The 142,617-nt window shown below is 40.9% G+C and overlaps 10 protein-coding genes and 1 long non-coding RNA gene across 13 annotated transcripts; 6 read left to right on the top strand and 5 right to left on the bottom strand.

The window, feature by feature from the left end:
* The first annotated feature begins 36,274 nt into the window (after positions 1 to 36,274).
* Positions 36,275 to 41,023, top strand: LOC122053432 (protein-tyrosine-phosphatase IBR5-like). The gene is made up of 5 exons (XM_042615485.1): positions 36,275 to 36,693; positions 39,227 to 39,326; positions 40,133 to 40,190; positions 40,268 to 40,374; positions 40,557 to 41,023. The coding sequence occupies exons 1-5, from the start codon at positions 36,457 to 36,459 to the stop codon at positions 40,865 to 40,867; spliced, it is 813 nt and encodes a 270-aa protein (XP_042471419.1). The 5' UTR covers positions 36,275 to 36,456; the 3' UTR covers positions 40,868 to 41,023.
* A 1,165-nt stretch (positions 41,024 to 42,188) lies between these two features.
* LOC122053431 (protein FLUORESCENT IN BLUE LIGHT, chloroplastic-like) lies at positions 42,189 to 47,117 on the top strand. Of its 2 annotated transcripts, XM_042615483.1 has the most exons (5): positions 42,189 to 42,339; positions 43,011 to 43,222; positions 44,552 to 44,741; positions 45,447 to 45,767; positions 46,755 to 47,117. In XM_042615483.1, exons 1-5 carry the CDS (start codon positions 42,249 to 42,251, stop codon positions 46,955 to 46,957), a joined length of 1,017 nt encoding a protein of 338 aa, XP_042471417.1. In that variant the 5' UTR covers positions 42,189 to 42,248; the 3' UTR covers positions 46,958 to 47,117. The 2 variants fall into 2 exon arrangements, with proteins under 2 accessions (XP_042471417.1, XP_042471418.1); XM_042615484.1 differs by lacking the exon at positions 42,189 to 42,339 and having other exon boundaries at positions 43,092 to 43,230.
* Positions 47,118 to 47,436: 319 nt separating this feature from the next.
* Positions 47,437 to 57,355, top strand: LOC122053430 (outer envelope protein 80, chloroplastic-like). The gene is made up of 16 exons (XM_042615482.1): positions 47,437 to 48,019; positions 48,370 to 48,463; positions 49,535 to 49,617; positions 49,745 to 49,842; positions 49,953 to 50,022; positions 50,953 to 51,046; positions 54,668 to 54,749; positions 54,847 to 54,882; positions 55,090 to 55,243; positions 55,323 to 55,466; positions 55,757 to 55,827; positions 55,946 to 56,024; positions 56,131 to 56,246; positions 56,567 to 56,714; positions 56,841 to 56,910; positions 57,088 to 57,355. Exons 1-16 carry the CDS (start codon positions 47,528 to 47,530, stop codon positions 57,240 to 57,242), a joined length of 1,986 nt encoding a protein of 661 aa, XP_042471416.1. The 5' UTR covers positions 47,437 to 47,527; the 3' UTR covers positions 57,243 to 57,355.
* Positions 57,356 to 78,274: 20,919 nt separating this feature from the next.
* On the top strand, positions 78,275 to 81,533 carry LOC122053429 (protein NSP-INTERACTING KINASE 1-like). 2 transcript variants are annotated; one of them, XM_042615481.1, is made up of 12 exons: positions 78,275 to 78,587; positions 78,675 to 78,807; positions 78,930 to 79,001; positions 79,110 to 79,253; positions 79,359 to 79,430; positions 79,501 to 79,560; positions 79,691 to 79,791; positions 79,857 to 80,006; positions 80,111 to 80,449; positions 80,599 to 80,963; positions 81,050 to 81,414; positions 81,517 to 81,533. In XM_042615481.1, the coding sequence occupies exons 1-11, from the start codon at positions 78,476 to 78,478 to the stop codon at positions 81,368 to 81,370; spliced, it is 1,869 nt and encodes a 622-aa protein (XP_042471415.1). In that variant the 5' UTR covers positions 78,275 to 78,475; the 3' UTR covers positions 81,371 to 81,414; positions 81,517 to 81,533. The 2 variants fall into 2 exon arrangements, with proteins under 2 accessions (XP_042471415.1, XP_042471414.1); XM_042615480.1 differs by lacking the exon at positions 81,517 to 81,533 and having other exon boundaries at positions 81,050 to 81,509.
* A 1,923-nt stretch (positions 81,534 to 83,456) lies between these two features.
* On the top strand, positions 83,457 to 88,004 carry LOC122054247. Its single transcript, XR_006132613.1, has 2 exons — positions 83,457 to 83,607; positions 87,642 to 88,004. It is a non-coding gene; the product is annotated as an uncharacterized LOC122054247 (long non-coding RNA).
* A 13,535-nt stretch (positions 88,005 to 101,539) lies between these two features.
* LOC122053428 (ethylene-responsive transcription factor 3-like) lies at positions 101,540 to 102,509 on the top strand. Its single transcript, XM_042615479.1, has one exon. It carries the CDS (start codon positions 101,697 to 101,699, stop codon positions 102,240 to 102,242), a length of 546 nt encoding a protein of 181 aa, XP_042471413.1. The 5' UTR covers positions 101,540 to 101,696; the 3' UTR covers positions 102,243 to 102,509.
* Positions 102,510 to 104,005: 1,496 nt separating this feature from the next.
* LOC122054246 (heptahelical transmembrane protein ADIPOR1-like) lies at positions 104,006 to 106,044 on the bottom strand. The gene is made up of 4 exons (XM_042616054.1): positions 105,500 to 106,044; positions 105,323 to 105,418; positions 105,177 to 105,234; positions 104,006 to 104,823 (listed from the first exon to the last, which is right to left on the bottom strand). The coding sequence occupies exons 1-4, from the start codon at positions 105,724 to 105,726 to the stop codon at positions 104,140 to 104,142; spliced, it is 1,065 nt and encodes a 354-aa protein (XP_042471988.1). The 5' UTR covers positions 105,727 to 106,044; the 3' UTR covers positions 104,006 to 104,139.
* A 782-nt stretch (positions 106,045 to 106,826) lies between these two features.
* On the bottom strand, positions 106,827 to 110,917 carry LOC122053427. The gene is made up of 5 exons (XM_042615477.1): positions 110,401 to 110,917; positions 109,673 to 109,759; positions 109,510 to 109,572; positions 109,358 to 109,417; positions 106,827 to 107,165 (listed from the first exon to the last, which is right to left on the bottom strand). Exons 1-5 carry the CDS (start codon positions 110,821 to 110,823, stop codon positions 107,013 to 107,015), a joined length of 786 nt encoding a protein of 261 aa, XP_042471411.1. The 5' UTR covers positions 110,824 to 110,917; the 3' UTR covers positions 106,827 to 107,012.
* A 13,436-nt stretch (positions 110,918 to 124,353) lies between these two features.
* Positions 124,354 to 125,639, bottom strand: LOC122053426 (WRKY transcription factor WRKY28-like). The gene is made up of 3 exons (XM_042615476.1): positions 125,146 to 125,639; positions 124,954 to 125,070; positions 124,354 to 124,826 (listed from the first exon to the last, which is right to left on the bottom strand). The coding sequence occupies exons 1-3, from the start codon at positions 125,605 to 125,607 to the stop codon at positions 124,554 to 124,556; spliced, it is 852 nt and encodes a 283-aa protein (XP_042471410.1). The 5' UTR covers positions 125,608 to 125,639; the 3' UTR covers positions 124,354 to 124,553.
* Positions 125,640 to 127,401: 1,762 nt separating this feature from the next.
* On the bottom strand, positions 127,402 to 129,236 carry LOC122050903 (heptahelical transmembrane protein ADIPOR2-like). The gene is made up of 5 exons (XM_042611771.1): positions 129,217 to 129,236; positions 128,963 to 129,118; positions 128,735 to 128,815; positions 128,583 to 128,643; positions 127,402 to 128,397 (listed from the first exon to the last, which is right to left on the bottom strand). The coding sequence occupies exons 1-5, from the start codon at positions 129,234 to 129,236 to the stop codon at positions 127,693 to 127,695; spliced, it is 1,023 nt and encodes a 340-aa protein (XP_042467705.1). The 3' UTR covers positions 127,402 to 127,692.
* Positions 129,237 to 135,711: 6,475 nt separating this feature from the next.
* LOC122053425 (zinc finger protein CONSTANS-LIKE 5-like) lies at positions 135,712 to 137,669 on the bottom strand. The gene is made up of 2 exons (XM_042615475.1): positions 136,352 to 137,669; positions 135,712 to 136,245 (listed from the first exon to the last, which is right to left on the bottom strand). Exons 1-2 carry the CDS (start codon positions 137,084 to 137,086, stop codon positions 135,913 to 135,915), a joined length of 1,068 nt encoding a protein of 355 aa, XP_042471409.1. The 5' UTR covers positions 137,087 to 137,669; the 3' UTR covers positions 135,712 to 135,912.
* Between the last annotated feature and the right edge of the window lie 4,948 nt (positions 137,670 to 142,617).

Below are 142,617 nucleotides of genomic sequence, written 5' to 3'. Positions count from 1 at the left end.
TCTTGCTCCTAGTTCTGCTGCGCCTCTGGTCCTTAGAAGGTTCCACGCTTTGCAAGATTCGATCCGCGACATAAATAGAATTTTACATTTTTGATCCTATATTCCATAAAAGGAATGTACATGTATCTAGATCAAAAATAAAATCCTAATAAAACTAAATACAGCTCCTGCTGTATTTTATAATACAATCATGCACACACATATAAATGTCCTTGACATGTCCAAGGGTCCAATCACACACATAATAACTAAAAGTCATAATAGTTGGATCCTACATCCACAAAGTTAGCACATCCTACTATTATCCTGTCTAAATTATGTATGACATGTGCATAATTAAACTAATACCAAATACACAGAGGCAAAACCCTAGCTCTGATACCAATTGTTGGTTGCTACTCGAAAAACCTAGAGGTTCCACTGTACAAAAATTTTGTACAAAGGTCTGAATCTTTTCCTAGCTACCATGTGTTCTTTTAAATTAAATTTTGAATCGCCTGCGGAACTTAACACGTTTGATCCAAAAATTAATCTATATGTTCTTTTAGGTTTTGACTTGGATCTCCTGCGGAACTTAACACGTTCAACTCAAATCACCTTAAGTTATTAATTCCATTAAATATTAATTTCCACAATTGGTTCCCAGTACTGACGTGGCGAGGCACATGGCCTTCTTGGATATAGGAGCAACCACCACCGACTAGACAAAACCTTTTATAGAAATCTAATATTTAATTTCCTAAAATAACTTTAGGTTAACCGAAAAGAACAATCAAATCACAAGGGAAAAAAACAAAAGAACACAACTTCGAAAAACATATTCGAAATACTAGAACGTAAGTCTCTTGTATTTGGTATTATTTCCAAAAATAACTAGTATGATGCGGAAAGAAAAATTACTAGTTATACCTTTTAGAAAGACCTCTTGATCTTCTATCGTATTCCTCTTCTAACCTCGGACGTTGTGTGGGCAACGATCTTTCGAGATGAGAAACCACCAACCACCTTCTTCTCCTCCTAGCTAGGTTCGGCCACAAAGAAAGAAGCTTCACCAAGGAAGAAAATCAAAACACTAACCAAGCTCCAAGAGATGCTCACTTTCTCTCCTTCTTCTTCTTCTTCTTCTTCTCCAAGTAGTATCCGGCCGCCACAAGAGCTCCAAGCCTTTGAGAGATTCGGCCACCACAAAGAGGGAGAGAAGAAGAGGATGGCCGGCCACTCCAAGGAATAAAAGAGGGAGAGAAATAATAGATGTTGTGTCTCATGAAGGCACCCTCACCCCTTCTTTTATATTCCTTGGCCTAGGCAAATTAGGAAATTTAATTACAATAAAATTTCCTTAATTCCCTTGACATGATTTAATTGAGAAAAATAAAATAAAATTTCCCCAATTAATCTCTAATGGCCAGCCACATCAAAAGAGGTAAATTAGACAAGTTTTAATCAACAATTAAAACTTCCTAATTTGTTTCCGAAAATTTAAAAAAATAAAATTTCTCTTTAAAAATCTCTTCATGGTTGATAAAAAGAAATTTCTATAATTTTAATTTTATCAACATGTGGATAATTTTAAAGAGAAAATAAAATATCTCACCAATTTACAAATAAGGAAAGAGATCTAATCTCTTTCTTTAATCTTTTGTAGATCTTTTACAAGAGAGATATTTTAATTTTAATTCTATTTAATAAATTATTTCTTCCACATAATAAAAATTAAAATTAAAATTCCTTTTTAATTTAATTTGGCCGGCCCCCACTAGCTTGGGTTCAAGCTAGGGCCGGCCACCCCAATTCATACCTAGGCCGACCCTAGCTTGGTTCCCAAGCTAGCTTGGCCAGCCCCCTATTGGTGGGTATAGAAGGTGGGTATAGGTGGGTATACTACTCTATAAATAAGAGGCTACAATAGAGACCGAGAGGGGGAATTAGTTTTGGTCTCCCGATAAAATTAAGCATCCCGTGTTCGCCCCGAACACACAACTTAATTTTATCAATAATAATTCATTCCACTAGAGAACTATTATTGAACTACCGCACCAATCCCAAATTACATTTTTGGGCTCCTTCTTATTATGAGTGTGTTAGTCTCCCTGTGTTTAAGATATCGAATGTCCACTAATTAAGTGAGTTACTGACAACTCATTTAATTAATATCTAAGTCCAAGAGTAGTACCACTCTACCTTATTGTCATGTCGGACTAGGTCCACCTGCAGGGTTTAACATGACAATCCTTATGAGCTCCTCTTGAGGACATTATCAACCTAGTATCTCTAGGATACAGTTTCCTTCTATAATCAACAACACACACTATAAGTGATACAATTTCCCAACTTATCGGGCTTATTGATTCATCGAACTAAATCTCACCCATTGATAAATTAAAGAAATAAATATCAAATATATGAGCTTGTTATTATATTAGGATTAAGAGCACACACTTTCATAATAACTGAGGTCTTTGTTCCTTTATAAAGTCAGTATAAAAGAAACGACCTCAAATGATCCTACTCAATACACTCTAAGTGTACTAGTGTAATTATATAGTTAAGATAAACTAATACCTAATTACACTACGATCTTCCAATGGTTTGTTCCTTTCCATCTTGGTCGTGAGCTACTGTTTATAATTTATAAGGAACCGATAACATGATCTTCTGTGTGTGACACCACACACCATGTTATCTACAATATAAATTAATTGAACAACTACATTTATCATAAATGTAGACATTTGACCAATGTGATTCTTATTTCTAAATAAATGTTTATACCAAAAGCTAGGCTTTTAGTATACATCCCAACAGATGCAGTATCTTGGCAAAAGGCAATGAATTCTGAAATAGAGTCTATGTACTCTAATAAAATCTGGGAGCTTGTAGAACCACCAGATGGTGTAAAAGCCGTTGATGCAAGTGGATCTACAAAAGGAAAAGAGGGACAGATGGGAAGGTAGAAACCTTCAAAGCAAGGCTTGTTGTGAAAGGGTATACTCAGAAAGAGGGAATCGACTATGATGAGACTTTTTCGCCGGTAGCCATGCTTAAGTCTATCCGGATACTCTTGTCCATTGCTGCTCATATGGATTATGAGATTTGTCAAATGGATGTCAAGACAGCTTTCCTTAACGGAAGTCTTGAAGAAAACATCCATATGAAGCAACCAGAAGGGTTCATTGAAAAAGGCAAAGAGCATCTAGTGTGCAAGCTTAATCGGTCCATTTACGGATTGAAGCAATCTTCAAGATCTTGGAACATCCGGTTTAACGAAGTAATCCGGTCATATGGATTTATTCAGTGTCCGTATGAGTCTTGTGTATACAAGAAGTGTAACAGAAACGTGGTGGTATTTTTTGTACTATACGTAGATGATATTTTGTTAATTGGCAACAATGTCAAGGTATTATCGGACGTAAGGGTATTGTTGTCCAAACAATTTGATATGAAGGACTTAGGAGAATGTGCACACATTCTTGGGATCAAAGTTATAAGGGATCGCAAGAAAAGAATGTTGTGTCTATCCCAAGCTTCATATATAGATACGGTCCTTGCTCGTTTTAGCATGCAGAACTCCAAGAAAGGTTTCTTACCTTTTAAGCATGGAGTAGCCTTATCTAAATAGATGTCTTCGAAGACATCAAAGGAGATGGAGGAAATGAAGGCAGTCCCTTATGCTTCGGCTGTAGGAAGCCTTATGTATGCAATGCTGTGTACGAGACCTGATATCTGTTTTACCGTGGGCATGGTCAACAGATATTAGAGTAACCCTGGACAAGGACATTGGACTGCGGTAAAACATATATTGAAGTATCTGAGAAGGACTAGAGATTATATGCTAGTTTACCAAGCAGACGAGTTGCTCCCTGTGGGTTACACGGATTCAGACTTCCAATCAGATAGGGACAATAATAAGTCAACATCAGGCTATGTGTTTACTCTAGGAGGTGGAGCCATTGCAAGTACCACCTGATACGAGACATCGTTAAGCGAGGAGAAGTTGTCGTCGCCAAGATTGCATCAGAAGATAACCTAGCATATCCTTTCACAAAGGCCCTCCAGCGAAAGCTTTTGATCGGCATGTGGAGGGGATGAGAATCAGATGTAAGGCAACAGATATGACAGCTTAGTCTTTTAGTATAAGTGGGAGATTGTTGGAGTGTATACTAAAAGCATAGCTTTTGTAAACATTTATTTGTTAAAATAAAAGAATCACATTGGTCAATATCTGCATTTATTTATTAAATGTAATTGTTCAATTAATTTATATAGTAGATAACATGGAGTGTGGTGTCACACTCAGAAGATCATGTTGTCGGTTCTCTATAAATTATAAACAGTTGCTCGTGACTAAGATAGAAAGGAACAAACTATCAGTATAGTCATAGTGTAATTAAGTATTAGTTTATCTTGACTAATAAATTACACTGATACACTTGAAGTGTATTGAGTAGGATCATTTAGGTATGTTCTTTTTGTACTGACTTAGTAAAAGAACTAGACCTTAATTATTATGAAAGTACGTGCTCTTAATCCTAATATAATAACAAGTACATATATTTAATATTTATTTCTTTGACTTATCAAAGGGTGAGGTTTAGCTCGATAAATCAATATGCCCGATAAGTTGGGAAATGATATTACTTATGGTGTGTGTTGTTGATTATAGAAGGAATCTGTGTCCTAGTTATCTAGGTTGAGAATGCCCCCAAGAGGAGCTCATAAGGATTGCCATGTTAAACCCTGCAGGTAGACCTAGTCCGACATGACAATAAAGTTGAGTGGTACTACTCTTGGAGCTAGATATTAATTAAGTGAGTTGTCAGTAACTTACTTAATTAGTGGACATTCGTAATCTTAAACACAGGGAGACTAACACACTCATGATAAGAAGGAGCCCATAATGTAATTTGGGATTGGTGCGGTAGTGCGGTAATAACTCTCTAGTGGAATGAGTTATTATCGATGAACTTGAGTTGTGTGTTCGGGGCGAACACGGGATACTCAAGCTCATCGGAAGGCCAAAACCAATTTCTTCTCTAGGTCCCTGTCGTAGCCTCATTATAGCCTCAAGTCCATCCAAATGTAAGGCTCTTCTTGGTGTCCAAGAAGTGGGTCGGTCCAATGCTTGGTGACCAAGCAAGGGCCGACCACATCCTCTCCTATAGGGGTCGACCCTTTGCTCGGTGACCAAGCATGAAGGGGCCAACCACAATAATTCAAAAAGGGAGGGCTGTTTTGAATTTTTAAAATCTTCTCTTTGTAGAAAACTATAAGTTTTAAAAGAGAGATTTTAATTTTTAAAACTTTCCTTATTTGAATTAGGCCACATGTTTAAATAGAAAATTTAAAAGATTTTAAAACTTTCCTTTTTTAACCATCCTCATGGTTTAAGAAAAAAAAAGAAAATAAGTTTTAAAATTTAAATTTTCTATCACCATGTTAAAAAAGAAAATTTTATAAGAGAAGTTTTAAATTTTAAAACATGGTTTTAATTTTTAGAACTTTCCTTTTTTAACTCTTACTTTAGGAAAGAGAGCTTGTAAAATTTTATAAGAATTTTTCTTGTAAAATTTTATATAAAAAATATTTCTTTCTTTCTTTTGTGGGGGCCGACCAACCTTGCTTGGTGCCCAGCAAGGTGGTCGGCCATATTAAAATAATAAAATCATCATCTAATTAATTTTGGTGATTGATTCAATCAAGAGGAAAAAAAAGGAAAAATAAAAGGGAAAAGGAAAAATTAGAAGAAGATTTTAATTTTTGTAAAAATTCTTCCCTTATTTGCCTTGGGCAAGTAATATAAAAAGAAGGGGTGAGGAGGCCTTATGTGATAACAATTCTTATTCTCTTGTTTGGAGACCTTGGTGCGGCCGACCCTCTCCCTTTCTTCTCTCTTTTCCCTTTTGCTCTCTTCTCCTTGTGGTGGTGGTGGTGGCTGGATTTTACAAGAAGAGGAAGGAGGCTTTTGGGTGGTGTTCATCTTGGAGGATCGTCGCCCACACGACGTCCAAGGCGAGGCGAGGAATACGACAGAAGATCTCGAGGTCATTAGCATACAAAGAGAAGGTATAATTAGCAATTGTTTTCCGCATCATGCTAGTTTTTCTCTTTGTAAGAATTCTAAATACAAGAGGCAATTAGATCTAGTTTTTCGAATTTATTTTTCGAGTTTGTGTTTTTTCGTTTTCGAACTTGTGATTCGATTGTTCCTTTTGGTTAACCTAGAGTTATTTAAGGAAATAAATATTAGCTTTCCTTAAAAGGCTTTGCCTAGGCGGTGGTGGTTGCTCCTATATCCAAGAAGGTCATGTGCCTCGCCTTGCCTTTTCTGTTGTCTCGCCTGGGCACCACGTCGGATGAAGATCCTCGATCACGGTTAACTGTTGCGACTTCAGGAGTCGTACGGAATAGGGCCCGATGAAATGGAACCGTGGCAGGCGGTGCTTCCGCTCGGCCTCCTGACGCTGACGTCGCTTGTTGCTCCAGCCGCTAGGCTTGCGCCTTCTGTTTCTGTTGCTCCACGAGCTTAGCTGCTCTTGCCTCGATTAGAGCATTGAGCTCCTCCTGGGAGAGCATCACGGTGTGTTGTCGTCCAGCTTCGTCCATCTCTTCCGCTCGGATGCAGGTGCGTTCCCACAGACGACGCCAATTTGATCCTGTCCGAACGCTGAGTCGATGGACGCTGGGCACGTGGCACTCTTCCAACTGATGATGTGGATCTCTGACCGGCCGTATGGATCTCCGGCGAACCTGCAAGGAAGTCGAGTCGGGAAGGGGTTCCCGGCGACGACCCTCCGACGCTCAAGTCAGGCACGAGGAAAACTATGAAGTGGCTCCGAATATGAGAGATTGCTACCTCCAGCGAAGTCTGAGGGCTCTTATATAGAGCTGTGGGGAGGCTTGTACACACCTACCGAGGCGTACACGTGTCCTTTACCATACCTTAGTATGAGCTTACCAGAGAAACATGTCTGACACCATACTGCTACAGTCCGAGCACCTCTCTGATGGGACAGCAGAACCTTCTGCCGTAAGATTCTGCGTATGACTTGGTCGTCGAATATGCCTGTTGTCAGAAGATGTTCCCCAATGTCCCCTTGTCCTTGTCTCCTTTTTCCCCGAGCCGAGCGTCCATCCGCTCGGCATGCATCGGTCCGACCGGGAAGATTTCACTCCATCGCGTGCTCGGCTGAAACTGTTCCTTCACAGCATTGTGACTTTACGCATCGGCCGAGCGGGCTAGCCGCTCGGCCCGACGACCCTGTTCACCTTGAGCGTTGGAAACCCGACTCCCCGTCGGGTTGTCTTTGATTCCGCTCGGACCCGTTCGGCCGGTCGACCCACACCTTCTCCGATCGGCCGAACCTCATGCTGACCCTTTTGACTTTTGACCTCTACGTGGCGTTGACTCCCCTCCAGAGGGGGTCCCCCGGCCTTACTGCCGGATCACATACAAAGAAAAACTAGTATGATATGGAAAATAATTACTAGTTATACCTTCTTTTGTATACAACGACCTCTTGATCTTCTACCGTATTCCTCTTTTTATTCCGGACGTTGTGTGGGCAACGATCTACCGTGATGAGAACCACCCAAGCCCTTCTCCTTCTTGCAAGATTCGGCCACCACAAGTATTCCAAGAATAGATGAGGTTCGACCACCACCACCAAGCTTCAAGGAATGCTAGAAACAAAGCCTCCTTTTCCTCCTTCTCCAAGCAAGATCCAGCCACCTTCCAAGCTCCAAAGGTTAAAGAGATTCGACCAAGGAGAAGAAACAAAAAAGGAGAGGGAAGAACTTGAAGGGCCGGCCACACCAAGGAAGAGAGGGAGAGAAATAGAATAGAGTCGTTCAATCATGAAGGCACCTTTACCCTTTTTTTTATAATCCTTGGTCTTGACAAATAAGGAAATTTTAATAAAACTTTCTTATTTTCTTTGCCATGAAAGAAAAAATTAATTGATAAAAATCAATTTTATTTTCTCTTATTAAAGTGGTCGGCCATAAAGAATTCTCCAACAAGGAAAGTTTTTATTCTCAATAATTAAAACTTCCTAATTTGTTTTCGAAAATTTTTAATAAAAAGTTCTCTAATAAATTTTCCCTTCAGGGTGGATTATAAAAAGAAATTTTATAAATTAAAATATTTCTTTTAAACATGTGGATAATTTCCAAAAGGAAAATTATCTCTAAAATTAAAATCCCCTTTCAATCTACAAATAAGGAAAGATATTTATTCTTTTCTTAATCTTTTGTAGAAACTTATAAAAGGAAATATTTAATTTTTAAACTCTCTTTTAAATCATGAACATGGTTAGAAAAAAGGAAAGTTTTCTTAAAATTAAAATCCACCTTTCAATTTACAAATAAGGAAAGATTTCAAATCTTTTATTAATCTTTTGTAGAAAGATATAAAAGGAAAGATTTAAATTTTAAACTCTCTTTTAAAACCATATTATTCACATAAGAAAAAATTTAAATAAAATCCCTTTTATATTATATGTGGCCGACCACACTTAGCTTGGACTCCAAGCTAGGGCCGGCCACTAATCTTGGCTCAATCCTTGGGTCTTGGCCGGCCGACCACCAAAGAGTGGTTATAGGTGGGTATAATTCTTTTTATACAAGAGACTACGATAGGGATCGAGAGGAGGAATTGGTTTTGGTCTCCCGATGAAATTAAGCTTCCCGTGTTCGCCTCGAACACACAACTTAACTTCATCAATAATAATTCATACCACTAAAGAATTATTATTGAACTACCGCACCAATCTCAAATTACATTTTGGCCTCCTTCTTATTATGAGTGTGTTAATCTGCCTGTGTTTAAGATGTCGAATGTCCACTAATTAAATGAGTTACCGACAACTCTCTTTAATTAATATCTTAGTCCAAGAGTAGTACCACTCAACCTTATCGTCATATCGGACTAAGTTCACCTGCAAGGTTTAACATGACAATCCTTATGAGCTCCTCTTGGAGACATTCTCAACCTAGATTACTAGGACACAATTTCCTTCTATAATCAACAACACACACTATAAGTAATATCATTTCCCAACTTATCGAGCTTATTGATTTATCGAGCTAAATCTCACCCATTGATAAGTCAAAGAAATAAATACTAAATATATATGTTTGTTATTATATTATGATTAAAAGCACACACTTCCATAATAACTAAGGTCTAGTTCTTTTATCAAGTCAGTATAAAAAGAACTTACCTAAAATGGTCCTACTCAATACACTTAGAGTGTACTAGTGTAATTTATTAGTTAAGATAAACTAATACCTAATTACACTACGACTATTCCAATGGTTTGTTCATTTCCATCTTAGTCGTGAGCTACTGTTTATAATTTATAAAGAACCGATAACACGATCTCCTGTGTGTGACACCACACACTATGTTATTTACAATATAAATTAATGGAACGACTACACTCAGTATGTAGATACTTGACCAATGTGATTCTTATTTCTAAATAGATGTTTATACAAAAGCTAGGATTTTAGGATATACTCTAACATTTTATTGTCTAACTTCATTCACCAGGACTTCCTCCACCTAGCTTCACTCACTAGGGTCTGTCTTCACTCACCAACACTTCCTCCACCTAGCTTCACTCACCGGGACTTTCACCACCTAGCTTCACTCACTAGGGTCCGACTTCACTCACCGGGACTTCCACCACATAACTTCACTCACTAGGGCCCAACTTCACTCACCGGGACTTCCACTTTGCCTAACCTTTGGTTAAGACTTACCCTTGCTAGTCATCTAGTCCTGACTAGACTTCTCTCTCCCAAACATCAAGTCCTGTTTGGGTCAACCCTTGGTCATATTGTCAAATATCGAAACCCTAGAGGTCGATTGCACCAACATATTCGACCTCTATGATTTCCTTAAGTCTACCATAGTAATCAAACTGAGTGTTATTGTTGTCCATAGATACTTTAACGTAAACACCAGAATTATAAGTTAATCTCCATGAATCTCGTTGTGTCGCGTGGAATTTGAGCCCATTCACATAGTAACCAGAGTAGACTTTTATTTTACGGAGGGGTCCTGATGCAAGATTCATTGTCCTATCATCTACCATGTTTGATATTCTGTGATCTTTAACCTATAAAATTAGTAGACATTAGGACACTTCTTAATACACATGAACTTAAAGATTTGATAAAATCTCCGACTTACATATATTTCAAACCATAATGCAAATTTGGCCTCTAACTTTTTAGCTACCCCACCTGCATCCATTGTAGATATAGTTGTTGTTCATACAAGCAGGGAAAGAAGGTAATTTTAAGATAATTGAGATATCAAATAATCAAATTAAACAAGTTACAAATTAAACATGATATTCTTCTGGAGTTAAAAATCTAGAAACAGATGCACCAATTGGCTTGCCAAGAAACTTGAAAATAGAAAGCATCGAATGGTCTATTATCTGAGCATTATCAGAATTTCTAGGACACTTGCGATGTCTGGTCTTCACATTATCAACAAAATAATAGGAGCAGAAAGAAGATACTTTTTCAACCAGATAAGCATTACATATTGAACCCTCAACTCTGGCTTTGTTAGGAACATTATTCTTTAATTTCCTTAAAACCCATTCAAATAGATACATCTATCTGTATTGCACAGGACCAGCTATTTATGTCTCGTATGGTAAATGTACTGGAAGATGTTCCATTAAATAAAAAAAAAACTAGGTGAAAATATACACTCTAGCTTACATCGTATGAGAGGAATGTCTATTTCTAGCCGAAGCGTATCATCCATCATAATACATCTCACTGTCAAATCTCTAAAAAATAGACTCAATTCTATGAGTGCTTGCCAAACATTATGAGGAAGTAAATCATGGAAAGCTACTGGAATAAGTCTTTGCATGAATACATGACAGTCTTGACTTTTCATTCCAAACATTTTTAACCTATTTATATCCACGCATCGAGCCATATTTGAGGCATACCCATCTGGGAATTTTACCTCTTTCAACCAACTACATAAAGCTCATTTACCGTCTTTGCCTAATGTATAACAAGTCTTTGGAAATCTATTATTTGTTTCATCCTAATACAACTCTAGTCTGTTGACTAGTTCTTTTAATTTCTTACGTGATTTTGCAGTGTCTTTAGTTCTTCCAGGCACATTCATCATAGTGTTGAAGATATTATCGAAAAAAATTTTCTCGACATGCATGACATCTAAATTATGTCGAATAAATAGATACTTCCAATATGGTAACTCCTAAAAAAATACTTTTTTCTTCCAACCACACTTACACATTCTAACAATGTATTTATTTAACTCATCGGAGCCAGGTTGAGATACTGGTAGAAATCTATAATTGTCTATTTGTTTAATGATTTTTTCACCTGAAGTATGGACTATTGGAGGAGGTTTTCTGACTACCACATTCTTTAGGATTTTTTTTTTTATTTCACCTAAAAGGGTGATTAACAGGTAAAGATTTATGATGATTATCAAACCAAGATACTTTCCCACTGCAAGGTAGTGAAAATGCATTAGAATCTGTCATGAAGTGTGGACAAGCTAATTTACCAGTCGTGATTCATCCTAATAATATTGAGTATGCTAGAAAATCACTGATCGTCCATAATAATACAGCATGCAATCTAAAATTAGTTTTGCTAGCAACATCATAATTCACTGACCCTATATTCCACAAATCATTTTGTCACGCCCCGAGAGAGTCCCTGCTAGAAGAAATTTCAACAGCATCTCCCCTGTACGGGTGACAATCTGAAACTTTCTACATCCATCCAAATACCTCGGCCAACACTACCAGATCATATATATATATATATAAACAAGTAATCACCACGCGGTTTAATAGTAAAACTAAACAAATGCAATGAATAGAAAACCAAGTCAAAAATCCTACTCAATTACGCCCATAAAGCTAAAAACCGATATCCTACTCCACTACACCCATAAAACACAAATCATAACGAATTCACCTCTTCTGCCATCTAGGCAGGCATGTAGTAAAAACACATCTAAATAAAACTTATCGACAATAAAGATAACATAATATCCAAGTGTCAAAACTAGAACAAGTCTAAAAAGTACAATAAGAAAACCCAAAAGATAAAACACATCCTCGCGATCTGCAAGGGACTAGCGACTAGAACTCCTCCGGACAACCTCAACATGAAAATAGTAAATATCCACGGAGTGAGTCAACTCCTCAGCGGGTAATATTGACATGCATAGTAAGAAAATAACAACTAGCACTAATCATACGTACAGTCTCCTGATATAATAATGATAAATGCAACTGAAATAAACAGGAGAAAATGTATTAACCAGGACCTGATGTATAGATAATCAATCGAGAAGTATAGGAATCCTGTATGCATATCAACCAAATGCATCCATCTAATATGTAGCATACAAGTGCAACAAACACAAGCAATAAATGCATCAATGTGTATGATGTCAATGACATGTCCTGGTCACCCCTACTCTCCAGTCAGCCATCTCACACACGATGGTGAGACCGAGTGGGTAGGACTGTGACAATCGTGCACTCTGCTGTCACTGCTCCTGATGAGTGACAGAGTGGACGAGATGTTGTCGGAGTACACCTATCCTCTTACCCCAAATCATAAGTGGGGGAGCGCAATGCTCTCATCTCCCTGAGACAATCCAGAGGAGGGATCCCTGACGTGCTACCACGCTACGTCACGCTACCCATGAGTGGACCAGCGGAGCACTGACAAAGCAAAACTGCCACACACTCTGCCTGATATACCACTAACCCATTAGTGGTTGTGTGTGCAGATCCATGAAACTGGCGATGTGCTCAACAATAATGGAGCCGACTATTGCGTAGTATACAATCATGTGAGATAATGCATGACACTAAGAATGACAATATCCTAAACCTATCCACATCTACATAATGTGTACCATAGGAAAAAGAATCAAATCAAAGGTCTAGGTACACAGATCAGATAAGGTATAAAAACTTAGGTCATGAACATAATGAAGCATGGTTATGTCACTACCTCTATAAGCATGTATAATCAGATAGGTACTAACATGAAGTGCATAACAGGTAACAAAACAAGCATGTAATAGGTATCGGGTAGTGACCAACCGATGTAGATAAAAAACATAATCATTACTATTTGTTAAAAACATTACTATGTATATCAAATGACAAATCTAAAAAGATAAGTAAAAGTACCCGCCTCCAATATAGATCGAATCCGGTCTAAATTCGACGTCGAGATATTCGCCTCACGTCAAAGTCCTGTGTCACCAATAAATATATATTTTATTTACCTGCATTCATATAAATAGCTAAATAAAATCTCTTACACTAAATTAGGGCAAAACCCTAATCAACACAATAACATACCCAACGGTCCTACACATAAACCTAATTCCAATTACACATGTACAAATAATTACACAATCCAACTCATACCTAATCCAACCTAATTAAATATCTTACCTCAACACCAAAGTCTCTTCTGTTGGTCCACAACAGGTAGTTGCTGTCGGACTAGGGGCAGCCGCTGAAAACCAGATACACCACCAGGAATTAATTGATCTGATCAAGATTGAAATCCAAGAAATCAACAAGGATACGCTGCTCACCTCACTGCTGTTTTGTTTAGATCCGACAGCAAGAGGAAATCTAGGGCACGACACAAGAAAATCAGAAGAGGGCGAGACTAGGACTGGAGGTGGCTCGGTCCTCTCTGGTGATCAGCAACTGACGCTGAGGCGTGAGGTCGGTTGTGATCGGGGAAGAGGGCATGGATCGACGATGTCGATTTAAGGCTGGTGACAAGCAACTGTGGGTCTATAGTGGTCGGCGGCGATGCTAGGGCATAACGGCATGAAGAAGGTGAAACTTTCGCCGCTGCCCGGCCGGAATAGAGGAAGAGATGGGGGATCGGCAGAGGCAATCAGGCAAAGGAGGCGTCGGGGAGAAACGGTTAGGGCTCGGGGAGGAAGAAGGAGGATGATCGGGTTGGAGAGCTTCGGCAATGAACTGGAAGAGAAGAGAATAAAAGAAATCGAGCATGACTTTAATCGCGAGGAAGGGGAAGAAACCGTCGCCGGTTAGGGCTTCGGTTCGGCGAGGAAGAAAAGAGAGAAGAACGGTGAAAACAAAAAAAGAATAAAAAAATAAATAAATAAATTCAATTTTTCCTCGCTTAAATTAGGTACCTTAAACAGACCTTCCCGGAGCCTAGTTTTTATCCTCGTAACCCAAACCATATAGTCTCCGAAAAATTTCCAAACAATTTCTAAAAATTTTGAAAAATTGTGTTATGGTGCTTCGCCCATTTTCGATATTTTACATTCTCCCCCACTAATAAAAATTTCATCCCCAAATTTCGTTATCTACCATCAGCGAATACTAACAACAGGTAAAGGGTACAAATGCTGAACGGTAAATTGAACCATATACCTCAAGTGAAAAGGTGGAGGTATCGAGCTCGGATCGTATCCTCGAGCTCCCAGGTAGACTCCTCGTCCGAATGATGCTACCATCCGACTTTAACCAGTCGGATAGTCTTGTTTCGCAGCTGACGCTCTTTCTGGTTCAAGATTCGTACCGGAACTTCCTCATAAGTGACGTCAGGCTCAACTGAGATATCTGTCAGCACATGTGTCGGGTCGGGTATGTATCTCCTCAGCATAGATACGTGGAATACATCATGGACGTCTGCCAGGGACGGTGGTAGTGCCAGCCGGTAAGCTACTACTCCAATCCTCTCTAGGATCTGGAAAGGGCCAATGTACCTCGGAGCTAGCTTACCTCTAAAGCCAAATCTCTTTACCCCGTTCGTGGGTGAAACTCGTAGAAATACATGGCCACCTGTAGAGACCTCCAGGGGTCTCTATTTATTCTTGTTGTAAATTAGTTTAGACTCGAATGTAACTCGAGTTTCAAAATTGTAATGTACAAAATTGGAGCGGTGGAAGGTCCACTCGAGACGGAGTTACGAGAAGGGCGCGAGCAACACAAGGTGGTCAAAGGGAGGAGCTTAAGAAGCTGTTGACCCTAGGTTGACCATCCGATCTTCTCATTGGCTTGAGAAGATCGTAGTAGGGCCATGACTAATCACAAATTAATTTAATTAATTACTTGTGTATATGTGATGCATGATTAAGTAATTAATTAGTGCCTAACGATTAGATTAGATCTAAGTCATGCACATGATGCACCATTTCGATTAGATTAGATCTATCGAGTATATGATACGCATCATCGTTTAGATTAGATCTAAATCACGTCAACTCTAATGCCTACCGTGCCGTGATACCTATCACTACCTCGATCACATGTGTTGTTGAATCTGCCAAAGCAGAGCAACACATATTATCTTGGTAGGGTACCGAGGGACAATCTTGGTCCCGCTTATCAATGCATGGGTGAATACAAACTCAATTAGATTGAGTATTCCTAGTTAACTCGGTTGGATCGAGTACAACTATAGGCATTCTTCCAACGGTTGAAAAGATAGGACATAAATCACATTTATATTAATTCTTGGGCGTATTAGCCAAAGCTAACTCAAGTTTTAATATAACTGCAGATAATGATCTTATAAACAAGAGTTGCATAGAGATGTAATTGATAAATCGTTACCTACCGATCATACTAAATCTTGGACGTATTAGCCAAAGCTAACTTAAGGGTTAGTATAATATGGATCTTGTCCCACATGAATTATAGAATTCAGTGGGAGCATCATTTAGTTAAAGGCCTAATTAAATGATTTAAAAGAATATTAATCCGGTGGTAAGGACGGGGGACCCTCATGGGCGAAGGGTCAAAGACACGTGGAGGTCAACCCCAAGTTCGCGCCGAACGGAAGGATGTCGTGCCGAACGGAAGGATGCCCTGCCGAACGAAGGATGCCGGGCCGAACGGAATGATACCGGGCCGAACGGAAGGATGTCGGCCGAACGAAAGGATGCCCTGCCGAACGGAAGCATGCCAGCTGAACGGAAGCATGCCGGGCTGAACGGAAGGATGCAGGGCCGAACGGAAGGACGCAGGGCCGAACGGAAGGATGCCGGGCCGAACGGAAGGATGCCGAGCTGACCTGACATTCGACCAAGAGCTTCCCGGGCCGGACAAAAGGCGCCCCGACAGGGGTCGGGGTTCCGGCGCTCAATTGAACAGTAACGAAGGGCCGAGCGGAAGTCATGCTCGGCCGTAGACATAAGGTAACATACTGCTAGCAGTCCCCACATAGCACCTTACCGAGGATCTCCCCAACATACCGATGCATATGGAGGGCCGGACGTGAGATGAGTGCCGGCCAGCCGGACGGGAGATGAGTGCCGGCCAGCCGGACGGGAGATGAGTGCCGGCCGGCCGGTCGGACGCCCCGGCATGGTGCAGGGAGAGAAGGACAAGGAACATCTTATGACAGCTGTCAAGTCCTATGACTAGGCCATACTCCAAATCTGGCGGCAAGGTGTTCTGCTGTCCCATCGAAGACGTGCCTGGACTGTAGCAGTATGGTGTCAGGTAAGCTTTCTGACAAACACATACCGAGGTATGGGCTAAGGACACGTATTTGCCTCGGTAGGTGTGCATGAGCTCTTTCACCGCTCTATATAAGGAGCCTTACACTTCGCCGGAGGTACGCGTTCTACAATTCTTGGAGCCACTTTCTTGTTGTCGAGCTTTGCCTGACTTGAGCGTCGGAGGGTCGCCGCCGGGAACCCCTTCCCGGCCCGACTTCTGTACAGGTTCGCCGGAAGTTCGTACGACCCGTCGGAGATCTACATCAGCAACTCGGAGAGCTCCACGTGCCCAGCGTCCGTTGATTCATCTTTCGGACAGGATCAAATATGATATTTATTTTCTGCATTTTTTTGTTGTAGATAACCATGACGTCGAATACGAACTCCTTCTCCCTGCGTTCTATCCTTGAGAAGGACAAGCTCAACGGAGCAAATTTCCTGGACTTGTACAGGAACTTGAGAATAGTTCTCACCCAGGAACATAAACTGTACGTTCTGGAGCAGTCCATTCCGGAGGATCCTCCTGCCAATGCCACACGAGCTGACAAAGATGCTTACAAGAAGCATCAAGATGACGCATTAGATGTGTCCTGTCTAATGCTCGCAACCATGAACTCTGAGCTTCAGAAGCAATACGAGTTGATGGGCGCTTACGATATGGTTGAACATCTTCGTCAACTGTATTAAGGACAAGCGAGGCATGAGAGATTTGAGATCTCAAGGGCACTATTTCAGTGCAAGATGTTAGATGGGGCTCCCGTAGGCCCATATGTACTCAAAATGATTGGGTACATAGAAAACCTACAGAGGTTGGGATTCCCGCTTGGCCAAGACCTGACCACTGACTTGATCTTGCAATTCTTGCTGGATAGCTATAGTCAGTTCGTTCTAAACTACAATATGAATGAAATTGACAAGCCACTGCCCGAGGTGCTAGCATGTTAAGAACTGCTGAGCTGAACCTTAAGAAGGCTAAGCCCCACTCTGTTCTGATGGTTCAGAAACACAAGGGCAAGGGCAAGCCCAAAGACAAGGGAAAGTCCCAAGCCAAGGGCAAAGGCTGTTGGATCGAGAAGCGCTAGAGGGGGGGTGAATAGCGCTCGTGGCTATTTCGTTTTTCGAATCCGTAATCGTACGAGAAATTAACAGAGTAATAAGCAGCGGAATAAAAACAGTCAAACACAGAGACACAGGGAATTACTTCGTTCGGAGCCTAAGGTGACTCCTACTCGAAGGCCCGCGATCCTTAATCGCTTTCCGTGGGCAACAACTATAAGCTCGAAGAATATTTCAAACTTAGAACAATTTGTCAACTAAAGAAATACAATACCGATGACAGAATCTAAGGAAATCGAAGTGTCGGGTCGTCGAGTTGAGTTGAAGCTATCTCGGGATGTCGCGTTTAGCAGCCGATTGAAGCACGATCACTTGTAATCAGATATATTGAGGTGCTGCTCGAAACCCCCTTATAAAGGGTGTCCAAGGCGCCTTGGAAGCCTCCGAAGGCGCCTTCATAGCTCCGAGTCCACCGTGCAGATGAGCGCTGACCATTCTGCGCTTATCACCTTGAAGGCGCCTTCATAGGTCTTCAAGGCGCCTTCCAAGGCACCTCCATAGCCAACCGAGGCGCCTTCAGCCCTGCTTCGCGGCCAGGTCAGTTTTTGCACCCGAGGCGCCTCTAAGCCCCATGGAGGCGCCTCAGACATTGTTCATCCGAGGGAAAACATCATTATTTTGTACCTGCAAGACATGTTAGTCCCAAACAATATCCTGCGACACAAAGTTAGCATAAAACAACAGTATAAATATGATAAAGAATATTATGACAGTCTCCGGACTGTCCGGGTCTGACTTCGAATTTCCGTCCGGAAATCCTAGGTTAACCCGACGCCTACTGTTCCCTCTACGGGGAACGCGTCCTCACCTACTCCACTCAGGAGATTTACCTGCTGCCAGTACGATCCTTCAGATCGACTGGACTTTTGCTCAGCACTTGACGCTTCCGAACTTTCTGCTGGACATCCGCTTCCCGACTAGTCCAGTCTTTCACCTGGTTCTCGACACCAGGACTTTCCACCTAGGGTTACCACCCCCTAGGACTTTTGCCTGAAGCCATCGACCTGCCAAGACTTTCCGCATATGGTTACCACCCCCTATGACCTAGGGTTACCGCCCCCTAGGGTTTTCCCTTTGCCTAACCGCAGCTAGGACTTTCCTCCACCTAGGGTTACCGCCCCCTAGGACCTAGGGTTACCACCCCCTAGGACTTTCACCTTTGCCTAACCGCAGTTAGGACTTTCCTGAAACACTCATTCAACATGTTAGATAACAACAAGACTTAACTTTGAACCCTTTGCCATTATCAAAACTTGGGTTCGATCGTTGGATGCTTCCCGCACCAACAAAGGCAAGGCACTGAAGCCTAAAGGAGGGGTCGCCAAGGATGCTACCTGCTTCCACTACGGTCAGACCGGACACTGAAAGAGGAACTGTAAGGTGTACCTGGAAGATCTTAAGAAGAAGCGAAGTGAAACTTCCACTTCATATATATATGTTATAGAAGTCAATCTATCTATTTCTTCATCATGGGTATTAGATACCGGATGTGCTTCTCACATTTGTACTAATGTGCAGGCACTGAGAAATAGCAGGGCATTGGCGAAGGGCGAGGTGGACCTACGCGTAGGCAATGGAGCACGGGTTGCTGCTGTTGCTGTAGGGACTTATTTTCTATCTCTGCCCTCTGGGCTTGTATTAGAGTTGGATGATTGTTGTTATGTGCCTGCATTAACTAAGAACATAATGTCTGTTTCTTGTTTGGACAAGAAAGGTTTCTCTTTTATAATTAAGGACAAATGTTGTTCTGTTTATTTAAAAGATATGTTCTATTATAGTGCACCTCTGATAAACGGACTCTACATTCTAGATCTTGAAAGCCCTATCTATAACATAAATACCAAGAGGTTCAAGTCAAATGACCTGAACCAAACCTATCTCTGGCACTGTCGCTTAGGTCATATAAATGACAAGCGCTTATCCCAGCTCCATAAGGATGGTTTGTTAGACTCATTTGATTTTGAATCTTATGAGACGTACGAGTCATGCCTACTAGGCAAGATGACCAAGACTCCCTTTAGTGGGCACAGTGAGAGAGCGACTGACTTGTTAGGTCTTATACATAGTGATGTATGTGGCCCTTTCAATGTCACTGCTAGAGGCGGTTATAGGTACTTCATCACATTTACTGATGACTTCAGTAGATATGGTTATGTGTACTTGATGACACATAAGTCAGAATCCTTTGAAAAGTTCAAAGAATTCAAGAATGAAGTACAGAACCAGCTTGACAAGAGTATTAAGATACTTCGATCAAATCGAGGTGGAGAATACCTTAGCCATGAGTTTCGTGACTACCTAGCTGAGTGTGGGATTCTATCCCAACTCACTCCTCCTGGAACACCATAGTGGAATGGTGTATCTGAAAGGAGGAATCGTACCCTATTAGATATGGTACGATCTATGATGAGTCACACAGATCTTCTGACATACCTTTGGGGCTATGCTCTAGACACGACAGCTTTTATACTCAACCGAGTTCCATCCAAGGTCGTGATAAAGACACCATATAGGATACGGACTGGGAGAGATGCCCAAGTGTCTTTCATGAGGATTTGAGGTTATGAGGCTTACGTTAGACGTCAAGTCTCAGACAAATTAGGACCTAAATCCGACAAGTGTTATTTCATTGGATATCCCAAGGAAACTAAGGGATATTACTTCTACATTCCCAGTCAGCACAAGGTAGTTGTGGCAAAGACTGGGGTCTTTCTAGAAAGGGACTTTGTTTCTATAAAGACTAGTGGGAGTACGTTCGACTTTGAAGAAGTTCAAGATGCGGACCATAGCACTGAAGCCTCGATGGAAATTGAACTGGAACCACAAAGTGTTGTGGATGATGTTGTTCCACAAAGAGTTGAGGAACAACAACCAGTTCAAGTAAACATACCTCTTCGCAGGTCTGATAGGGTACGTCGTCAGCCTGAGAGATACTCATTTCTCTTGTCTGACCATGATGACGTTGTGCTCATAGAGGATGAGCCTACCACCTATCAGGAAGCTGTGATGAAACCAGATTCTGAGAAATGGCTAGAGGCCATGAGATCCGAGATGGAATCCATGTACACCAACCAAGTATGGACTTTGGTTGATCCACCTGAAGGGATAAAACCCATTGGGTGTAAGTGGGTATATAAGAGAAAGACTGACATGGATGGACTTATCTATAAGGGTCGCTTGGTAGCTAAAGGTTTCAAGCATATTCATGATATTGACTATGATGAAACCTTTTCTCCAGTAGCGATGTTTAAGTCTATTCGGATCATGCTTGCTATTGCAGCTTACCATGACTATGAGATATGGCAGATGGATGTCAAAACCGCATTTCTGAATGAAAACCTACTCGAGGATGTGTACATGACACAACCTGAGGGTTTTGTAGATCCACAACATACTAGCAGAGTATGCAAGCTGCATAGGTCCATTTATGGACTAAAGCAAGCTTCTCGGAGCTGGAATCTTCGATTCGATGATGCAATCAAACAGTTTGGTTTCATCAAGAATGAAGATGAGCCTTGTGTCTACAAGAAGGTTGTAGGGGATATAGTTGTCTTCCTCATATTGTATGTGGATGACATACTACTCATTGGGAAGGACATCCCTTTGCTTCAGTCTGTCAAGACCTGGCTAGGGAGTTGCTTCTCAATGAAGGACTTAGGTGAGGCATCCCACATTCTAGGGATACAGATCTATAGAGATAGATCTAAGAGATTGCTTGGCCTAAGCTAGAGTACATATATTGACAAGGTACTCCTTCGGTTTGCCATGCAGAACTCCAAGAAGGGATTTCTGCCGATGTCACATAGCGTGAGCCTTTCGAAGACTCAAGGTCCCTCTTCTATAGAGAAGAGAGACCACATGGATCAGATCCCTTATGCCTCAGCCATAGGATCTATCATGTACGTCATGCTATGTACTCAACCTAATGTCTCGTATGCTTTGAGCATGACGAGCAGATACCAGTCAGATCCAGGTGAAAGTTACTGGATAGCGGTCAAGAATATTTTTAAGTACTTAAGAAGGACTAAAGAATATTTCTTGATATATGGAGGCAATGATGAGCTAGCTGTAAAGGGTTACAGTGATGTCAGCTTCCAGACTGATCAGGATGATTATCAATCGCAGTCAGGGCTCGTATTTGCATAAATGGCGGTACTGTGAGCTGGAAGAGTTCGAAGCAGGACACAGTAGCTGATTCTACGACAGAGGCCGAGTACATTGCTGCATTAGAGGCAGCAAAGGAGGTAGTTTGGATCCGCAAGTTCATCACTGAACTTAGGGTGGTTCCCAGTATCGCTGACCTTATTGAGCTCTATTGTGACAACAATGGAGCTATAGCACAGGCGAAGGAACCTCGCTCATACTAGCGGACCAAACACATACTACGGCGCTTCCATCTCATTCGAGAGATTATCGAGAGAGGAGATGTGAAGATATGCAGAGTACCTACTGTTGGTTGCTACTCGGAAAACCTAGAGGTTCCACTGTACAAAAAATTTGTACAAAGGTCTGAACCTTTTCCTAGCTACCATGTGTTCTTTTAAATTAAATTTTGGATCGCCTGCGGAACTTAACACGTTTGATCCAAAACTTAATCTATTTGTTCTTTTAGGTTTTGACTTGGATCTCCTGCGGAACTTAACACGTTCGACCCAAATCACCTTAAGTTATTAATTCCATTAAATATTAATTTCCATAATTGGTTCCCAGTACTGACGTGGCGAGACACACAGCCTTCTTGGATATGGGAGCAACCACCACCGACTAGACAAAACCTTTTATAGAAAGCTAATATTTAATTTCCTAAAATAACTTTAGGTTAACCGAAAAGAACAATCAAATCACAAGGAAAAGAAAAAACAAAAGAACACAACATCAAAAAACATATTCGAAATTCTAGAATCGTAAGCCTCTTGTATTTGGTATTATTTCCATAAATAACTAGTATGATGCGGAAAGAAAAATTACTAGTTATACCTTGTAGAAAAACCTCTTGATCTTCTACCGTATTCCTCTTCTAACCTCGGACGTTGTATGGGCAACGATCTTTCGAGATGAGAAACCACCAAGCACCTTCTTCTTCTCCTAGCTAGGTTCGGCCAACACAAAGAAGCTTCACCAAGGACGAAGAACAAAACACCAACCAAGCTCCAAGGGATACAAGCTTTCTCTCCTTCTTCTTCTTCTCCAAGTAGTATCCGGCCACCACAAGAGAAGGTTCGGCCACCACAAAGAGGAAGAAAGGAAGAGGATGGCCGGCCACAATACTTCAAGGATGAATAATTTCGGCCACCACCAATGCTCCAAGGGATGCTAGAGATGAGACTTGCTTTCTCTCCTTCTTCTCCTTCCTTGATCCGGCCACAAACAAAAGCTCCACCAAGAAGATAGGTTTCGGCCAACAAGAGGAGAAGAGAGAAAGGGAAGGGCCGGCCACCACACCAAAGAAAAGAGGGAGAAAAATAATAGAGGTTATTCTTCATGAAGGCACCCCTACCCCTTCTTTTATATTCCTTGGCTTTGGCAAATAAGGAAATTTATTTATAATAAAATTTCCTTAACTTTCCTTGACAACAATTAATTAAGAAAAAATTAAATACATTTTCCTAATTAATTGTATGTGGCCGGCCACCTCATGCAGAGCAAATAGGATAATTTAATCAACAATTAAAACTTCCTTTTTTTTGTCTTTGGAAATTTTAAAAAATAAAATTTCCTTTTAAAATCCCTTCATGGTTGATAAAAAGAAATTTCTATAATTTTAATTTTCAACATGTGAATAATTTTTCAGAGAAAAATAAAATATCTTTCCAATCTACAAATAAGGAAAGAGATTTAATATCTTTCTTTTAATCCTTTTGTAGATCTTTTTAAAGAGAGATATTTTAATTTTAATTCTCTGTAATAAATTATATCTTCCACATAATAAAAATTAAAATTAAAATTCTTTTTAATTTAATGGGGGCCGGCCATCTAAGCTTGGGTTCAAGCTAGGGCCACCCAGGCTGGCCCTAGCTTGAACCACAAGCTAGCTTGGCCGGCCCCTTTCTCATGGGTATGAAGGTGGGTATAGGTGGGTATAGGTGGGTATAGTACTCTATAAATAAGAGGCTACGATAGGGACCGAGAGGAGGAATTGGTTTTGGTCTCCCGATAAAATTAAGCATCCCGTGTTCGCCCCGAACACACAACTTAATTTTATTAATAATAATTCATTCCACTAGAGAACTATTATTGAACTACCGCACCAATCCCAAATTACATTTTTTGGGCTCCTTCTTATTATGAGTGTGTTAGTCTCCCTGTGTTTAAGATATCGAATGTCCACTAATTAAGTGAGTTACTGACAACTCATTTAATTAATATCTTAGTCCAAGAGTAGTACCACTCAACCTTATTATCATATCGGACTAAGTCCACCTGCAGGGTTTAACATGACAATCCTTATGAGCTCCTCTTGAGGACATTATCAACCTAGTATCTCTAAGACACAGTTTCCTTTTATAATCAACAACACACATTATAAGTGATACCATTTCCCAACTTATCGAGCTTATTGATTTATCGAACTAAATCTCACACATTGATAAATTAAAGAAATAAATATCAAATATATGTGCTTGTTATTATATTAGGATTAAGAGCACAGACTTCCATAATAACCGAGGTCTTTGTTTCTTTATAAAGTCAGTATAAAAGAAACGACCTCAAATGGTCATACTCAATACACTCTGAGTGTACTAGTGTAATTATACAGTCAAGATAAACTGATACCTAATTATACTACGACCTTCCAATGGTTTGTTTCTTTCCATTATGGTCGTGAGCTACTGTTTATAATTTATAAGATACTGATAACATGATCCTCTGTGTGTGACACCACACACCATGTTATCTACAATATAAATTAATTGAACAACTACATTTATCATAAATGTAGACATTTGACCAATGTGATTCTTATTTCTAGATAAATGTTTATACTAAAAGCTAGGCTTTTAGTATACACTCTAACACCTACAGAGTCTAACATCGCAGATCCCTTGACCAAGGCTTTGGCACAGAGCAAGCATGATGGTCACACTAGGTCATTGGGGCTTAGAGCCTACACTGATTAACACTAGTGCTAGTGGGAGATTGTTAGTTAGAGCCCTAGAGCCAATCATTTGATGATTGTATTATGGACTTATTGTATCATATTCTTATATATAAATAAAGACATTTGTTTTGATTATTATACTTACTTGTATTGGTGCCAAATAAACTAAGTATAATAGTGTCCTTGAGTAGAAGGTTCTCACCTATATCAATCGGTTAGTTGAACCGATAGTGAGATGATATAGGGAACACTACTCTTAATCATTCCTAGTCGAGTGTTAACATTCAGGGACAATGTTAATGCAATAAGACTAGCATGTAGGTCAACTCGATGACTTGATCTCACAAGTCATGGATATAGAGATATCAAGTTGACACATGGGTATGCATTGGAGAATGTATATTGAATGACCCGCCATGAAAAAGTATCATGGATCGTTATATGAGTGTCATATACTTTCTCATGTGACTATTAGTATGACTACTAGTCCTTGGACCTGAAGTCACCATGGATCCCTACATAAGGAGTTATGTACTTTAGTTTCGTCAAATGTCACCCGTAACTGGATGGACTATAAAGGCGATTACTGGGTATGTAACGAATAATGCAGAGGGATGTGAGTGATGTAGATGGGATCTATCCCTCCTATATGACGGGAACGACATCGATATTCTTGATAGAGTGAAACCACGAAGTGCATGACCATGCCCAAATGAGTCAATATGAGATATTGAGCTCATTTGATTTAGTGAGTCTACTTGGAGTTCAAGATTTAGATTGGTCAGAGGATGACACGGTCTATACCTCACATTGATCAATCTAGATGTCTAGGATAGAAGGACACTTGTCATATATTGTGAGGAGTCACAATTAGTAGTCACAAGGTGATGTTGGATCTCAACATTCTTGTAACTTGGGTAGTAATGATGTGTTGCTAGATACCGCTCATTACTTATGCTCCTAAATGGGTTTAGGGGCATTACCAACGTTACAAGAACCTATAGGGTCACTCACTAAGGACAATTAGTTGGAGATAAGGTTCATATGATGAACCAAGAGGATTAGATTCATTTGATGAATCAAATTGGATTAAGAGTAATCCTAATTGGGCTAATTGAGTTGGACTCAAGTTGATTCATGTGTTCAATGAGTCTAAATTAAATTATGACTCATTGAATTAATTTAATTAAATGAATTAAATTCATTATATTAAATTGGCTTGAATTAAATGGTTGGATTAGATCAACCATGAGAGAGATTAAGTCAAGTTTGACTTGACTTGAGAGGAAGATGAAGAGTCAAGTTTGACTTGACTTTATGCCACCTCATTGGTGAGTTGGCATTGAGTGGGCCAATGATGATGCTCCACATCATCATGGTTGCTTAAGTGGGATGTCACCTCATGGGAGTTACCAAGAGTTGTGACTCTTGACATTCCATGGAGTTTACTACATCTCTTAATGTGGCTGGCCACATCAATGGATGAATAAGTTTCATTTTGTGTGTAATTCTCATTCATTCCTTCATCTTCTTCCTTGCTCCAATTCTTCTCTCCCTCTCCTCCTTTCTTGGCCGAACACTCTAGGTGCTATCACACCTATTGTTTGGTCTTCTCCACCTAATTAGTTCGTGTGGATACGCATAGAGAGTTGTCTACTTTGACAACTTGAGATCCGACATCTCTTTGGATGAGCGGGATACGAAAAGGGCACGCATCGAAGGTATAAGCTCTTCTTCTTTGTAGATCTAGAGTATATCTAGGTTTTAGTAAACTCGTACTCGTAATTTTGTATATAAACTTCGCACGGATCCGGTGGCATAGGAGATTCGGGGTTTCCACGATGCGAAAAAGCGGTTTTCACGGTCCGAAAAACCCAACATGAAATAATACTCAAAGGAACACCATGTAATCTGATGATCTCCCGGTAATACAGATCTGCCAATCAATCCAGGGAATCAGTCTTCCGGATCGCTAAGAAGTGTGCGGATTTGGTTAATCGATCAACGATTACCCAAATCACGTCATGGCCTCGTCATGTCCTAGGCAAACCTACCATAAAGTCCATGGTAATGTGTTCCTATTTCCACTCAGGAATAGGAATCCATTGAAGTAATCTGGCAAGTCTCTGGTGCTCGGCCTTCACTTGCTAACAGACAAGACATCTAGCTATGAATTCCGTGATGTCTTTCTTCATACCATTCCACCAGTAGGAACGTCTCAAATCTCGATACATGTGGGTCCCTCCTGGGAGGATCGTAAATCGAGAGCGATGAGCCTCCTGAAGTAGCTCCTGTAAGACCGGATAAGACTGAGGTACGCATAATCTGTCTTGGAAGTATATAATACCCTCCTCATCTCGTGTGAACTCGGTCTACTGCCCGGAAGCTATTTGGCTGCCAATGAACTGAAAATGTTGATCACCGGCGTGGGCCTCTCGGATCCTCGTCCTGATCGACGACTGAGCAACCATAGTAACAAGAATACCCTGCTCTGTCTGTCCCTGCTCCTCAAGGCCTAACTCGGAGAAACACTGAATCAAGTCTGTGACTGAAGCCCGGTGGCAAGCCAAAGTCCCTCTGGACTTCCTGTTGAGTGCATCGGCAACCACATTAGCTTTCCCAGGGTGGTAGCTAATGGTACAATCGTAATCCTTCAGGAACTCCATCCATCTCCTCTGTCGAAGATTAAGTTCCTTACGGGTGAAAATATATTTGAGATTCTTATGATCCGTAAGAATCTCAAAGGTAATGTCGTACAGATGATGCCGCCAAATCTTCAGAGCAAATATAATAGCGGCTAACTCCAGATCATGAACTGGGTAGTTCTTCTCATGCTCCTTCAACTGTCGAGAAGTATAGGAGACTACCCTGCCGTGTTGCATCAGAACAGCGCTCAAACCCAGAAGAGGCATGTCGGTGTAGAGTACGAATCCGTCCTCTCCGGAGGGTAAAACTAAAACCGGAGCCGACACTAATCTCTACTTCAGCTCCTGGAAGTTGATCTCGTAATCTTCGGTCCAAGTAAACTTCAAGCCTTTCCTGGTCAGGCGTGTCAGCGGCATAACAATCCGGGAGAAACCCTCGACGAACCGTCTATAATATCCTACCAGTCCCAGAAAACTGCGGATCTCTTGAACTGATTTTGGCTACTCTCAATTGGTGACAGCCTCGATCTTCTGAGGGTCTACTGAAATACCTCTGCTCGAGATCACGTGTCCCAGAAAACTGACTGAGGATAGCCAGAAAGCACACTTGCTGAACTTCGCGTATAGCTGATGTTATTGAAGGGTCTCCAAGACTGTGCGAAGATGTTGTGCATGTTCCTCCTCGGAACGCGAGTAAACCAATATGTCATCGATGAAAATGATAACAAACTGATCAAGATACTCCAAGAAGACGCGGTTCATTAAATCCATAAACACCGCTGGAGCATTTGTAAGCCCAAATGACATTACCAAAAACTTATAATGGTCGTATCTGGTACGGAATGCAGTCTTCTAAATATCAGATTCTTTAACTCTCAGTTGATCATATCCGGATCGTAGATCAATCTTAGAATACACTGATGTACCTCTGAGCTGATCAACAAATCCTCAATCCGTGATAAAGGGTATTTATTTCTGACGGTCATTGCATTCAGCTGTCTATAATCTATGCACAACCTTAGAGTACCATCCTTTTTCTTGACGAATAATACCGGAGAACCCCACGGAGAAGCACTAGGGGTATAGATCCCCTGTCCAAAAGCTCTTGGAGTTGAACCTTCAGTTCGTTCAACTCTTTTGGTGCCATACGATAAGGAGCTTTCGATGTTGACACGGTTCCCAGAATCAACCCAATAGCAAACTCCACTTGCCTTCTGGGAGGCAAGCCTGGTAGCTCCTCTAGAAATATATCCAGATACTCTCGGACTATCGGAACGTCAGAGAGTTGAGAACTACTACCTTCTTCAGTATGGATCAAAGATAACAAAAAATCCTGACAACCATGTGACATCATTTTCTGAGCCTGAATCGCCGAAATGATCGATATGCCGTCGTCTCTGATGCCAGTGAAATCTGACAAGGGTTGGTTCGGAGGCCGGAATGCGACCACCCTCGTCTGGCAATCAACAGTGGCATGATATGCTGACAAACAGTTCATGCCAAGAATAATATCAAAATCGATCATTTCTAGTACTAAAAGATCTATCGTGAGTATCATATTGTCAAAGTCTAACGGGCAACCTCTGACCTCCTGGGTGATGTCCTAGGCATCATCGGACGGTAGAGAGACAGTCAGTCACTGCGGTCTAAGAGTGGGTAATATACCAATCTCCCGCATAAAGGTACGAGATATAAATGAATGCGAGCTACCAGTATCTATCAGCATTTCAGCGGATAAGACATAAATAGAAATCGTACCGTGGAAAACGGATTCGTCGGCCCGCTGTGCATCCTCTCTGGTAACTTCATGAATACGTCCAGTCTCTGATGGTGGAGGAGGTGGTAGTGCTACCAAAGGCTGTTGCGTCTGAGTCTGAGCCTGCCACCGTGACGATGCCAGGTACTAAGCCAGAGACTGATAGGTAGGTTGAGACTGATACTGGACCGACGGCTGGGGCGATGACTGGTACTGAACCAATGGCTGTGGCTGATACTGCCCCTGAGTCAGATACTATGGTCCTAGAACAGAGCTCTGTGGTACTATGAGGGCACTGGGGTGCTCCTGTCCATACATGCCATATGTAGCAGCTGTAGGTGGGCAGACATCTGCTGACGACGCGAAGATTGGGCTCTCTGCCCTCCTCGCCGAGTCCCTGACTGACTGTGCTATCCTCCCTGAACAGTAACTCCGGAGGCAATATGCTGAGCCTTCAACAGACAATCTCTACTCTGGTGCCCAGGCAATTTGTAATAATAGCAAACTGACTGTCCCAGAGAGCAGGTTGAGGTGATATGGTCTATGGACCCACATCGTAAACAGTGAATGTCGCTGGCGGGTTGTTTCCAATTCTGCTGAGGAGATCGGAAACGTCTTGAGGAAGACTGCCCTGACTTCTGAGGCCGACCAGATGCCTCAGAAGTACCCTGACCTGGCCGACTGTGACCACTCTGCAGCTGTGTGGCCTCTGTCGGCTGGATCTGTTTTGATGTCTGATCTGTCTATTTCCTTTTCTTGCCCGGATATGCTCTTTGCTGCTCTGACTCAATCATAAGAGCTCTGTCCAATGACTCTAGGTAAGACAAATTCCCAAAGCCGACAAGCTTTACTTGCAGATGTCCATCCAGTCCCTGAATAAACTGCTGCATACGGGAACTGTCCTCAGCAACCAGTTCTAGACAAAATCTGGCCAACCGATTAAACTCGGCATTGTACTCAGTCACCGAGCGGTTGTTCTGCCGTATATTCAGAAAATCCTGACGGCGAGTCATCTGATAGGCCCGTGGAAAGTAACGTCTCTCAAAAGCTTCTCTGAATCTGGCCCAAGTGATGTTCTGCTCACCTATGATAGAACACTGCGTAACCCACCAGGTGTCGGCCTCATCCCGTAGATGGAAAGCAACCAGCTTTGCTTTCTCCCACTCGGAGCAAGCCATGTAGAAGAAGGTCCGCTCCATGGTCTCTATCCAGGACTGGGCCACGCTCGGATCAAGCTCCCCTCTGAAGAGTGTGAATTGACTCTTCATCGACTTTGCCAACGTTGGGATCTGGGCTCGTGCCGCGACAATATCAGTGAGGTGTGTTGGGACGACTACAGGAACTGACGGAATCACTGGAGCTAGTGGTACAGGTGGTACCACTGGATAAACCGGGGGAAGTACTCCTGGTGTTGCTGCATAAACTGGGGCATATACCATTGGTGGTACTGCAGGGTCGAGATGGGTGGTCGCGGCTGGAGGTACGGTAGGTGGTGGTACCAGAAATGGAGCAACCGGTACCGCTGGTGCGGGTGCCGGGTACACTATAGGTACTAGGGGCACAGGTGCCTGGTACGTCGTAGGCTCGACCGGAGCAAGTGCCGGGTATGCCAGTGGTACCCCTGGTGGTACTGTAAATACGATAGGGGTGAGTACAACGGGTGCAGCCAAGGTAGGTACCTCTAAAGGAGCCATCGGGGTCTGAGAGTCCGACGCGCCCGTAGTATCCTGAGTCTGTCCCTGACTGATAGGCTCAAACCCAGTAGGGATCTCTGGCGAGTCTGTTGCCAGAGATTCCAAAGTTCTCTTACGTGACCGTCCAACACCACGTCTAGGGATGTAAATGAACCAAATGGTTCGCGAGCTAATCGGAGCTCGATACGGTAAAAAGCTCGTTCGAGTTCGTTCGTTTATCTTATCGAGCCGAGCTCGAGCTCGATTTCGAGCTCGACAGTTTTATCGAGCCGAGCTCGAGCTTAAGGATATTCGGCTCGTGAACATGTTAGTTTATAGCCTTGCGAGCCAAAAAAATGAGCCTTAAAACAAGCCTTAAATCGAGCCAAAAAATGAGCTTTAAACCGAGCCAAAAAATGAGCTCTAAAACGAGCCAAAAAAATAAGCTCTAAAACAAGCCTTAAAATATGCTTTAAAATGAGCCAAAAAACAAGCTCTAAACGAGCCCGAGCTCGCTTAATGAGTTAGACTCGTTAACTTTGATAATCGAGCTTATAACGAGCCGAGCTCGAACTATTCGTGAGCTTGATAATTCTAAAACGAGCCGAGCTCGAGCCTTGTGATAAAAGCTCGATTCGAGCTCGAGCCGAGCTTGAGCCCGAATATAACTTAAACGAGCCGAGCTCGAGCCTAATACTATTCGGCTCGGTTCGGCTCTTTACATCCTTATCCACGTCTCGCAGCTACTCATGTAGATTTCCTCATATCTATCAAGTTATATCACAGATATTACTACAAGTAACAAAAATTATAAAATTACCTTTTTACCTATTTGCCGTTTGGAGATATTCCGTCGTTGTCCAGCCCCCAAATTTTTTTACCTCAAAATTCCGGACGAGAAAATCGACGGAAACCCGTACAAATCCGAAAATAAGTACCCAAGTTTACTGGCAAACTTGGGCTAACCCTAAAATCCAAAACACCAAAAGTAGGTATCGTAACATGCTCTGATACCAAATAAATTGGTATCAGATAAATCTCGAAAATCCAACATACGGGAAAATAAACAAGTATCGCCAACTTGGCTCTGATACCAAATAAATTGGTATCAGATTAACACGCAAAACCAAAATATGAAAATCAAGTATCCGAAACTTGGCTCTGATATCAAATAAATTGTCACGCCCGGGAGAGTCCCTGCCAGAAGAAATTTCGGCAGCATCTCCCTTGTACGGGTGACAATCTGAAACTTTCTACATCCATCCAAATACCTCGGCCAACACGGCCGGAACAATATATATATATATATATATAAACAAGCAATCACCACACAGTTTAATAGTAAAACTAAACAAATGCAACGAATAGAAAACCAAGTCAAAAATCCTACTCAACTACACTCATAAAGTTAAAAACCGATATCCTACTCCACTACACTCATAAAACACAAATCACAACGAACTCACCTCTTCTGCCATCCAGGCAGGCATATAGCAAAAACACATCCAAATAAAACTTATCGACAATAAAGATAACACAATATCCAAGTGTCAAAACTAGAACAAGTCTAAAAAGTACAATAAGAAAACCTAAAAGATAAAACATATCCTCGCGATCTGCAAGGGACTAGCGACTAGAACTCCTCCGGACAGCCTCAATCTGAAAATAGTAAATATCCATGGGGTGAGTCAACTCCTCAGTGGGTAATATTGACATGCATATTAAGAAAATAACAACTAGCACTAATCATGCGTACAGTCTCCTGATATAATAATGATAAATGCAATTGAAATAAATAGGAGAAAATGTATTAACCAGGACCTGATGTATAGATAATCAACCGAGAAGTATAGGAATCCTGTATGCATGTCAACCAAATGCATCCATCTAATATGCAACATACAAGTGCAACAAACACAAGCAATAAATGCATCAATGCGTATGATGTCAATAACATGTCCTGGTCACCCCTACTCTCTAGTCAGCTATCTCACACACGATGGTGAGACCGAGTGGGTAGGGCTGTGACAACCGTGCACTCTGCTGTCACTGCTCCTGATGAGTGACCGAGTGGACGAGATGTTGTCGGAGTACACCTATCCTCTTACCCCAAATCATAAGTGGGGGAGCGCAATGTTCTCATCTCCCTGAGACAATTCAGAGGAGGGATCCTTGACGTGCTACCACGCCGCGTCATGGAGGCACGGACTAACGGTGTCGATTTAAGGCTAGTGACAGGCAACCGTGGGTCCGTAGTGGTCGGTGGCGATGCTAGGGCACAGCGGCGTGAAGAAAGGGAAACTTTCGCCGCTGCCCGGCCGGAATAGAGGAAGAGATGGGGGATCGGCAGAGGCAATCGGGCAAAGGAGGCGTCAGGGAGAAACAGCTAGGGCTCGGGGAGGAAGAAGGAGGATGATCGGGTTGGAGAGCTTCGGCGATGAAGTGGAAGAGAAGAGAAGAAAAGAAATCGGGCACGACTTTAATCGCGAGGAAGGGGAAGAAACCGTCGCCGATTAGGGCTTCGGTTCGGCGAGGAAGAAAAGAGAGAAGAACAGCGAAAACAAAGAAAGAATAATAAATAAATAAATAAATTCAACTTTTCCTCGCTTACATTAGGTACCTTAAACAGGTCTTTCCGGAGCCCAATTTTTATCCCCGTAACCCAAGCCATACGGTTTCCGAAAAATTTCCAGAAAATTTCTAAAATTTCCGAAAAATTCCGTTATGGTGCTCCACCCATTTTCGATATTTTACACATTTAATTCGACAATTAGCGGTTGTAAAAAAATATCTATCTTGTTTTTGGGATTAGTTGGACCAAGAATAAGCACAGTAAGGAACATAAATTCATCTTTTATGCACATCCATGGTGGTAAATTGTATGGTGTTAATATAACTGGCCAAGATGAATATTGCTATCCCGACTGACCAAATGACTGAAATTCATCTGCAGAAAGTCCCAATCTCACATTTCGTGGTTCCATTGCAAATGAGGAAAGTATATTATCAAGATGTTTTCATGCAGGGGAATCGCAAGGATGACACATAATTCCTCCTTCATGTTCATGTTCATGTTCATGATGCCACGTCATGTGACAAGCTGTAACGCTAGATGCATATAAGCGTTGAAGTCTAGCAATTAAAGGAAAGTAATACATCACTTTTAAAGCAATATTTTTCTTCTTCTTCCCTGGTATGCAAGTACGATTCTTATAACGAGAGTGAGTACAGATTTTGTATTCACTCAGTTCGCTGTCTTCAATCCAAAAGATCATGCAGTTGTTTATACAACAATCAATCTTCTCTACAGACAAACTTAAACCTCTAATCAATTTCTTTGTACTGTAAAAAACTATCTGTCATTATGTTATCAGCAAGGAACAACTCTGACATCAATTGACATATGTCATATATTGGCCCAAAATGCTTAGCCCAAGTTAGCAGTTGCTAGCCTGTCAAAGTTTAAAATTCCCTCTATTGGCCTGCAACACATCATCTCCAACTGAATTTTCGTATCACAGTCTTCTCCACTTATCACTTGCAGTTACTAATTAGGAATACTTCAACTCATAGTTCAAAATTGTTTATCGGTAGCACATGAGGCTCAATGGTGGTTCTGTCATCACATAGCTAATCCTTTTCATTGCCTTGTCATATCTTTTCATTAGTACATGAGGCTCAATGGTGGTGGTCGAGTACTCGAGTATTCAACACTTTAAGCCAACTTACGGAAACTTTAAAGGTTAAAGAAAATACAATAGGTGTTGTACTTGTCAAGAATGAAGCTGGTGTTTCTCGTCATCTAAAGCATTGCCTGTCTGAGTACGAAATAAATGAAGTGGTTAGTATTCTTTTCCTTTACAAAGATTTACTTCCTGCACGAGTAGCAAATACTCTGAACTCTTGCTCTTCTATATACATAATTTATTTCCCCTTGAATTGTATGCTCATATTCAGAGCTAGCTGGGTGTGTCTTATTTTTTTTTTCATGCGTGTGTGATTATTCTGATGTATGTTCGCAGAATTTCTATCTTTGATCATAGGCATGTCATGAACCTTGCATCAGCCAAGCACGACCCGAGCCCTTGGAAGGGCTAATTGTTGCATTGTAGCCCCGGGGCAAATTAAATTAACTGGGATTTTTTATCCCACCCTCCTCGCTAGCAATTTTTGCCTATCAATTTTGGAAGAATAAAACTATGTTAGTGTTGCTAAAAATGAGTCTCTGATAATTCGTATTAGAGATGCTAAGCTTCATTAGAAGATGCGAGGCGAAGCCTTCGTGATTTATTTTCTTTCCAACTCACATGAGATAGTCCTGGAGGACCCCCAAAGTCTTCGGAGCGAGGATAATCACTTTCTACTACGATAAAAAAAAATACCAAGTATCATGGATACTGTGCGATAGTAAGAGATAAGTTGAGCTTCTATATTATAAGAATTTGATTTTCTCGCCAGGTATATCAAATGTTCATCGTGATTGAACCACTCGCGATATTGGATCGTTCGCTAAGATCCATCTATAATTTTTGAATTTACCTTAGTGTTCGATGCAAAACTTTTATGGGAGCTAGACGGTCACCACTAAAATTAATCAGATTTACTACAACATTAGTGATACCTAGATTAACACACCCGATAAAAAAAAATTTGCCAAGCTTCAGTTGCTAGCTTGAAGTAAGCAACTTTCAAAGTGCAATCATAACGGGCCAACATGGGCTGTTTTTCCCGAGCTCCAAGTAAAGGCCTAGTTATTATAATTTTGGTTTAGGCACTGAGGCTTAGATTTGAGATTCATCCAAGTATTTTACTATATGGACGCTTACCAGTTAAGTAATTTGTTTATTCTAAATTTTAATTATGCAGGAGTCAGGTACTGAATTCCAGATTCATATTTTAAATAATAGTCAGAACATTAATATATTTTAAAAAATTTAAAATTCTTAATTACATGTTATTGATTTTTTTATGAGGGCAGATTTTTTGGACCGTTTTTTACAGTCCAGGGGATGGTCCCTTAGCATAGATTGGTGAAATGAATAATCCTCATTTATAAACAGGTGGACACCATTCATCTCCATCAATCTACATCAATGGAACATTTCTTATACCACAAAAAATGATCTAGAAAATTCAGACTCTCTTTTTATATCATGCATCATTGTTCTTTAGGTTTTATAAATATTTATCATACTTTTATCAATCATGTTTTACGGAAAATGAAAGTGAACAAAGTCTCGACGGTTAAAGAATTCAATGTGAGGAGCATGTGAAATGGTCTGTTCTTTATCTTAGGAAATAAGAGACACTTAAATTTAATTAGACATTTAATCATTTTTTTCATTTATATTCCCTCTCTGATCCCTTTATTTGTATCGGGTTGGCGCGATATTATATGAGAATAAATAAAAAGAATAAAAAGAAAATTCATATTGGATTTACCGTACCGTCGTCCACTCGACCTGCGGTAGAAAAAAAAAAGGAGATGAAACAGAAACCTCCTTACTCCATCTTCGGCACAACAGGATCGATCCTTTTCCTTCTCGATTCAACACCATCGTGCTTTTTTCCTCATCTTCTGAGATCTCGTTGATACGGTCTTCTTGTTCTTGGATCCCCGCCTGATGAGGAAGAGGGAGAGGGAGAACCCCTGCGAAGTCTGTGGGCATTACCACAAATACGAGGAGGGCGAGGTATGCAATATCTGTGGCCACCGGGTCCCCGCAGCCTACGAGCGCACCATCCAGCAAGGCAGCGCCTTCCCATCCGAGATTCTTAAGGATTTCCTCTACCTCGGTAGCTACGACAACGCCTCCCGTGGGGAGATCCTCAAAGCCTTAGGCATCACCCACATCCTCAACGTGAGTTTCTTTTCCTCGCGATTTATTTGTTTGTTAAAACGATCTGGAGTTGCCTTTGATGTTAGTTTGATGTAAATCCGGTGCTCTCGTTTCTGTTTTGACCACATCCATACTAAAATTGAGAGAAGAGATGCAACAAGAAAGGAAACAAGAAAGGAAACTAATTCGCAAGCAGTTCAAATCTTGCCTTTAGCATTAACTTCTATAGTCTAATGATGTTAGTTGCAGAACTTGATCTAAGAATGACGAACTGTACATTAAGTACAAAATATCATCCAGTTTATGGTTTGGTGAAAAAAGAAAAATAGGGTTACTAGTCGTCGCTTATATATATGTTTAATGTTATAGTGAAATGGGTCTTCTACATTATAACGACATAAGTATATTCTAATCTCTTGGATAAGGTAGAAGTAGAACCTATTGCTTTGTCCTTTTTGAACATTAACTATGAGCTTTATAGTTTCCCTTTGTTAAAGTGGTAATCAAGCTCAATATGCTCAGTTATGGCATTGAAAACTAGATTTTAACAATCTCTATAGAAACCTTATTATCACGATAAAATAGCAAGTGTGTTTATGAAAAAAATTGTATCTCAGCAACAAATCATTTTAATCACAGTAGATCACAAACATCTTGGGTCATAATTCTGTATTTTGTTTCATCGCTGGCGTGCACATTCATTACTCGCGCTATGTTGACAAGTAACAAACTACTATATGACAAAGGTTCACTACTATGCTCTAGACATTGATAGAATGATGTCTAAAGACCATATCCAATCATCATCCAAATAATATTCTACCTTTAAACTATTTTGTCAAACAAAAAAAAAATATTGTCCATGAAAATCCTAAGATCTCAGAAAATCCTGTATGCATTATAGTTTTATCCACACTAGGAACATGCATATACCTACTTAACATATTGATATTAAACATAATAACATGGCAAATGGAAAAAAAATGAACTTTCGCGCAACTAGCTGGCAGTTTCAATCAGCAGGAGTTTTCAGCAAATTTTCATCTTAACTTTTTTGACTAGATCAACAGATTTTCTAGGATAGCAACATAATGTGATAATGATCTAGCCATCTTAGCACCCAATATATTTACTTGCCCTGATATTTCACCTGAAATATATGTGTGAGGAAGTGAGTCGAGACTCTAATCAATTGATATACTCCTTGTCATTTCCAATAATGATATCATCCATGCTATCTTACTTTGATTATGCTGTAAATATTAAGTATGTTTGGATTCCTTTTCTTGTTCCCATAGTAACAATAAATTAAGTGAAATTCATCAAATCATGCTTGTTGTTACCTTTCTCACTTGTATTTTTGCTAACACGTTTATGAAGTATTTACATGTAATGTTTCTCTGGACATCATGATGCAAGAGTGTGTTTTTTTTAAAGAGTATATGATACAATCTCCAATCAATATTGCCCTCACAAAAATTAAGAGTTCTAATAGACATTACTTCTGCACATGGAGTAAATGCTGCATCATAAATTTCTATCTTCTTGTGAACATTTATCCTAGTTGCATTTTCCTCATAGTCCTTATAGTCATAAACCTATAGATGAGTATTTGATTTGGGAAATTATTGGTTTCTAGCGAGCATATAGAATTATAGATACCAAAATAAAAATTATGGTGAAGATATGTTTTGGTACCGATATGATATTAAGGATTTGTATCTGCAACAAACTATGTTAGTGTGGCATATATTCCATGTGATAGGCATATAACTGAAGGAAACTCATTGCAAATAATAAATTGAATCAATTACTACTCACTATTTTCTAGATATATGCTAGGTGCTTGTCTTTGGGATCTTGTCCATAGGTGTCGTGGTACAGGACAATTGTGCGAGTCTTTTGATAATTGACAAGGTTGGTCTCCCGAATGTTGTTGTCCTTAGGCCTCTGCATGTTGCAAAGGTAAAAAGAGTAGAAAGATATTCACGCCTCAACATATTTTTGTGAATTTCCATGCCTTGTACTTCATATTAGAGGTCCATTTTACATCCTTGGAACAGTAAAGGAAAAACAATCAAATTGCAATATGTTGCCTATTCATTATGTATTCTCTCTACTATGTGGAGCTGACCATTTGATTTGTCATTGTGTCTGATCTGTGCATTGTAGCACCTTCCCTTTCTTCTTTAGAGAGTAGTGAATTCTTCATGATCATCTGCGTTTTGTATGAGGCCTCTTCATAATTCATGATGGAATCGTGTGTGTCTGCTTCTTTTTGATCTGTGAGGATTGCATCTTTTCTGCCCTCCATGTGGGAGCAACGTGGTGGAAGTTGTTTATTTGTTCCCCTTAACCTTATATCAACAAGGACCATAGTTGGATTAATATTCATTATTTTGGATCATTTTCTTTCTAGTTCAGCTATACTGAGTTTTTGAATATCTTTCATTTTAGTTCATTATAGTTGGATTAATAGTTGGATTAATATGAAGTGAGCTATCTTTCTTTTGAATATGATCATTACCTGTTAATTTTTGGCATGACCTTACAGACTGTACCTGCCTGTCAGAATCTATATAAGAATTCCTTTACTTATCACTGCCTCAAAGATGACAAAATCCTACAATTTGATGAAGCAATTCAATTTTTAGGTATGATTGCATAAACTTCTCTGTTTTTCTGGGGTGCATGCATTAATAGGTTAGTATTTCTTGAGTAATATACCTTTTTGTGCTATTCATCACTTTAAACTATTAAAGAATATTTAATATTGAGGTTGTGTTGTTTTAGAATATAGTTCACTATATTACTTAAAAAAAGGTTCTGATACTGAAAGTGAAGTGATGGTCATTCCTGCTTAAATTTCTTCTTGAATAGGAATTTCTTTATTCAAACACAAGAAATTCAAAGATTTACCGTGCTAGATTTGAATATTTTGGGTTCTCAACCTCTGAAAGAACTTTGAAAGCAAGTCTTATTGCTCACTTGCCAATGCAAGCATAGTTCTTTCTTCCCTCCAGGATACTCCAAGATTGATTAAACTTTAATTGATGCATTTTGATGTCTGTATCTAAAGGAAATAAGAGGCTTTGATTTAGGGATGTATTTTACACAGAGCTATGTATCTGAGGATACTGTTACGTTTTGTTAGTAACCAAGGCCCCAGGATATATTCATAGAAAAAATATTTAAATTAGGCTCAGAAATTTTCCTCCAGATACATCTTGCTGTATTGCAGTTTGCAATTTTGAAACCATAACCTTTGTAGCCGAGTGGTTTACATGAGCAAATTATCTTTCGTCTCCATTTGCTGTTTAAAGTACTTTTTTCATCCGTGGCATAGATCGTGATGGACTCTCATTTCATAACTTCATTTTTTCTATATTCCAGATTTAATTTTGACCTTTGTTGTTTTCTCCTTCGATCATTTATTTTATTAATACATTCACTTTTTTAGAGCAATGCGAGAAGGAGAAAGCTCGTGTGCTTGTTCACTGTATGCTGGGAAAAAATAGGTAGATCACACTAAATTTCACATTGAGCTCACAATAAAATTCGATGCACTCACTGGATGGTTGATTTGTTTTGGTAGGTCGCCGGCAATTGTGATAGCCTATTTGATGAAATCCAATGGATGGAGACTTGTGCAAAGTTCTCAGTGGGTTAAAGAACGCCGACCAGTAGTGGAATATTCCCCAGGTTCTCTTTGTTCATCATAGATATAAGGATGTAACTTGCAGAAGCTTGAAATTGATTTCAACTCATTTCCTTCTGTTACTCTTGAGGAAGTGTTTTATGTTATGCTGTTCTTGTGGAATACATTACTTCCATTGGATTTTGATTAGGATGTTTGCGTCTTTCCCTGTGATGGTTTCTTTCAGCTGTCTATCAGCAGTTGGTGGAGTATGAGCACACTATCTTTGGATCCAGTGAAGTTGCAACTGTGCAACCGGTACTTGCATCTGAATCAATTCCATCCTTCGGGTTCGGATTCCCCCCATCATCCAATACACCCGCAGCTCCAACATTCAACCAGCCGATCGCATCGATCTTCCAGCAAGCCAGCCAGAACACCACCAGTGGCGATTTCATTTTTGAGGCAGAAGCGAAAGTGGAACTAAGAATGATGGAAAGCAGTGCTTTTGGTGTGTCACCGCCAACTGGGAGTGAAGCCCCCATGGACAGCACTTGAAGAACGACCGGTTTGTCTGAGGTCCATCTTGTGTGCATAAGATGGTTGATGTCAATAGCTTAGCATATCTTTGATAATACAAAATGGAAACGCTTTTTTAAAAAAAACATTTTTGTGTTAGCCAACTAAAACAGCATAAAAATAATCTGTTCATTCCATGTTGTGCCACACGAGGAAAAATTATCATCGTTTGATGATCTCCCTTTGGGCTTTGGCCTGGTGTTCTAGACGCTGCCTCTCTTTTCAAGATGTGTTGAAGGCGTTGGCTGGCCATTATCTTTTTATTTGTTTTTGAGGCATGACTGATATGTTTTTTATATTTTTTAAAATAAAAAACTTTTTTAATTATTTATTTTTTTAAAAAGTATTTTTAAGAAATATTAAAATAATATTTAATACTTAAAATATCCTTCCTTCACTTTAAAAATGATTTTGATTTAAAAAGTTGCAAGGTCAAGGTGGTGTACAATGTTAGTTCAAGTTCCACTAGTAATTTTGGTTACAGTTGTCCTTAAAATGATTTGAGTATTCTGGATATTAAATTATATTTTTTAACAATTTTTTTAAAAGAGATTCTTTTTTTACTATATAGATAATTAAAAATGGCCATTGCTTTTCTATCTTAATTTTTTAAAGAAAGTTTAGAAATAAAATGAGAACTTTTGTAAACTAAAGTTAAACCAAACTGTTTAGGTTTGATTTGATAATGAATTAAAAAGCTTAATTTAATTTCATTTTTAATGTGAAATTGTAAACTGAGAAATAAATATATATTAATTAAAAGCAATAATTTTATAGCAAAATTTAGATTGAAAAGTATTAATTTTATATTTAAGGTAAACTAGTTAAATGTAGGCCGTTTTTGAGTAAGGATTGGTGATTTATTAACATTTAGCTTTAATAATAATAATTTATATATACATAAAAAAAAATGATTCAGTTCAGATTGAAATTAAAGTGACATTTGATTAAATGATGAAAATAATAGCTCAAAACAAAATTAATAATCATTAAGTTGGTTTTATTATTTGGACCAGTTTATCTATCAATGCTAACTCAAATACCAGCTCTTATTTAAAATCCTTATCTAAAGATTCTCATATCCATACATAGTAACAAAATGTCTATAAACAAAAATATATGTCCTCTTTTTTCACCAAATTTTCAATCCATTTTCTTCGTTATTTATTTATTTTATATATTTTCTATCGCTGGTTGGAAATGCAGAATTTAACCCACACTGGCATCCAACAACGAAATGAGTTCGACCCGCTAATAGTTGGATATCCAAATTGTGAACTTACAATCCGAAAAAGTGCTATCTTATCTTGCTGCGATCCCTACCTGTCCGAAATCCGAATCCCTATCCGCAGAGGTCACCATGCCGGTGCTTCTCCACTGCCTCTCCTCGCCGCCGACGGCGAAGAAGTCCGGAGAATGTTTCCAGTCCGTTACTGGAAGGACCCATACCGGTATGGCGCTCTTCCAATATCGTTCTCTTTTCTTGAACAATCCGCGTCTCTATTGCAAGTAGTTGAGTTGGGTCAAACTATGCAGTTGCTGCTCCTATACAATAGATGTTTCTTGAGAATCAATTTTAGGGTATTTGGTGCCTTATAGTGAATGCAATAAAGGGATGAAATTAGATAATCTTTTTCGCCGCACTTCTGTCATAAAACTATCAATTTTTCTTGTAAGGGCTATCTTCTTAGTATGCCTTACACGACCCTCCACAAAAAGATTAATTTTTTGACAAGAAATTTATTTTTACGAAAACTTAAAGCGTATACAAGCTTCATCCATGTTTAGTTCTAGAGTTTACATATTGAAGGTACTTGTTGCTAGGGACCACCGTTATGGGGGATTGCTTCCATGTGCATATATTGTCAAAAAAAAGTCAAAAGACAAGGATTAGGATTGTTCCTCATTGGAAAGGAGGTAATTTGAAGAATCCCAAACGGTTCATAGATAAGAATGGAATATAGTTATCATTTGTGCACACAAAGAAGAGTACGCAAGACAGGATAATGTAAGAAAAAAAGAGGATAAAGAGCACTCATCCTTGCTTTTCTTTTAGATTTATTGTTTACTCCGTTTACTTCACAGGTTATTAGTGTTAAATTCTGTAGTAATTATTTTGCAGAAAGGATGGTGTTGTCATCTGTAGAGTTGAGGTTGCAAGTTCTTCCTACCAGGTTTCATATTTTTTATGGAAAATATAGAATACCACCGAGCAGTGGTTCAATAAATTTGAAAAAATGTGTTCAAAGGCCCATCTCAGAAGAAATTTGCAATTCGGAGGGAAAATTGTCAGGGTTGCAGAATCTTATCAGTGCTTGCTTGTCTGATCATCAGGTATGCTGGTGAGTCCTAATTATATTCACTGTCAGAACTTAGCATTTATTCTGTTTCTTGCATATCAAAGTACCTCTATTAATTAGTGTTCTAGAACTGAGCTTGAAATAATTAAATAACTATAGTGAACAAAAAAGTGACTCATAAGAGATATGTCTGTGTATTGTACTCAAGCAGCCAAGCACTCATACGTTCAGTGTGTTTCAATGCTAGAGAATAAATTTTGGTATACAAATGTCGCAAGTGATATATTGCTATATTTTCATTGAGGAAGTGATGATAACAACTGCCTATTTAAGAGAATGACTTTACATATATCTTCTGCATGTTTTGTTCACAGGAATTGCTATTCTTTCACTTGGTTGCAAAATGAACCTAGAATAAGTATTCCACTAGAATTGCCATTCCCTCCTAATCCCTCTTAGCTATTCCTTGTATTAAAGCCAGAAGAGTATGAACTGTTATTCCATGAAGCAAACTAGGGAATACATATTTCTTTTTTACTCTTACTCTATTTTATTCCATAAGAATACTTATTCTATTCCTTTCTTAATTTCATCATGTGGATCAAATTTGCTATTATGCTTGTGTAAGATTCTTAAAACTATCTGTATTTACACTTCTAGTAATGCTCGATGGATGACAAACTCTTGGAGAAACAGTGAATGTTGTATGATCCTGCAATTAAAAATGCATATATTTCTTATAGGTTGGCTAAAAACTAAAATGTTGTGTGTATGCCTCATTCTAATAATTCACACGTTGCAGAATTAAGTCTTCTTTTTTGTATTAGTGCTTCTTTTAGTTCACTGCTCCTATTTCCATGTTCTTAAACTTTAAATTAATGTAATACTTTGCAACCATGACTTCATGCCACCAATCATGTTTAGTTGCTTTTAGATTCCCATAGAAAAGGAAGAAACAATTTTGGGGTTGTGAAGTGAACAGTTTAGGTATGTTCAACACTTAAAGTTCAGAAAAGAAACCAAGTTGATCTTGCTTTGCCTCTGATCACATCAAGAACTTGTGACAATCTTCAACAATAGTGATGAAATGTGATCGTGTTACAGAACAATAATGTTTCTATTATATTTCTCGTCTTTGGGGAATGTATATTATTTTGCTTCACATTTTGGAAAAATTGTTTGAGAAATACCTTAAGAAAGGATACTGATGTTGCATGTGAAATATATCATTTGTGCAGAAAATCTTAATTTTGGGGTGCATATCATTTTGGTTGTCATATATATTTGCATCCTGTAGTTTTTTTTGTTTTAGAAACATCTTCACACAGCATACTGATGTTGCATATCATTAAATCTGAAGCAGAAAACAACCCCATTCAGCTTTGGAAAATCACTTCCTTCAAAAGGAAGCTTAGCTAAAGTATTAGCAATTCTGCATACCTGGTTGCTCATTTTGCCCTCTAAAGTTCTGGCAGAAACATGTGAAGCTGATAACTCGTTTTTTAATATGCCTCTACTGTTTGCAATAGCCATGATTGGAGCAACTGTTGGGGGTGAGTTCTCTGCATTTATTGTAGTTTTAAGTTTTCTTGTTAGCCCAGAAAATTTTCTCTTTGTTATTCTATCATAAACATAATGAAATGGTAAACTAAATTAAATCTTAGTGCAAGATCTGTCCTGAAGACTAGTGTATTTCTATAGAACATGTGTGCTTGATGGCAAAAAAGGTAATGCATTACTGTTATACCTTGACAGATGCTACTATATATTCATAAGTAACTGTAAACATGTGGTGTTGTATTATCTAAATACAAAAAAAGGTAATGTGTTAATGTTATACTTTGATAGATGCAACTATATATTCATTAGTAATTGTGGTACACTGTGTTATTGTTATACCTTGACAGATGCTACTATATATTCATTAGTAATTGTAAACATGTGGTACATCATATTATCTAAAAATATATAATTATGTCGTCCTCATGTCTGATGGATGCCAGTCTTTCCTGTCTTTTTACATGAATTTCTTGTTACACATGGATACCAGTTTTTTCCTTTTTTACTCCACATTAATGTCGGTCTTTCCTTTTTGACTTCACATGGATCTTGTAAATCGATTCCTTAGCTGATAAGATATTGACAGATAATTTCAATCACTCTTTTTATATAATTTTGGAGCACCCTAGAATTACCAAAGTTGTCTTTCTTCTTGCTAGTTCTCTTGTTGGATAGACTAACCAGGTTTTTTTTTGTAGGATTGCTTGCACGTCAAAGAAGAGGCGAGCTGAAGAGGTTGAATGATCAGCTTCGCCAGATCAATGCTGCACTAAGAAGACAAGCAAAGATTGAGTCTTATGCTCCAAATTTGAGCTATGCACCAGTTGGTAGTAGGGTGGCAGAATCAGAAGTGGTTATTGATCCCAGAAAGGAACATCTTCTTACAAGCTTGAGAACTGGGAAAAACTATCTGCGGAATCAAAATCTAGAAAAAGCGTTTTCAGAGTTTAAGTCTGCTCTGGAGCTTGCAGAGATATTGGGTGATCATGTTGAGGCAAAGAAGGCAGCACGAGGATTAGGTAGGTTTGTTTTTCTTTGAATCACTCAGAATTTGGAAGTAGAATAGGATCAATATGAGGACTATGATGGTGAAAAAAATGAAAGTTGTATAGTTTTGGAATTCTTGGGATTGGCAAGACTTGAGATTGTCAATTTTACTTTGGTTTTCTAATTCTAGGCATTGGAAATGAGAGGGTTACTGGATATTTATACCAAAACCTAGACTTGAATGAAGAAAATTGGACACCCAGAAATAACAGCAAAATGTTTTTTCTGTTATACTCTTGTCACTTGAGTCTAGCCCTTTATTACCTAACGTTTATCATATAAGTTTCATCCTTATTTCAAAAATAATAGCAGGGGAAAAAAAATCCTCTTTTGTGATGAATTCTTCTCTAACATAGTTCCACATTTTATCTTGTGTTAGCACATTTCTCAGCTTCACTGCTGTCATGCTATGATCTTATCCACCACTACAGACTTTCTACTTGCAAATCTCATTAATCAGGCAGCTAGATGAACCATATGGACTTTCAGATTGCTTACTGTGTCAGGTTTTATCCCCTAGAATCACTTGTTTTTTTACTTGGTGTCGAAGATAGCATGGGGATGGTTGCTCATTGGTAGGCTAGACTAATTGAGCGTAAGGGTATGAAATCAGCAAATTTGTAGGAACAAGTAGCTGGAAATTGTGAAGCAGGTAGCAAGAAACGGAAGTGGAGATGGATCAGAATAGCAAAATGACATGATTCTGGATTCTAATTCAAAATTCTTGATGTGTAGTAATGAGAAAAAAAAATAATGATTCAAATCCATGGTCACTGGTTTTGTTAAGTGTAGAACCCTAGTTGGATTTATACAACCTCTACTTGTTTAATTAGAAAAGTACATTCCTGTTGAAGCTGGCACTATCTCAATAATATCTGTGTTCGTGTGAATTGAAACTAAGGAGCACCCATTATTTTTTTTGACACTAATAATGCCTTCTCTTGGTCAATTCGTTTCAGGTGCATCGCTCCAGAGGCAAGGGAAATACCGAGAAGCCATCAAATATCACAAGATGGTTTTGAATATTTCTGAAAAATCAGGAGAGAACTCTGGCGTCACTGAAGCTTATGGTGCCATAGCTGATTGTTTTACAGAGTTGGGAGAACTGGAACAAGCAGGGAAGTTCTACGACAAGTACATTGCAAGATTGGAGAGCGATTGAGAACCATCAATTATAATTTGCTTCCCCTATCTTTTTCTGCTTCTTGTAGAGTTCTAGATGGGAATTCAGATGATTGTTTTTGTCTTGGGGATTGTGAGAACACTTGCAGTTTTGATTACAGTGTGGTGGTATTATCTAGTTAATGATATTTCGTTTGCAATATCAGTTCACAAGTTTGCTGGTTCAAGACATTGGTGTCTTGAGCATTATCTTCCTCACATCATCCTTAGCTTTGTCCATGGTGCATGATGATTACTTAGGGAGTATTTTGTCCATGATCCTGTGTAGACCATGGCCGATTAATGATGATAACATGAGAAAGTATTTTGTGGTGATTCAGTCGGTGTACACAACCGGCACGTAAATGATGATAAACTTGGAGGAGTATTTTGAGACATTCCCCTTGTATAAACACGTGCTTAGCAGCCGTATTTCTGAGTCCGGTCTATTTGAACCGTATTGTTCATTCTTTTTAAGATAGTCCGTCAGCTGCGCACTGCAATCACTGTGCGGGGACAACGTCGAAGGCTAGGTTTTAGCTTCCTGTCTCTGGCCTATCTCGCCCCCGCAATGGAGAGAAACGAAGGAGTTCGGTTCGTCTCCTCCTCCATCAAGATCCCCCAGCCTCCCGCCCGTTCTGCTCCTTTGCCTTTCTTTCTCCTCTCTTCCTTCCCCTTCGCTTGCCAGTCGCTCTCTTTCCACCTCGACCGGGCCAAAGAGGCGGTGAACAGCTTCCTCACCTCGCTTCCGCAACGATGGCCACTTCCTCCGATCGCCATGGCGCGGACCGAGGGGGAGCCAAATCCCCGACGCCATGGGAGGGAGGACGAGGAACGGGTGCTCATCAGCGAGGTTCTGATACGGAACAAAGATGGGGAGACGCTGGAACGGGCTGATCTGGAGGCCTTCGCTGCTGGAGCACTCAAGTCTTGCAGACCCAACTCGGCGCTCACAGTGAGGGAGGTTCAAGAAGACGTCCACAGAATCATCCAAACAGGGTTATTCTCATTGTGCACGCCCGTTGCTTTTGACACTCGGGATGGAATTCGGCTGGAATTTCAGGTAGATGCAAATTTGACGGTTTTGCTTGGTTACTGGTGAACTGACAACGCTCCACTTATGAACTGCGTATGAATGTGTCTATATATATGTGGGCTGTTCGGAATGTCACTAAGTTTCTTAGCTGCTAATATTCCTTTGTTTCAAACAGATACTCATATGTTTTCTTATAATTTACTTAAATCAAAATTGAGTACCATTATTTTCTTTTCGGTTTTTCAAAAGTTAACTTATTCACAATAGTACTCCATACTATTAACTTGACCACTATTTGAAATTGATTTTGTCTGAGATTAATCTTTGTCCATTGTTATACTCAATGGTTAATAAGTCTAAACAACATTTTTTAACAGGTAGAGCCTAATCAGGAATTTCGAGGTTTAATTTGTGAGGGAGCAAATGTTCTTCCTTCAAAGTTTATGGAAGATGCTTTTCGTGATGGATATGGTAATTTCTTCATGCAGTTTAATTCTTCTTCAAGGAGAGCAATTTGCCATTTTTAAAAGTTATTACTCTGCTTTGACAGGATGCAGAGAAAGATTAATCTAAACAGTCTGCTTATTTTCGTTTAAAGATGATTATTAACTGAGTTAGCTACTTTCATTGCTAGGTGGTTATTCACATGTGGCTTTGATGGTGATTAATATTTAGGTTAGCTACTAACTAGTTATATGAGATTGATCTTTTTGTTTCTATGTAAATTTGTTGCAAAAAGCAAATAGTGGGATGTTCAGTACTTTCTCTAGCTAGTTTTGAACTTCCACCTTTCTCTTGAGAAGTACAATAACAATGTGTTGGTTCCAACTATTTAGTTTCGGCCAACCCTATGGAAAACTATATCACTGGTTCAAATCTCTTCAATCACTTTTAGTTAGGTTAATGAAAGTTTTATTTAGTCTGCACTACCCTTACACTCTTAACTTTAATTGATTTAATTTATCTAGCAATCAAATCTATTATTGTTTGTGAAAGTCGTCATGTCATCTTAACTTCTTTTTCTATCATTTATTGGATCTTCTTTTGATTTCTTTCGGATGGTAATAATTTTGATTTCACCTTGTCAACTAAACTCCCATTAGTGATAGGATTCTCATCTATGCTACATTCACTTTTTACATCTTGCTTCCTAATTGCCTGATACTCAGGATCATAGAGTATAGTGGATCATTCCAGTTTCTATTCTTGTCGGAAGTTTACCTACAAACTTTTGTTATACTGGTAAGTGGTTGTCTTCACTTTCTGTTTATTAAAGAAAACTTTCATTTGCTCATTTCTTGTTTGCAAAATTTGTTATTATTTGCTTTAAACCATTTTAAAGTGAAATTCAGGTGTATTTTTTTTTATTGTTACATCAGTTTGCTTTTAGTTGTGACCTCGTAATATATGATGTATTATGTGTGTAGTACTTTTTTGTTTAGTGTATGGTATTTGTTTGGTGTGACAGAATTTTTTGTGCTTCTAACATGGCATTTTCATTGTTATTTGGTTCTAATAGCATTTTGTTGTCAAGTTATGCAGGAAAAATAGTCAACATAAGGCATTTAGATCAGGTGATAAAATCAATCAATGGGTGGTATCAAGATCGTGGGTTAACCGGCTTGGTTAGTGACGGTGCCAGCTTGCTTGATAAATTCTTTTTATAAGGATGTTTAATTTCATATACACAGCTTATGAAAGTGCTTTGTTATAGTTCAAGACAAATTCTTAACTTCCACACCGTGCCCTTAGGTATCATATGCTGAGATCCTTTCAGGAGGGATAATTAGATTAGAAATTTCTGAAGCTGAAGTCAATAACATCATCATTAGATTTCTTGACAGAAAAACGTAAGAACCTATATTTTAGTGTGTTTAGAACTGAAAACAATATAGATCACTTAACCTACTTGCTGTTAGCCCCTGCAATTGTTTATTTATTTTTATGATGATTAATCCAGAGGTGAACCAACTAATGGGAAGACGAAACAGGATACTATACTACAACAACTAACAACGAAGAAAGGACAGGTGAAGACATGAACCATATTTATGTTTTTATTTTTAAATCATATAAGCTTAAAACTTCATGTGTTCTATTTAGTGTTATATTGTTTGTGCTTGTATTCTTCATAAATTGTATTGTTTATAGATTGCAAGTCATGAAAAATATTGTAGTTTAATACTTGACAAGAGCCTTTCTGATAGCATGAGGTAACCGCTAACATATTTTTCATATACCTTGCATAGAGCTACAGTCTACATGAATTCTAAGCTAAAATTCCAATATTTTGAAAATGTTTTAAGCATTGATTTTTGACTTTTTATGCTCTTATTGTAGAAAATTGGCCCTGCATCAAAATATATCCTGATTTCTTTATTTTGTGATTTGGCAACAGAAATCTTTCTCTTCTGTTAAAATCAAGTGGATACCCTTGGTTGAGCCACGTAAAGTCATGTGTTTTTCATGTCTCAGCATTTAAGAGGACTCTTAATTGCGACCCTGCTAATAGGAGGCAATTAACAGTGATTGCTTCCATTTGCTCAAGTATCACACCCTTGCATAATAATTTCTCTGCTCTTATGGTGAAACTTAACAAGGTTCGTGTTTAATCTGATGTGACTAGGTTTTCCCCTTGGGATTAAAATGTCCTGCAATTCTCACTACTCAATGTTTCAGGAGATGCTTACTCAAGATCAATGCAACTTTGAGATATTGTTATATGTTAATAACAAAATTATGAAGTATTCTATTTTCTTGTAAAAGTAAATTTACTACTTCTAGGTTGTTAAAAGATCAACCATCTCGCAGAAATTCCTGATTGCTAACATGATAAGAAAGTAGTTAATGTGCTTTAAAATGTCTGCTACCACATGAGTAGTCTTTGTAAGGCTTTTTGTTTTATGTTCCTGCTATTTTCTTGAGTGTTTCTTTATTTCTGTTCAACATTCTTAAAACAGGTTTACAGTAGACTACAGGGAAAAAGAGATGTCGAGACAATATTGACAATGGGAATAATGGAAGATGTCACAATCATCCCGCAACCCGCTGCAGGTGCTTCACACATTTTTGTTTTTTTTAATTCTTATGACACTTACATGCATGGTTTAAAATTTCATACTGTGCCGGATGGTACGGGCATTTTCCATTCCACCCGCCTCGACATCGCTGGTTGCTGCGATACTGCGGCAACCTCCGTGGGTCACCCTGCAACGACCTTCACAAGGCTGTCGTGATCCCGTGGTGGCCTCACAGTTGCGGAGGTCGTCGTGATCCTCTTTTTTTCTTTTTTTAATATTTAAGTTAAAAATTTTATTTTAAAAAATATTTTAATTAATATATTTTATATTTAAAAACTATCAAAATCAATATGATATCCAAACAGTATTATTCTGGTCATAAACCAAGACTCAAAATTTTAAACCATGCTTACATATACTATTTTCTTTGATTGTTTTTTTTTTTCTAGACAATTCATAGCTGGTAAATGGGCTTTTAGGAGTGAGAAATATTTTAATTATTACTTTTTCCCTCTGTGTTAGCCTTCAGTACTATTTCTTGCTCTGTATTTTCTAGCTTTTTTGTTTTTGTAGCAATGTTTTTCATGCTTTACGTGGACCATTGAGTGTAATCAGTTTCGAATTCAACAAGAAACAAAGATAATGTGGGTCTTACCTACTTGGGATTTCTACATGAATCTTATCTCTATTGAACTTGTTTTAAGGCTAATATTCAGACCTTTTAAGTAACCTAAATTTGGTTAAATAAGGTTTTCTTTGGTCTCCTGTTACTTTTCATGTCTTGAGTCTTTATTTACTTATCTATTATAAAATTTATTTGTCATCTTTGAGCATATGTTTATTCTAAATTTCCATTTTACAATCTATGTGATTTACACCTAATTGTTCAAAGATAGTAGCAATCACCTACACAAATATCAATTTGCACAAGGATCTTGTTTCAGTTGATCCTTTGGTCGAACTCAATGATTTGGGCTAAATGAATTGATTATACTATTCCTCAAAGGTATGACAAGTTATATTGCATAAAAATGCACCAAAAATTATGATGTAAGGCTTGTTTCAAATAGAAGAATATACAGCCATTGCATTCTGGTTACTCCATGCTAGTGAATGACTCATCTCGTCTTTATCTTGATGATAAGCATAAGATTGGAAACAATTATAGGGAGCATATGGTTCACATAGTTTTTTCTGCATCAAAATATTCTGGTTACAGCAATGCCTCAAGTCATGCCAGCTGATTCTTCCTTGTATAGTATATTGAGGTGGCGTTTGGTTCTCTCCTAGGAATCGGAATGGGAATGAGTATCATAATATTGTGGAATGGGAATGGGTATAAGCTTGAGTATCATTCTTAAAAATAATATTTAGTTAGTTGAATATTCAATCGGAATGAACCTAAATTTTCTTTTTTATCCTTAAAGGAAAATAAGAGAAAAAATTAGATGGAAGAGAAAGTTGAATGTGAGAGAAACATATGATGAAAGAGAATGATGAGAGGAAAGTATGATGGGAAAAATGAAGAGAGAGAAAGTGTGATGAGAAAAAAAATGAGAAGAGAGACCGTGATAAGAGTGATTAAGAAGAGAAAAGTATTATGAGAGAGAAAAAAGTGATGGGAAAAAATGAAGAGAGAGAAAGTGTGATGAGAGATTGAGGAGAAAAAGTATGATGAGAAAATGTGATGAGAGAGAAAGTGTGATGGAAAAAAATGAAGAGAGAGAAAGTGTGATGAGAGAAAATGAGGAGAGAGTGTGATGGAAGAAAATGAAGAGAGAGAAAGTGTGATGAGAGAAAATATGGAGAGAGAGTATGGTAAGAGAGATTGAGGAGAGAGAATACAAAGAGAAAATGGTAGAGAATGTGTGATGAGAGAGAATGAGGAGAGAGAAAATATGTTAAGAGAGAAATTGTGATGATAGAATGAGGAGAGAGAAAGTATGATGAGAGAGAACAAGGAAAGGCAGGGAAATGAAAGAAAAATTGAACAAATATATTAAAAGTATTTTCGTTTAAAACTTAATTCTCATTCCCATTCCATCAAAACCCAAGGGAGGGGGTGGGTTTCATTCATATCCAAGTTTTTGGGTTTCATTCCAAAATCTTGATTCCATTCCCATCAACCAAACACAAGGTTTGGGAATGAATCCATTCCCTCATTCCCAAACCTCTAAATCAAATACCACCTAATACATAGAAGAATAAATGTTCATTTCCATTAGAAGATAGAAAGTTCCACTAATAATATAATAGACTCTAGAATAAGACACGTTAACAGTAGCTTACCTATCAAGAGAAGAGGACAGAGGATTGAACAACACAATTAACATACTATCGTAAAGTTATGATGGGTAATATCTTTCATTGTGCTAGAGCTAGTTTCATTGAATCTCTTACTTGATCCCCATCCATAATTAGACGGGAGGTACTCAATAGGTGTCAGATGGATATCCAACATTGGCTCCTGCTCCCCTCACTTGCTATTCAGTGCTTCATCAATCTTAACTCTATTCTCTTCAAGCATCAATTTGTGTTTCTTGAACCGCTTCCTCTACTCCCATGGTTATCTACTAACTACTGAATATAAAATTTGTAGTTCTTGTAGTTTTCACTCCAACTCTACAATTCAACCTTTAATTTTATCCTTATATAATGTCTCATCAATAACACATTTTTCTCACCCATAGTTGTGAAAAGCGCGCGCCTGGCGCGCAGCCAGGTGCGCCATTTGTACCTAGGTAGTGCAGGCGCAATACTTAAAAGAAGCGCACTTAAGCGCGCCTTTTGAGAGGTTAAGGCGTGCTTAAGTTGCAACTTCTCTGCCCTTATTGAAGTGAAAAAAAAAATTTAAAACCTAACCCATACCTTTAATTACCTTTTAAATTAATTAGGTTGCATGCATGCGACATTTTTTTTTTTTTTTGACTCTTCTTCTCCTCTAGAAAATGAACATCAACCTTTAATTAGGACACATTCTTCTTGTGTGATTCTTCCTCTCTTTTAGAAAATGAGCATCAACCTTTAATTAGGTTGTATGAGTGAGATACATTTTTCTTGCGTGACTCTTCCTTTCTGCTAGAAATGAACATCAACCTACCTTGCAAACTTATTTCTCTCTTCATGACTCTTCAATATTTGAAGTTTGTTTTTTCTTTAATTTAAAGTTTGATTTTGATTATGAAGATAAACTATTTCAATATTTGAATGTTAGTGAATTTTTTTATATTTACATTATTGTTTAATAGTTTTTGGATTATAATTTTGTTAGTCAAATTTCCTATATATGTTTGAATTGTATAAATTTATACCTAAAGCGCTTTACTTCGAAGATGTGTGCCTCACCTTGCGCCTAGCGCCTCATGCTCATAGCACTTATGCGCTTTTGGGTGCCTCACACCTTAAATAACTATGTTCTCACCTATCAATAATATTATCAAAACATTTATCTTGTATATCACCAACAACATTCATTTAGTTTCAATGCCAAAAAAGCTTATGAAGCTAATGTTTATGTAAATATGTACTTATGAAATAAACATGTGTTGATGCATTTATATTCTTACTGCAAAAAAAAAGTGTCAAATATAGAACAAAAGGTACAAGCTTTTTCTGTCTTTTCCCCCTATACTAATCCAACTTAACTTGAAACTAGATCCACACAAGGTTGATTTAGTTATGAATCTCGTAGAACGGCCTAGTGGTGGCTTCTCTGCTGGAGGTGGAATTTCGAGTGGGTAAGTGATGTAGAGGAACATTGCTATTGTTTTCCATTTACTTATCATTCTATGGAGAAACCTTCCTTCCTGAATCATTATTTGGTTCTATATACAGGATAACAAGTGGACCACTTTCGGGTCTGATTGGAAGGTACTTTTGTTCCTTTTTTTTTTTCTCATTTTCCAGTATGTGCAAATAGTTCCAGAGAAAGTAGTAGTCTTGAAATTGTAGCAAATTTATGTCAACTTTATTGGTTCCTAAATGTGTGATGTCTTTTTTGGGCTATCAACATTCAGTTCATGTTTTTTTTAACTATTGGCTTGATCTACTTGTTCTTGCTTTTGTGTCTTCTTGCAGCTTTGCATATTCTCACAGGAATGTGTTTGGGAGGAACCAAAAACTCAATCTTTCCTTGGAAAGAGGACAAATTGACTCAATATTTCGCATAAATTATACTGATCCATGGATTCAGGGAGATAATAAAAGAACATCTAGGATGATCATGATTCAGGTTTTTTATCTGTATGATATAAAAGTTTATTTGTAGATCATTTTATCATTTTCAATATCTTGTTCTTCTTTCATGCTAGAATTCGCGAACCCCAGGAACACTGGTTCATGGTAATAACCAATTTGATCATGGTGGCCTAACAATTGGGCGAATTACTGCAGGAGTTGAATATAGCCAACCTTTTAGGCCAAAGTGGAGTGGGACCGCTGGTCTAATTTATCAGGTGTGTTGTTTTAGAGCTCCCTATTCATTTTGATGTCAGTACTTCCATTTGGTACACTAACTATACACGTTTGTACGTATCATGGGATATGTATTGGTGTGAGGTATGGCCAATAACTACCAACTCCTCTGGTAGTCTGGTTTATACTTTATAGTACTTGTCCAAGTTACATCTTTTAGTTCTCTCCTTCATCTTATTGCATCCTTTTTTTTATCCTACCGCATTTGGTTCTTTCTATTCTTCAGTCCCTTGTTTCTCTTATTTATTCTTTTATTTCTTGTCTGTGTTAGCGTGCTGGTGCTCGTGATGATCATGGTGAACCCATCATTAGAGATTTCTACAACAGTCCATTAACTGCGAGGTATCGTGATCTTCATTCACATATTGGCGGACATTTGACCCCTTTTTTCACTGAATATACTGTCATCCATATTGATAACGATAATGATTTTCTTGTCTTTTGGAATTTTTCACTTTAGTGGCAATGCCTATGATGAAATGCTAATTGCAAAATTGGAAAGTGTCTATACTGATTCTGGTGATCGTAGCTCCTCAATGGTTAGCCTTACTCTTAGGCTTCAAATTTGTTAGTCTCAAATCAGTTTCTTTTTTACCTTCCTTCAGTTAGTGCTGCACTATTTTATTTTATTTTATTTTTTTGCAGTTTGTGGCAAACATGGAACAAGGACTTCCACTATTTCCTGAGTGGTTGTGTTTCAACAGGATTAGCAGTCGTGCCAGACAGGGCTTTGAACTTGGTCCTGTAAGATTTATGCTTAGGTATGACACGAACGTTGACATGGTCGCACTAAAATTTATTTTATATCTGCAAGGTTCTTAATTATTAGCTACTGAATTGTCATCACTTGGATGATTTAAAATCTTGAACCAACGGAAAGACCAAGATATATGAGTTATCAATTTATTAGTTCTTTTCTTTGTTGTTTCTTTAGAAAAAAGGAAGAGCAATCATATGCCAACTAAATTGATAGAATGCATTTTTTTTTTCTGTAAAGTAAGCATATTTTATATTTAGGCTTACTAGTTGCACAAAACAATTCTTAAATGATTTAATTTCCCTAACCTGCTTTGTTAATCAGTGTCTCTGGAGGCCATGTTTTTGGGAACTTTTCACCCCACGAAGCATTTGCTATTGGCGGGACTAACAATGTCAGAGGTTATGAAGAAGGGGCAGTGGGCTCTGGCCGTTCATATGCAGTCGGCAGTGGAGAAATCTCCTGCGGCATGGTAAAATTCTAGTCCTAAAGTTTTTAAATTTCATTTAATCCTTCTTGGATTACTATGGTGGAGTATATAAATTTGATGTCAATGTAGAAACTTTTCTAACTTATTGTTATCTTCGTATTTATGCAGTATGGACCTCTAGAAGGTGTGCTGTTTGCAGACTATGGAAGTGATCTTGGCTCAGGCCCTACAGTGCCTGGTAAGCTGGTTTCTGAGTAATTATTATTTTCTTTCTAGAAACCATATACATATGCTGGCGGCGGCTTCATCATTATCATCAATATGCTGGGATTGTTCTTCCAAGTATTGGAGTCGGCTACATGAATATATGTTCAATGATGATGTAAACAAAATATAGTGTGGCTAACTTTGACAGGTGATCCAGCTGGTGCAAGGGGTAAGCCAGGTAGTGGCTGTGGCTATGGTGTTGGTATTCGAGTGGACTCTCCTCTTGGCCCTCTACGCTTGGAGTATGCTTTTAATGACAAAAAAGCGAGGAGGTTTCACTTTGGAGTTGGCTATCGGAATTAGATTATTTCTTTGCTGACCATAACATTCATTAACCTCAATTTTGTTCGATTATATAGTCAAGTACTTTTTGTAGTTGTCAAAGAAAACATCAAAATAATTTCCATCTGTTCAAATTTTAAAAAATAACGAGGGTTAAATAATAATAAAATTAAATAAGGATAAATAATGAAACGACATTTATTAAGCAATTAGAGTAAATATAAATATGAAAATAATTGTCTTTTCTAATTCTGGATAATTATATCTATTTTTATGAAATTGAATAATATACAAGTTAAATATAATGAAACAAGCAGAAAATACGCAGTTATATCTACAGCCAAAGGTTATGGTGCTGGTTCGGTTTTTAAGTGCGGGTCTCAGGTCAAGCTGATGTATTTTAGGTGATGTTTTTCTCTCATGAATAGCGGGTTTGGAAAAGTGGGCTGTTTGAATAGAGTGTTATGAGTGTCACTATAGAAAATATTGATGGGTCAGATTGGTTAGCGAAGAATTGAATATAAATTAATATAAATAACAATATTAAAAATAAGAACAGGTTTATCTTCTATTTGTTCTTTAGAAAAAAATAAATTAAATATTTTTTATTTTCAAAATTTATATATTATATTATTTTTAGAAGTGAAGGATTGATTAAGATGGTCACCAAAGAGGGCTGTAATTGCTTTCATCTAAAAATATAGGGAAGCAATGACTACTAAATTATATAGAGTAATAATATAATTGAATTACGTCAAATCATCTAATTTAACTTTGAAAATTTTAAATCATGTGAATTAAACTAAACTTAAAACTGTCTAATTTGATTTAGCTCTAATTTATTTAAATCAAATCAAATCAATTAATTTAATTTAGCATAGATAACTCTTTTTTCTTCAAGTCCTTTCTTTTCTTCTTTTTTTCGATCTATTACTAATTTGGATGTCGAAGGAGCTACACTGGAGAAGTCGGCCCAACTCTAACCTATGTTACAATCTTGGATCCATTCGTTCATACGACAAAGGAAGACTTACAGAGAAGAAGCCCGAGAGAGTAGAAAAAGGAGTCATAAGATCCTATCTATAAAATATCTCACTCCAAAATATCTCAAATTTTACAATTAATATCTCACCAACTAAATATTTATGATCCCACAATCATTTTATTAATTTACATCAAATTTTATATTTAAATAAAATTAATTATATTTTCCAATTCTTCAATTTAATATATTAATCTACCATTTATTCATAAATATTTTTTACTTAATATTTATCTATATATTTTAACAATTATTCAATATAATTATTTTAATATTAATATTTTATTTAAACATAGTACAATATAAGATGTATACATTTTAAAAGAAATAAACACGAATTCAAAATTGAAATAAGTAAATATTTCATAGATGATAAATTAATCATTCACTCATCGTGACATGTTTTCTAGATGTATTTAACTAAATTGTGATGAAGTTGATGATGCACTTGAATATTACGTAACTCAGAATTTTTTCAAATGTATTTAGTAAATTCGATGATTGAGTCATGATTCGTTGTGATAGTATCATGTTCTTAGTGATCCCAAATCGATATTGCATGACATTTGTCCTCTTCAATCATGTTGTGTAAAACAATGCATGTATACATGATTTTTTTATATATATTTATCCATAAACCAATGTCGTCTTGGACCTTTTATAATTGTCCAACGAGCTTAGAGTACTACAAATGTTCGGTCAATATCTTTTCTTTCAACCTATTGTCTTTCCTTAATTAAATTTTATTCTTTTCGGATCCTTAGGGCAGGAAAAATTCTTGACTAAAGTCGTCCATTCCCGATATATACCATATGTTAGATATTACCCTTTTGTATAGTGTACTGTTCATGATAAAATTAATCTCCAATGCATTTTCTTTCAAAACGTCATTAAAAATAGGTGATTCATTAAACACATTGATATCATTGCAAGACCTATCAACTCCAAAAAAAGGCATGCCATATCCATAAATTGGCAAATGCAATCGCCTCACACACAATTATTGGATAACCATGATCGTCTCATGTGTACTGTGCCCTCCACGAGACCGAATAATTTTTCTAGGCTCAATGCATACAATCAAGACTTCCTAATATCCTAGGGAAACTGTCTTTATTCATGCATTTTAAGCAAATGAGTGATATCAATTGCATTGAGTTTTCTTAAGTACTCACTTCCATATATTTGTATTACACATTGGCAAAAGTTGGGTAAGCATTCGAGGGTAGTTGTTTCACCTATCCACAAGTACTTGTCCAATTGGCCAGCAGAACCTCTATAAGTCAGTTGACGGATAGCCGCTATGCATTTCTAAAGTTGTGTCATGCCTTTTCTCCTCGATGCATCTTCCCTCCATTTAAAATATTCACTAGGATGATTTTTCAAATCAATGACTATGCACAAAAATAACTCTGTTCTCATTGATTGGAATTGTCGTCGGAACATATCATCAGTATACACCAGCTCAGCAAAGAAATAATCATTGATAAGGTGAATGTGTCCAGCTACATGTTCTCTATTAATTAACCTTCTTTTTTTTTGTGTACTCCCATAATAATTTTGCATGAATTTAGTCATTCTAAGTTGATTGCGCACTACCAACATGAATAATGCTTCACCGAATATGATATTGTATGACCGGTTGTGTCTTTGAGAATATTTTCTATGCTAGTTGATTAGAATCTTGAGACATTTTGAAACAAATAAAGAGTTTAGTGTAAGAAAGACGAGAATAGATTATGTAGTGGTTTTTATGGCGAAAGATAGAGGAAAGAAATGATTATATATATTGATCCAGGGGTAAAGTAGGACCCGGATGGTAGAGGAGCCAATGACGCGTGGGGGTCAGAGTCAGCACGGTCAACATCCCGGGATCGGTCGAGCGGTCGGTGTACTGCCCGGGCGGCGATGCAACTACCCAGCTCAGCGCTGGGTTTCCGACGCTCAGGGGCCGAGCGGAGTCCCCGCTCGGTCGGACGGGGAACACGGCTCGACTACGCGTGGCGAGGCGAGAGCAGGATGAAGCACTAGGGGACAAGCGAGCCTCCCATTCGGCTCGGTCATTCCCTCAGCAGTGTGGGGGCGCAGCCGAGCGAACCCCCCACTCAGTCTTGTAGACGGCTAGATGAGCAGGACGGGATGTCTTCCTCGGGGCAAGTGTCACCGACAAGCGGCATGGTTGGCGACATGGTCAGGCAGAGAATCGTACGGTGGAAGCCTCTACTATCATGTCAGGGATATGCCCGGTCTGTTAAGGTATGACGTTAGACACGCTTTTCTGACACACTCATTACAGGTGTACTTTGAGAAGCGTGCATGTCTTGGTAATAGTGCACGCACCTTCAGGGAGCCCTATATAAGGACCCCCAGACTTCAACGGAGGTATGCGCTATTCACCACTGTAGCTACAGTTCTCGTTACTCTGCTTCGATTTCTCGCCGCCGGGAACTGACTTGAGTGTCGGAGGGCCATCACCAGGAACCCCTTCCTGGCTCGGTTTTGTGCTTGCAGGTTCTCGACGGAGGTCTACGCCATCCCGGAGCTTACGTGAAGCCAGCAGGGAGCGCCGCATCCTCAGCGACCATCATCTCAGCACTCGGACAGGATCAAATTGGCGCAGTCTGTGGGAACGCACCTGAATTCGAGCTAAGAAGATCGAGGAAGCTAGATGCTCACACACTGTGACACTCTCTCCAAAAGAACTCGACGCGCTCATCCATGCGCGAGTGGCAAAATTAGTGGAGCAGCAACAGAAGGCACAAGCCGACCGGCTTGCGCAGCAGGCCACCTCGGCATCCGGTGGCCGAGCGGCATTGGAAGATCGACCGGAGCAGTTTTCTACTTGGGCGCAGAATAAGGAGCAGACCGGCACGCCAGGAGAGGCGCCGCTCGCCCCGATTCCATTCCATCGGGCTCTATTCCATACTCCCTCCGAGCTCGCCTAGGCCAACCAAGGATCATCCAATGAGGCTTTCGCTCGGGACGTCAAGAAAGGCAAGGCACCTCGAATCGATGCTTCTCCCGAGCGGATCAATCGCCAGTTCTCAAAGGCGATTTTGTAAGAGCCGCTCCCAATGCACTATGCCCCCTGGCAATTGGAGAATACAGTGGTGCGACTGACCCAGATGACCGTCTCGGTAAGTTCGATAACACTGCTACTCTCCATCAATACACTGACGGAGTTAAGTGCCGAGTCTTCCTCACTACCCTATCCGGCTCGGAGCAACGATGGTTTCGGAGGTTGTCGGACGGATCGATTCGGAGTTTTAAGCACTTCCGAACGGTGTTCCTCCACCACTTCGCAAGTAGCATACGCTATCAGAAGACGAGCGTCAGCCTAATCTCCATTAAGTAGGGGCCCAGAGAGACTCTCTGGGCTTACGTTCAACGATTCAACCAGGCAGCCATGGCCGACAGTTTCATCCGAGAGCATGATGGACGCCTTTACCCAAGGACTGACAGATGGGGATTTCTTCCGTTCGCTCATCCAGAAGCCGCCTCGCGATTACGACCATATGCTAAAAAAAGGCAAGCGAGTACATTAACGTGGAGGAGGCTCAAACGGCTAGAAGGAAAGAGATGCCTACTGAACCACCAGCGTCAACCGAGCGGAGGCAGCCGGTCAGCCAACCACCTAGAGGGCCTCAAGCCGAGGGGATAAGGCCATATCAAGAAGCTAGACCACACGCCGTTCAACATGTGGCATCTGAACGCCCGAAGGCAAAGGGAAAGGTATGGACTCTCATGTTTTGTTCCCTACACCAGTCGGCTAGTCACAACACCCGCGATTGTTGAGGGTTTGCCCCAGTTGTTCCGCCGACACCAAGAAACTATCACCGCCGATCGCCCTCGCCCAACCAGCGACATCGGCACCAGGACGCCGAGCGACGAGAAGTTAGGCAATCATCCGGGCGGCCACATCACGGTGATCAGCCCCGGACCTCTCACGAGAGAGCTAGACCATCCGCACAGGAGGAAGAAAACAGAAGCAACACCGCTGTGGGGGAGATCAATATCATAGTAGGAGGGCCCACTGGCGGAGATTCTAATCGGACCCGGAAGTCGCATGCTCGGCAGCTAAGGATCCACGCTGTGGGCTGCAGCGAAGAGAAGACGAACAGACCCGAGATTAGCTTTGGTCCGAGGGACCTCGAGGGAGTTGAAGTGTCGCACGATGACGCTCTCATCATCAAAGCGGTAATAGCCAATTATACTATTCACAACATATTTATTGACACAGGCAGCTCGGTCAACATCATCATCAAGAAGGCATTTGACCAACTCTAGATTGACAGAATCGAGCTGTTGCCCATGACAACCCCACTGTACGATTTCACAAGAAACGAGGTTCTGCCGGTCGGACAGACCTGACTAGCCATATCACTGGGAGAAGAGCCGCTCCAGAGGACGCGGTACACTAATTTTATCGTGGTAGACACCCCCTCTGCCTACAACGTGATCTTGGGGTGCCCCGCCCTCAACGATTTTAGGGTTGTCGTCTCTACTTTTTGTCAGAAAATAAAATTTCCCGTCGAGGACCAGGTAGGAGAGGTCCGAGGAGATCAGTTAGCAGCTCGACGATGCTACGTGGAAATGGTCCGTTCGGAAGCCAGATCTGCACGGAAGACACCCCGGATCGAGGTAAACGCTATAATCGAGAAACCTCCTACTTTAGTTTATGAGGAAAATGAGAAAGTGTAGATTTATCCTTGCCGACCGAAGGCCACCACCTTCATAGCATCTGACCTGGAGGGGGAACAAAGGAAAGAGCTCATCAAATACCTCCAACAAAACCACGATGTCTTCGCATGGTCAACGCACAAACTGCTCGACATTTCCACAAACGTAGCTCAGCACGAGCTCCACGTCCGACCCGACGCCCGACTAGTGAAGCAACGGAAGAGAGACTTCAATGCCGAACAGAATCAAATAATCCGAGTGGAGGTTGATCCTGGAGGTCGTCCACATACGCGAGGTGCAATTCCCGAGCTGGCTCGCGAACGTAGTGCTCGTTTCCAAGCCGAACAACAAATGGAGAGTCTGCATCGACTTTCGGAACCTGAACAAAGCATGCCCAAAGGACTTTTATCCTCTGCCTAGAATTGATCAGATGGTAGATTCAACCACCGGGTGCGAGCTAATATGCATGTTGGATGCATACCATGGATACCACCAGGTGCCGCTCGCCTGCAAGGACCAAGAGAATGTTAGCTTCATTACGGCGGATGACAGCTACTGCTACAACGTGATGCCGTTCGGCTTGAAGAATGTTGGGGCCACTTACCAGCGTCTTATGAACAAAGTATTCAGGCGGCAGATTGGGTGCAATATGGAGGTATATGTAGACGATATATTGATTAAATCACTCCGGGCTGCCGATCTTTGTGCAGATATAGAGGAGATCTGCCATACGCTACAGACGTACAGAATCAAGCTCAACCCCCAGAAATGTCTGTTTGGTGCCAAAAGCGGACGTTTCCTAGAATACATTGTGACTGAGTGGGGCATTGAGGTTAATCCCAGCAAGGTGAAAGCGCTACAAGATATGCTACCACCAAGAAGCCTAAGGGAAGCACAGCGTCTTACCGGCCAAATAACAGCTTTATCAAGGTTCATTTCAAAGTCTGCTGACCGGAGCCTACCATTTTTCAAGATCCTACGTCGAGCCACGAAGTTCCAGTGGGACGAGGAGTGCGATCGGGCGTTCGAGGAGCTCATAGCCTATCTCAACTCCTTACCAGTGCTAGCCAAGCCAATAGCTGGTGAACCCCTCAAAATTTACCTGTCCTCGACCGATCACACGGTCGACTCGCCCCTAGTAAGGTCGGATAGCGAGGAACAGTCTGTATACTTCTTGGGCCATATATTAAAAGACGCTGAATCCCGCTACACCGGTCTCGAGAAACTCGCCTTTGCACTGGTCCTCGCCGCTCGGAGACTTCGTCCGTATTTTCTTGCACATACCATCATAGTAATGACCAACAGCCCGTTGAGCAGAGTCCTCCTCAATCCAGAAGCATCAGGGCGGCTGATCAAGTGGACCACGGAGCTCAGTGAGTTTGATATTCAATATCAGCCCCGGGCAGCCATAAAGGCACAATCTCTAGCTGACTTCGTCACCGAGGTGCAAGACCGTGAGCCCGAAGTCACCTGGAAGGTGTATGTGGATGGGTCTTCCACCCGGCAAGGGAGTGGGGTGGGAGTACTACTGATCTCTTCCAAAGAAGAGCGGATGCAGTTGTCTGTTCGGCTGGACTACCGAGCAACCAACAATGAGGCCGAGTACGAGGCTCTCATAGTCGGGCTGCAAGTCGCTTGGCACGTGGGCGCCATCAAAGTTCTGATTCATACAGACTCACAGTTAGCTGCCCAGCAACTCTCCGGAACGTTCGAGATCAATAGCGCTTGGCTCAGGCTCTACGTCGAGACTTTCGAAAAGTTGAAAGCCAATTTCCAGGAGGTGGTCATAAAGAAGGTTCCCCGAGCGGAGAATCAAGCGGCGGACGAACTGGTGAAACTAGCCAGCTCCATATCGGCGATCGTCATCCAGCAGCCGATCGACCAAGTGTCCCTCATGGCCCATATCGATCGAATGGATGGACTCACCTTTCCTAGTGACTGGAGAACGGCGCTGATAGAGTTTCTGCGAGCACGGGCTATGCCTTCTGATCGGTAAGAGGCTCAACTGCTGAGAAGGCGAGCGGGCAGATTCACATTAATCGAAGATCAGCTGTACAAGAAAGCTTTCTCCCGACCGCTTCTCAAGTGCGTCGGGCCGAAAGATATTGACTACATACTGCAGGAGGTACACCAAGGCTCATGTGGTGGACACCCGGGTGGTCGTTCACTAGCAAGGAATATTTTGCTGGCCGGATACTTTTGGCCGACCCTTCAGGAGGACGCCGCTCGGACCGTATCCACTTGCCTGTCCTGTCAAAGGTACCACAATCTCTCACACCGCTCGACGGAAGAAATGAAGGCGTCTGCGGTATTCTGCTCGTTCGACTAGTGGGGCCTGGACATAGTGGGGCCCTTCCCCTTGACAACTGGTTAACGGGAGTTTTTACTCGTTGTCGTTGATTACTTCTCCAAGTGGGTAGAAGCCGAGCCGTTGGCCAGGATCACCGAACAGATGATCAAGAAGTTCATCTAGCAGCACCTTATTTGCCGGTTCGGCATCCCGCGCCGGCTCATCTCAGACAACGGAAGATAGTTTGTCGGTTGGCAATTCAGAGAGTGGTGCGAAGGATACGACATCCAGCAGACCTTCACCTTAGTGGCTTACCCCCAGAGCAATGGGCAAGCCGAAGTAGCCAATCGGAAGATCCTGCGGATTCTCCGAATTCGATTTGACCACGTCAGAGGCAACTGGGTGGACGCGCTTCCAGGCGTATTGTGGGCAATCCGAATGATGCCAAAAGAGGGGACGGGTGTCACGCCTTTCCACTTGGTATATGGGGGCGAGGTAGTCGTTCTCGTCGAAGTCGGAATAGAATCTGACCGGGTGCAGTAGTACGACGCGGACAACGCTGAGCGGAGACAATTGGAGCTTGACTTGGTGGATGAGACGCGCGTCAAGGCGGCCGCTCGGCTGACGGCCTATCGACAAAGTATGAGGCAAAGCTACAACCGGCGGGTAATCCCTCGATCCTTTCAGGTCGGCGACCTAGTATGGAGAAAGGTGAAATCGGTCGGTGATGTTGGCAAGCTAGAGGCTCCGTGGGTTGGACCGTTCAAGGTCGTGGAGAAGCTCCGCTCGGGAACTTACTATTTGGAAGATGAAGATGGATGGCGACTGGAACACCCATAGAGTGCGAACCATCTCCAGCCGTACCGAGCTGGGTGAAAGGTGCGCCGATGTATTTAGTGTTGTGTATCTATTCTTTGCCCTACGCCTTTTTGACTGCAGGGTTAAAATCGAAAAGCAAAGGATTGCAAGATCATTGTTGAACGGCTAGGCAACTCGTAAGATCGTCGAGTGGCGACGGTAAACGTCAGAACCAAACCGACGGCTATAAACACCCGACTTGAAGACCGTCGAGCGGCGACGTTAAACGCAGAGCCGATCCGGCGGCTATAAACACCCGGCTTGAAGACCGATGAACGGCGATGTTAAACGCCAGAGCTGAACCGGCGGCTATATACACCCGGCCTGAAGACCGTCGAGCGACGACGTTAAACGCCAGAGCTGAACCGGCGACTATAAACACCTGGTTTGAAGACCGTCGAGCGATGACGTTAAACGCTAGAGCCGAACCGGCGGCTATAAACACCTGGCTTGAAGACAGTCGAGCGGCGACGTTAAACGCCAGAATCGAACCGGCGGCTATAAACACCCGGTTTGAAGACCGTCGAGTGGCGACGTTAAACGCTAGAGCCGAACCGGCAACTATAAACACCCAGCTTGAAGACCGTCGAGCGGCGATGTTAAACGCTAGAGCGGAACCGACGGCTATAAACACCCGCCCTGAAGACCGTCGAGCGGTGACGTTAAACACCAGAGCCGAACCAACGGCTATAAATACCCGGCCTGACGACCGTCGAGCGGCGACGTTAAACCCCCAAGGTTGGAGCGGCGACTATAAAGCTCCGCCTTCACACCGTTTCAATCTAACATGGGTTCTCGGGAAAGGAGGCGATCCTAAACTCGATTGCCAAGCAACAACTCAAAGATCAAAAAATGAGGTCCTGATGAATTTAGTAGCGATAGAGGGAACAGGTAATCCACTCGGATATACACAGCTAGAGAAGAGCAATGGAAGGCCCAGAAAGAGTTCATTAATCAAAATAAGCCAAACGGCGAATACATATATCAAAATAGGTCGAACGGCAAGTTCATATCAATGACTTCACTCTAGATAATTAAAGACCTCATCCGGGATCGTGGTAAGAAGCCCGGCGTGGTCATGGATAGGAACGGTGAAGTCTTCAGGGAGACGACCCTCTGTCTTCAAATAATTGACCGTGGCAGTGACGGCCAACTCAAACGCACGAACGAGTCGAGCGCTCGCTATCTCAATAAACTCTGTCGAGCGAATATAGTTTTACCGCAGGACAGTGGCGCGGGTCGGCTCGGCCTCTTGATATTCTTTGAACACAGCTCGGGAGGCCTCCAACGCGTCTTGAAGGTTCTTTAACTTCTCTCACAGGGCAGTCGCCTCTGCCGAGCGGGCAGTCTGTTCAGCGGTCAGCAGGTCCGCCAACTCCTGGACCCTCTGCGCAAGGGCCTAGGCCTCAGTGTTTTTTATCTCCGGATCAGAGATAGTCGTGTTCTTTTTGGTGTTGGCATGCTCAATCTTTTTGTCATACGTCTTAACCTCGGTCTTGAGGCGATCCACCATGGTTTGCAGGCCAAAAGATTTGTGTTGCTCGGCCTCCAACAGTTTTTTGGTATTGTCAAGGTCCGCCTTCAACTCGGCATAAGAGGGGCCTTGAGGGGGAGCACCACCAGAAACCTTGAGCTTCTTGAACTCCTCTTCTAGGAGCGTCAAGCGGTTGCTCACTGCAATACTTTCCACCCAATACTGCAACAAGATCAGAGGGGAAAATTAGTGCCGAACGGAAATGAAAAAGTGAAGGTTATGATGAGTTACCTCGGTGGCCTGTTGTATGTGGCTGTTGCCGAGCAGCCCAGGGGGCATTAGAGCAACACACGCCCGAGGATCCTCCTAGACCTTCGCCAAGGGTCCCCGGATGGTTATTTGGTGTTCGGGGCTCGCCTGTCGGTCGGTCGGTCGGTCGCCTGTAGATTTTCTTCCGTCGGTAGATGGAGTATGACCTTGATAATCCTGCGCCCGCCCGGGGTAGATTGAGCAGAGGCTGAAGGGGCAAAGGACTGGCCGATCGGATCGGAGAGGATAAGAGATCGCCTGATTTTTCGCTGAGCGGGAGGGAGTGAGCTAAGGAGCTGGATAACAATGGGGTCAGAAGGCCAATCACCTTGAGAAGGAGTCCGGTCGGAAGATAGTGCTTCCACCATCGCAGGAGCCAACGGAGGGGGAACGCCCGTCTACTCGGACACACGCACGGTTGAGGTGGCCGAGCGGGTGGGTGTGCCCGTTCGGTGTCGTTTGAGTCCAGCCAACGGAAGTTCATCACCAGAAGACCCGGCTTCCTCGGCCTGAATGGTCGGTTGAGTACCTGACGGAGCGGTCTCTCCTACCGCATCGGTAGTAGCGGTATGAGCGACAGATGCATCGCCCGCCGTCTGCGCCTCTTCGCTCTCGCCTTCATGAGAGCCGACGAGAGCGATGCCGAGTCTCTCCGCCTCCTGTGTTGCAGCTGCCTCTATCTCAGCAGCCTTGCATTTCATCATACCGAGCACCACCGACTTCATCATGGTGGTAGCTGCAAGAAAGAGAAAAGAAATCAGTTAGACCCAAAGAAAAAGAGAGAAAATTATTTCTTACTAGGGCCGCCCGGAAGCCTCGTTCGGGTCGGACTTAAGCCGAACATATACATTATTCTTTCGGGGAGCAACTTATGGATATCCAGCTTCAGCCCGGCCAACAGGTTAGCTGCGTTGAGGTAGGTCGGTTCGGACCTATATTTCTTTAGGTCGGGCGCAGGTGGTAGGGTGGTCTGCCACTTGGTCCGAAAGGGAGGCCGGTCGGGGAGACGCAGATAGAAAAAAGTAATCCTTCCAATGCTTATTGGAAGAGAACATTTTATCAAAAAAGACAAGGCCGATCCGAGACTGAAACAAAAAGGTACCTATCTCGAATTGTTTCGGATAATAAAAATAATGGAAAACTTGAGGCCTTAGGGGAATGCTGTGCACTCGGAAAAGCACAACTACGCCGCATAGCAGCCGAAAGGAGTTCGGAACGAGTTGGGCGAGTGGAATGCGGAAGTAGTTGCAGACTTCTATTATGAAAGAGTGAATAGGAAATCTAAGGCCAGCTACGAATTGATCTCGAAAAAAGGTGACAATGTCGCCCGGTGGGTTGTGAGGCCGATCAGACGGCTCGGCTAAAACTATCTCATGGTCATGGGAAAGATTGAAAGCACCTATCAGGCTGGTGGCGTCACTCAAATCGAATCGACTCTCCATGTTGTGGTACCAAAGGCCAGGAGAAGGGTCAGAGGAACTGGCCATGACCGGAAAATGAAAAGCTCGGTGGTTTCGTCAAAGGATCAACGGGAAAAGGCCGATAGGGGTAGAAATAGCGCACAGGAAGGAAAGCCAAAGCACGAAGGAATGCTACGACAAGGTAGAGCAACGAAGAAGCTTACAAGAAAGTGAAACGCAAAGGAGAAGTGTGCCGAGAGTTCGCCGAAACGCCAAAGGAACGAGTCGCTGGAGCACTGGGCACGAAAGAAGTCGCCAAAGCATGAAGGCAGCAACAATGGAACAGAAGTCGACCTCGGGATTTTATAGAAATTGAGCTCAGCCAGCCGGAGCCGTCCGATCTAGGCCACAGGGATCGAGGCTTGCATCCGGTCGTGAAATTCAAACCGCCGCATGTCCCATCAGAGCTGACGCCCCCGCCGTATGATGACGGCGGTGGCGCCACGTGGCGCCAGGTTACAGGGCATCATTTAATGGAGGCCATTACTCGGCGTGGTCGCGTGCTCGATTTTAATGACGTGGATTTGCATGAATTCCGAGGAGATTTCTATGACGACAGCTTTAACCACAAGCAGACCTGGACATGGAGCGATAAGATTAACAAGTACTGGCGCGCTCCTCGCCAAGCGGCCAGCGAAAGTTCGCCCGAGTGGATCGCCAAGCCCACCTGAATCACTTCATCATCACTATCGAGCGGCCGACAGAGCACTAAACTAAGTTGTCTAGTCAGTCGGACTTACAGCCTCCTTTAATTAGACTTGAAGGGAAGGCATGTGATCTAGGGGTAAAGTGGGACCCGAATGGTAGAGGAGCCAATGACGCGTGGGGGTCAGAGTCAGCACGGTTAACATCCCGGGCTCGGCCGAGCGGCCGGTGTACTGCGCGGGCGGCGATGCAACAACCCAGCTCAGCGCTGGGTTTTCGACGCTCAGGGGCCGAGCGGAGTCCCCGCTCAGCCGGACGGGGGGCATGGCTTGGCTACGCGTGGCGAGGCAAGAGCAAGATGAAGCACTAGGGGTCGAGCAGACCCCCCACTCAGTCTTGTAGACGACTAGATGAGCAGGAGGGGATGTCTTCCTCGGGGCAGGTGTCACTGACAAGCGGCATGGTCATGCAGAGAATCGTACGGTGGAAGTCTCCACTGTCACGTCAGGGATATACCCGGTCTGTTAAGGTATAGCGTCTGGCACGCTTTTCTGACACACTCGGCTCGGTCATTTCCTCAGCAGTGTGGGGGCGCAGTCGAGCGGACCCCCCCATTCAGTCTTGTAGACGGCTAGATGAGCAGGAGGGGATGTCTTTCTCGGGGCAGGTGTCACCGACAAGCGACATGTTTGGCGACATGGTCAGGCAGAGAATTGTACGGTGGAAGCCTCCACTGTCATGTTAGGGATATGCCTGGTCTGTTAAGGTATGACGTCAGGCACGCTTTTCTGACACACTCATTACAGGTATGCTTTGAGAAGCGCGCACGTCTTGGTAAACATGCACGCACCTTCAGGGAGCCCTATATAAGGACTCCCAGACTTCAACGGAGGTATGCGCTATTCACCACTATAGCTACAGTTCTCGTTACTCTGCTTCGATTTCTTGTCGTTGGGAACTGACTTGAGCGTCGGAGGGCCGTCGCCAGGAACCCCTTCCCGGCTCGGTTTTGTGCTTGTCTACGCCATCCCGGAGCTTTCGTGAAGCCAGCAGGGAGCGCCACGTCCTCAGCGACCATTGTCTCAGCACTCGAACAAGATCATATATATATATATATATATATATATATATATATATATATCCGGGGAATGATTAGAAAGACATCACATGAATAGAAGGTTAGTGCATTTGTTGAGATGATTCTAAGGTCAGATTGATTCCTGGCTACTCAGGCCTCCCTGATCTATAGCCTCTTGGGCCTCCCAGCTCCATAACCTCTCGGGCTTCCAGAATTCATAGCTACTTGAGTCTCCTAGCTTCATAGCTTCTCGGGTCTCTTGACTCTACAGCCTCTCGGGTCTTTCGATTTCATAGCTATTCAAGCGTCTCGGTTTCTCAGTCATGCAAGATAAGGGGTCATTTTAGGAAAAGAATAACTATGACACAAATCTTGGTTATTTTATAAGAAAAACAACAGCATGAATAAATCTTACATTATTTAAGAAATTAAACAATAATAACATGAGAATTGGAATAGAAGGAAAAAATCTATCAATCTCGATTATTTTATGAAAAAGGTAGCAACATAAATAAATCTCATATTATTTAAGGAATTAAATAGTAAGACATGAAGATAGGAATGGAAGAAAAATGTTTGCATTCCCTCTATAAAAGATAGTACTTTTCAATCTCCAAGGTACGCAGACATATACACATCACTGTGTACATTGAAACCCTAATATTCATTTTCTTCATCCTTACTTGAACGTCAGAGTGACTACTCTAGGGAACCCCCTAGCTATCGTTCTAGCATTCTTGTTATTTATCTTCATATATACCCCCAACCATGTCATCATCCTCATTTCATTCGGTGATCGGTGATTAAATTGGCAAATAAGCCAATTCACTAGTGATTCATTTGTCGACGCTCACGAACATGATCAAATTGTCGTCATCTGTGGGACAACTAAATTAAGACTTGAACCAATGTGTGAAGATAGATGATGTCAAAAGACTTAGGTGGTGTTTGGTTAGCTCCTAAGAATCAGAATGGAATGAGTATCATAGTATTATGGAATGAGAATGAATATGAGCTTGAGTATCATTCTTAAAAATAATATTTAGTTAGTTGAATATTTTCAATCGGAATGAACTTAAATTTTTTTTTTTACCCTTAGAGGAAAATAAGAGGAAAAAATTAGATGTGAGATAAAGTTGAATATGAAAGAAAAATATAATGAGAGAGAAAGTATGCTGAGAAAAAAATAAAGACCGAAAAAGTCTGGTGAGAGAAAATAAGGAGAGAGAGTGTGATAAGAGAGATTGAGGAGAGAAAAAGTATGATGAGAGAGAAAGTGTGATGGGAAAAAATGAAGAGAGGGAAAGTGTGATAAGAGAAAATGATGAGAGAGAAAGTATGATGAGGGAGAAAGTATGATGGGAAAAATGAAGAGAGGGAAAGTATGATAAGAGAAAATGAGGAGAGAGAGTGTGATGAGAGAGAATGAAAAAAGGAAAAGTCTGATGAGAGAAAATAAAGAGAGAGAATATGGTAGGAGAGAATGAGGAGAGAGAAAGTATAATGAGAGAGAAAGTATGAGGAAAAAAATGAGGAAAGAGTGTGTAATGGGAGAGATAGTGTGATGGAAGAGAATGAAGAGAGAGAAAATAAGGAGAGAGAGTATGTGATGGGTGAGAATATAAGGAGAAAATGGTAGAGAATGAGGAGAGAGAAAGTATGTTGAGAAAGAAAGTATGATGAGAGAATGAGGAGAGAGAAAGTATGATGAGAGAAAATAAGAAGAGAGAAAGTGAAATGAAAGAAAAATTGAATAAATATATTAAGGGTATTTTTGTTCAAAACTTAATTTTCATTCTCATTCCTATCAAAACCCAAGGGAAGAGGTGAGTTTCATCAATACCCAAGTTTTTGGATTTCATTCTAAAATTTTGATTCCATTTCCATTAACCAAACACAAGGTTTGAGAATAATTCCATTCTCTCATTCCCAAATCCCTAAACCAAACGTCACCTTAATGTCATAGCCATGGCGACAGAGAATTTTGACAAATTGGTGGCCTCGGCGATGCATGCAGTGTTAAAGGAGCAACCCTCTCATCCCCCAATAGGCAATCCTTCAACTGAACCACTACCCCAATCATTTGAAGTGATGCCAACACATTAAAAGGTACCTTGGCCGACGGAAATACCATGAACTACTTCTCCTCTACTAGTTGGTAAGTCTATGGTTAGAGAACGCTCTATATAATCTTCTAGCGAAACCTTTCATTAAGGCTTTCCAAGGGGAACTAGTTTTAAATTTAGCATTTCCAAAGCTCCTCGAGGTCTTCCATTCTCAAAAGACATTCTTTAGGACAAATTACAAAGACACTTTTGATTATTGTAGATTGAGGAGTATAATGATACTATAAATCTTGTAGATCATATATGCAAGTTTGAGAACGCTTCCTTATTACACCAATATATGGATGGTGTCAAATGTCGGATTTTCTTAACCACGCTCTCAGGTTCGGCCTAGAGGTGGTTTAGTTGACTTCCTGCTTCTTCAATTCAGACCTTTGAAGAATTTAAAGTCGTATTTATGCAACACGTTGCAATAAGTCAGAGATACCAAAAAACACCATATGATTTGTTCACTGTCAGGCAGAAATTCAAAAAACCCATGAAGGAATACTTACAATGGTTTAATCGAGTACTCATGGATGCTCTCTCGATTATCCCAAAAGTGCAGGTTAGTGCCTTCTCTCAAGGCCTGATTGATGGAGATTTTTACAAATCCTTAGTAAAAAAAGCCTCCCACAAATTTCGAAGGGTATAAGTTTGAGAACTAAAGTATATTCAAGTCGACCCAGTCAGCAAAAAGAAAGGAGACATTGGCATCAACATCGACCCCGACTCCTGTGTCCACTCATCGAAATCGAAGAACTCCTCCACCTATGCGGAGTCGAGAATTCAATCAAAGAGGAGAAAAAGTGGTGCAATCTGTGGAGGTGGCCCCAACTATTCTCAAATTTGGCCAACAATCCTCTGAGGTGACTCAATATTATGCTTATCATCAACCAAGTACTCACTTCATTCAAGATTGCCAGCAGTATGCAAAGGAATTAAAACAAATAGTTAACCAACGAAGCGCTAAGTCAAGTGATTCGAGCAAGCTGAAATCTTTTGAACCTCACAAGCATTATTGCCACCATGATACCAATCAGACGAGAAAGACACGTGCGACGTATTTGAGGGATAAGAAGTTGGAGAGGAAGCCTATTCGAGGAGAAGGTCGGAATTAGATTTGGGTGAGCTCAATTTCGGACTGTCGGAGTATCACCCACGTGGAGAGCAAAGGAGAGGGCTGAAAGACTCTCTTGGTGAAGGATCGATAGAAAGTGATAGAGGGGGGGGGGGGGGGGGGGGAATATCGCTCTTTAAAAATTTTTCTTTTCGTATCGAAAAACCAATCAAAGTGAGCAGTGAAAATTAAAACGGACGACTCAGGTGGTTATTTAGTTTGAAGTCTATGTCGACTCCTACTCCAAGACCCGCGATTCTTGACCGCACCATTAGATAATTCACTATGATTCTTCTTTCCGAAATCTTCAGAAAGAAGCAATGTTTACAAATGCAAGTAGAAGATAGTAACACACTACTATCTTCTTTTCAATTTAAGTACAAAGCAAACTTAAATAAATATACCGACAAAAGTGGAAGACGAAGCTCGGTCCGCACTTCAACGACGAAGCAGCTTGCTTGAAGACGAGTAGCAGAGTAGCAGCACGATCAACTTTGCACATTGATGAACTGGTGAATTGATTCGTTGCTAAGCCTTGGACCTCAAGCTCCTTTTTATAAGAATCGTCAACATTCGGTCGACCGATCTTTGGGTTCGGTCGACCGAACCCGTTCCCTTCCTTCTTCGTTGAGATCCGATCTTCGGACATTGATGACATTTAATGGTTCGGTTGACCGATCACCTTGTTCGGTCGATCGAACAATGAATTTTCTTGTTCACCGAGATTCACACTTAATGCTTCATTAACGTAGTGATCGTTCGATCGATCGATCTCCATGTTCGATTGATCGATCAGCCTGAATTCCTTCTTTGCTTTGGGTTGAGTCTGTTGTCTGCCATGTCATCATTGTTTGGTCGACCGATCAGGTTTTGACTGGACTTTGCCCTGTTCTGCTCTAGTCTGATTTCTTATCTATATCAACTTGGTTCGGTCGACCGATCCTTGGGTTCAGTCGACCAAACAGGCCGAACCTACAAAACAGAGTTAACCAAAAATACATTCCTGCAAAATAAATGTTAGCACAATAATATAGTAAGATGCATGAATAAAAATTAACAGTAACAATGTCTTGATCTCAATTTGGAAACCATCTCAATTTCTTTAGTTGGATCAGTGATCTAGGGTTTATTCCCTTTCGGAACACAACCTTACTGTCACTCCTCCAGTTGCTTACCTCAACCTACCTGCCAAACCTTGGTCCTCCAGATTTGCTTGAACTTTGTCACTTAGCATTGGATCGGTTACCCAGGACTTTCCCTCGATCTTTGGTCCCCCAAACCTATCGAGCTTCCCTGCCAAATGTTGAATCCTCTCAACCCACTTGGTCTTTCCACCTGGCTTCCAAAATTTGCTAAGTCTTTCCTGCCTAGTCGCGACTAGGGTTTTTCCGGTTGAGTAAACAGCCTGCACACTCAGCCAAATTGTTAGATTACAACAAGACTTAACTTGAACTTTTGACAATATCAAAACTCATATTTGATTCTGGTGCACTCTGCATTAACACTTGGAGGCGCCTCCATAAGGGTTGGAGGTGCCTCCTAGGAAGGCGCCTCAAGCATGCTGGAGGCGTCTTGCGCCGCCAGATTCGACAAGCGACTGTTACAGTGACCATTATACGGTCGTTGAGGTTTGGATAAATGTTTATTCATTTGAAGGCGCCCTGGATCACCTTGGAGGCACCTCTAACCAAAGGTAACTTTCTTCGAGAGGCTATAAAAAGTCCCATGGAATTAGGAATTTAAGAACAACTTATTTATTTAATTCCTAATCAGTTTCTTAGGGGTGTAAATAAGTTAAGTCGCTCGCGAACTATTTAGGTCTTAGCTCGAAAAAAAATTTATTCGAGTTTGTTCTATTAAAAACATTATCGAGTCGAGATCGAGCTTAATAGTATTTGGTTCGTGAGCTTATGAATATATTCGTTTAGAGGCTCACGAACGTGTTCGTTAAGAGACTCGTGAATATGTTTGTTATGAGATTCGTTTATATATATACATACATATATATATATATATATAGAGGTTTGATATTGTGCGCGACGCGCACAGTGCGCGACTGTGCGCGTCGCGCACAATATCAGCGTTTTTGTTTTTTTTTTTAAATTTTTTGAATTTAAAAAATTCAACATTTCCTTATTTAAAATTTAATATATAAATATATCCCCTAAACACATTACAATACTCAATAAATACTTAAATTAATTTTATTTTAATTTTTTTTTAAACCAAACACTATAACCTAATTGGAAAGCCTAAACCCTATAGGTAAAATCTAAAAAAAAAATAACTTTAACACTATATCCAAAGCCTGAACCCTATAAATAAAATCGTAAAAAATTTTTTTAATTATTTCAAGACAAGCTCTCTATTTAATTTTATTACTACCTAGCTTAATTAAGCTTGATGCGTATTGTCCGGACCGAACTCAAGTATAGGCGCGGTCAATGCGTATTGAGAAAGTGGGATACGAGGCAGTGGAGTGGAGGACAATTAGAGAGAGACACACGAGGCGACTAAGTAGAGATATAATAATAATAATTTTAAAGTGGGAACAAAAACAAAAATAAAAATGAACGCTAATCCGATTTTTTTGTGTTTTAAGTTCCATTTTTGAGGCACAAGCCTCGTGGATAAATGTTTTATCAAATTTTCATAGCGGAACACTTGTCCAGAAAGTTCATACTCTTCTTTGAGTATATATATAAATATTATGGAATGGTGATCATGATTCCTTTTGCAAAGGACAAGGTGCTTTGTTTGCTTTTGCTTCCAGGTCTTAGTGAAGTAGAGAAGGAATCGCCACCTGTTGAAGGGTGAAGAGGATCTTATTCTTTCAAAACCCAGTGTTGGATATAAAGCTCTGCGCACAAATTTCACGAGTAAACTAGAATCTACAATCAAATGTTTTGTGTAACAAATAAGGCAGCGATGGCAGTCTTTGCTTTTGAAGCTTATTCCCAACCCTTCTCAATCTGTATATTTATTGCTGACGACTTCACCCTCGGCCTCTAGCTTCTGTCCTTAAGATGATAAACTGAACTGAAACAAACAGAGGGAGAACTGAGAAGCAAAGCAAGCCAAAGCAGCAGCTCGAAGCATTCATTTCTAAAATCAATGGACATGGAAAAGCTCGAGCTGATGCTTCACATCCTTGCAGTTGCAGGCAGCTGATTGCCAGTGCTACTCCCTATGTCTGTGGTAGTACTCGTAACAGCACTGACTGCCATTTAAAAGGCACAACATAACAAAGATATGCTCCAAACACGCATCTCAACACTGCCACTTGCTCATTGGATCAGCTCTCTCTTCCATGCCCATTCCTGACTTTTATGAATGGCCAAAGCCCTTGGCATGTTGGATTCTTGTGCTACCAATGTGCCAATTAATAAATTCATGTTTCCTCATTACTTTCACTCTTCACATTAATTAATATCTGATTCTTCGTGATGGATTTTTTCCTGCTTTAGTAAAAGTTCCAAGCTTTCTTGCTCCATGGACCCCTTATGGACTGTGAAATCGATGTGCCATTATTTATCTCCGTATGCATGGAAGAAAAAAAAAATGGGTGCAAATGAGAGAAGGATTTCCATTTGCCTTCTTCGTGGTCACACTTCAGTGGAATATACATGTATTTATGTATTCATATATTCCAGTGAAGCCTCCATTTCTTCAAAGTTTCAAACTGTGTCGCATCGAAGCCCTTATTTACTTGGTTAAATGTGTCTTAATAATCTCCCCCTTGTATGTCTATATCAGATTACTTTTATGTTCACTAATGCTTCTACACAACGAATCCCTAAAAATTCTAATGTTCTTATTCTTTAATCTTTGGAAGAGAATTTCCCCCAAACCTAACCACTTGCTCCATGTGACCCACCAAACTTTTGGCTTGATTCTTCTGAAAAAATAATTCTTCTTTCTGCGCGTATATTTCTCTATTTCTTTAGCTTCCCTCCTCTTTTTACCAAAACCAAGAGGTAGATATGTTTGTTCTGCCACCTGCTTTCAAGTCTTCATGATAGCTTATTGTTACACATTATAGCGAGGCATTTCAAAAGAGAAGCCTACCAATGGAAAGCAAAGGAAAGGAAAGTAAACCCACCAATGATTCCCTGTCCTAGTACCTTTTAAGCTGTTCCTGCAAACCTTGAAACTCCACTCTCTATTTGTTCTAGTGCACCTGTTCTTAGCCTATGAGGTCAATGGAAGGGAAAAACTACAAGTTTTTGGTTTTTTGGGTGCACTTCCACTGGTCCTGGGTAACCTCAACTGCTGTGTTATCCCCTGAAGGTGTTAATTTTGAAGGTAAAAGAACAAGCACAAATGATTTAATTTGCTTAAAGCTTCTTCTTTCTCCTATTCTCGATGTATTTATTTGGTTTCTGCTTGTAGTGCAAGCTCTGATGGGATTCAAAGCTTCTATAGAGGATCCTCATAAAGTTCTGGAGAACTGGGACCAGACCTCTGTTGATCCGTGCAGCTGGACCATGATTACTTGCTCATCTCAAAACTTGGTGATTGGGCTGTAAGCATCATGATTTATTTTACTTTTTGCATTTCTTTCTTATTTCTCAATGCATATATGAAGTTTATAGCTTGTTCTTTGTGTTCTAAACTTTTAAGCATTTATTATGATGTTTCCTGCAGAGGCACTCCAAGCCAGAATCTATCTGGTGCACTTTCCGCGAGCATTGGAAACTTGACAAATCTAGAAATTGTGTATGTTTTGATATGGTTACAACTTACAACTGATCAAATATATGCAAAATTCTTCTTTTTTTTTCCTCCTACTTTGATTTCTCGAGTAATGTTCCTATGCATGTGCAGGCTGCTGCAAAACAACAAAATCTCAGGAACAATACCTTCGGAGATTGGGAAGCTTTCCAAGCTTCACACACTTGATCTCTCTAACAACAAATTATATGGTGAAATACCTTCATCATTGGGGAATCTGAAAGGCCTCAAGTACCTGTGAGTCTGAAGAGCTAAAAACAACAGAAATTTGGTAAAATTAGCATGAGTTTAGATCATTGTGGGCACTCATCTTCCTTTTCATTGGATCTGATGCATGAGCAGGAGGCTGAACAATAACAGTCTTTCTGGGGAATTGCCCGGGTCATTGTTGAATATAACTCAACTTGATTTCATGTAAGTTGGTTAATTTCACAAATAATGTCAGCATGTAAGCAAAGTATTTTTAATGGTGTTCATACTTTAGGGATCTGTCATACAATAATTTGAGTGGTCCTGTGCCAAGATTTCCTGGAAGAACATTTAAGTAAGTCCTTAATTGCCTTAATGTAAGCTTAAGATTTTATATAATTAATGTTCAAGGAGAAGATGACTTACTATGTTAGAGCTTTATCGCTACTTGAGTAAGATCTTGCAATATTTTACTTCACTTGCAGTGTCGTCGGAAATGCCCTAATTTGTCCAACTGGCGATGAGAAAGAATGCTATGGGGCAATTCCTATACCTATGTCCTTCAACATAAATAATGATTCTCCCGGTACTATCTTGTTTTGCAAATCTATGCCATGTAATCTCGCCTGAACAATTTTCTTACTCTTGAAGGTGATCAAACTATACAAAAGCCGAAAAGACATACAATAATTCGCCCAGTAGCTTACGGTCTCGCATGCATCTGTTTCATTAGTCTTGCACTTGGTCTACTTATTTGGTGCAATAAAAGGCGTAGCCAACAAGTATTCTTCGATGCAAATGGTAATATTTTGAAATAGATAACTATATCATCCCTAATTTTAACACCATTAATTATATTGATAATCTAATTGTACATAGTGACGACTACTAACTCATTTGCTCAGATCAACACAAAGTAATCTGCCTTGGCAATTTGAAAAGGTTTCAGTTCAGGGAGCTTCAAATAGCAACAAATGGTTTCAGCAGCAAAAACTTACTTGGCAAAGGTGGCTTTGGAAATGTCTACAAAGGGAAGCTACAAGACAGAACCTTAGTCGCTGTTAAAAGGCTCAATGACGGTAATGCGGCAGGTGGAGAGATACAATTTAAAACTGAAGTGGAAATGATCAGCCTAGCAATTCACAGACACCTCATTAGGCTTTGTGGATTCTGCATGACTGCTACTGAAAAGCTACTAGTGTATCCTTACATGTCAAATGGAAGTGTTGCTTCTCGGCTCAAAGGTAACTATTATGTATATATATTCTCGAATGTTCTTTCAGAAATCAGAAAATACCAATGTGTTTTATTTTCCATTTGGCCATTTAATTCCCATTTCCTAGCTAGGAAAACACTGACAGCTTTCATTCCTCTTCTTTTCTAACTTGTGTAGCAAGGCCAGCTCTAGACTGGAGTACCAGGAAAAGGATAGCTTTGGGAGCTGCAAGGGGTTTAATGTACTTGCACGAACAGTGTGATCCAAAGATCATTCACAGAGACGTGAAGGCTGCAAACATATTACTCGACGATGACTTGGTGAAGGTTGTAGGACTTTGGACTCCTAAACTGCTAGATCACAGGGACACACATGTAACAACAGCTGTGCGGGGAACCGTGGGGCATATTGCTCCGGAGTACCTCTCTACCGGACAATCTTCGGAGAAAACTGATGTCTTTGGATTTGGCATTCTGCTTCTCGAGCTGATCACCGGCTCGAGAGCTCTAGAATTTGGGAAAAAGAGCACCATGCTAGATTGGGTATGCATGCATAAATGACTTGCTCTTATCATGCAACTAAAATTTCTTTCCTAAACCAACTAAAATTTCATGCTGTTATCGATCAGGTGAAGAAAATGCACCATGAGAAAAGACTTAACGTACTGGTGGACAAGGAACTAAAGAACTACGACAGGATAGAAATGGAAGTGGTGGCCCAAGTTGCTCTCTTGTGCACTCAGTATCAACCAAGCCACAGACCGAAAATGTCCGAGGTGGTTCGCATGCTCGAAGGGGATTGCCACAAAGCAGAGAGATGGGAAGCCTCCCAGAGAGCCGATGATCAAGGGTTCAAGGTGGCAGAGCACTCTACTGATAGTTACTCCGAGATCACTGAGGTGTCCAGAGAACTCGAGGAGGAGGCCATAGAGCTCTCTGGTCCTAGATGACTGGTCAATGGTCATGGAATGGAATGATCTCTAAACCTTGCATAGTATGTATAGCGCTATTATATAGTGTTGCAATGGTTAAATTTATTCTTTGTTTTATGCTTTCTATATAGAAAATGATCATTGGCCATTGCACTAATTAACAGGTTGGCTTTATTTAATCTTAAATTTGTCTAGTGCGCGCAAAATTGCTCGTTACAAGTAATGCGAGCCAGAGGTGAGACGTTCCCGGTTCCCCGGCCCCAAAAGAATAAATTGTTAGCGGTTGGTGATTTGGATAATTGTAATCGTCTATGGTGGATAACAAAACTTTAGACGCTATCAATGTAATCTGACCATATTTTCTTCGATCGAGACGAAAGATATTGGCGTACGGGAATAGTCACCAATCTCTGTTTTCTACTATGAAGTTGAGAGTGTCCTCAGAGATAAGCAACGGGGCAATTATTCTCAACGTCTACGGTACTCGAACGATTCTGATTTCTGAGTCTGTGAAGGATGCACTATGCTTCTTCATGGGCGAAAAGAAGGGCCATGAGTTTCATTCCTACAACTCCCCTCGAAACTTCAATAATATCACTAAGAATGACGTCTGTGCCAATTTCTTGCAACTGATGAAGGAGGTAAGTGAACAAATACGATTTGATGGAGAGTTATGTTGTTGGACATACGATTTGATCAGACTACATAATCACAGATTTTGGTAATTGGAATGTGAAGAAATTAACTTATATTAAAATTGTGGACTAAGTTACTGAGAAAACGTCTCTGTCAGGAAAAAAAAAAAAGAACCATGATGCCACTTTCACGAAGTTTGTTCATTTCTTCAATTGTCTGGTTATGAAGGCTGATTTCCATGGCTTAGATGGGCATGTGCTCGGAGGGGATCTCTACCTGGTATCTGGGTGTTTCCACACAAGGCAGACTTTCATGGGAGAAAAATACGTTGCAAATTCGAAGGCACAGCTACAAGTAACGAGGAGAAACCCAAAAGCAAGCAATCCACTTTGGAGGAGAAAGCAAATCATGCATCTTAGCGCATGCAGTTGTGAGGCAAACACTGGATAGGGAAAACAGGTTCTTAATTACTCTATGTTACTTTGTACCATTAGTGGACGCGCGCAACAATAAGAGAAGAGCATGCATGGTATTTGGTGAAGTTGGATTAGTAAATTCAATGTTTGTGCAGTTCATCATATACGGAGCACTTGTTCTTATCAACGTTCCAACCTATGAATCCATGTTTGCGTGCAAACATGGTGGAAGAATACCAAGTTCGGTGACTTTGCTGTCGACTGCTTTGGCGTTGTCAGATTTTGTTGTTCCCATGTTGCAGGAGTTTTGAGCTTCTGAAGAAGATGACACCAATAAGAGAACAAACAAATTGTTTTACTGATTCAAAGACATGGGCTCCTTTCTCAATTTTCATACCTAAAACACAGCATAGATATTCTTCAGCCTTCAACAACAATCCAAAAAAAAAAAAAAATCTAATTTTGATAATTATATCATTCTGTTCAGGAAAAGAATCCAAACCAAAAACAATAAAGTACCACAGAGCTTATGGCTACTTAGTAATTTTTAACTGTAATTCCATCGACTGATAGTGATGGTTGATCCAGTTCTCTTACAACCCTTCGATAAGGGGATTTGAATATTTATTAAATTTACAAAAGTAGCATAATAAATTGTTAATTCATTTTTTTCTCTCTTCTCCATTTTAGGTAAACAAATATAATAGTTATTGTTTCTCCTTTTATTTGGGCAGGATCCTCTAGTCCAACATCTCACTAATAAGTTTTTCCCTTTTTATTTGGATAGGGATCCTCTCGTCCAGAATTTAACAAATGAGTTTGCAGGATTTACCTGGTCTCCAAGAGCTTCTTGTTACTAAATGAAGTAAAAACATTTTAAAGAGAAATTTTTATTGAATGTTAATTTTTATTTTACATTTCTAATTATCTATTGATATGAAAAAGACAGAGCAGGCTCTACAGTGGTGGAAAACTTTGGACGTCAGTTGGGCCGTGGTTCAATGGGCTTTAAATTAAAGATCATTTTAAAGTTAAATGCGATGGGTTCAGAGGCGACCCAGAGAGGGAGGGAGGGAGATGGCATCAGCGGGAGACATAGTGTTCAAGGGATTGACGGCGGCGCTGGGAGCGACGACGCTCTACTTGGCTGCCACCTTCTCCATCAACCTCTACCGCGGCATCTCCTGGCACACTGCTCAATCCGTCAGTCTCCTCCTCTTCCTCTTTATTTAACTCTTCATTTCTACATTCAATTGGTAGCGGTTTAGTTTGTTTACCCTTTTGGCGATTGACTTATTTTTGAGATCTTGTTGCATGAGTTTTATAATTTGTAAGTTGAAAAAGGAATTAGATTTGTAAGAGTATGATAACAGGGAGAGAATTGCGTTTTTGCTGGGGTTTGTAGTCTCAAAAGATCCATTTTTATGTATTTAGCTTAAAATCCTGGGTCAAAACAGTTAAAGATAAAACAGCTATGAGTTTAAACGTGCTGAAAACTTGCACATTAAGTGACACAGGTATGATTCGATTAAATCCAGATACTGAACTAATGCTTCAACTATTTTCGGTTATTAGCATAATTGGTAGAGTATGTTTTAGAATCTGATATCAAAATGAATGTCAGTTAGTGATAGGATAATTTATTTATTTTTACAACCAGCTGGCAGGAGTTAGGAACATAACAACCACCAAATTGTAGAAGTGTTTATACATTTATCACGAAGAGAAAAAATACAAAAAGAAGAAGAAGAAACGAGATCAAACAAGATATAGGAATTTTGCATGGTTCGACAAGTTCACCATGTACACAACCTCACAAAGAGATTTTGCTTATCTCACCATTAATCATATATTACATGGTCAACTTTGTTGGTGCAACATTCCTCAGGTCAAGGTTGACCTGGTTGACCAAGCTTGAGTCTTGGTTTGGATTTCGATGTTTGACAATGCAAGGTTGATTGAAGAAGAGTTAAGTAAGTCAAGGATGACCGGATACTTGACTGGGAAGTCCTAACTGGGATGTTAGGCAGGAGGAAAATCCTGGTGAGTGAAGCCAGGTGAAAGACCTAGTGAGTGAAGCTAGGCAGGAGAAAAATCCTGGTGAGTGAAGCCAGGTGAAAGACCTAGTGAGTGAAGCTAGGCAATTGGGAAAGTCCTGGTGAGTGAAGCCAGGCAAGAGAAATCCAGATGGGTCAAGGTTGACCAGACATCTGGTGAGAGTCCAAGTAGGTCAAAGGGATTGACCGGATACTTGGCACGAGGAAGAAAAGTCCAAGTAGGTTTTAGGGAGTGACCGGATACTTGGCAAGAAGAGAAAAGTCCAAGTGGGTCAAAGGGATTGACCAGACACTTGGTGAGAGAGTCCTAGCTGGTCAAGGGTGACCGGATGCTAGGTCTTATGTACCAACAAGTCATGGTTGACTAGATGTTGGTTTAGGGGGTTTTGGGCTTGGTTTTGGGCAAAAACCAAGATCTGGATTGATCAGCCGATTGATCCAGCAGATCTGGATCGATCCGTGGATTGATCCAGCAGATCTGGATCGATCCGTGGATCGATCTAGCAGATCTGGATCGATCAGTGGATCGATCCAGAAGATCTGGATCGATCCACCGATCGATCCGGTGAGTCCCCGCGAACAGAACCCCTCTGGATCGATCGGTGGATCGATCCAGAGGTCCCAATCGATCAGTGGATCGATTGGGACGCTGCTGCTTCGCGCGATAAGCGCTGGATCGATCCGTGGATCGATCCAGGCATTTTTCCAGAGCACAGAGGCGCTCTGGATTGATCCAAAGCCTTCCCGATCGATTGGGAGCATTCCAATCGATCGGGATTCGACCGTTAGCGTCGATTTAAGCCGCAGGCGTTCATTTCCTTCGGCAGAACTTCACCGATTCATTCCAGATTCATCACAGCTCCTCCCCAGCACTCTCTAAGCTCCTCACCGCCAGTTCTTGAAGGTTCTTGGAGGTTCATCTAAGTCAAGAGGCGAGTTGCAACGAGAAGAAGAAGAAGCTAGGGTTTTTACTGCATCTCTTGTAAGCTTTTGCTTATTCATTACTACCCTTTCTTCTACTTGTATTGAGAGTCTTGTAGGGCTTCTCCGCCTTCGGTAGTTACCGAAAAGGAGTGTTTATTAGTGGAGGTGTGTGTGTGTGCGTGGATCCTTGGACTAGTCACCTCTTGTGAGGTGGATACCAAGTAAAATCCTATTGTTAGCATTGTTGTAGTTTGTTTCTTTGTATTCCGCTGCGCATCACTTTGAAGAAACAAGCAACGAAGCACGACGAGCAAACGCGAAGCTATTCACCCCTTCTAGCTACTTTTCGGTCCTAACAAACTTGATGGTTCACCTCTTACTTTATATGCTAAGGTGCGTGGGACATATAGTTTCATATTTATTATGCTCCTATGGGATCCATTGACAACACTAGAATCCCTGGAATGGAAAGTATGGGTTAAGAACAACATGATGAGTCAGTAAACATATGATTAATAGAAACAAAAAACCCTCTTAAATAGAACACTCAGCTAGGTTGGAAAGATGGAAAAGTCACTGTTTTCCTCCTAAACTTTGGCAGACAGTTAGGTTGATAGTGTAGCCTTTGCATCCTTAGAGGAGCAAGTTGCCCCTTTATAATTGTGACCTCATTTAAAGGTGGCCCCTGATAGCTTGCATTGTGCATTAAATCTTGTTTCACCCATTCAACGCTAGAAAATTATTGTTTTTACAAGAGTAGTTAGCAAATGTTTTCTCTTAGCTATCAGAATAGAGAGTAAAATCATTCATCCTTATGATATTTATTCGAATTGAATATGTTTGGTGCAACTCAAATTGGAGCCATTTAAATCATCATGCATCATCTCAAGGAAGGGACTTTAGTCTTCCCAGGCATCTAAGGATTGAGTCCCTGTTTCGGCAAATTAACGGATGAATTTCCCTTAATGGGTGGTTGACCTAAGAACGTTAGGCTGATGGGCCGCCCATTGCGAGCGCTTCCTGATTTATCCTGGCCGGTGGGAAACTTCCATGGAGCCAATCGGTCACCCCAGATTAGTCGGCGTACGTTAGATACCTTGTGTCAACTAAAAAAAAAATAAAGGGGCTTTAGTCCCACATGACTATATAAAGAAATGAATTATGCTTGGTGTTATAAATCAATCCTAATAACAACACACTTTAAAAAAAAAAATGAGAGAACTAACCAATTAATTTGTCAAACTCAATGTCTGACCCAAAATGCTTAGATTTTAACAATATATCACTCTAAATTGAGTTGTTGCAATTTCCCATATGCAGAGTTTGTCATCCACTCAGGCATGAGAGCACAATGGTGGCTACACCATCAAATAGACATTCCTTTCCAACACCTAAACATACCTAAAATTAGGTCCGCTCTCATACCAATTGCTACAAACTGCTTCAGTAAGAGAACTAATACATTAGTGTGTCAAACCAATCACTGGGGCAGGCACAATGATTAAGTTTTAGTTAATAGTAGTTCAATCATCTAGTTCACAACTCATCAAGTAAGATGTCATAGCTTAATTTATCCTTTTTGTGTATCCGTACGAAAAATAAGATTATTTATAAAGAAATAACTTGAGTGCATTTGTGCTCTAAACTCGTGTAATTATTCACAATGCTATCAAAGTTCCTCTGTCACCTATTGATTTAGGCTGATAAATCACATTAGTGTTTGCATTGTGATTTTAATTATTTTATCCTTTTGCCTATACCCTGCATAGTTTCTTTCAATATTTTATTTTTACATTTAGATTTGGGTAGATAAAATTTAAAAACTATAAGATTGGCTCATGGAATCAATCTTCAAACAATTTGCTGAGTCTTCCATACTATCTTATTGGCTCATAGTTTCTTTTAGCTAAAAAGAAGGAAAACTTATTGAAGATAAGAATATTGAGATGCTTAACTGGTTTATTAGAAACGACAAATAAATTACGTTACATATGAATGACTAATAAATAAGAATAAAACATTAAAATGGCACATGAACATAAAAAAAATTGCAGAGACATTTCAAAAAAGTGCAAGTCTTTGCAGTTGTGAATGACAGAGAGACCAAATCACAAACTATTCTAGATTGTTGTAAACAAAATTGATTTGAAAATTTTGAATATTACTGGTAATAGTCTTGATGATATATACATTATTGATTCCTCAATAATACTATGCTTGAAACTTACCCTTAACCACAAGTCTAAAAATTTGCAGAAGTTGGAGAAAAGAAAAATCTGAGGCATGAAGCAGGCGAACAGAGGAAGACTACGTAGTATTCCACACGGAATATTGGTCAGTAGGATAATAATCCATTCTATTCCTATGTTATTTTGTTCAAGTCGGTAATGATGCTTAGACATCAGCTTCGTTGTGGCATATTAACGATGTTAAAAAGATAGATATCAGCACTGCCGTTAATGCTGCATTTCTATCGGCCGATTTAAAGTCACCTTATTATTTCTGGGTGACTATTTTTGCCTAATAAGGATGTGTCTAAAAAACAATGCACTGTCTGTTTTATAAGGGGCTTTTTTTTAATTAACTGCATGCATAAATCTTTCCCCTCGAAGGGAAGAAGTCTGTGTTCCCAACTAGTTGACTCTATGCAACTACGCCAAGTAATTAATACAATTGCAGATTGAAATGTTTAGTTAAAATGTTAATCCCATGCCAATGTACGGGCCAAACCAACCCTAGGCTGTGATTATTTTGGATCAAACAGAGGGGAGGGGAGGGGAGGGGAGGAGAAAAAGAGAGAAGATAATGGAGAGGCAAGGATGAGTATTTATGCCCTATTTATCTCGATATATAGACGAAGAAAAGCATGAATGGCAGAGAGTTGAGATTATTATTATTTTTTACTTAGTTAAAATGCAAGAAAGATTGCCAAATTTGTCCAACAATTACTTTCTTCCTTTCATCTTGCTGGTCTTTAGTGCTATATTTGGCCAACTAACTTCCATGCTAGCCAATCAATAGCTCGGCTACTAGTGAGCTCGTCGTGGTGGTTTGACAGTGAGTGGCTGTCATGGTCAGATTGCCATGAACTCGTAGCCAAATTGCTGTAAGCTCACAGCCATTCCTAGGTCGCTGTGATTGGGGCTTGGCCCCTACGAGCTCACGGATGCTGCCAAGTTGCTATGAGTTTGGGGCATGGTCGCCACGAGTCACAACAAGGGCACTATGAGCTTGTGGGGCAATGTTGGCCCCGAGTTTCTGTTTTCCCTTTATTTTCCTATTCCTTTTGTTGTTTTCTTTCTCTTTTGTATCCACCTTTAATGGTACAAAGAGAATTAGTGATGAGAAAGCAAGGAGAGAGTGGGATGGGTTCTTCCATAGGCAACAAACCAATTGTTGTCGGCAACCGTTCATAAGCAGAACCACCTTACCAGTGATGATCCAACACTAGGATCCTGCCCTGGTCGTGATCACATATAGGAGAATCACCCTTTTGTCTCCGGCAAATGGAGGTAGGATTGTTGAGATGAGGCATTGGACGGCCAAAAATGACTCGAAACCCTTTCCACCGACAAAATTCCTTTGTGGACTTCCTGTCATCCACAATTTATAAAAGTAATGGAGAAAAATGAGCATGATCTCCTCAGAATCAGATTCTCTCCCAAACAATCACTCTAAAAGCACTAATGATGCTACATGAATTATTAGCTAGCTGCTGCAGAATGGGAACAACTTTGCCACAAATTTTGCACGGTAAACACATTTTGAATTATATATATATATATGAACCTGCTGGAAAAGACCATCAGAGAATATTATCACTTAGGATGCTTCATCAGAAGTAAGCGTATTCAGATTGCGTTACAAAAGAGGGAGCGAGAAACATAGTCATTGGCTGTGCAAAAACTTAAAAAAATCTAAGTGATTCTTTACCTACTCAACAAGGAAAAGAGTAGAACACCCCTATCCCCCATATAAATAACTTGCCTGCGTTGCCTTCAATTATCAAATTGAAGCCATGGCTACGGCCAGCCGTCCTAAGAAGACGGGCTTTTGCGAGAAGTCGAGCCTGATAGCCACCAAATTCTTCCGTATGCCATCGCTTGTGCTTGCTAAGATGACTCTCCGTCGTCGGGATCCACTACTGAAGAAGACGGAGTACAAGCCACAGCCGGAGGCACAGTCGGAATTGCATAGCAGCACGTACGTGAAAGTGGTTGACGCTGCCAGAGACGGAGACAGAGGAGAAGTGGATGCTTGGGCCACGGCCTACATCAGAAGAGTGCACGCCGAGAATAAGCATGCTGGCTCTGCTTCACCGGACCTCCTTCCTCCGCCTACCCTACCACCAAAGCTGGCCAGCCGGCAAATCGTAATTACTTAATTACCCTTAATCAGTAAAGATCATTGTAAATTATTATTTCCGAGTGAATGGAAAGTTAAGTTTAAACTTATTCGAGTAATGAAAGATTAGTTATTGGAGCAAGTAAAGGTGAGTTTTTGTAGTAAAAGATGATATAGTTTATTCTAAATGCGCCCATATGCCCATGGTAAATCTTAAAAATGTTCATCAAAGTTCATCGAGATGATTATCATTTTTAAATCTATTTTTTATTGGAGGAAAAATCTCCTAAAATATAATAAGCATTTATACAACGTTTAGATAATTGTCTCTCCCTCTCTTCCAAAAAGTTCTAAAATTTTAAAAATTTACGGGACTCAAAATCTAGGGCAATTGTAAAAAAAATAATAAATTCAACTAGTCTTGGAGGTGACGATGACCAATCCAGTCTTATAAAATTTTTCTATCGACCACACAATAAATCAGGATAGGTGGTTCAAAAGCTCAGCATCCTTTAATTACGTATCATATTTAAAAAAAAAATCTACAAATTCGTCATAGTTGATGATTCAATCGTAAGTACTTGGATGATAATATGAATGATCTGTTATTGCACTATAGTTTCGGGAGCGAATCTAGGGCAATTGTAAAAAAAAATGATAATTCTAATTAGCCTCGTTGAGTATCCCTGGATGATCGGCCAAGTCCCACGGAAGTTTTCCATCCATCACTAAGGTAAATCGGAAAGTGCACGCGATGGCCAGCCTAGAACTCCAGTATCTTTTGATTACACCCTTCATTTGAGGGAAAAATTCCTACAAATACACCGTAATTGGGGTTCGAACCACAGGTACCTGAGTGACAACCTGAATATCTTACTGTAACACTATGATCCTGGGGACAAATCTAGGCTAATTATAGTTCGAATAGTAGGTTGTTGAATTTTGGAAGATAATTGTCAATCAATCGTAAGTATCTGTATGGAACAGTATGTTTACACTCTTATCTAGAAATTTAAGCGGGAAGAGGTGTATTGATATCTGATAGGATAATTTGACGATCAATGAGTTTTAAGTTGGGAACGCATGATTATTTATTTGCTGATGATTACTGTGCCTTGTTAATTTGAATTCTATTTCTTCTTAGAGCATCCGTAATACTTTTAACATACGCAATCGTTAATACTTATTTTTTATTTTTTTAATTGAATTTGTAGAATTAACACGTTCAAAAATTTGAACGCGTTAATACTACAGTGCTGAAAAAGGTGTCCATGTCGGCGTTGATGTGTTGTGGATGCCCTTATTTGTCGTCAGAACTAATTATGTTAATTAATGCATATTTTGATTATTTATTTGTAAGTTAAATTTGAGTTGAAATGTTAAAAATATATTAGGAGTAATGTTTAAGTTTCTAATTTAATAAAATTTATAATGTAATATAATTAATATTACTTACTATGCTTGGTATACTATACTTGGTATTCTCTCTCTCTATATATATATATATATTACAAAACTGATTACATTCTTTAATCTGATGTCTATTATTTTTACCAGGAATAAAGTTCAAAGGTATTAATTATATTAAGTACTCTATCCTAAAGGCCAGGTTCACACTTCTTGTAGATGATGACGTGTCGACGTGATCGGCCCACTAGCAAAGAGGGGTTTGGAATCTTCCACCGGTATGCTTGCCGCTTGTCACGATGTTGGTCGTACATTATTACAGTGGTCTGACGAGCTCTATCATAGCGAGAGGTTGAGAGATAGTTGACGAAGGGATGCTGGTAGGGGTGACGCGCCACAGGATGAGTGTTGAAGGCATAGGCGGTGTAGTTGACACGACGATACCAATTGAGAAATGTCTTGTTGGTTCCAATGAGGTCGATTAGACGGGGTGAATAACGTCTTGCTAGTTAGTCTTAACTATCTTTTGCTTTCTTTTAAGCAAAGACAATACACATTAATTAAATAGAAATAAAAGCATGAAATAATAGTAAGAGACAAGAATAATTTATTTAGTTATAATCAGGAAGGTTGTTAGTCTAAGACTTTAAAAGCTTCACTAAAAATTTCTTCTGACAGAGTAGCCTCGTACAACAATTAAGTACAGAAAATTAGAAAACAGTAAACAATATAAACGAATGTCGTTCTTAACAATTAGGACCAGGGCTCTATTTATAGTCTACTAATTGAATTTGTCCGTTGGTTGATGTGGCGGATTAGGGCACCTAGAGCAGGTCCAAGCACCTCCAGCGGTGCACCTTATCTGCTTTGCAACGACTCTTCAATGACTTGATGATAAACTTTTTCAGTACCCTAGTGCCTAGACCCAGTCCGGACGCCTGGAGTGTTGCTGATGTGAACTCCGAACGTCATCCACAACAACGTCTCGATGAGGTGCTTGTGATGTACTAGGCTGGTCCGAGCACCTAGAGTCCAAGCGCCTAGACTTGGTCCAGGCACCTGGATAAGTCAACTTCGAGTTGACTTGTCCGGCTTTTGCTTCAGTTGCTTGGATGATTCTCTGATCATCCATAGTTGAGTTCATGCCGAACCCAACTCTAGCCTTCTCTTCGAGCAGTCTTCCGCACCGACTTCTTGTCCCTCGGAAGCGTCACGCGTGTCCTTCTCATCCATTGTGTACTCTTCCGCAACACTTCGTCCCTCAGATGCACCAAGCCCGTCAACTTGCTTCCCGTGTCATCCTTCTCTCTAGCTATGTCTTCTGCTCAACTTCTTGTGTTTCTAAGTCCATGCACACTTAGACACAAGACATCCAATACAAAGAGCGTAACTTAACCTGGTTGATCACATCAAAACCAACTTGGAGTACTTATAATCTTCTTCTTTTTGATGTGTATCAATCTAAATTAAATTAGGGTAAAACAAATAATAAAGTAAGTAATTATGCAATTAAATACAATAAAATCTTAAAATCTATACTTCTTCTAAACTTAATATCCAATTGTCCTCCTTTGATCCCATTAAAATAAAAAAGAAAAATAGAAAGAAAATAGTAAAAAAAATATTGAAATTTTTTCTAAGGATGTAAGACAGAATAATCAGTTATATACCTTTTTACGAAAATTAAATTTAAAAAAGAATTATTTTTAATCAATTAATCAGAAGTTTCAAAAAATAATTTAAAAAATATTTTACGGAGTTGAAAAAGCTTGATTTTTTTTGTCAATAATAATCATAATAATTTGAAATTATTATAAAAATTTTAAATGTAAAATATTTTTTATTTTAACCATGAAAATTATGTTGAACATCTAAAATCTTTTCTAAATTAAATATTTAAAAATGATTTTCTAGTAGGCTGATTTTTCTAAATATTCAAAATACAATGGTAATTTTTTACGAAGTTAGGTTTTTCAAAATTAATCTATGAAAAAAAAATTAAATTACATTTTTCAATAAAAAATTTATAAAAAATCATAAATTTATCAAAAAAAAATTCTAAAATTTTTTACTCAAACTAAAAATATAACTTATGATTACAAAAGAATTATGTTTTTGAAAAAATAATTTTAAAATATTTTTAATCATCAAAACTCATTTTTCAAAAGAAGAATTTTAAAAATAAACATAATAAACAAAAAATTTAGAAAATATTTCCGTGAATAGATAATGATTTTATTTTGCACAAAAAGAAATTTCAACCCAAATTATGAACAGTAAGTATATGCAACAATTAAATTTTACAAGCAATATTAAAACTAAGTTAAATTTATATTTGAAGCATTCATAAAAATTAATTTAATTGAGATTAAGCATAATTTAGAAATCCAAAATAAGTCCTACCCATTGAATTTATCAAATACTTTTTAGAAATAAATTTTTATTTACTTTTATAATTTATCTCCTATGATTCCTAATATACCAAGTTAGTCCTCCATTATTTCTAAATATTTTAAAATTAATGTAAAATTCGAGCATGCACTATTCTTTTTTAATAATTCTTTTTGCTCTTATAATTTTACATTTTGATTTTTGATTTTGTCAAAATCTTCTAACTGACATTGATAGTCTTTCTTTGATTTTATGTATTTGGTTTTATTTTTACATAAGGATCTACTTATCATTTGTACAACTTCATATAATTGTTCAGAGAAGAGGTTATGTGTTCCCTCGGGGCGGTGCGATGGTTAAGGCATGGGGTGTTGCCACATGAGGTCTTGGGGTCGAAACTCGACGTGACCGAGCATAACCTCTCCTATGTCTTGGCCATTTGCACTAATGGCTAGTAGCCACCCGTGATTTACCTCCTCCGTGTTGACCTAGGGACGAGTTGGCGGGGCGCTGGGGGCGAGCGAATCGCCTTTTGCCACATCAGAGAAGAGGTTATGTACCTCATTTACCATGTCAGACTTATCATTCGAAGCTCTCCCTTTATCGTTGCTCATCTCGGATGTGCTTTCATCGTCTTCAGGTAGGTATTCGACTATTAGTGATGTTTTGGCAATCTCTTCAATTTTAGACTCTTTTGAAGCCGAAATGATATCCATCAAGGAGTTGGATTCTGCCTTTTTTGGCTCTTCGTGGAGTTCCAAGAATTTTTTCCAAAATTCTTTGGTAGATTCGTAAGTGCCAATTCTTTCAAATTCTTGAGTAGGTAGCACATTTAGAAGATGAAACTTAGTCTTACCATTTACTATAAATTTGTCGTGCTCCTTGTTAGCCCAAATACGGCTTCTCGAGTTCTTTCCATCTTTACTTTTGGGCACTTCAAAATCATATTAAATTGTTAGTAAAATATTGAAATCGATTTAAAAAAAATACCTCCATACATCGCTTCCAAAACCCGAACTCCCGTTAAACATTGGTGGGTAGATGCTTGGTCCAACCATAAGTTGCTTTAGATAGTGGTTAGTCCTTTTAAAGTGTATCTCACTCTGATACCAATTATTGGTCCCAATGAGGTCAGCTAGAGAGGGTGAATAGTCTTCTACAAGTTAGACTTAACTATCTTTTATTTTCTTTTAAGCAAAGACAATACACATTAATTAAACAGAAATAAAAGCATAAAATAATAGTAAGAGACAAGAACAATTTAATTAGTTACAACTGGGGAGAATGTTAGTCTAAGACTTTAAAAGCTCCATTAAAAATCTCCTTTTAGCGGAGTAGCCTCTTACAACAATTAAGTGTTGGATCGAGAAGCGCTAGAGGGGGGTGTGTGAATAGTGCTCATGGCTTTCACGCGTTTTGGATTTGAAAATCGACAAGAGTAAAACAGCGGAATAGAAAATAAAAGCAAGACACAATGACACCAAGATTTACTTGGTTCGGAGCCTTGGCCGACTCCTACTCCAAGGCCCACGCTCATTGAGCGTTTATGTTGGGCAACAATTATAATTTCGAAAAAGGTTTACAAATTAAGTATAATTAAAAGCTGTAATAAAACTTATACCGCCAACAAAAACTTTAAGTTTGAGGCTCCTGGTCGTCAGGGACTTGCTACAGCTTTTCTGGATCGTCTATTGAGCAGCATGAAAAAGATTGATCTCTTAAAGGTTGATCTTGTGAGGTGCTGGTCGAGATCTTCTTAAATAGGCAGTTGGAGGCGCCTCAAACCCCTCATGGAGGCGCCTCAAACATGAAAGCTTATCCCGCTTTCTGTGCTGCGATGAACTTCGGGTCGCTGCCGCTTATCCACCTGAGGGCGCCTCCATCGTCACTCCGAGGCGCCTCCAAGCCAGCATCCAGGGCACCTCCAAGTCCCATGGAGGCGCCTCCAGCCCCTCTGCACAGCCAACTTCTGCCTTGCACCCGAGGCGCCTCCAAGCTCCATGGAGGGCGCCTCAGGTACTGTTCATCCGAGGTAAAAGTGTCTTTTTCGTCCCTGCAAGATGTGTTAGTCCACAAAACAACCACATACCCTGCTAGACAAAGTTAGCACACATATAAATCCAATAAAAGAAGTATTTGATAGTCTCTGGACTGTCCGGTTCTGACTTCGGATTTCTGACCGGAAATCCTAGGTCAAACTGACGCCTACTGTTCCCTCTTCCGAGGAACATGTCCTCACCTACTCCACTCAGGAGAGTATACCTAATGTCAATCCGGTCCTCCAGACCGACTGGACTTTTCGCCTAGGGTTATCACCCCCTAGGACCTAGGGTTACCACCTCCTAGAGTTTTTCGCCACCTAGGGTTACCCACCCCCTAGGACCTAATTAAGGTTACCCCTCCTTAGGATTTCCACCGGCTAGAGTTACCACCCCCTATGACCTAAGGTTGTCGCCCCTTAGGGTTTTCCTTCACCTAGGGTTATCACCCCCTATGACATAATGTTACCACCCCTTAGAGTTTTTCACCTGCCTAACCGCAGTTAGGACTTTCTTGCAGACTCATTTAGTATATTAGATAACAAATAACCTTAACTTTGAATTCCTTTGCCATCATCAAAACTAGGGTTCGATCGTCGGATGCTTCTCGCACCAACATTAAGTACAAAAAATTGGAAAGCAGTAAATAATAGAAACAAGGGTTGTTCTTACTCCTAGGACCATGACTCTATTTATAGCCTATTGGTGGAATTTGTCTGTTGGCTGACATGACAGCTCTGGGTGCCTGAAGCAAGTCTGAGCGCCCCAGTGGTGCTCATTATCTGTTTCACAACGGCTCTTCAATCGTTGATGATAAACTTTTTCGATACCCGGATGCCTAGTGTTGTTGATGCGGACTCTGAATGTCATCCGTAGAAATGTCTCGATGAGACGCCTGTGTTGTGCCTGGTTGGTTTGGGCACCTGGATTTGGTCTAGACGCTTGTACAACCAAACAGGTCAACTTCATGTTGACTTGTCCAGCTTCTGCTCTAGTTGCTTGGGTGATTCTCTGGTCATCCAAAGTTAAGCTCACCCGAACCCAAACTCCTTTCTTCTCCTCGAGCAGTCTTCCACTTCGGCTTCTTGTCCCTTGAAAGCATTGCGCGCATCCTTCTCATTCGCCAATGTACTCCGCAGCACCTCGTTCCTCAAATGCATCGAGCCTGTTGACTGCTTCCCTTGCCATCTTTCTCGTTAACTAGGTCTTTTGCTCGACTTATTGTGTTCCTAAGTCCTTACACACTTAGACACAAAGCATCAAATGTATATAATCTAACTTAACATGCATGGTTGATCACATCAAAATCAACTTGAAGTACTTAAAGGTTTGTACTAGCATCTCCATCTCCCACAGCGAGTTCACTCCCTGCAACACTAGCACAGAGAATCCCCATGTGACGGACACTATCCACAACCTGTTGGCCTCATAGCAGATGGATTACTGCATGAGGTCAGCGAGGTCGAGACTGGCGAGGCCGTCAAAGAGGCGGTGGAGCGCAGCTGACAGCTGTGCTAGAGGCGGCATGAGAGTTGGTCCTTGATGCGTTAGTCGAGCCACACAAACTAGTGCATTTGGCGAGGGTGCCGCCATAGCTTGATGTACTCTCTACGGCGCTCCCAGAGCTTGTGGAGGTAGCAATGTCAAACACAATGTGCTGCAAGTTGGTCGCGATTTCCGGTGAGGTCACTGGTGGAGGAGGAAATAATCTCTTTCTCGTCTAATTATAGGAGTTGGTCGAGGAGAGGTGGGTGGAAAAGGAGTTGTCAGAGGTGAAAGTGGGGCAAGAGGTGGTCGAGAGAAAGATGTTGGCCAAGTAAAACATATATAAAAAAAATGATTAATCAGACTGGATAACGTCGAGTCTGGGATGACAGGTCCGGCCGATCCGACCCCACAGAAGTTTCCCACCGACCACCAGGGTAAATCGGGAAACGCTCGTAGCAAGCAACCCAAGAGCTCATCATGCTTTAGTTACATACCCCATTTGGAGAAAAAATTTCTACAAATTCATCATAACTGGGGCTCGAACCGCGGATATCTGGGTAACAACCTGAATATCTAACCGCTACACCATAGCCCTGGGGGCACGCAGAGGAATGCAAAGGAAGAAGAGAAGGAGGCGAAGATAAAAAAAAAAAACATAAGGAAAAACTTAGAATATAATTAGATTATAAATTTTTATCACCTTATTTAGATTATATTATATTATATTATATTATCGTTTTAAAATGTTATCAAATGAAATAATTAATTTTATAATATAATCTTGATTACATTATAAAATTGATTATTAGAGTTAAATCTATTTCTATTTTTCCTTCTTAGCGTCATGCAACACTCTGGATATTTTCTTCCCGTAAGATTATATTAATTGGTTAATTACTGCGTAGTGCACACTAAATGTTAGTAGGAGTGTAATCAAGTCGAGCCGAGCCAAACTCTTTGATGTTTGAGTTTTGCTCGTTTATAATCGAGCCGAGCTCGAACTTTATTTAACGAATATATTCATGGCTCATAAGCTTATTCGAACTTTTATCAAGTCTAAAAGAACTTAATAAATATAAATTATAAATTTAAATATTCATTAAAAACTAAATTATATATTTTAAAAAAATTATAATATTTTTGTTAAAATTTATAATTTTATTCTAATAAATAAATTTAATATATTTGTCTATGTTTTTCCTAAGTAGAGTGTAAAATCTATAAATTCAATATCAAAACTATTATTATTTTTATTTAAAAATTAATTTATGAGCTTAACGAACATGTTCATGAGCTAACGAGCCGAATATTGTGAAACTTGAACTTGGTTTGTTTATCTTAATGAGCCTCATTAAACGAGTTCAAATGAATTTTTATCGAATCGAGTTTCGAATAACTCATGAACGGCTTGGCTCATTTACATTCCTTAAATGTTAGGGTCGGTTTTGAAAATCCCATTGTGAAGACAATTTGGAGGCTGAAAAAAAAAACTTTCTGCATTTTTGCTATCATTTCTAGGTGCTATGATAGCAAAAATATTTTTGTAAGGTTCATTTAGTTGGATAGAAGATACTAAACAACATTTATTTGATAGAAGATATCAGACGTTGAGAGAAATTTATATATATATATATATATATATATATATATATATATATATATATATATATATATATATATAACATTTATATATATATATAGTTTTGCAAGTTTTATGAATGTAATTTTTTATATATAAAACAAACATGTATTGTAATTTCTGTGATATATATATATATATAGTTTTGCAAGTTTTATGAATGCAATTTTTTATATATAAAACAAACACGTATTGCAATTTCTGTGGGAGACTCGCATTATATCTCTACAATTTTAAAATTGTACAACGGAGAAGAGTTAGAAAAGTTAAAAATGTCTTTCCATCACTCAGTTTACATTCTATTCAAAGGCCTTTGGACTAATTAAGTATATACGTAATATTATAACACAATCCCTAACTTGTAAAAATAAAATCTTATTAATATAATTAGAAACTTTAAAAAATTCACCCAAGATAACAAGTGGCGTGTATATTATACCTTCTTTTTTTTTTCATTTTCTCTTCTTTAATTTAAATATTATACCTAAAACTCAAAACCTTAGACCCTAAAAAAATATTAACATCATTCAGGGATAAGTGTGTAGGATAACATTCTCCTCTCTTTGTATATAGAGGGGTGATACTCTACATATCTTAAGCGGCAGTGCGGCACATCCCATACATATCTTTAAAGAAATTTGGTCTGAAAATTTGTTATGCTTAATATTATAACTCAATCTTTAAATCCTAAAGATAAAACCCTAAATAATATATCACAAGCTAAAAAAGTATACAAAAAAATTATAAAAAAATATTGTCGCAGATGAACTCCGCAACATTCTATTCTTAGTACTCTTGCCATGTGGGTAGGCGCCCTTAGTCATGCACACCCCATGTACACATAGGGCATGTATCTTTTTTTTTTTTCTCTCTCTCTATATATATCCTGTCTGCCCAGGCGCACACCTCCGTGCATACCTGAGGGGAGCTGCCCACGCGACAACGTTGACTGCCAACTACCACGTGGGCAGCTCCCCTCACACGTGCACGGAGGCGTGCATGGAGGGGTGGGCAGGGTAACATACTATGTATTTTTTTAACTTATTTTAATCTAAATACTATACCCTAAATCCTAAATTCTAAACTTAAAAAAAAATTACACTTGGTGCACACGAGTGTGCAGCGTAAAGTAAGCTAGTAGCATATATATACTCACCCACGGTGAGCAGACACCGTGGGCAACAATGCATTTTTTTTTTGTTTTATTATTTTTTTTTTGCTTGTGGATATGCCATTTAGGATATAAGCACAAAAAAAAATTCAAAAAAAAAAAAATTTAGAGTGTTTACAAGGTGTGCGGCTTAAGTACAGAATATCAAAACTCATATATATATAGTGCACCGCCTTGTGCGCACCTCTACTGTACGATTGAGAGTCTGGGTGCTAAGAAATGATTCGGGCGCCCCGACACTTACTCACTCAAGGTGCCAGATCACTTTAGGGTGTTCCGACTCTGACTCACTCGAGATGCTCAGATCACTTTCACTCAGTCATGCAATGCAAGCGCAGAAATAAGGTGCACAACATATCAAAATTATATGTATATATAGATGTTATCTTGCATACTTGACCCTACACATATCTCATGAGTACCTAAAATTTCTTTTCAATTTGATTTTTTATAATACTATGATCTAACTCCTAAACTCTAACGTAAAATTTTATTGTCAAAACCGGAAGCTTAAAAAGAAATAAACAAAAAAAAAAATTAACATTTCACTAATTGCAAGAGCCGCCCACACCTACCACCTATGGGAGTGTGTAGGTTTTTTTTTTTCCATTTTATTTTTTTCTGCGCTTAATACTATAACTCAACCACTAAACCTTAAAGGCAAAATTTAATTGACATAATTGATTACTTAAAAAAAATAAACAAGAAAAAAAGTTTATGTTGGGCGGGTACAGGTGCGCACAGCGCTTGCGCCCAACGTAAACTTCTTATATATATGCGAGCAGTAGTGGACGACATCCGATCACCTGACGCGACTTTGACCAAATTTTTTTAATCCCTCTCAAATCTCATCTTTATGTAACAAATTAATTCTCTCCTTTAATTGTATGCAACATGCACAACTACCATTGTGGTGTTATTCTTTAAAAACTAACACCATCTTAGTGTTGGTTTTTAAAAATCAACACCAAAGGTGCTGGTCTTGGTGCTAGTTTATGAACCAAGGTGTGTTGGCTCGTAAAAATCAACATCATCAACAAGACTACAAATTCGTACTACTTAACCTTGGTGCTAGTTTGTAGAAATCAACATCAAGGTTATGTTGATTTCTACAAACCAACACCAAGGTTACCAACCAGCACCATTTAATTTTAGTGTTGGTTTGTAAAAATCAGCATTAATAGGTGCACCAAAGCTACAAACCAACATTGGCTTCTATAAACTATCATCAAGGTAGTGTTGATTTGTAGTCTTGATACACCACTTAGCACTGATTTTTATTAACCAGCACCAGTGATGATTGTAAAAATTAACACCACTTGATGCTTATTTATAAAAATTAACACCGACGTCATAAACTAATACCAAGATGATATTTATTTCTAGAAATCAATATCACGATTTATATAAATCATCATTATTTATTATTTTATATGTAGGAAGGAGAAGATAATTGTTGTGATGGAAGAAATTAAAAAATTTAGATTTTGCATCTTCCAAGTAAAATGTTGTTCATCGTGGCTCGTATAAAATACGCAGGTATATATATATATCATGATTGTTAACATCCCTGTATTTTGTTATCTCTATGCTTTCTTCTCCGTTTCTACGCCTGTCTGTCAATATTTTTATTTTTATTTTTTACCAAAAAATTAAAATAATCGAAGGTGCTCAGAGAGAGAGAGAGAGTTTTTTTTCTTTTTAATTGCGTCTTCTTCTTCGCGTTATCGATCTAGGGTTGCATAAAGCAGGGGAGGAACAAAATTTGTGAAAGAGAAGAGTTTTGGTTTCGCTTTCTTCCTTCTCCTCCCCCCTTCGCTAACTCTCTTCCTATGCGGAAGCGCTCAGCCGTGGCAGCGACGCCTGCGGAGGTCGCAGTCGAGCTGGCCGTCCCCACGCGGTACCGCGGCGTCAGGAAGCGGCCTTGGGGTCGCTTCGCCGCCGAGATCCGAGACCCCTGGAAAAAGTCCAGGATTTGGCTCGGTACCTTCGATTCCGCCGAGGCTGCGGCCCGCGCCTACGACGCCGCCGCTATCGCCCTCCGTGGCCCTGACGCCAAGACCAACTTCCCCTCCCACCACCGCCTTCCCCCACCGCAGCGCCCGATGTCCAGCAGTCACAGCAGTACACTGCAATCATTCAGCGGGCCTCGGGTTCCCTCCCGCACATGCCCTTCGACTGCCAGGAGGCTGGCGGATCCGCCGCCCCGGCTCGACCTCCCTGAAGAAGTGGACTGCCGCAGCGATTGCGGATCGTCTGCCTCTGTTGTGGACGATGGTGATACCTCGTCGTTGGAGTTCTGGCGGCTGATGCCGTTTGATCTCAACCAGCTTCCGCCTCCTGAGGATTACATTCACGACACAGTTCTCCGCCTCTGACATTTTGATCCTCACTACCCTGCCGGAAAAAAGGAACCTCTTTTTCTGCTTCCTCATTCTCCAGCTTCTTAGGTTTGCCTCACAATTATATGCACTTTTGTTTTTCATCTTAATCTATGTAATTTGAGCTGCATTAGGGTTTGAGGATTGAATCTTACCAAACCAGATATGGAGTAGCATGTTTCAGATCTGCTCCTATTCTTCTTTGTACAGTGGCAACATGTACCTGAATCCTGATATTATCCTGAAACTATTATTTGTGGTAAATCTAGTTTTTCAGGTGAAATCTTTCACCAGTGTGTTTGTTATTCATGATCACTCATTGAGGTGCATAACTAAAGTAACCTTTGTTTAAGGAATATCATTGTTATACTAGATATATGTTGATCTAATTTCAAATATACAATAAGCCACACGATCTAGTTATATCTAGTGTTCTAAGGTTTTCACCGAAAATATTTGGCATGTCGTAAATTGGCTCTTCTACTTATGTGTTTCCTTTCAGTTCAACCACAACCATTCCTGATTTTCAGTATTGCTTTTCCTACTGAATTAATATTTGATTTTATGAAGGTCAGTAACTCCATTTTGATCTCCCTCCCTTGTTTAGATGTTTATAACAGAAGCAACTTTGTCAAGGACAAACCGTGGCATGTGTTAATTATAGTTTTGTTAAAACAGATTCATCACGGTCTAATTGCTTATGTTATAACAGTGAAACCATTCTCCAATCAAGCACTAATTGTTTACGGTGATCTTGAATTTTTTTGTATCTGAACACGAAGAAAGGAGGATTGAGAAGCCAAAGAAAGAACATGGAAGAGTGATTACTGGATTTGATTGCCATATATGCTTCTTCTGCTGTGGGCGAGCTTGGATTTATACTATCAGATAATTAACTATTGGCCATCTAATGTTCATGGTGTTAATGTCAAGAGCCCACCAAATAAAATGATGGTCGAAACTAATTTGGCAAAAACTCTCAGAAAACTTACGTACGTTCATTCTCCAACATATGCACCACCACTGAAAGGCAATACCCTCACTAGCTTCCTTTGAAGCATCTGACCAGCAGCCTATGCTTCTTTGCCACCATATCTGTCACATTTGGCCAATCCATCCCATTCCTTGTCATTTCTGAGACTGGATACCAGAATTTGATCGAGCCGGCAGCTGCAAAGAGATTACTGAATGTTTTTTGTGCACGTAATCTTCAATGGACAGTATTGATGATCGTCACTAGCTCCGAAGGATTTTGAGAGAGTGAATGCCTCAACCTCCTTCAAGGTTTTGATCGCAGGTTCCTACAAGTACGGACGAATAATATCTTCTAAATGGAAACACCACGAGATGTGAGTCGTATCTAAAAGCACGACAACATCTAAAGTGTTCTCACAGTTCACAAATGTAGTTTCAAGTTTGTAGTGAAGTTGTAGCACTGCCCTCGAAACGAATGCCTGAAGATAAAAGGCAGTGCAATTTGACAATACTTTGGTGCATCTTTCTTTAACCAGCTTCATTGCTCATGGTTTTTAGATAGATAACACTATATTTGAGTCATATCATCATCAACAACGAGCAAATAAGATATTCATTCCATCGACCATTGACTTTTTCTATCTACATTTAACTTACTGCATATTAATGGAAAAATTATATATATTATGTTAATCCTTTTCCAAAAAAATTTGTTTTTTTTATTATTTTAGAAAAAACTTATTAATACAACAACTGAAACTAGAAGCAACAATATTTTTTTGGCTTCTGATTATACATAAAATGCACTGAATTTACCGGATAGGGAACTAGGGAACGCCGTCTACCTTATTTAAAAAAAAATAATAGTTTTTAATTAAACAAAAAAACAAACTGAGCTGCAGAATTGAGCTAGCTGACGTCACAAGGAGGGGCCCACCGAGCATCTGACGTGGTCGCGCCACTGCAGGAAGACGACGGCCGCGCCGTAGTGCGCTGCGGCGCCGGCTATCACGAACAAGTGGAATATCTGGTGGCTGTGTCCGGCGATGTCGAACCGCCCCGGTTTCCATCGCTCCGGCACTCTCGTCACGTAGAAGATGGTCCCCGTCAAGTAGGAGGCCGCCATGGCTGCCTCATAAGCCAGAGTCACATTCCGCCGCGGCTCGCCCCAGTTCACGACGGCCGCGTGCACCGCCGGCACGAAGCCAAAGAAGCCCATCCCCGAGAACAGCAGAGCGCGGTAGGCCCGGAACTCGCCTGTGGAGAGCTGCGGAGAGAGGAGTGTGAAGACCGTGACGAAACCCATGGCGGATATGGCGACGAGGTAGGTGACCTGCCAGTGAGGATCGCACTGGAACACGTAGTAGATAGGCGGGAAGAAGGAGGCAACAATCATTACAGCAATGCCGACGTAGTCCATGCGGAGGAGGAAGAGGTTGAGGCGGTGGGAGTGGCAGCAGAGAAGGTGGCACGCGCTGCTCGACAGCAGGCAGAACATCGAGCCGCCGAGGAACACGAAGAAGGGCCATCGGGCAGCCTCTGCAGCTTCCGGGCATTCGCTTGATGGAGTCGAATCCGGCAACTTAATCAACGACGCGGCTTCCTGCTCACAACATGTACGATTTTATGCCTCGACGAAATCAAATTTCGTTTCATCAATCAAAATTTGTTTTGTTTGTTTGTTTGTTTATTTTTTGGTATCATCTTATATATCCTAAGAAATTATTTAATGGCATTGGAGCAAGTGATTCTGAGGTGGATATGAATGGTTCGGCTTCTGTTTAGGCAGCTATTGATGGATCAGCCATCAATGGACAATTTGTGGTTCACGACACAACAATCAGTGAGCATGCTTATTGCAGTAACTAAAGGTGCCATTTTAATTTGTTCTGTGTTCTGTTTTGTGTCCAAAGAGTCCTTTAATAAGCCGAGATTATTTTTTTTTCAAAAACTCACCTCAAAGAAATTTCCCAGATTGCTGGAGACATTCTCTACTGTACTTGCATGAATTGACCTGCAGGCAGCCAACTAACTTCTGATTAAAGCTTTGAAAGACATGTATAATGACACAAAGAGTACATCTAAATTGATTAGAAACAAACCAAGTCAGATGTCCGAGGAAATCAGCCACCTCTGGCACATGACGACTGAGATGCATAAAAGTTAATCCCAAGAACGCTATGAATCCCAGCAAATGCCTGTAGTGTCACAGGTAACATACTTAATTCCACTTGATGGGGGTGAAATGACCAACTGAACTGGAACGAGGGCTTACGTACGTCCAGATGTTAAGGGTTTCATTGTGCCAAGAGAAGAGGCTGAGGAGTGCATGTTTCATAGGCCACTCAGCCCTGTAGTGATCCCTTATGTACTCATTCTCCTTCATGTACTCCGGCAGCTCGTCGTAGCTCATCAATTTGTATTCCTTCTTCTCACCTTTGATCTTCTTGCTCTTGCTGATTTCTGGCTCTTCCTCCATGATCACAAGCTGGTTCTTGGACTCCATTGCTGAAACTGGAACTGACTCGTTGCCGTGTCTCTCTTCTTATTGATCTAGCTTCTTGGCGAGAAGATTAAAGGAGCTGCATTAATAAGCTTCAGAGAAAGAGTTGGAATTTGTGGTTGTTGGCATTAGGTCCCTTGATCATTTATGTACTGCAGATGAGCTGCTAACCATCATCCTCCCTAACTCTCATCTATAATTTGCTTGGCCTGTTTGCAGTTGATTAGGTCTTGGATTTGACCAATTAAGATTAGAACCTGAGCCGTAACTAATAGTACTCTAACTTGTTTTTTCTAAAGAATGTAGTTGGACTAAGTTAGAACTAGATCATAATTTGTTGTTTTCAGTTACAATATTCTGCTGCTCATCAAGTTAACTGACATCGAGATAGTTTTTCTTCAACATTAATTCTGCATGGTTTGTTCCAAGTTTAATGCTGTTCTTAATTCAACATATTTTTTTCTTTGCGACAATAAATGAAATACTAATGATTCAGGATAAAAGTTGGTGGTTCAAATTAGGAAAAATTAGCAGTAAGCAAGATATTAATGAGGAAGGTATCCGATCAGTCATAAGTTTTGAATATGCTGCTTTTGTCCTAGTGATATAATTAAAGCAGTTCGGACTTCGGAGCACGCAAAAAAGGGAAACGTAATTAAGCAGAGATATGGATAGCCAACTCTCAACGCCTTGCATTGCATGGTTGGATTAATAGTCGCACCGGCCGAATGACCTTGCTGCAAAGAAATGTAATGAAAAATGTCTTTGTTCGTTGAGTCTTTGACTAGTATTTTCTTTTTGTCAATAAGCAAGGGATTAAATTATTATACACGTTGGCCAACCAAGTGTTTGACTTAATGCCCTATCTTTTGTTTTTTAAGCATGCATGTTTTGGTTTGAATAAAAGAAGGTTAAAACCGGGAAAAAAAACTACTTTTATTTTGATGAAAAAGTCGTTTGATTCATATAAATAATTATTTTATTTTTAGTATTTCTATAAATAAATATTTTTATATTTATTTCCAAAATGAAAAAAATAAAAGATAATTCTTTTCTGTTATTCTCCAACTCTCCAAGAAATATATATTAAGGAGTAATACCAATTAAATGGGTGCCAAGCAAATGGTTTGGGATAATTAATATCCAATCGAACGTACAGAGCAAGCAAACATTCAAGAGAAGACATCTTATGTTAAACATTATGCAGACTTTAATTATCATATTCTTTCAAATCGTAGCAGCAAATTCTTAATGGTGTCAAAAATCTATCAGCTCAGTGCTGGAGCAAGTTAGAGTCGGCAATCCTGTAAGGGTTCATTGAGGTCTGGAAGTAGAATGAAATCTTTACTCCGAGGATGATAAGAAGACGGAGGGCTGACAGGCCGGCGCTCTCCTGCAGTTTGTTGGATAGTGTCAGGTTGCTTAGCTAACTTGAAGAGTAACTGCAAGAAGGTGATCATTGTTAAAAATAGCAGAAGGTGATCATTGTTAAATATAGCAGAATAGGAAGCAATAATGAACAAGGCTGTAGAGTCGGAAGAGGCAACTATAATTCATGTCTTCGCTTTAAGATCCATTAAGGTTGTGTTTATTCCCATGGAAGCAGAGGAGTAAAAATTTTGAAGTTCTCTCCCCGGTTTGCATTGCCGAATTCCAAGAAAGGAGTAGATTCATCTCTCTACAAAGCAAATTTGTTTCAAATCTGCATCTGCCCAATTTAGGGTAGCTATGTTTACTCCTGTGGAAGGAAGAGAAGAGGAGAGAGCATAAATTTTAAAGCTCTCTTCCCTATTTACCTGAACAAATTCTGGTAAAGAAGTGGATTCGTCGTGATTTTGCTCCAATTACGTCCATGCAAAAGCCGAGTTAACCCAATGTCTACTCTATGGAATCATGGAGAAAAAACACTTTTACCCTCTCTGACCAAGGTTAAGGTCAGTAGTGAATGATGTCATGGTCAATGGCAATGGCACACAATGTCAAGGTAGATTGAGTCCAACATAAAGGATCAAAGTCAGTGAGGAAAAGCCGTGAATAGAGGAAGTCACTGTCAAGCCGTCAGATGAGGTCGAGTAGTAGGCAAGGTCAAACTCGATTAGAAAAGTCAGTCGTAGGACTAGAAATGCAAAATATAGGAAGTGATCAGCTAGAACTAGAATGGTCGTGTGCTATCTATGCGCACAAGGGTGAAGCACGTGTCATTTTTCTTTTTACATTCCTTCTCCCACTGCTTCTATCCTTTTATCCTGGTAAGAAAAAAAATGATCAGAGGTTTCCTTGTTCCTCTTTCCGCTCCTGTTCTCTCCCTTCAGAGCCAGTCTATAGTGTAACTGTGTGAGTAAAGAGCTGAGAACTCTGGCTGGGTAAATTATCAAATGGAGACAGCTAGCCAACGTGTCATTAGATTAAGCCATTAAAATATGGTACGACTCCCAAGACATACTTTAATTAGACTAACACATCTTATTTCTATAAATTGTCCAAATTTTCTCCCAACGCTGGTAAAAAATTGAAAATTTATTGACTTCTCATCCAGTGGGATAGGGTAAATTTCACCCTGCCTGTAGAGGCACTGCCCCAACCTCTCACAATGAGGTGGTGGGACCCACTACTTAAGTGTGGATCCCACCATCCCAATGTGATAGGTTGGGGCAGTGCCTGTACAGGCAGGATCGAATTAACCGATAGGGATAGATGCGGTTTTAGTCATATAGTTGTGCTAGTTTAAATTCATAGTTTACAATAGACTTACCTAGGGCATGTAGCTAATAAAATTCTGGGGCACATATTACAACCTCACGCGCGTAAATTTCTAGGGCTTCATTAATATGTTTTTGTGTTTTCTAGTGGTCCATATGGATGCCGTGGTGGACCTGAACTGGTCCATCAAAGAATTTCCCAGAAACCTGCAACCAACTAATCCATACTTAACCGCGCGCAGCAACCCCACACTAGTCAAGGACGCAAATCAAATGAGCACCGTAAACCGTGCGCAACTCCTGATGTTTTTGAATGACTGGCGGAGTTAGAAGGGTAGATAGTCCGGATCTCCCTCCCATCCACTATGAATTGGTTGCCATTTTTCTCATTTAGAAAAGGAATCCAAATAATTTGATAAAGAGATTTTTATCTCTTTTTGAAAGTCTAACTAAAATCTCTTCTCTAAAACTTAACTTTGGCTACCCAATTGCGCTCAAATAAGTTTTCTCTTGAAGATTTTCATTTGGATATACGGTGCTTCCTGATAAGAAACTACCCTTAAACTTAAGTTACATTTAATCTCCATTTTTTCTTTATCTCCACAATAAACGTCTAAACAAGAAAGAGATTCCTTCGGCCACTCTTATCACTTCCCTTCTAGACGCCGAAATAGAAAAAAAGTATGAACTGGTAGTAACCAAGTCAAAGTGGAACCAAACTAAGTGACTCTCAATCGGTCAGCCTAAGTTGATAGCAAGAACTCAAGGCAATCTATCTCGTCTTTGGCGAATTAGAGATACAATTAAGCTCGAAAGCTATAGAATTAGAAGAAAACACTAAATTAAGACGGAAAACTGAAACAGGAATCCAGAAGCCAGACAAACAAAACATACGAAACCAAAAAAACGGAAAGGCATGAGCTTTTAGTGGTAACCTGTAGCTTGTCATTATCCGCCCTCAGTTGCTCTAAAGTTCTTCGCCAGTTTTCCATCTCCTGCATCATTTTATATAACAAATAACCTGTGAATTCGAATGAAGAAGCAGATCATCCATAAAGTTCATTGAAACAGAGAAAAAAGAAGCGACCTCGAGTAGATTCGCCTTCTCTTCGAGCAGAGATACCTGCACAACCTGCAGTTCCACTTTCGTCTGCCCACTCAACCAAACGACAAATTAACAAGAAGACAAAGCCATGCCGACAGGACAAGCAACAACTTAATTTAGGCCTTGCGCAGTTGCGCTTGCGTACCAATTTTTTTGAGGAAGGCCGTCGGACGTGGCACGAGGCTGGATTCGTCGAAGACTCCGGTGCACACAAGCTCGTGGCCGCCACCACCTGCAGCAAAAGCCCGACGGCGTCAAAAGCGAGCCAGCAAAAGCGTTCATCGACTGGCGGATGGGAAATGCCAACCGAAAGAAACATACGCACTGGAAAACAGAAATTATTTTTTCTTCCCCAATCACAATTGAGGTAAGCGAGGGAATAAGCGACGGGTAGGATACAATTATTTTTTATGCTTTCTCAGTTCATCACTGAAAAGGTCTTCCAAACAACGTGTTCTTTTGATTTTAAGCCTGTTTTGGACACGTCCCTCTGCTATCCCAACGACCTAAGCAAGCAAGCAAGCTCGAGCGGAAGCGGCCCCCAATTCGATTATGCATTTACAGAAATGCCCCTCGATAGCAGAAGAAAAAGACGAACAGGTACTCACACCATTCGATGTCGACGCTATTTTTTCCGAAAACCTTAATCGACCATAAATTTATCGGGCATAAAAAAAACCGTAGAACTATAGAATATATCAGATCTTGACCAAAAAAAAATAATAGAAGATATCGAATGTTTAATTTTGGATACAGGATCAAACGAGGGGGAAGATGAGACGGCCTCGGGGATAATTCGGTGCTAGGGTGTTTTCGTCCATGAAAAAGCAAAAAGTGAAGGGAAGCGGAAGAAGAGGGAGGGAGTGTTATCACCTTGACGCCAGTGGACCTTGCAGCCCTCGACCTTTCGTCGCCGCCGCTAGCGGAGGCACTGCTGTACCCCTCGAGCGGCGACTGTGGACTCGCCCGCCTCTTTCCCTTCTTCTTTTCCAACTGCTCCTCCTCCTCGTCCGCCGCCACCTCCGCAGTCTCCTCTTCTCCTCTCAAAGTTGAGAAGATCCGCGGGATCTTCATCATCCGTGACCTTTTGATCTTCCTTCCCCACTCCATAGGCCGCGTGGGCGCAGACTCCATAGGCCGCGTGGGCGCAGAGGTGGACGGCATCGCATCGCCCGCCACATCCGGGTCAACCCGGCTCCGCTGACGAAAGTGGAGGATGACTGCGGCTGCGAGATGGGGATTGCAAAGGGCGTCCTTCGCCCAGTCGGCGTCATCGCAGGCATCGGTGGCGGCCATAGCAGACGGAAGGAGAGACAAGGAGCGACGTGTTGATGGACGGGGGAAGTGGGAGAGAGATGAGAGAATGTGGAGTGCGTTAATTACAATTATAAATTTAAGGTGTAAAAGGATAGAGAGAAAGTGAAGGGCATGTTGGTGGTTAACAAAACGGGAAGCTCATTGATGTCTTGGATGGGTAGGGATGTCAATTCAAATGATTAAATCAATAATTCGGATAATATGATTTATAAAAAAAATATTGAATTCGGATAAGGCGTATAATCCGTCCAACTCGTCGAATCTGGAAAAAAAACTCTCTTTTATTAGTTTTTTTTATACTTTTTTATTTTCACCCTATTTCATTAGACTACATTCTATTATTTATATTTATTTATATTGATAAAACATCCTAAGTTTTTTAAATAAAATTTAATTTATTCCTTAAAAAAAACTCATAAATTCAAAATTTAGATCAATCCCAATCCAAATTGATAAAAACTAAATCAATCCAAAAACTCTCAATTTTAAATTTTCAATTTTCAATCCAAAAATATTTTCTACATATCGATTCCAGTCAAATTAACAGTATGAGTTTATTTTTAACACCTTTATGAAAGAACGTATGCTTTCTAAACTCCAATTGAATTAGGCAACCACTCTAATCGACCCAACTCGGAGCCGATCTAAGTGCTTCGGCCCGCTGGAGTTAACGAATTTGACATTATTTGGAAAATATAAATTACCCCAATATAAATTAAAGCCCTTAATTAACTATATATAGCATTTTTGTTTAAATAATATTCTTAATTCGATGCCAACTGGAAAAATTATTAGGCAGGATTTAAGAGAAGGGAAAATTGAGAAGAAAGTAAGAAGGGAAAATAATCATCCTCTAATTTTGTTTTAAAAAATAAAAATTATTTAATAATCAAGAATAATTCCTTAGATAGCTAGACATTTATTTATATAAACTATTCTTAAGATAACACCCCTAAATCTAAAGAATATAAAAAGATAGGAATTATCAAAAATATAAAAAAAATCAAAAATACTATAATAGAAAAAAAAAATCAATAATAATATTAATAATCTTTGAATCATCCTGTATTAGTCACCCCGACTTGGAATAACTCATTCTTGAGTTTAAAGTAATATCAGGTGGTAGCCTAAAAAAAGATCTAGTATTAACTCAACAAAATCTACTAATAATTGATGAATTTTGAGAATCCTTGTTGATCCGTTGATGAGTATGATATTACGGACACTATTCTTGTACATCTTAACATCCCTCATACGCTTCTCTACCAGTTTGATGGTGTCAATCATGAAGAGCACTTAGTAGCCTTTCTTCTTTAGTTTCTCCAAAAGGGAAGAGGTTACTTCGGTAATTATTAATTTTGAAATAGTATATAATAAACAATTTCAGTAATAATACTGCAGAAGTAAAAATACATATTTTACTTCTTATTTAAAAAAATGTGAGCTTCACTCCTTAATTTTTTTTTTAGTATATTACTTCTACATAATATATTGGAAGAAGTTAAAAAATAATTTTAAATTTTAAATTTATAGATGCTGAAGTAAAAAGCACCTTAGCACTGAACAAAATGCTGAACGTCTAAAAATACTTAGCGCGCGACATTCTTTTTCCTAACCCTAGCGTTCTTTTGGCTTCCGTTCGCATCTCTCCAATCTCTTACCCCGGTTATCTTCTTCCTCCATTATTTCTTTCTCTTTCGCCATTTTTCATTGTTTTCTTCGCCATTTTTCATTGTTTTCTTATCTACTCATTGATTTGTTTTTTTTTTGGCCATAGCAGGAGATGAGCAATGAAGAAGTGGATGGGTCTTCTTCTTCTTTAACCCTATGCGCAGTTCTCTTGCTTCCCTCAGGCCGTTGTTGCTTTGTTAATGGCTTTTGCTCCTCTCTCGAAGCCCTTTAGCAAGCGTCGTTACCTTTGCTGTGATGTCCTCAAAGATGACACCCTCCGGAGGAGATGCCGCAGCAAAGTCCAGGTGAGGGAGTTAGCGTAGCTATTGAAGAAAGGCCTGGTGTATTCTCTGCTTCTCCTTCATCTTTCGGATGGGTCTTCTTCTTCTTTACCCCTATGCGTAGTTCTCTTGCTTCCCTCGGCATCACCTCTGATCCCTTAATAATTGGGCTATTGCCACTTCGCTAGCGCTTTCACTCCCCTCTCGGAGCCCTTCTGCAAGCGTTGCCACCTTTGCTACACTGTCCTAAAAGATGACACCCCTTAAGAGGAGATGCTATAGCAAAGTCCAGTTGAAGGAGTCGACATAGCTATTGAAGAAAGGCCTGGTGTGTTCTCTGCTTATCCTTCATCTTTGGGATAATTCGAAGTTTAGTTTGGATTCCCAAATCGGCATCTTCTTGTCCTCCTGTTTAACCCAAAATACCCCATAATGGATTCCTAATCGTCATGTACATAGTGAAGACTTTCAATTGACTTCAATTGATTCCAACGGAAATAGGGGAAGAAGAGGAAAAGAGAGGTGAATAATTGGGCATTGCCCGGGTTGTAGTTTTGTCCCAAGGCTAAGTTGAGTGATCTATCATCTTTACCTGTATCATGTTCGATAGAATGGATAGATGAAGAAGGAGGTTCGGTAGAGCACTCGTTGGTCAAGAACAAGGATAAAAGGTTGGTAAAGTGTTGGGAAAGCTAACCTATAAATATTTGGTTGGATTTACTTGTAACTTTGAGAGATTAATCTGTTAAAGAAGGAAAATTCTATAAATAACTATCTTGCTTAGAGTTTATGGATCGATTAAGGTGCAAGAGGAAGAAGAATGTTGGTGCAATATCCCTTGGGGCAAGGTTGACCAGATTGACTAGGCTTGAGTTGGCTCAAGCTTAAGTCTTGATGTTGAGTTTCGATATTTGACAATACATGGAGATTGCAGGTGCAATCGTCCATTTGGGGAGATTGCTGGTGCAATTTCCCTTTGGTCAATGTTGACCAGTAGGTCAAAGGATTGATCGGATACTTGAGTAGGAAAGTCCTGGTGAGTGAAGCCAGGCAGTATGAAAATCCTAATGAGTGAAGCTAGGTGAAAGTCCTGGTGAGTGAAGCAAGACAGATGGAAACCCCTAGTGAGTGAAGCTAGGTGAAAGTCTTGATGAGTGAAGCCAGGCAGATGGGAAGACCTAGTGAGTGAAGCTAGGCAGAAGGAAAATCCTAGTGAGTGAAGCTAGGTGAAAGTCCTGGTGAGTGAAACCAGACAGATGGGAAGTCCTAGTGAGTAAAGATAGGCAGAAGAGAAATCCTGGTAAGTGAAGCCAGACACGTGAAAATTCAGGTGGGTCAAGGTTGACCGGACACCTAGTATTGATAAGTCCAAGTGAGTCAAGGTTGATCGGACACTTGGCACGAGGAGAAAAGAGTCCAAGTGGGTCAAAGGGATTCACCGGACACTTGGTGAGGAAGTCCTAGTAGATTGAGGGTGATCGGATGCTAGACATGATGTTCCAACAGGTCATGGTTGACTGGATGTTAGTTCTAAGGACTTTGAACTTGATTTGGCAAGTCACTAATGGGCCAAATCGATCAACCGATCGATTGACTCATGCCCAATCGATCAGTTGACCGATTGGGTGAGATGTCGCGACAAAAGTACCTCCCAATCGATCGGTTGATCGATTGGAAAGGTGACGTCGTCACACAGAAGTCCTCCCAATCGATCACTCGATCGATTAGAGGCTCCCAATCGATCGACTGATCGAATGGGAGGCTAGAAAATCACGGGACAACCTTGAATTGATCGGTCAATCGATTCAGGCGATTTCCAGATAGCACAGAGGTGCTCTGAATCGATCAACCGATCAATTCAAAGCCTCCCCAATCGATTGAGAGCAATTCAATCGATTGGGATCCGCCCGTTGCGCAGGTTATAACCATTGGCGAGTGATTTTCTGCATAGCTCTTCGATTCCTCTTCACGCGATCACAGCAACTTCTCCACAGAGACTCATGCCAGTTCTTGAAGCATTCTTGGAGCAAGGGTTGTTGTCCTTCCGAGATCAAGAGGCGTTCAACACAAGAAGAAGAAGCTAGCGTTAGGATTTATGTTGTAAATCTTGTAAGATCCTACTTGTATTTACTTCCCTTTCTTTCTTTTTGTATTGAGAGTTTTGTAAAGCTTCTCCACCTTCGGTAGTTACCGTAAAGGAGTGTTTTCATAATGGAGAGTGCTCGTGTGTGTGAATCCTTGGATTAATCACCTCTTTTTGAGGTGGACACCAAGTAAATCCTTTGTGTTAGCGTTATATTTTTGTTTCTTGTTCTTTCCGCTACATATCTTCACCAAGAAGCAAGCAACGACGAGCGCGACGAGCTATTCACCCTCCCCCCCCCCCCCTCTAGCACATTTCGACCTTAACAAGTGGTATTAGAGCGAGGTTGCTCTTCATCAGAATCATCGCTGGAAGGGGCAACAAGGCTAGAGGGTAAAGAAGTTGAAGCAAATTTCATCAAGCCAAAGATTTTATCAAGAGCTCAACTTTAAACGGAATTCGGAGATGGATTCAGATTCGACACAAGGGTGCCTCCACCATTCACTTCAACAAGCTTCAATTTTTGGAAATCAAGGATCGAAAATTTCTTAATGGTAGAGATAGAGCAATGGTTTGCTCTAATGGAAGGCTTCGAACCTCCAAGAAATTCAAAAGGCAAGATCCTCAAGAAGAGCAAATGGATCCAAGAGCAAATTCAAATGAGTGAGGCAAATGATAAAGTGACCAAGCTATTGGTCGATTTATTGTCAAGCAATATTTTGGCTTAAGTTGGAGAATTCAAGGATGTCAAGGAGCTTTGGAGCAAATTGGAAAAGGTTCATGAGATCCCCTCCATTGTACCAAACCAAGAAAAATTAAATGGAGGATCATGTGTCATCCCTACATGTGAAGGTATAAATGTTTCAATTAAAAATAAAAATCATATTATATGTTTTGAGTGTAGGGAACATGGACACTACAAGAGTAAGTACCCAAAATTGACCAAGATGAAGGACCAAATGACACCAAAGGGCAAGGAGAAGCTCAAGGAGACCCCCCCCTCCCCAAACAACAAAGAAGAGCAAGGAGCACATTGTGTGCTTCTCGTGTCATCAAAAAAGACATTATCGGAGTCAATGTTCTAAGGAGAGGAAAGCGGTCAAAGTCAAGGGAGGAAGCTCAAGTCAAGGGGGAGCGTCCAAGGTAAAACCCAAAGTCTCATTTATTGAACCTATTCCTTTGACGAATGGTAAAAAGCATGTTAGTTCAAGTTTTTATCATTTTAATGTTATTTATCATAAAAATAGAAAACATGATAGCATTAAGGAAAAACATGTAGCTCTTTATGCTAAAACTACCACACCTAAGGTTAAGAAGATAGATAACAACTTAGGCAATAACTCTAAGAACCTTAGGTATAAGCCTAAAAATAAAAATGCTCAAGTATTTAATGAAAAACCAAAATCTAGGGATTTATGAGAAGAAAATCAAGTCTTGAGGTCAAGGCTTGATAGAATTGAAAAGACTCTAAAAATGATGGAAAATATCCTAAAAGGACAAAAAGAGCATAAACTAGGTCTAGGAGCACATAATCCATCCAATGACCATAGAGGTTAGATGAAAGTGCATAACCGGGACACTAATCCCAGACAATGACACCCTGAGGATCAAATCCTGAATCTCTCGGCAACGAAATCATGCGCCCCTAGCTGTACTACATCATGAGGGCCACAAGTCAAAACAAAAAAGAGAATATTAAAGTTTGCCAAAGTGTTGGAGCAATGATAAAAATTTAAAGTTACCTTATTATTTGCTGCAATGTTTTTTGGTTTTCACTGCCCCCAAAATTTTCTCTCCTACTCACCCCATCCGGCAAAATTTGGTCAATGAATTCCGCAACGAATTCACTTGTTTTCGACATTTCAATAACTTAAAGTATAAGATTTTTGAACGTTTCAGAATAATTTTGGTTAGACAGGATTAGAGATGGATGGATGTTGATCCTGTCCGAACGCTGACTCAACGGACGCTGGGCACGTGGTGCTCTCCGATTTGCTGACGTGGATCTTCGACTGGTGGCACGAAGCTCCGGCGAACCTGCACAGAAGTCGGGCCGGGAAGGGGTTCCCGACGGCGACCCTCCGACGCTCAAGTCAGGCAAGCAAGCAGTGGAAAAAAGTAGCTCCAAAGGTGTTCAACGCGTACCTCCGGCGAAGTATGCGGCTCTTTATATAGAGCGGTGAAAGAGCTCCTACACGTCCACCGAGACGCCTTCGTGTCCGCAACCCATACCTCGGTATGTGTCTGTCAGAAAGCTTACCTGACGCCATATTGCTACAGTCCGAGCACGTCTTCGATGTGACAAGAGAACACTTAACTGTCAGACTAAGAGTATGGCCTAGTCCTGAGACTTGACAGCTGTCAGAAGATGTCCTTGTCCTTCCCTACCCCACAGGCCGGTACGTCCGTCCGGACGGGGAGTGACGTCCGGACGGCCCTCATTTTATGCGCCAGTCGGACGGAATTCCCCTCTCGCCGGCCTGCCGTATGCAGCGATATGCTGGGGATATTTTCGGTAGGATACTATGCAGGGCCTGTTAGCAGTATGTCACCTTCTCTTAGGGCTTCCGCTCGGCTCCCTGCTACTGTTCCATTGAGCGTCGGAACTACGACTTCAGTGGGGGCCCTATTGCCTTGGCTATTCACCGGTCGGTCTGCCGGGGCCGGTCGGGAGGTCGGCCCCTCCCTCTCCGGTCGGCCACTTGGCCTTTTGACTCCAGCGTGGCATTGACCCCTCAGAATGGGGGTCCCCTGTTCTAACCGCCGGATCACTTGCCTCCCCCTCAAGTCTAGTCGAAGGAGGCAAAGTCTGACTGACTGGACTGCCGATCTGACTGAGAAACGACCGCCACATCAGTCCGCTCGGCCAGGCTTAGGAATGCTCCCCCGTTCGGCGGTATCTTGTCCGTACCTTGTATTCTCTTGGAATCCATGCCCAATTCTCTCCCCTACTGCCCCTCACGTGTGCTGCGCACGGTAAGGGGCGCTCATTAAATGCAACCAGTATCCTGCTGACACGTGGCGATCGTGCGTTTGTCAGCGTATGGCGGTGGCGTCACTTTCGATGGGACAGCCGCCGTTTGAAATGGACAGCTGGATGATGGCCTCGTTTTTTACAACCTGGATCGGACGGCGGAGGTTGCTCCCGGGCGGCAATATAAAGCCCCCGAATCATTTTCCGCCGCACTGTTGCTTCATCCTCCTTCGTCTTCACGCTGCTCTTTCTGCTCCGGTGATCCTTATTCACCGCCTATTTGGTGCGCTCGCCATCTTCTTCCTTTTCTCGATCTTCCTCGTACCCGTAAGCCTTCCTTTCCAGCTACCCGCCTCCTGTATTGCTTCCTTTTGCATTCTGTCGGTATTTTCTTTTAGTTTTTCTGTCGATTATCGTTTCTGTTTCGACCATGACGAGTACTTCTACGCCTACCGTCGGCGCTCCTGGTCTCTGGTACATGACTATGGAGAGCCGATTCGATGAAGAAGACGCACTGCGTCTCATTCGAACATACGAAATTCCGACCGACCACGAAATAGTTATAGCCACTCCTTCCGATCGGCCCAATGATCCGCCGCCCGGCACCATTTGCTTATTCCGTGATCAATTTTTGGCCGGGCTGCGCTTTCCTCCACATCCGTTCATCATCAAAATATGCAACCACTTTCGCGTCCCGCTCGGCCAATTAGTCCCGAACTCGATTAGGTTGCTGAGCGGGGTGATAGTCCTTTTCAAGTTGAATGATATCCCCTTGGACCCCCAAATCTTCCACTACTTCTTCTACCCAAAACAATCCGAGTGGGGGACCTTCATATTTCAATCTAGGTCGGGTTTCGTCCTATTTACCAACATGTCGAGCTCCAATAAGCATTGGAAGGAGCATTTCTTTTTTATGCGTCTACCCGAGCGGCCGGCCTTCCGAACGAAGTGGCAGACGGCGGTGCCAAATCAACCGGGTCTTGGCAAATTCAAGAGCCATCCGGCGTATCTTCATGCGGCCAACCAGCTGGTCGGCCAACGATACGACATTGACAAGTTGCTCCTTCCTGGAGTAATGTACATATTTGGCTTGTCTCCCATCCAAGCTGATCTGCCTTGTAGCATGAGTAAGCGATTCTTATCCCCCTTTTTCTTTTGTGCTAACTGATTTATTGTTTATTTCTGCAGCTGAAGTTATGTGGCGCGCTAAGGCAACCGAAAAGCTTAAGTTGAAAGCCGCCAATATTGAGGCGGTAAAGGACAAAGAGGTTGCCGAACGGGGTTTGGTTCCGACCGGCTCTGCAACTGAAGGGAGCGAGGGAACTCAAGTTGCTCCCGAGGCATCGGCTGCCCGTGCCTTCACTGACGAGGCCGTGATCAATATCACAACATTTGCCCAGGGCGAAGAGGAAGGTCGTTCGGCCGATGGGACACCTTTGGTGACTCGAAAGCGCCGTCGGCTAGAGCAAGCTGCTCCACAGCCTTCACAAAGGGAGCAGCTTTCCGAACGGAGCGCTGATGCTCCTGCGTTTTTTGAGGCGGTCTCCTCAGAGCGTACTCCAACTCAACTTGACTTGCCGCCAACCATCGTTGAGGCTCAACCTTCCACCTCTCGAACTTTACGTCGACTTAGGCGACTGGGCGACCACCCGGGTCCGATCGGCGAGTCTTCTGGCCCGGCTGCTGCATCTCAAGATGATTCGAGCGGCCCGAGGGTGACTAAAACCGTACTAAGATTTCCATCGGAGGAATATTTACTGGTCGCCGATCGGCCATCGGCTCCCGAACAGCAGATCACCCTCACCGGCCCGCTCGCCAAAGTTTGGGAGGACGCGCGCGTACGCGTCGCGCTTATGTCCCCCAGTCAGCTAGGGGACAGTAACCTGCAGCAGGCGACTGGGGCATGCCTTTCTGCTTTACTGATATTTTTTGTTTTAGCTTTTAGCTTAACTGCCTTCGTTCGCAGAGTTGGGTAGACCAGATTGCGGTCAGCAATCGACTGGCCGAGTTGGAGGAAGAAATGAAAAAACTCAAGCTCTCGGAGGCGAACCAAGGGCAATCCACGGCTGCTCTAGAGAAGAGCAAAAAGCTCTTAGAAGCCGAACGGAAACGCGCTTCCGATCTGGCGGCCGAGGTTACTCGGCTTGAAGCTGTGGTCAAAAAACGGGATAAAGAGGTCCAGACGGCGACCACTCGGAAGCGCAAGGCCATCGACGACATGGACCGAATGAAGGTGGAGATCAGAGGGCTAGAGAAACGCATCAAGGATCTGGATGCCCTTCTGGCCACCGAGAAGGAGGGCCGCTCGGCCGATCTACTCAAATTTGAAGGGGATTTAAAGGATCTCCAGGCTGCCAACGATGCTTCCCAAACCGCGCTCAAAGAGTATCAGGATGGGGAGTCGGCTCGTTCTGACGAAGTGAGGAAGGCGTTTGTCCGCTCGGACGATTTCGGAGAGAAATTCACCGACAAGATTTCCCTCACTTTTGAAGAAGCGATTAAGGCGGCGGTAGATTACTTGAAGACTAAAGGTCACCTTCCCGCCGAGCTGACCATCCCCCCAGAGGATCTGTCTACCGTGATGGGCGCCATTCCCGATGCTCTTTTTGACTTTGATGCGTGAGGAGTGTTTTTTATCAACTTTTTTGTATCCTCGCCGTTCGGCGAAACTTATTTTCGCTGTAACTCTTGCTTGCCCAGCGTTTAGTGTAAATGGATCGTCTTCCCGTTCTTGCAACTTTTGTTTTGACAAGAAATTTTTTTTTCGTCACATTAAGTGTTCTTTAAAACTCCTCCGCTCGGTGTCATACTTTAACATGGATTCAAGCCGATTGTCTTAAAAAAAACGTCCTTTCGTCATGCGACTACGTAGTCGCTCGGCACGCGGACGTCGCTCGTTCACGTGCTCCCCTCTTTAATTCTTATTAACCATCCTTCGATTTGCACCTTACCTCAACGGGATTTTGCTAAGCGAGCCGCTCGCCCGGGTGTTGGCCTTAAGGAACAGCTCTGTCGTCGGTTGGCTCTTACCGCCGGATTGTATTACGTGGTGGTTTATAGACGCCGGCTCGTCTCTCGATCTTTAACGTCGGAGCTCGACGGTCTTCTGCTCGGACGTTTATAGACGCCGGCTCGTCTCTCGATCTTTAACGTCGGAGCTCGACGGTCTTCTGCTCGGACGTTTATAGACGCCGGCTCGTCTCTCGATATTTAACGTCGGAGCTCGACGGTCTTCCGCTCGGACGTTTATAGACGCCGGCTCGTCTCTCGATATTTAACGTCGGAGCTCGACGGTCTTCCGCTCGGACGTTTATAGACGTCGGCTCGTCTCTCGATATTTAACGTCGGAGCTCGACGGTCTTCCGCTCGGACGTTTATAGACGCCGGCTCGTCTCTCGATATTTAACGTCGGAGCTCGACGGTCTTCCGCTCGGACGTTTATAGACGCCGGCTCGTCTCTCGATATTTAACGTCGGAGCTCGACGGTCTTCCGCTCGGGAGTTTATAGACGCCGGCTCGTCTCTCGATCTTTAACGTCGGAGCTCGACGGTCTTCCGCTCGGAAGTTTATAGACGCCGGCTCGTCTCTCGATATTTAACATCGGAGCTCGACGGTCTTCCGCTCGGACGTTTATAGACGTCGGCTCGTCTCTCGATATTTAACGTCGGAGCTCGACGGCCTTTAAGGCTACTTTTAACACAGCCGATCGGCGAAGATATTTGCCATCTTTATAATTTTGCTTCCTGCCTTACATGGACATAGGCGACCGAAATGTATATAAATTTACATTTAGCGCACCTTTCACCCAGCTCGGATAACATACTCCCGGCCGAACAGTTTGGGGTCTTCTTCGTCGAGCGCTTGGCTCGGATAACATACTCCCGGCCGAACGGCTCGGGGCCTTCTTCGTCGAGCGCTTGGCTCGGATAACATACTCCCGGCCGAACGGCTCGGGGTCTTCTTCGTCGAGCGCTTGGCTCGGATAACATACTCCCGGCCGAACGGCTCGGGGTCTTCTTTGTCGAGCGTTTGGCTCGAATATTATACCTCCGGCCGAACGACTCGGGGCCTTCGGCATCGAGCGCTTGGCTCTGATATTATACCTCCGGCCGAATGGCTTGGGGCCTTCGTTATCGAGCGCTTGGCTCCGATGATATACGCCCAGCCGAACGGCACGGGCCTTCGTTCCGAAAATTACGATGAATTCTATGCCCGAAAGAAACTATATCTGAAAGACTAACCTGCCGATCAACATAAGATCTGACTCAATTTCTCAACTCCCGAATACCCGTGGAGTGAGGTGGATACAATGTACTCGTCGAAATTTATCAAGGCCAGGAGGATGGCGAAACTTCCCGGTCGGTCCTCCATGGCCGCTCGACCCACCAGAGGTGGAGGCGGCCTGCTACTTTATCCTTTTACTTGAGCCTTCTGCTCCCGTTGCTTCACGAGCCTTCGTCATCGAGCGCTTGGCTCGGATACTATACCTCCAGCCGAACGGCTCGAGGCCTTCTTCATCGAGCGCTTGGCTCAGATATTATACCTCCAGCCGAATGGCTCGGGGCCTTCGGCCTCGAGCGCTTGGCTCGGATCTTATACACCATGAAGATAGGCCGCTCGGCCGATAACGCCAATTGCGCACATTATAACATTTTGCCTTCTGCATTTCAAATATACAACCAAACGGAAAATATACAGCACATATTCTATTGGTGCACCTTTCACCCTGCCCCGGATAGGCTGGAGATAATTTGCGCTTCATGGTGGATCCAAGTGTCAATCCATCTTCATCCGCTCGGCAGCCCGTCCACCCAACTCCCTCGTATGCGGTCGATTCATCGCCTGACATCAAACCCCCGCTCTTGAGGTTCCAGAAGGAGGGGCTTGCTATAAGTTGAATTCGGGAGATGAAGTATCTGCTTTTGAGGGAAATGGGACTGTGGCAGTCGGTGCTTCCGCTCGGGAGAAGTGTCCGCTCGGAGGGCCTTGCCTTTTCTGTTGTCCCGTATTGGTATTTCATCTGACGAAGATTCCCGATTGCGCTTCACTGCTACAGCAGCAGGAGGCGTCCGGAATAGGGCCCGACGGAATAGAACGGTAGCCGGTGGTGTTTCCGCTCGACCACCAGACGCTGACGTTGCTTGCTTCTCCGACCACTCGGCTGTTGCTTTCTGTTTTTGCTCCACAAGCGTGGCGGCCCTCCACTCGATCAGAGCGTCGTGTTCCTCCGTGGAAAGCGTCACCGTGTGTTGTCGTCCAGCCTCGTCCATTGTTTCCGTTCGGATGCAGGAGCGTTCCCACAGATGGCGCCAAATTGATCCTGTCCGAACGCTGACTCAACGGACGCTGGGCACGTGGTGCTCTCCGATTTGCTGACGTGGATCTTCGACTGGTGGCACGAAGCTCCGGCGAACCTGCACAGAAGTCGGGCCGGGAAGGGGTTCCCGGCGGCGACCCTCCGACGCTCAAGTCAGGCAAACAAGCAGTGGAAAAAAGTAGCTCCAAAGGTGTTCAACGCGTACCTCCGGCGAAGTATGCGGCTCTTTATATAGAGCGGTAAAAGAGCTCCTACACGTCCACCGAGACGCCTTCGTGTCCGCAACCCATACCTCGGTATGTGTCTGTCAGAAAGCTTACCTGACGCCATACTGCTACAGTCCGAGCACGTCTTCGATGTGACAAGAGAACACTTAACTGTCAGACTAAGAGTATGACCTAGCCCTGGGACTTGACAGCTGTCAGAAGATGTCTTTGTCCTTCCCTACCCCACAGGCCGGTACGTCCGTCCGGACGGGGAGTGACGTCCGGACGACCCTCATTTTATGCGCCAGTCGGACGGAATTCCCCTCTCGCCGGCCTGCCGTATGCATCGATATGCTGGGGATGTTTTCGGTAGGGTACTATGCAGGGCCTGTTATCAGTATGTCACCTTCTCTTAGGGCTTCCGCTCGGCTCCTTGCTACTGTTCCATTGAGCGTCGGAACTACGACTTCAGTGGGGGCCCTATTGCCTTGGCTATTCACCGGTCGGTCTGCCGGGGCCGGTCGGGAGGTCGGCCCCTCCCTCTCCGGTCGGCCACTTAGCCTTTTGACTCCAGCGTGACATTGACCCCTCAGAATGGGGGTCCCCTGTTCTAACCGCCTGATCATATGTCATGCAGCCACATGAAAGCACTGCCATCTTCCTTTTTCACTTGGTGCGTCTACTCCACAGTTGCTGGCATTTGGACATGAAATTATCTCCATTAATACAATAAATCTCATCTCAAAAGTCAAAATCAGATATTGATGATGACGTCTCCATGATGCTGGTGGTGGTGAAGCTCTACCAACAGAGTATACAGAAAAGTAGTAGAAGAAAAGGAAGAAGAAGTTCGTTGAATCTTCTTTCTTCATTCTTTTAATTCGGTTTTGCAAGTGAAAAAAAAGGTCAAACTTGCTGGCGGATTTCTCCCTACGGTTGCTGTTATCAAACAAGAATCAAGACAGAAGTCAAATCCATGACAAAACCATTAACTTATTCTTCCTATTAATCTTTTTTCCCAGCAAAAGTCTACAACATGATATATTTACAATCCCTGCTAAATCACTCGCGAATCATGAATCATGATCACCTTCAAACCTTGCCTGAATGAAAGAGAATGATCACCACATAAACTAAAAATTCTAAGCAAATTAACAGGAACCAGGTACAAAAAGGATCAATGAAGCATCCTCCCGGAGAGCGCCACCGCGAGCGCGCTCTTAAATGCCGGATCATTAGTTAATGACGCCGCCATCTGCTCCGCCAAACTCCGGCTCAGCTCCGGCGACGGCTTCAACCCCTCCTCTGCCTTCTTCGACTTCATCAGACTCACTTCTATAGCCGGAATTTTGGTACCTGTCGCCGGAGGTTGGTGGGGCTGGTGGCCATGGTTGTGCTCGCCTTCGTAGGTAGCGACCAGCATCGATGTGTCCTCGGCGCTTCTCTGCACCTGCAAATTTTCATAAAAACCATCAATTTCGATCGATTCACTTTAATTGACCCGCAAACAACAGCAAAACTTTATGTTTTTTTTTGTTCTTCTTCATCGATTATTTTCTAGAAATGAAACCACGCACCTTCTTTTTAACAGGACAAGAAGGCGCAAAAGAGCATCTGAAGTAAGCTCTGGGACATGGATTGTCTCTGGTCACCTTCTGCCCATATTTCCGCCATTGATACCCATCTCTCACCACCTAAATCATCAAATTTTAATTAAGAAACTTGCTACTGAAACAATTAGAACCATTAGAACAGAGATGATCACTCACCAGGCTGGTATCGGACGGATCGGTGTGCACATAAAGCTTGGAAATTTTCGGCTTCATCGTCTCCTCCCTCACTCTCTTGCACGAATTCAACTCATCGGCGCTCGATGTGCTCTCCAAAATTGGAGCTTTATCCCCACTGAGGTCTCTCTTCCTCTTGGAATTTGTCGCAGGAGAAACAGAGCCTCCGTCGGAGGAATTAACGCCGTCGACGTCGTTGGAAGGCGTCCCCAGTCGACTTACATGGCTCTGTAGCGCCTTGTACTTGTCGACCATATTGGCCACCATTTCCTTGAGCTTCTTGTTCTCCTCGCTCGCTCGGTCGAGCTCATCCTTAAGTACTTTAATCTGCACCCGTATTTGATCTTCGGGGAAAGACGGAGGATCCCCGGGGAAGAAACAGAGGGAGGAGCCGATGGAGAGGTTGAGATCGATGAAAGGACGATTCAGCCGCGCGACCTCCATGATTGAATGGATCTAGAGAGCTTAGAGGATGAGGAAATGTCATATGCTTACTGTTTTAAAGAGGAGAGGAGAGCATCGAGGAAGCATCGCGAGGTTGGCTTCTTCTTGGGGAAAGAGGCGAAGTCAAGGTGCGGGAGGCGGAGTCAAAAGGCATGAGCCGACAAATGTTGACGAAGTGAAAGAAGACTTATTGACTCGTATAATTCGCCAACTGATTGATTTCCCGCATGTTCGAATTAAGTAAGATCCTTGCATTGACATGACCGTCTGTCGGCATTGACCGACAAGGTGCAAAATAAGAGTGGCGTTGACTATGTCTCCGTATGGATTTCGTCAGAATTAGATTGACTTCTTCTAGAAAAAAAAATCTGGAGAAAATCTTGAAATTTTATTATATTTTTTCCAACTTGGCAACTTTCTCTCTAAATGGGACATTCATAGTAAAATATTTAAATTATTATTTAAGTATTTATAATTTAATTTTTAATTATAACGTATTTATAGAAATATTTTCATCACATGAAATTGTAATAAAAAAATATTAAACTTCTAGATGACCAGATCAATCATTAAAAAATAGTCAATAAAATTAATTAAAATTATTAATTTTTTTATAATAAGAAATCTCATTCATTTAGTTTGTAAAATATATTTTAATCACAATACCAGGAATGATTTGTACAATTCACCATACTTCTCTATATTGCACGACTCATATTTTATGATAAACTACAATAATTTTATGAGAATTAATATTTTAAATGTATTTAGTAATCGAATATGTGAGTAATAATTCTGAGAAATTATTTATGTTTCTGAAATTGATGACACAAGTTAAATACACAGTGCAATAATTTTTAATTAGGAGCTTGAAGTATCTAGTCGGCATCTCTATTCGGACTTTTTTTTTTTTTTGGTTCATCCACATCCAATTTTCATTGGGCGGTTTATCTAAACTTTCCTGTAGAATAAAAAAAATATCTTTATTTTTAAAAATATTCCACATGCATGACTGAATGATAGCGTAGACAAGTCAAACAAGAAATATGTGTGGAAGACACGCTGATTTAAGGGAGTGCTTGGTTGGAGGGAATGGAAATGAGGAATGGGAAAGGGATTGAAAGTTAGTGTTTGGAATGTTAATATTTGGAATAGGAATGATGGGGCCCACGGATTCAAACCTCCAAATATGGAATTTGGCCATTACCAAGTAAAATGGGGGGAATGGGAATGGTGGGGTCCACGGATTCAAAACTCCTCATTCCCATTCTTACTTCCATAAATCTCATTCCTAATCCCATTCCCTTCCACAAATCAAGCACCCCCTAAATGATCGTTCCAAGTCAAGATTGACAACCCAGATCCTTCCAAGAGGCAAGATATGTCACCTCGAGGTTTGACTTTTGAAAAGATATCAAATTCAAAAAATAGGAATGGAAAATAAATGACCATCGAAAATTTGACGATATTCTATCAAAATTTTAATTTTGAATCAATATGTTTATTCTACTATGTACGATTATGTATTTATATTTATTTCCTTCTACATTTATGGGATTGGCATGGACGACGGATCTATTTTTTAAATTTTAAATCAAAAAAAAAAGAGGAGATTATTGGACCAATCCTCATCATGATTCTCTTCCGTTAATTCCCTTCACATGTTGAATGAGTTCACTATCCCGAATAAATTGTGGGAAATTAAAAGTCAAATTTTGCACTCGACAAGTTATTTGACTGCGGTCATACTTGACATTGTATTTGCTATCTGAGATTGCAGTGAAAATCTAGGCGTGTTGCAGTTTAAATGCATTGGAAAAGTTTTTGAGAAAGTTTCAGCATGCGGATCATTATCTTAAAACGATCATTCATCAAACTGGAATGGAATATTCCATATGAATATACCTGCCAAAATGACTGGGCTTCGGTTTCTAGCTACATTTCCACCCGTAATTGTCAGAGACATGGAACAGAGCATCTCCCTGCAGGAGAAGTGTACGTACGAGCTCAGGTCACAGCTCGATCTCTCTCCCTCGTGCCATGATCATTAATCTCGATCGACGACGTCGAATTCGTTTGGAAGAATCACGTCGCGAGGACAGATGTTGGAGTGGCATGTAAATCGCTGCAGGAGGCCATCATTGGCCGGTTTCGCCAATCGAGCAACACCTTGGTGGCGAGGCAGTGCGTGAGGGCGCCGACGAGCACCAGAACGTGAAATATCTGGTGGCTGTGTCCCACAAGGTCGAACTCCCCCGGGCGCCACCGCTCCGGGATTCTTCTCACGTACACCGTCGCCCCGGAGGCGTAGGCCACGGCCATGGCGACCTCCAGGGCAAGCGCGATGTGAACTTCGCGGTGGTCCCAGTTCAAGCAGAGGGCGTGCACAGCAGGCACGACGCCAGAGAAGCCCATGGTGAGGAAGAGGACGGCACGGAGAGGGCGGAAGCGAGGGGAGGAGAGGGCTGGGGCGAGGAGAGTGACCACAGCGAGGAGACCGAGAACGGCGATGGCACCGATGTAGGCGCGGCGGGCGACGGGATGGCAGAGGAAGGCGTAGTAGACAGGGGGCACGAAGGAGGAGACGATCATGAGGGAAATGCCGGCGTAGTCGAGGCGCCAGAAGAAGAGGTTCAGACGGGGGGAGTGGCAGGCGAGGAGGTGAGAGACAGCGCTGATGGAGAGGCAGCCCATCGAACCGAGCAGGAAGACAAGTGTCGGCCAACGCGGGACGGCGGCAGCGACGTCGTCGAAGTTGGAGAGTAAGGTCGACAGCCACGAGGAGTTATCCTGCAAAAAAGGGGAACGAATTTATAAGACACGTACGGCTCCACCAATCCATAAACTCCGGTCGTTCTCTACTGTTCTGATTAAATTGCAAGCAATAAAATTAAGACACGATCGAGTCAACAGCGCAGATATTGCTAGGAGGGCAATGAAGGAGCGACTACTTAACATTAATCTGAATTGCTTACTGTCAAAATATTTCCTGATATGTTTTTCCACAATGAAGAATCTGATGATCCAACGATGAACCTGCTGACAAAAAAGCTTCCATTTTATTTTTTTTACTAAAGGATTTTGCTGTATATTCGTTAAACAAATGGAGGAATGTGAAAATGCCCACTCGGCGAGCGGCGGGAACTCGATCGGCTCCATTGCCCACGCCACCGTCAGCGCCAGGAAAAGGAGGAAGCCACCCAAATGCCTGTCAGAGAATCAAGCGTCGATAAAAAATCACAGTCGTCGCATCTGATCTATTCCCCTTGGGCAAAGGTATCAATCTAAATTCTAAACATCGCCGGCCGGATAGAGGGGGATCTAAACGGTTCAAGTTTGGATCAAGAATGCTTACGTCCACACGTTGACGGTTTCGTTGTGCCAGGCGAAGGCGCTGAGGAGGGCGTCGCGGATGGGCCATTCGGCGCGGTAGTGGCCGCGAATGAACTCGTTGTCCTTGAGAAACTCCGGCAGCTCCTCGTACCTCACCAGCCGCCGGTCTCTTCCGCCGCTGCAGGTCCCATGCCGCCGTCCAACTCTTTGGAAACCTTGCGGCCGCTCGCCTTCCGACGCCGCGCCTTGACTTCCATTGCCCACCGCGCTCAGTGCCGAGCTTTGTTCGACGCCATCCACCGCGATCCCATCCGATCGCTTCGCTGAGCTCCTCCTCCCTTACGCCTCTCTCTCCCGTTGCCTCGCTTAAAATGCGTGAAGGAGAAATTGCGGACGCGTGAAACGAGCATACTACTATTAGAGAAGGCGAAGGTACAAGTCGTATCCTCACACGTGGCGTGTGTTCCCCGGAAAGTAGACCCTCCGTAGAAATTTTACTTTGAATAACAATAATAATAATAATAATAATAATAATAATTATTATTATTATTTGGCGTCGTCAAATTAATTTAGGCCCATCTTAATTTTTGCTTTTCTATAACGGCCCATCACTAAGCCACTCTAAAACTGGTCTATTCCTAGGGTCGAAATCTTACGCATTTCTCTAAAGAGGAACGAGATCATTCGTGTTGCAGCGTGCGATGGCGAGCACTGGTGCGGCGGTGCCGTTCTGGAGAGCGGCGGGGATGACGTACATCAGCTACTCCAACATCTGCGCCTCCCTCGTGAGGTCCTGCCTCAAGGAGCCTCACCGATCGACGGCGGCTGCTCGGGAGAAAGTCCACTTTGCTATCTCCAAATGGGCCAACGGAAAGCCGGAAAGTCCTAGTGAGTTTCCTCCTTCTCTTCTGTTCCCTTTGTAGAATTTTCATGTTCTCCGATTCATGGTTCGGATAGGATCTGCTTAAATCCAATTCGCTAATTCCCATAGTTTAGATCTGTTTTAATCAAGGTTTTTGATCTTTTCATTGTGTTTGACTCTATGTAATGCCACTCCAAAGATTAATACGATTAGGTCGGAAATCATGTATTTCGTTTCCTTTTGCCGAAACTGATCATATAACGTGATCTGTATTAGGATCTTAGTGTGAATCGGCCTTTATCGTGAGCTCTATTCATGCATTTGAAATGGTTATCGTGTCTTTCATTTCGTCATCATGTAACAATTGTCGATTTTGCATTGTGCTAGTTTTTTGGTCTGATTTTTTGAGTTTATTTTGCCTCCCTGCTCATCTCATCTTCATTGGAGAAGTTTCCAACAATCTACGTCTTTTTTATTTTTGCAACTCTGGTCATGTGCCTTTGCCTTCAAGAGCCACACCAATAACTTCATGGTGGTATCCGTTTGAATCAAATTAGCTTTGGGAAATTAAATTCATCATGTTTGTGGCATAGCTCACTTGCCCAAACGTTTTGGTACGAACATGTTTATGGCTTAAACTCGTTGAGTCGTGTTTAAGATTCACTGTCTTGGTCACACTTGCATCAAATATTGAAATCACTATCTAATGATACTTTTATTTTCAATATAACTCTCTTTGACGTCAATTGTTTATGCATTGTGTGAAGCCTCTTTTTTTCTTGAGATAGTCCTTTTTGTTACGACCAGTGTGCCACAGCTAAAGTTTAGACATACTCTATTCGGCTAAATTACAATCTTATTTTGTGCTACTGATCTCCTTCCTTTAGTAACTGTTGATCCCTCTTGTTCTTGCTCTGAATAATTAGTGCATTTCCAAAAAATAGATTTGACAATTCTGATCGTCTTTCTCCAGCATATCCAACGGTTTTTTAGTTGTTATGTAGATTCACTTTTCTTCTCATGCCAATGAGTATTTTTACTAAAATATCAAATAGATTAGGCAGAGCCCGTGAGTATTTTTTTTTACCAGAATCAGCATCTGAATTTTCTTGTAGCTTTATCCAACTCATCCATAAACATAAGGTCATTAAGGATGCCCATCAGGTGTTCATGATTTTCCATATGCAGCTTGCACAGACAACTCTAGAATGAATTCGATTAATGGCACTATTCACTATTTAATAATTCCTCCGTCTCTCTGTAACACTATGAATTGCATTCTCACAAGTCCATATATACTGACCCCACTTTGAAATTAGAATCTTGGTTTGGATTGTTATTTTCTCCATCTCTTTCTGTTGCTAAGTGAGAGCCTTTTTGATTGTTGTATCAGTAGGTCCATCTTCAAATTTTCATTTTAAAGAGAGATTGGATTTTCATAAAACTTTTGTGAGGGTTGAAATCGACCTATTTTTTCTGAAGTCTTCCTCATACTTACTGACAGTCAGTCTAATTTCTCATTAAATTTAATTATTAGTGTTCTTATAGGCTCTTGTTGGAGTCTTATAATGAAACCTGAAACCTCGTCTCGTAGACTTTCAAAGCCACAAGGTGACACATTCTGAAATACACAATATAATAAAAGATCATAAGAGCAATATGATGTGTTGAAACTTCCAAAGGTGAATCTGTGAATAATAGACAATTACTATATGATATGACTGATCAATTTTCTTTAAATCTCAGGATTACCCTTGGTGATAAATGTTGTGGGATTATTTGTGTACTTGCATACCATTTTTATCAAGTTTTTGTTCATCAATGGATATGAACTTTAATCAAACTACATTGTATCCATATTGGAGATCTAACACCCTAAGCCGGATACCAAGATCCCTGATTCCTTGTTATGGTATATAAATTTTAGAAATTTATGGTGTTCATACCTAGTTCTTTACTTAAACATTAATATCCAAATCCAAGTAACAGAGATTGGAACTAGTGTATTTTTATAGTTTCTGAAGCACTAGAGATGATTTGTTCTTGTGATCTTTATTATTATTATTATTTTTATTTTCTTCCAAGACTAAGATAGACATCAAACTACTCTATTAAACAAATAATCCCATGATTTGGATGTGCACTTGAAAGTTGAATAGCATTTGATTGATTGTTCCAGCCACTACTGAAGTTCTCACTTCAGCATGGTGTTTTAACAATGTATATCTAGAGGTGATTCTTTAACTCCATTTGTTTTGGTTTGTTAGGCTAGTTAGAATTTCTAATAGTTGGATTGTTAATTGCTAGCATTGGTAGTTGAAGTGAATGAATTTCTGTAAATAATGTTCTACATGTAATGCAACGATGACAGTTGATATGATGACAATAGTTCAAGATAGCCAAATTGTTTCCTTTATAATGCCTGATAGGATCATCTGTGCAACTTCAGTGACACTTCAAAGTTATTTGATCACAAACTTTTTTATCCGTGATTGCTTATGGAATTTTTATAGTTTTTTTAGATAGTGATTCATAGATGATTAAAAGATTATATAATTACACAAGTGAAATTAATTTGTGTTTTTGAAATATGAGGAAAATAGAAGACAAAAAAAAAAATACTTTATACATTTTAGAATGATCTTAAAGATCTATGTTATGGTCACTGTCTTACTTTCTCGTATAATTCAACTCCAGATAGCAGCCTCACTCTTCTGATTGTATTAAGATAGGTGGAGAACATGAGTCTTGGTGAACATAAGTTGGAATTTCATGAAACTGAATATAGCTGCTTTAGATGTATTGGCTAAAGATCGTAAGACTGGTATGCAGAGCCAACTGGTATAGCATTTCTGGGTATTTACCTATCAATTGATCTTAGCAGTTGAAAATACTGGATGTCACATTAAAGAAATCAGTAGCACAAATAAAAGAAATAACTCTGTTCTTGGTTCGCTTGAATAACTAGAAACTTGAATAACTAGAAGAGGGAAAAGCAGGGAAAGAAAAGTAATACAGAAGATATATAACAACAACGAAACTTTTATCCACTAAGTGGTGATGGCTATATGGATTCTCAGTCATATAGAGTATATATGAAAGAAGTCCAGCCATTGTTGGACTAGCTCGATGTAAATGTGATACTCTTAATTGCCGTGGATATTTCTTACAAAGTCATTCTTATTGTTAGTTAATGCTATGATTCACTTGCAAAGACTTATTTATTCTTCCGTTTTCCTTTTTGGTTCATCTCTAGTTTGCTCAGTGTTCACAATTTGCTATTCTTGGTTTTCAAAACTAGATTGAATCATTTATGCTAAATGCTTCTTAATGCCTTCTGAGCACACGCTTTTATAATTATTTCTATGCTAATATGTTTGTTTGCTTATCAGCCATTAGATCAGATTCAGCAGAAGCATGAGAGCCGAAGCAACTATGGGTTTCACCAACAACTCAGTTTGAATATGTTTTTTTTTCAAACAATGGTCAAACCGTAACATGTTTATGGTTGGTCTTTTCTGCACGCAGAGAATAATGTTAAATGGAGAATTGCTACATTTAAGACCATTGTTGTTTCCTTCGTGATGTTTGAGCCGTTGCATAATCGAATAGACTAATAATCACTAGACTCCCTATTCCTTGTCTCTTGTTCAAAAGTTGCTGGCAGCAATTGAAAAATACTTATTTGGTTGCCTGATAAGAAGCACCGTTTTTTCTGCCAGTAATAAAATAAATATTTTTCGATGGGCACAAACGAGAGTTCGATGGGCGTAAATGCTTACCACGGTGTTGCGGATGGATACAGACGTGGACCGTTAGACGAGATCTTTACGGGCACAAATTGGATGAAGAGATAATATTCATGCACAAGAAACTACAATTAATTTTATGATGCTACCAATCCATTTCCATAGTAATTGAGATGCGGTAACACTCGAAAGTCTAAAGAATGGTAGCATGTTACTTACCACATTACTCCATATGATGAAATAAAGCACAATCATTATTTGCTGGGAAAACAACTCATTTCACACTAGCACTTGTTACATTTTTATACATGTCACTTGATCATCGGATACTGTTCTCAAAATGGCAAAGTTTTATCATTTGGATAAGCACATAAGAACACAAAGAGAGGCTACATAGTGGAATGAATTGCAGAAAAAATTAAAAGCCTAGCTAATCCACAGCTTAATGAACCTTTTGATCAACTCCCGCGGCCCCATGCACTTTGTTCAACCTCAAGATAAAATCAATTTGCAGACCTTTGCTTCCGTCCCAAATCTCCTCCTACCCAACGTAACCTTATACGGCGATTAAAAGTGACAGCGCCACGGCTTCTTTTACTCTCCGGTCAGCCTTCTTCTCTCCATGCCTATATTCTGTAATCCAACATTGTTATGCAGCTATGCTTCTTAGGCAAGGCTATATGGATCTCATACGGTGGTCTCCACATACCGATGCTGCTCTGCCCTGCAAATTCCAAGCAACAAAGAGCAGCATCTTGTCTCCACATACCGATGCTGCTCTGCCCTGCAAATTCCAAGCAACAAAGAGCAGCATCTTGTCTCCACATACCGATGCTGCTCTGCCCTGCAAATTCCAAGCAACAAAGAGCAGCATCTTGTCCCTCGTTGAGTCGCAGGAAAACGACCCCAAAAGTTTGCATGCTGTTCCTATGTAGTCGGTGAAAACGGACGAGATTCGCGTACTGAAGACTGGAAGACTTGATTCGCGTAGGTGCTTTAGCTACGACGAGTTTCGCGTGCTACAAATAGCTTTAGTGCAGGTAGGTTGGGTGGATTTGGATTAGTGATAATTTTTTTGATGTGTTCAATTCATTTTATTAGCTCGTGATCGTGGAAACCAGAAAAGCTGGTGCGGAGGAGGGGTGGATTTGCTCAAGTGTTCAAGGGGACCCTTCGCAGTGGACAGAGTGTGGCAGGGAAAAGGCTGGCCAAAGGAAATGTAGACCAGCAGAAGGAGAGAGAATTTCTGATTGAGCTTGGCATACTTCATACTTGGACATGTCTGCCATCCGAACACAACCAATTTGATAGGCTGCCCATTGAGAACGGCTTCCACCTTGTTTTCTATTTGTCCTGCAATGTCAGTCTGGCTTCAGCTCTGCACGGTGAAGCTTCTGCCTCATCTTATATTTACTAGCACGTAGTCAGGAGTATGAAATTTACTCGGCTTCAAACTGCTTTAGGTAAAAGTGGCAAGTTTCTGGAGTGGCCAGTGACGTACAATATCGCCATTGGAGTAGCCAGAGGTCTGCATTACCTTCACAAATGCTGCAGGCATCGCATCGTCCATAGGGACATCAAGGTGTCTAGTGTTCTTCTCGGTCCAGACTTAGAACCCCAGGTGGAGCTTCAGCTAAACAGAAGATGTTAGTGAAAACTGTAGGCTTGATTTGCATCTCGTTGTCTGTCGTCGTCGTTGTTGTCTCAAGTATCTAGTAGAAGGCCAGTGGACACTTCAAAGCAGAGCTTGCTGGTGTGGGTAAGTGAAACAACAATAATCGCCAGGTAATCTGCCTGCCCTGAGTGCTTCAGCTATATGAATCACTCACCGCTCGTCAATTTCAATGTCAATCAAGCGAAGCCGCTAATGGAGACTGGAAAAATAGATGAACTGGACCAACTGGTTGAGTCACAGCTCAACGAGAATGAGGATGAGATCGATGGTTACGCTTCCGCAACAGACCGTTCTTTCGATGCCTAGCCTTTTCTTCTCTCTTATTTTTTATTTTATTGTTTTTTTTTTTTTGAGAAATGATTTCTTTGCTTGCAGTTGTGATATTTAATTTAGAACTTGACTTGTAAATTATGTGATAATGATTCACTTTTGTGTATTGTTTCACCACCAATCCAATAGAGAGACCAAGGAATCGAGAAGGGACATGAGAAAAACCAAAAAACCAAATGGTTAAAAAGCCCTCCAAAAAAATGGAACATCAAGATTCGAGCGCCCACGGCATCAGAAGGTTTACATCTTATTTTTAGGCATATATATAATATGAGGAGGAAAAGGGCGAACGAACAGAGGGTGGAATATGGTTGCGTCTTACAAGTTACGAGCGGCGATCGATCGATCGCTCGCTCTCAAAAGGATGGGACGACGCCGTAGGCGGAGTCCGCCATGAGCGCCGCGGCGGCGGCGGCTGCGGAGGAGTAGATGCAGTCGACCTCCGCCTCGATGTCCGTCCGCTTGACAAACCGGCCCTTGATCCTTGGCCGCGTCTCCGCGTACGCCTTCCGCGACGCGTACCGGATCGTTTTCTCGAATCGACGGTTCTTTCTCTTCTCCCGGTATCGCATCACCCTCGTCTCACGGTCCATTTGCTCCGCCGCCTTCCCGGTCACTCCAGGGTAGGGATTGTTGACGTCCACCATCACGCTGCCATTCGGCACCACGCCGACCTCCGAAGACGACATCTGCTCAGATTCGGGAAAAGAATTAATCAGGCGGGTAAGTAGATAACGTATAGTGAGAAAATTATGCATGATAGATCATAGATGTGAAGCGTTCTCGACTATTTACGCTATGGCTTATGGAGTGGCTGGTGTGGGAACTATAGGAGGCCTTGGACGTAGCGAAATCGAGTTCTATGCAGCCACCCAATGGGAGCTGGAACGACGGAAGAGGCGGGACTCCACCATCGTAACTGCCCGCCTTGGTGTGGATGGGAACCACGCTGTCCGACTGGGGGAATCGAGCGTTCATCGAAGTGGCGTACTCCAGATCCGGGTACGGATCTACATCCGAGAAGAAATAGTCTGTTGATTTGAGATCAGCCGCCCCGATCAAACTCTTGAAGCTGGTATGCCCTTGGGACGAGAGGAGCCAGGAGGCCGCCGCCGCCGCATCCACGTCGTTGTTTCCCTCGACCGGGAACGAGCCACCGCTTGCAGCGGCGGCGGCGGAGGAGGGTTTGAGTTGGACGTCAGAGAGGGGCTCGACGAAGGGTACGACCGGGGCTCGTTCGTGACGGCCAGCGAGGGGGTTGGCGGAATGAATGTCGGCGTCGCAGGCGTGGCAGAGAGCGGCGGCATCGGCCTTGCAGGTAACGACGGCCGGCGCCTGCTCGCAGACCTCGCACACCCAGACGCGCTCGTGGTGGGACGCCACTCCGTGCACGCGCGCGTCGCACCCGCGGCAGAGGTACGCTGTGTCCGCTCGGCAATAGACCCGTGCCGCGACCCCCTTGCACGAGTCGCACCGCCGCGGGTCCAGCGCCGCCCAGTACCCTCCCTTTCCTTCCGCCTTGCTTTCCATTTCTCTATTTCTTCTTCTTCCAAATCTCAGTTATTTGTTTTCTTTGGGCGACAGCTTAATTTTGCTAATTTTACGAGGTTAAAGACGACGACGACGGTATTTGTGCGATGCCCCGTATCTTAACTCTCGGGGCAAATATGGCAGCTTAGCTAACTCTCTGATGGCACTGCTGCCGTCATTCCCACCTCGGCGTTCCGCTCCAATTTAGCCAACACGCTTGCCTTTCTCACAACTCATCTGGCTGACTGTAACCGTGTAACGGAACATTGGATCGTCAGGATGATACGTTGGAGCGGGATGGCCCAACTAGCGTTGCAGGCGATCCGAGAGCGAATTGGCTAGCGAAAAGGCTGTGGGACCCGCGCCTTTATTGGTCGAGGAAGGATGGTGGGACGGCGGGACCGCGCTTTTTGGGGCGACATGATCGTCCAACATCGTTTCTTCTCGCCTCTCGCTTTCACTGCGATTACTTATCAACTTGATTTTGCGACGCCTCGGTGGCTGGGACAGATACCGCCAAACTGCTGTGTACCCTCCGATCCACGATCCGGCAGTCGAGGTTCGTTCAGCGGCCCTGTTAGGGAGAAAACTCTCTTTCTCCATTCAACCAATGACAAACCGATCGGCAATTTTCTTAAAGTATTCGATCATTTTGCAACATTATTTCAAATCTTCTCTCGACACGTAGGCTGACTACTAATATTATATTTTAGGCAATGGAGTTAAAATGTCGTTAACTATCAGGTTTCCTAGCTTAATTAAATTCCCTTTAGATAGCAACCTAAAGGACTTTCTTTGTGCAGTGTGGTTCCTGAAACGTTCTACAAATCAATATGTTTTGAGTTGAAACTTCAACTTGCCGCTCCAGGCCCCTCTCGCACTGATAGGGGTTCGAATTGCTTGATGAAAGCAATATTAATTATATAGTTCATTGCCTTTCCCTCATATGCAAACCACCTTCTAAAGCAATATTATAAGTGTAAGTCCTAAGATTTAATATACATATATGCAAACTACTTTCTAAATTAACTTATTAGATTAAAAAATTCATACTAATTAACAAGTCGATATTTATTGGCGTGTTTCAATATTGTTGTGATAACTATTGTGAGGTCATTCGTTCCTATATATAACCGATGAATAAATGTGAACATATTTCAAAATTTGGCCTATATATCCTATTGATCAATTTATATGTTCACTTGCTCCTTTGCTATCGGAGTAATACAAGGGTATGCTTCTATCACATATCCACTAAAATGTGTACTTATAATCATTGTGGCAAAAGATGAATACGTTCGTCCCCAGCGTCCTCGTCAATCTGTCCCAAGACCAACACGAAGGAGGTAAATCATGTGTACTTTCAATCATGATACTTATAGCCAAGGCATTTGATCCTTAATGAATAACCATCAAGAATTTTTCAAAGTACCATATAGTACTCTTCTTTTACTTAGATAGCAAAAATCATTAGTATTCAATACTCCTTTTTTTTAGTATTTTCTTTGAATTGTATAAAGTCAATGCTTAAGAATTTCACTTAATTTGTCCATTAATTCTATCAAAAGAGAGCAATTTTCTTTTTGATAATGCATTGTATGTAATCGATCTAAAATAGTTGCCATGAACATTATACTTGTCATCAACATTATACTTTTTGCAATTCAAGTGCTTGTTCAATGCTTACTAATGAATTTTATATCAGTTTTTTTGTTATAATTTTTTAAATTCTAAGCTAAATGATCCTTGTCCTTATTGTCAATAACCATAGCTTCTCCACCTTATTATATTCAAATACATAAATTACTAAAATCAATTTTCCATTTAGATTTTTATCTACTCCATGTTAATCCAATAACACCATCAACATTTTTATTTTAAAAAAACATAAAACCTACTTAATTATTATCACTGATAAAAGAAATGTTAAGGCCGTGATTTTTTAAAATTTTTTATTTAATTTTCAAAACTAAAATTTAAAAAAAAAACATTTATCATTAACAGTTTTTCACACCCTTCAACTCTAGTAAATATACAATTGCCAAGAAAGGAATACTGATTGAGGTTGGAATTGTAAGTAGCATAAATTTAATTGTAAATAGTATAAAATGTGTTGAGAAACACTGTGCTCAGATAAAATATCCTCTCAAAATTTATGAGTATTATATTAATTATATTTAGAGCATGACGTAAGGTGAGTTTTTTTGTTTTTGAATGAAAAGGACACAGGGAGGTGACGAAGGACAGGTGAGCTGGTCCTGTACGAGGGACGGATGTTATCCGATTTTGTCGCTATGTGAAGCAACGGCAGTCGCTATGTGAAGCAACGGCGACACCTGGCTGCGATGTACGGCGCGCGCGATGTTACCCATGTTTGTCGCTATGTGGCGACACCTGTGGATGCGATGTACGGCGCGCGCGCGCGAGGCAGCTGCGAGAAAGCTCCCATATAAGTTAAACTTAGGGTTCACCTCGCTCATCGCTCCTCCACTGCACTCCTCTTCGCTTCTCTTTTCTTGCTTCGTTATGGTTAATATTTTTACGGCATGCTCACCCCTACGACTTCGACGATCAAAGGAAAGCGAAAAACGAAAAAATGGTAACTCTGCTCATTCTCCTCCGTCTCCTCCGTCGGCCGGTGGTCGTGTACCAGCTCCGTCGGCCGGTGGTCGTGCACCAGCTCCGTCGGCCGGTGGTGGTCATGTTCCTGTACCAGTTTTTTACCCTCCAGCGGTAGCGGTGAGTAATAATTACTTTTAAGATTTTGTTATAATTAGTGTAATTATTTATTTATCTTTTTATATGTAATTTCAGGAAGACGAAACGTCACGGATCTTAGTTTCACAACCATCATTATCGAGACGAGGAGGTATATATTATTTAAAATTTTTTATTATACATAGAAAAATTGAATTCATTCTCGAAGATATGTTTAGTCTATTTTGGAACAACTCTCCAAGGATGGGAAAACAAAGATTATGAAGTATAAACTCGTGGTTGTATGATTACTTCACTTTCGATTCCAAGAGGCATATTGCTAGTAATAAGTGCTTTATAATACGAAAACAACTACTGGAGTTAGTAACAATGCCTAACCATTATTTCTACTTAAATTCCATTGATTCTCATCCATTGCATGACTACGTGAAGACTTCATTATTTGCTGCAATCCATATTCATCCTGGCTGGACAAAACTAATGGATCAACTTGGGCTTTATTATGAGCTAAGCTAGTTGGCTTATTAGCTCCCATATCACATATTTTTAGTGCTAATTTCTATGCATAACCAGAAGCATACCCTTGCATGGTTGTCCAATGTGTCTCAACCAGACTTGGATAACTAAAACTCGTATCTCTATTCTAGCTAGAGATCACCATGCCATCATGATCCCATAATGGATGTACAATCACTCACCTCATATCTTGGAACAAAGCTTACCCTTTATAACTCCTTAGTCTTTGTAATGTGTACAATATGCATTGCAAAAATGAGAGCTTGTGTATGGTTAACTAGATCTCCGTGATATGTAGCACGATTCCTCTCTAGGAACAGCCAATTAATTTAAAGGCTACATGTATATAGTAAAGTCCCACCAATGATCTGAATGAGTTAGGTAGTAGGTAAAAAAACCTCAAGCTAAGTTGAAGTTTTAGACTTTGAGAATAATACTGTTTCAGTACCGAGTACGGTATCAGTGTTTCAATGTGTGGTGCCGGTGGAGAATTGATGGGGAAGGAGATGAAAAAGAAGAATACGAAGAGAACATAACTATATACCTATTTCCATATAGCATGGCGTATTTTTAACATTTCATTATATGGACAAAAGCTTAAAATATTACAAACACTATTTTAATTCATCTGGAACAGTTTGTAGTATGTTTAGGGTTGTCAAACGTCAATATCGAGTTTCGGTACTTTGCAACATGATAGAGACAAACACATCATATATTACTCATGTCGAGTGGTATCAAGTTTATAAGTTAATTGATTGGATCGATGCAATTCAACCATGCCACCTGGCACAGGATGAGATTTAAAACCATAGTTAGGTAACACTATGTCAATACAACATAAAACCAAAATCTTCATTTTCACATTAAACAAAAGGATAGACCTTAAGATGTTTGGACTCGCGCCATCATGCCAAAGGAGCAGCTCATATCTCACTCTTAACCTTTTCCCTGAACCTCAAAAAGAAACATCTCTCTAATTTTTTAGCCTCCAGAATGGGTATAATTAACATGCAAAAATATGGTTATAAGACATTGTATAACACATAAATAGACTTTGCGTAGCTATATTAGGAACACTTTCTTCTGAATGAACCAATGCGATATTTACAAATCTCTATAATTAGATCACATACTTGATCTCAAGTAGTAACAAATTCACTTTTATATATGCTTCTTACTTAGGGCAATGATTTACAAATCATCTTGATGACAACGGTTAGTAATGCGATCCAATCCAATACAAGATGGTTGCTAGCCAAAGGGATCCTCCTTATTGATTAATTTCTTTGTTTGTGGTCCTTAACTCATCTTTGAAATTCCTTTAAAGAAAACAAGAGGATCATACCTCAAAAAGCAGGCTTGACAATGATAAACAAATATGATTATCTCTTTCCCTCTAAGATGCTGCCTTAAACAAACATATAGGTTTTAGGTATTAAGGAACATTATAAGGAAAAGAAGGGGAAAAAAAAAACATTGCCTATGATGTTGCCATTGAAAACTCAATTTAAAACAATCACTTGATGCTGAATACACCAATCCACACAAAAAATGGACCTTATTGCTGCACATGAGTATCTCTAATAGTGGAAGGAGGAAGATATAGAGAGAAGGGAGATCAAGATATTAATCACCTTTCTTTTGCTGGTGCGATGATGCTCCAAGTGGTCGTGTTCAATTAGATGGTTTTGATTATTGGGCAAAGAGTTTAAATTAGGCTTGACCTGTGTGTTAATATGTGCATTAAATGTTCAGGATTTAAAACAGTACACTTATGACCTTTGAGAATTTGGTGACTTGACATGCTCGAGTTGGTTTGTAGATGGTTTAATGGCTTGATGGCTTTGATGTGAGGTGGACTTGAAAGGCAAAGAAAGAAGGATGACATGTGGAGCAAGCTTGGAGAGCTTAATACATTTTGAATTATGGAGTGTCTGATGCCAGGTGTACTTTAGGGCTAAGACTTAAAAGTGAGATGAACTCATAGGCAAGGAGTGAAGGAAGCCATGGTATATCCGAGGAACTAAGGCTTTGACGCGAGGTGAGCATGAGGGCAATTCAGAGCATTGATAAAATTGAGGACTTGAGGTATGAGAGCCTTGAGAGATTGCAGGAGGGATTATAATCTTGGGCTTTCTCTTTTGATAATATCATCGGAAATGATGTGTCTAGTTATGTAGTGTTTAGATTGCTTAATGGCTTGTATGAACCTTCAACTCAGGGGGCAACAAGTCTTAGTCATAGTCAACACTTTAATTGATCTCGAGACTTCACGTAGCTTATAAGGGTGTAAG

The sequence above is a fragment of the Zingiber officinale genome, chromosome 3A (assembly GCF_018446385.1).
Source record: "Zingiber officinale cultivar Zhangliang chromosome 3A, Zo_v1.1, whole genome shotgun sequence".
In the NCBI taxonomy this organism is placed as follows: domain Eukaryota; kingdom Viridiplantae; phylum Streptophyta; class Magnoliopsida; order Zingiberales; family Zingiberaceae; genus Zingiber; species Zingiber officinale.
Note: the sequence above shows the minus strand (reverse complement) of the source record. Positions and strands in the feature narration are given on the sequence as shown.

Coding starts and splice junctions, on each gene's coding strand:
- LOC122053432 (XM_042615485.1), top strand. CDS start 36,457: ATGAGGAAGAGGGAGAGGGAGAACCCCTGCGAAGTCTGTGGGCATTAC. Junction 39,327..40,132: donor TGAAGCAATTCAATTTTTAG/GTATGATTGCAT, acceptor TCACTTTTTTAG/AGCAATGCGAGAAGGAGAAA. Junction 40,375..40,556: donor AGTAGTGGAATATTCCCCAG/GTTCTCTTTGTT, acceptor GGTTTCTTTCAG/CTGTCTATCAGCAGTTGGTG.
- LOC122053431 (XM_042615483.1), top strand. CDS start 42,249: ATGCCGGTGCTTCTCCACTGCCTCTCCTCGCCGCCGACGGCGAAGAAG. Junction 43,223..44,551: donor CTTGCTTGTCTGATCATCAG/GTATGCTGGTGA, acceptor AATCTGAAGCAG/AAAACAACCCCATTCAGCTT. Junction 44,742..45,446: donor GATTGGAGCAACTGTTGGGG/GTGAGTTCTCTG, acceptor TTTTTTTTGTAG/GATTGCTTGCACGTCAAAGA.
- LOC122053430 (XM_042615482.1), top strand. CDS start 47,528: ATGGAGAGAAACGAAGGAGTTCGGTTCGTCTCCTCCTCCATCAAGATC. Junction 54,750..54,846: donor GGAGGTGGAATTTCGAGTGG/GTAAGTGATGTA, acceptor TTCTATATACAG/GATAACAAGTGGACCACTTT. Junction 55,467..55,756: donor CCGCTGGTCTAATTTATCAG/GTGTGTTGTTTT, acceptor TGTCTGTGTTAG/CGTGCTGGTGCTCGTGATGA.
- LOC122053429 (XM_042615481.1), top strand. CDS start 78,476: ATGAGGTCAATGGAAGGGAAAAACTACAAGTTTTTGGTTTTTTGGGTG. Junction 79,561..79,690: donor TTTCCTGGAAGAACATTTAA/GTAAGTCCTTAA, acceptor CTTCACTTGCAG/TGTCGTCGGAAATGCCCTAA. Junction 80,450..80,598: donor TGTTGCTTCTCGGCTCAAAG/GTAACTATTATG, acceptor TAACTTGTGTAG/CAAGGCCAGCTCTAGACTGG.
- LOC122053428 (XM_042615479.1), top strand. CDS start 101,697: ATGCGGAAGCGCTCAGCCGTGGCAGCGACGCCTGCGGAGGTCGCAGTC.
- LOC122054246 (XM_042616054.1), bottom strand. CDS start 105,726: ATGGAGTCCAAGAACCAGCTTGTGATCATGGAGGAAGAGCCAGAAATC. Junction 105,419..105,499: donor GAAACCCTTAACATCTGGAC/GTACGTAAGCCC, acceptor GTGACACTACAG/GCATTTGCTGGGATTCATAG. Junction 105,235..105,322: donor TTCCTCGGACATCTGACTTG/GTTTGTTTCTAA, acceptor GGCTGCCTGCAG/GTCAATTCATGCAAGTACAG.
- LOC122053427 (XM_042615477.1), bottom strand. CDS start 110,823: ATGGCCGCCACCGATGCCTGCGATGACGCCGACTGGGCGAAGGACGCC. Junction 109,760..110,400: donor CAAGGTCCACTGGCGTCAAG/GTGATAACACTC, acceptor CTTTTGCTGCAG/GTGGTGGCGGCCACGAGCTT. Junction 109,418..109,509: donor AGAAGGCGAATCTACTCGAG/GTCGCTTCTTTT, acceptor AAAATGATGCAG/GAGATGGAAAACTGGCGAAG.
- LOC122053426 (XM_042615476.1), bottom strand. CDS start 125,607: ATGGAGGTCGCGCGGCTGAATCGTCCTTTCATCGATCTCAACCTCTCC. Junction 125,071..125,145: donor ATCCGTCCGATACCAGCCTG/GTGAGTGATCAT, acceptor TTGATGATTTAG/GTGGTGAGAGATGGGTATCA. Junction 124,827..124,953: donor CTTGTCCTGTTAAAAAGAAG/GTGCGTGGTTTC, acceptor GAAAATTTGCAG/GTGCAGAGAAGCGCCGAGGA.
- LOC122050903 (XM_042611771.1), bottom strand. CDS start 129,236: ATGGCGTCGAACAAAGCTCG. Junction 128,816..128,962: donor GAAACCGTCAACGTGTGGAC/GTAAGCATTCTT, acceptor ATTCTCTGACAG/GCATTTGGGTGGCTTCCTCC. Junction 128,398..128,582: donor TATCAGGAAATATTTTGACA/GTAAGCAATTCA, acceptor CCTTTTTTGCAG/GATAACTCCTCGTGGCTGTC.
- LOC122053425 (XM_042615475.1), bottom strand. CDS start 137,086: ATGGAAAGCAAGGCGGAAGGAAAGGGAGGGTACTGGGCGGCGCTGGAC. Junction 136,246..136,351: donor GCCACTCCATAAGCCATAGC/GTAAATAGTCGA, acceptor GAATCTGAGCAG/ATGTCGTCTTCGGAGGTCGG.